The sequence below is a fragment of the Toxotes jaculatrix genome, chromosome 10 (genome assembly GCF_017976425.1).
Source record: "Toxotes jaculatrix isolate fToxJac2 chromosome 10, fToxJac2.pri, whole genome shotgun sequence".
NCBI classification, from domain to species: Eukaryota; Metazoa; Chordata; class Actinopteri; family Toxotidae; genus Toxotes; species Toxotes jaculatrix.
In genome coordinates this window covers 22,104,066-22,248,244 of record NC_054403.1, presented here as the reverse complement: position 1 = coordinate 22,248,244, position 144,179 = coordinate 22,104,066, and the positions used below count along the sequence as shown (strand labels likewise).

Here is a 144,179-nt window from a genome sequence, read left to right as displayed (position 1 = left end):
AGCTCAGAGCTATTTTTAATTTCACCCAAAAAAAAAACCCTCACAGATCACACTGATTAGCTGTTACTGTTCTATAATGAGCTATCACTTTTGACAGCATTTTTTCTCAGACTAAATCTTCATCATCTTTAGTTCCAAAAAGTCCTTATTCTGAAAAAGAAACTTTGCCACACACCAATATTTAACACTAATAAGAGGCTTTGAGAGGGACATAACTGGAGAGAGGAAAAAATCCGGTTTTTAGCCTGGGACTGAAATGAACATGTAGTGTGAATGACCCACCACTGTAGAATAATGATGATTTAAACAGCCCTCTTATTTTGTCTTCTTAGAGTAAATCTACAGTTTTTACCACCTTGACATATCCCAGGATACCTGTGTGTGTGTGTGTGTGTGTGTGTGTGTGTGTGTGTGTGTGTGTGTGTGTGTGTGTGTGTGTGTGTGTGCATCAAAGCACAGAGGACACGGAATCATGGAAAGGTGGAGTTTGTAATTTCAGGCTTTGATGAGTGTGAAGCTGGTCCCAGTGTGGGTGGCATCATGTGGTGTGTTCTCAGATGTGTCTGTGTGTGTGCGTGTGTGTGTGTGTGTGTGTGTGTGTGTGCGTGTGTGTGTGTGTGTGTGTGTGTGTGTGTGTGCGTGTGTGTGTGTGTGTGTGAAGTCGAAGTGATGAGTGCGAGTGTTTACTAGTACTCTCATACATGTACACACACATACACACACACAGCACATATGTGCAGAATACCCACTTTCAGTTTTACACATATTCACTCTCTCACACTTGCAAACAGAGACTTTCTCTGTCACACACACACACACACATCCACTCAGTGGGCTGCCATCTGTTCTCACCAGTCAAGCTGTCTTGGCAGCCCCTCAGGCCTGGGACACCATCAATGATTCTTTCTCCTTTTCTCTCTCTCTCTCTCTCTCTCTCTCTCTCTCTCTCTCTCTCTCTCTCACACACGCACACACACACACCCCAACCATGTACAGGCCAACACACTGAGAGGTCATAATCACTGGCACTGCACTAATAAACTCACCACTCAGTCGCTCTGCAGAAAAATGGAAAACATCCCTGAGCATCTTTCAACAGTTTCAGATGGTGAATTTCAAATGATGGGATCTGCTTTTACAAAGATAGATATTGTGTGTCAAATAATGTTTGCAGCACTTCGAAGGCATCCACCCTTCACTGTTAAATATTTTCAGCTGTATTGGAAATTGTTTTCAAATGCAAGATAATTCTGTTTGTGCACATTATACCATGACAGGTTAAATGCTATGATAATTAATGTAGAAGTGATATGTTTAACATGTTTTAAATTAATATATAAAGTAATTGTAGAATTAACTATGATGACCCTCGCAAAGAATAAGCCATGCTGAATTAAGAAATGTGTCAATCATGAGTTATGAGTATGAATATTGACACAAAGTGCAGCAGTTAGGTACTAAGGGTTTAAAGGTACTGTACCAAACCTGTACAACTATTTACCGACTGACTTCCCTTTCTAGGAATTTGTTTTCCCCTTTTGTTTTGTGGCTGATACCATGTTTGATCTGATTTTCCCACAGACTTTTCAGCCCTTCTGCCGTCTGCGTGATGTTTACAAGTAGAATTTTGTTTCTCACATTTATTTATTAAACTCTGGCGCAAGCTGTTTAGCTTTGGATCGTTTTCAGTGTTTTCAGGTCACACCTGCCTGGGGTCCTTTAGATATTGTTGTCAGAACAATACAAATGTAATGATCAAGTATTGTTTAGAGAACTAGGTTACTCCATTTAAAGTCTTCTGTTTGTCCTTCACAATGACCGTGATCCCTGGCAACACCCAACTCTGGTTACAGGAGGAATACATGACCTTTATTTACTTCTTTGGGTAAACATTGCAAGAACAGTGACAGAACCTTTCATGCACACAACCCTGCAACATGCACGCCGCCAACTCTGTCTCTCTTTAACTATGGCGTCCTGTAATTGGCGTGAACAACAACACCTAATTTTAATAATACATATGAGTCATATGAGTACATATAAGTCAGCTAGTTAGAGGCGCAGGAGGCAATATATCATTACGTAAAACAGGTTCTCAGTGCCCTATTTTGGGTTTTTTGAACATAATGCAGACAACAAAAAGGGGGTCGAGCGTCATTCACCATTTAACGAATAAGTCGCTGTGGCAGATTTCAGCACAGAGGACGGCTTTGACAGCCACACATGTAGTCAACTCCTCTAAAAAAGAGCGGAAAGAGTTTGTGTGTGTGTGTGTGTGTGTGTGTGTGTGTGCGTGTGCGTGCGTGTGCAAAATCAAAGAGCAAGCCTGAGTGTTTTTGATGTTATTGTCATATAGAAGAGAGTCCCACGCTCTGTATGATACTCAGAATGAACCCTGGACTTAACACACACACACACACTTATACCCTCTTACCAGCAAAGTAATACACACACAAGCTCAATCACACACTTACTGCCAGCAGCACATTGAGCTTCATTGGCTAACAGAGTGTTTTGAAGTGTGTTTTTTTGTATTCATGGCAACTCATGTTGCCAACGACAAAAGGCTGCAGAAGTGTCTGTGACACACGTGATTGATTAGTTGGGCGGACTCCCACACATCAAAAACCATTGAAGTAAAAAGGGATTTAATGCTGTGACTCCTTCACAATAAAGTTGTTTTCTGTGGTTTTCATCTTGATATTTGCTCCTTCATACATGGGTTTTAAATTGGACCATTAACAGTGTTGTTATGTGTCGAAGCAGGATTAAGAGACAGAGGAGAGAAAGGAATGAAAAGTCTGACCAGAATAATGTTTGTTCTTTGTAAAACCACAGAAATTCCTGTCGAAAAATCTGATGTAAAATGTCATGCAAGGTGCATGTGGACTTATGGCTCACAGTGGGAAACTGTTGCCACAGATTGGTTGCTATTTAGTGAATGACTACTGCAAAATGCAAGTTTTGTTTGGTAGCCTTGCGGTTCCACTGAGCACTTTGTTGTGTTAGTGGTTTGTTAACACCAGAAACAAACACAAATTCTTTTTTAATTATCTGAATCAACTGAATTAGATTTTTTAGCAGTGTTTTAGATGTAATTGCCTAACTGATGTCTCTGACTGATTTAGACCTACTGGCTAATGTGAACAGCTATCTGACCAGTACAAGTCCCTGGAATAATAACAAGCCAATTCCCACCTACAAACACTGCTAATTATTGAATATGTGTCCAAGCTGAGGGAAAGACTTTTAGGAGTTGTACGTAGGAGTAGACAGGAGCCTTTTTACACCAACCAGAATGAACAGTTTCATGAGTGTCAGGTTCAGTAGAAGTTTATTTGCTGCAGACACAACAAAGCCAGTCCCAGTTAGGGGTAAGCAGAGTAAAACACTGGGAGAACAGCGAAAACGAAGCTGTTTTCTCAAGGTTTGGTTCAGTTTCCAAGAAGAATGATGCAGAAACACAAAGAGAGCAGATGCTGGAGGAGAGAAGATTAACCTTGTACCAAAGGGAAAAATACACCTGACCTTGAAGCAGGATATTACGTAGGGCAAATTCCCAATAGAGAAAAATTAATGAGTCTCATTTAATTGCCGGTTTAATGTGTCTTATGATATGTACAGAGGTGAATTAAGTAGATATTATATCTTTAAAGCCTTAATCTCTGATTTCTATACAGTGTCCCATCAAACCAGCTGTCACAGGATGATGGATTTTACAAGGCGGATCATGTCTGTGAGTCTGGACTGCACTCTGTTACCAGGACCAGCATCCAGTGGGGCTGTGCACCAGTTGTTGAATGTTAAAAATAATAAGATACAAAATGTTCAAGCTGTTCAGTTATATTCTGTTGAATATAGCTTATTGAAGTTGAGTTATTAGTGATTAGAATTGTTCATATTTGCGAAGATAGACAGTCGTCAGATACAGTGAACAAGTGAGACAAGGAAAGAAAAAGTGAGAGCGAGGCTAAAAAGAAGACTGGACTGGGAACCACAGCCTCAGCTGGCTGTTGATAATCATGCTATCCAGTAGGCAAACACATTAGCAGCAAAATTTACCATTCAACACTCACCATAACTCCAAGGATTAAACCTCATGTCAACCATTTACTGTCCTCAACACATAGAAACTATGCTTTTCATAAGCTGAAAGTAGCATTTTATTATTTAGTCTCATGTTGCATGCATTCATAATGACTGAAACAGGTTACAAAAAGTACAAGTTTGCAGTTTGGTTTTGGTGTTTAGATGCAATTTCAGTTTCAGTCTATACCACAATAAAAGCTCACCATTACTTCCATAACATAAATTGTATATTTTTTATATATAGAAATCGACTTATGTTATATTTATTTTCTTTGGGGATTTTTTATTTTAGCAGACTATTTGGTGAAAACTGCAGTGAGGATAAATTTTGGCAGGTAAGAGATTGGCAGTGTTGGTACTTTGATTAAAATGTAGGTTTATTTCTCTCATTCACAGTGGGAGTCACTGGTCACAAGAGATGGAAGCTTTAAAAGAAAAATATCACACTAGAATTGCCTGATAAGACTTAGCAGTTAGAGGGCTGTTAACTTCTAAAATAACTCATCAGTCACTACTTTCAAATTTGTTCTTTAAAATTCATACAGAAGATTGAAGCAGAAAAATTACAGCGTGTAAGAGAAAGAAACCAATATGTTTCAGAGGTTATGTATCGCGTGTTGAAATGAAACCCTGCATGTGAGTCTGAGGGTTTGAATTATGACGGTGACAATATCCTTCATGCAGCGTTTAAAACTCTTTTTCTTTGATGGATCCCTTAATTCATTGTCTCCTTGTTTCCTTACACCCTCCCTCCATCACCATTGTAATGAACATAATAATGATTCCTATCATATAAATCCTCTCTGCCCTTCATGTTATTCTCCCTTCCCTCTGTCTCTCTGGTGCATGTGATGGCTTTTCCTCTCCACCCCTCTTTCATCTCTCCCAGTGTCCTTTCTTCCTCCATCCCATATCTTTTCCTCTTTCTCTATTTCTGTGCCACCATCTCCCCTTCTCTTTCATTTCAGTTTCTCTCCATCTTGTCTTTTCCACCTCTCACTATCTCTTTGAAGATTGCTCTTTGTGTTTTCCATAATCCTCTTTCTGTGGTTCTTTAATCTCCACTTTTAAGAAGCAAGTGGCTGTAGGCCTTTTGATGGCCCTCGGATAACTCCCTTTGTGTGTGAATGACACTGTAAGTTTGTGTTGGTGTGTCTGCGTCTGCAGTTTTGCACAGGAGATGCTCGGTTTATTATTACTCCTTCGGCTCCATGTTGCAGTGCTGCTTCCAATAATAAAACTAAAATACCGTTTGTCAGTTTTCAATGTCAGTGTCAAGGTCCGTCAGATTTTTTCTTCCTCTTTTTTCTTTTGTCCACGTACAGCATTCCTTATATTGTCTCATAAGTAAACAGGATTTCTCAACTTTGGCCTACAAGGTCCAAAAGATCCACTAGTAACAACCAAAGTTGTAAACTTGCTGACCTGTCTGGTGCTGTCCTGTATGCATGTTTGTGGCCATTTAAAACATTTGATCCATCAGGTGAGCTGCGTGATCTGTGCCTCCTGTCTCCCAGTAAATGAGAAACAGTCTTAGTCAGCAAGTATAAAAATAAATTCCTCTCCTGGACAGTCGAAATTGACATTTCTCAGTAGTGTCACAGTTGTTTATGGAGCTGTCCAGCAGATAAGCCTTTAAATCACGCGCACATACAGACACGCACACTGGTTGGCAGGGACAAGAAGTATGACAGCATTGAATTGGTTATTTAATCAGCCAGGTGCATCAGTCTACCGTACCGCATGTCTCCGGTTCTCCTTGTTCAGATTTGACTGTGATGGTGATGAGAGATGATATGAATCGTCTCGAAGAATCTTTGGTCATCTATGACCAACCTATGGGGTCCTTTTTAATGGTAGGACTTTATCGCTAGGTTATAACAGCCTTCTAAGAATTGATGAACTGTATCATGATGAGCCAGGTCAAGTAGAAGTTTTTCTATGACAGGGTGTTTGTTTTATCAGCATCTGCTCTTGACAAGGCTGACTTCTTGCTCTGTCCTTCTTTCTGGACCTCATTACTCTCTGTCTACACACAAAAACAAACACACACACACAGCAGAGTCCAAGCTGGGTTTCTGGACCTCATTAGTTTTCCAATTAGCTGCTGTCATCTGTCAACTGTCCCCTCGGTTACTTGGGGCAACCATGACACCACAGCCAATTGTCTGCCCTGATTCATCTCACTGAGACCAGGTGGACTTCCTGTTTGCTTTCCAGGGGAAAGTCAAGATGATGCCTCACTCTGAGATTTCAAATATTTGTTTCTCCTAAAGTTGGAAAACATGGCTGATTATTGGAGCAACACATCACCAGTCCCCAGTATATTTGTTCAGAGGTCACGAGTGCTGTCTCTCAACAAAAAACTGAGTCTTAAACTGAAGTGAGCTGTCCAGTATCTGCATGTAGTCTGAATAAGTGACTGAGGGTCTACTGACTGCACTTTGAGCTGGAGATTCTGGGGCCTGAATACGAGGAAAACACAAATCACGAGGTGGCCAACACCACAACAAACCATAGCTGTTGTTAAGGGTGCGTGTGTATGTACTGATGCTGATGTTGACACGCCTGTGTGATTATGATCACTTGGAAAACTGGTAACCTGGATTTTGAGGCATGGCAAACGGTCACAGACACACACACACACATACAAATACACACATGTACACAGACATACTCACACATCAGTCAGATGTATGTGGTTCTTAGCAGCTCACATTGGTCACTTGGCTGTTGAGCTCCCATTGCAGTGAGAGGAGATGCTTGTCAGACCACCATAAACCTTAGAGTAAAAAAATATAACCTTCAAGTGCCAAACAACTCTGAGTTTATATTCAGGCATCATTGTTGTCTGGTTATTGCTTTGTGAGGAGAGGTGCATTCATTTGTGTGTATCATCATAGTTGCACAACATGTTCCAGAAGGGGCAGCACTGCCACGCTTTTAGTCTGAACTTTTGTTTTCAATCTTTGTTTTCCACTAAACCAAATTGTCCAAAACACTTTAACCCCACCCAACTGCCTCTGCAAGCTGGTTAAACCAGACACTGATTATTGTTTAGAATTATTAAAGCCTGTGAACAGGGTGGCTCACATTTAGAGTTTTTTTTTTACATTGGCCAGTTTGGACCACACCACAGTTTTTAACATCGGAGGTTCACACTGTGCAGTTCCAACCCAGCCAGGGCTTTGATGAGTCAGAGTCAGATTTATTCAGACTTTTTTTTATTGAAGTGTAAGCAATGTAAGCAGTATAAGCAATATAATATCAGACTAGTCTGTGCTTCTTGACGGTATTTTTTTAGTGTCTAGATTAAGGACATAAAGAAATACAACAGCAGAAACTGATATTCAGTCTTTCATTCATTTTCTGTAAGTGTTAGTGTTTGAAGACTTGTCTCAGTTGAAAGAAAATGTGACTAAGAGAGGTCACACAACAGTGGTGGGTAATGCACTTGCATTAGACCTAAGTGTGCTTCTTTTCTCGTTATTTTAAGACTTTTAAAATATCAAATTCTTTGTGCCTATTTGTCTGGTATCAGTTACACAATAACTTGAGGCAATATGAAGAGAAGCAGATCTGAGGAGTGATAATAGAGGTTAAAAGCGTGAAATGAAATGACAGCTCTCTCTCTCTCTCTCTCTCTCTCTCTCTCTCTTTCTCTCTCTCTCTCTCTCTCTCTCTCTCTCTCTCTCTCTCTCTCTCACACACACACACACACACACTCCCTAACCCCAGGGCACTGCCATCTGGCCCTGCCAATGAATGTATGCTGATTCTTGCATTTATGTGCCCATATAATATTTTATGAACTAAAACCATCTTCTCTAACTTGTCAGAGGTGCCAGTATATTTTTGCTGCCTGAGGTTAGATTCATTACCAAAACAGGAGTGTAGGTTTTACTCTTTTATGTAACCAGACAGTATCAAATATTCTTCAGCTTAGTTTTTTCTTTTTTTCCTCCCAAACGCCGTACATCAGATACAGCATCGAGTGCAGTTTTTTTTTTTTTTTTTTGCTTCCCTCTTCCCTTCTTCTCCTCTTCTAGTCTGTCCTCTCTTTATGCCTTCGGCTTTGTCTTTAATCACAGAAGCGTGTGTGTATCACATTACTGATTCTCTATCAGCACAAAACAGACCTAATTACGGAGTTGTGTGGCTACGGCCCAGGCAAGAGCTATTGTAGCACGTGTGTGTGTGTGTATTTGAGCGTGGATCTGGATTGTGAAACAAGAGCACATTATTTTGCTTGGTTCCCGGCAGTGATGGAGGGCCATGTTGTGTGTGTGTGTGTGTGTGTGTGTGTGTGTGTGTGTGTGTGTGTGTGTGTGTGTGTGTGTGTGTGTGTGTGTGTGTGTGTGTGTGTGTGTGTGTGTTACTGCCCAGTTGGCTATATTCCGAGCGGAGAGGTTGGATAAACTTTAAGACCTTTGATTTAGACCAGGATTAAATGGCTCTCCAGTATAATTCAGGTGTAAGAACAAAACACAGTGTTGGTTTTGTTGAGGAAAGCTGTTTCATCGAGGATGCCTCAAAACAACATGTTTACATTCGGCTGACAGAGCCTTCTAGTGGCTGTAGTAATCGTGATGGGAGCAAAGTCCACACAGGGAGGAGGTCAGGGCGGATGGATGAGTTGCTGCAACCAACAGTCAACGTTGTTTTGTTTAACCTCGATCATCCTGTAACTTTAACCACCACAACTTTTACTGCATGTTTATTATTGTTACTATGACAACAAAGATCTGGTACACCTGCCACTGGCAAGATCCTATGGGTTGTATCCAAGGGTAGGGACAAATGACCTGTTGTTTAGGTTGGAGTATAACGTATAACCCATTTATTGAATGTTTACTCTTGACAGACTTGAAGAGCAACAACAGTTCCAGCAAGTTTAGTTTTCTATAAAATCTAAAGAAGTTTAGTCTTGTAACATTTACTCAGCAGGGGAAGCGGTTAGTGTCACATCAAACCACCACCTTTGAAGTTAGATGATAAATTACATAACTACTGCTCTGGCTCTTATAAGTATTTTTTATCCCATTAACAGTTGAGCTGGTGTCACTATCTGGAGGAGGATTTATAGCAAAAAGATGACACTGCACTGCATCTAACAGAGTATTACTACATGTTTATTGCTATGTCTGTTTGCTTTTATCTTTTGTCTCGCGTATGTTTTTGCATCTTGTCGTCAGTGACACCAAATCTACAAAAATTTGGAGAAGCAAATGAGGAGCCGGGAAAACCAAGAAATGCAAAAGTGTTACTGAGCTCCTGTTTTGGCCTCTGTCTGCCTACTCCAGGCTGTTTTCATTTACTTTGGGAAAAGGTCAGGCTTGCAGCTCATGTCCTGTAGAGGAAAAGGTAAAAGGAGCGAGTTTTTGTAACTAGAGGACTAGCTTTGAAGTTGGCTGATGGATTGCAGAGCTGCTGTCAAGGCTCTGCTGAGAGGTTTCCATTCATTACAGTCTTAAAAGCTGACAAATCCACCTCCACCTTCATTTGCAATATTTTTTCTAGATTATTTTGCATGTGCAGTCTATTTACATGTGTTCCCTCCGGACGTTCTGTCAGTCGAACAGTTTGGCCACACAGTGTGTTTCCAAGAGCCTGGGAAAAGAAAAAAAGGCTGATATTTCAAAATGCCAGAGTTTCACTGTAATTTTCAACAAACCACCCACTGGGAAAAAGGTAAACACTGGCAGTTTATGTGAACATGCCAACGCCCTCAATAAAGAATGATGAATTTCAGATCTTCTCTCTGCCCCCATCACACAACCTTCTCCTCCTTCTTCCTCATCCTTATCAGAGCTGCTCTCATTCATTTCACCACAGTTTGGGGTTATTTTGTAGAAGCTGTGACAGAACAGGAGAAATATGCTCAGAAGCTGTTTTTGAGCAGTTATTTACAAGGAGAAATATCTCGTTCCTGATTACTGACACGGTGATTGAGTAGGCCCCAGCTAAAACATCCTCTTAGAGAGAAAAACATGTATTTTAATCTCACAGGAATTTCATCCTCTTATCTGCACAACCTCTGATAATTACAGCCTGTTTGGCAAGTTTGAAGTTTCTTTTTTTCTTTTTTCACATACTGATCCCAAGCTCAGTACACAGCGAACGTCTGCTCTCAAGATCATACTTTCCCGTTTATACACACACACATAATTAAAATGATACATGCACAATGTTAAAATATCTAGTTTACCAGGTACAAAATATTTTCTTCAGAGGAAGAAAAAGATCCAGTGACACTGCAGCTTTGTGGTTTTAACTTTATTTTAATCTTCAGGTAATTACTGTTTCAGCTCAGGCCAGTAATGGTAGAGTTTGGCAACAAGGATACATTCAGACTGACCTCTGGCTTCACTGGAGTTTGTATTCTCTCTTGTTTCTGTGTGTTTATGTGTGTTACTTATGTTTATGACACACCTGTTTTCTAAACTTGTTTCCCAAATAAATCCATTTTGACATGACTGTCTAGTGATGGTTTGCTCACACGCTATGTTGCACAACTACCATGCATCCATCTCTTCCCCGTCTTTATTTTCACTCTCACTCCTTTTCCCGCCATCTGTCTCTGTGTCTGTTTATCCTGACAGGTTTTTTTTTTTTCTGGAGCTGATGGTTTATTTCCCTGTGTCAGTTCAGGTCAGTTCAGTTTATTTACTGAGTTTCTAGTTCAACCGTTTATGCCCTTTTGCAGCCCCGTCTACGAGAAATGATCTAATTAAATTGTTTTCTCGTTAACATTGCGATGACAGTGTATTCGTGGCTGGACGGTGTGTTTTGTTTTTGTTTTTTTAATGATTGAAGGGCTACATGTACAGCAGCAGGGTGGGCAGGAGGTGGTGAGAGGAGGTGTTTAATTTAAGCTTACAGCTGTGAATCAAAGGTGAATTTAGGAGACTGAAAATAATTTTGTCCTTGTTAACAGTACAGGAGCTTCTGCATACTAAGATGGAGAAAAATCTTCTACGAAACATCACAGGTTCTTTACTGGCTGAGCGACAGGGTAGACTGAGACAATCTAGAGAGGCAGATGCTCCACACGAGCCCGCGGGAATATAAGCTGAAGCTGTTTCCAATAAGATCTTAACAGACCTGAGATGGTGAGCTGTGCCAGGCTCGTAAGTCACTGAGGTCCAGATGCTTTGAAGGAGGACAGATTCGGTCAGATTCTTGGATAACTTGTTCAAAGACTTTCCGTGGCTTCTTAGAAAACCCGAACTACCGCTGAAGAGTTTCTTCGATTCAGATATCACCTCCATCTGCTCTAAAAGGCATGAAAGCCACTGGCTTCAGTGCTTCCATTACTCACCCAAACTAAACATGACAGGCCCAAATGATTTTCTTTGTTCTCTTAGAATTAGTTCAGTCTCTTAACACACTGATGTATACAAATGATCACAGCAATAAAGGAAAACCTTGCATCATTTTTAAGGTGGATTTGTCCACATGACAGACATCAAACATGGCTCTTGACATGTCATTACCTTTGAAAGCTATTAAACATCCTATTTCTGTTAATGTGAGTGGAAAGTGAGTCTGGCATGTGGCATTCATTACCCTGAAGGACACGAGTAGAAACTCACTGGTCTCACTGAGAAGAAAATGACAGCAGTATGAAGTGTTAGAGGAATACTGTGATGATGCCAAGATTCTCTGAGGGAGATGGAGGGGGATATGGGGTTCTGGAGAGGACAGGCTCAGCAGAGTGCACGTGAGGCCGCGTGGGGTGCGCTTAGAGATGATGAACACGTTTGCAAGTAATAATCTATAAGCTGTGTGTGCAGGCAGGCAGGCAAGAGGACCCTCGTGAGCATGTGATGTTCGTACGCGCAAAGCTGAGTCCTCCTGGGACAGACGAGGAGCTGATGAATGCGGATGCACGTGAGGTGGACTTCGTGTGTGAGTGTGTATAAGAAAACAGAAAAAGAAAAGAAAAGCTGGAGAGAGGACAAGAGAGGAAATGAAAGTCCTGCTCGTCTTCATGCTGAAAGGTAGTGGGAAACTCACCATGCTGCAAAGATTTATGTATAATATACTGAAGGCACATGGATTCATGTGCGTGTGTTCCTTCACTTTTTGCATTTTCTTGTTAGGGAACAAGTTTACTTTGGTGGCCTTCAGTTTATAAACAATGATTCATAATGGCAAGGCAAAAACCTCTTTCACATCAGACCCTTTGATATGGGACTCCACATTCAGCTCAGGTGCATCCTGTTTGCTTTTATTGTCCTTTAGATGTCTGTAAAACCTGATTGGAGTCCATCATGTGGCAAATTCAAGTTGACTCAGCATTTCAACAGTTATACAGACTGAATTTCAGAATGAATTACATTCATAAGTGCTTGTCAGAAACAAGGTGGAATTATTATTTAGTCATTGCATTTTTACATTCTTTATATTTCTCAACAAACAACAAAACACAACATAAACAACAACTACTCACAAAAGATATTTAGTGTTTTGTTTCATGCCAAGTGATATTACAGTCAATGAGGAGGTGGAGACAGTTTACTCTTCAATCAGTGGTATGAGTGTGTGCGTCAGAGACGTGTGTAAGACTCCTTAGTCTTTTCAGGAAAACTGCCCTAGGAAATAGCACAGCAGATAATTATCTCCTCAAACGTGTGTTTTTCGTTTGGAATCTTGCAAATATCCCCTGGCACACAAACATGAGCACGCAGGGCAAGTTTCTTGAGCAGCTGTCAGTTCAAAGTCATCCTTTGCCATTTGAAAACCCAGCGCAGCTGATTTAGTCAGATTTAGCTTCTGAACTGTTTCAGATGAGCCACGATTGAAATAAGCTTTTAGCTTGTATTTGTTTTTTTTTCCTGACAATTTAATTGTTTGTTGGGACTGGTGATTGTAGTCTTGTCTTGTTGTGCATACACTAACACTGTGAATGTGCTCTCAAGATCTTACACAGGCTAATGTATAACATTGGCTTGAAATTTATAAATAACATATATACAGTATATTTTGTGACTTTCATTCTCATCTAGATATATATATATATTTCCTGTGTAGACAAACAGAAATGGAGTATAGCACATAACACACAGATGCATGTTTGCACAAAGTCTTTAATGGCATGTTACACTCCACAGCACATTTAGTCATATATAGGTTCCATCCTGTTTTTTTATTTTTAGTTTTCACTGTCCCTCTCAAATGTTCTCCGCCTACGAAAAGACAAACAGTGCATTTTTGCAAAGTGAAAATCACGTTAATCACTATCATTAACGTCATAAAGTCACATTTCCTCACAGACACCCTGACTGCTAGGTGAATATTTTCCATTGCGAAACAAGCATCAAAACAAGTGTCTCGGTTTCTGTTTTTTGCTTTTTGCAAAATGTGCGACAGCTTCTCTCTCTGAGGCTCTGCACTTAGTCTGACCCTCCCAACATCAAGTCTCAGAGGAAACAGTTTTTGAGTAAATAAAGTGCTACAATTCTCTATCACACTAGACTCACAGGGTGGTGGTCAGGGTGGATGGTGGGCAGTGCAGGACTGACATCAGAGACCAGTGTTTAGATCCTGAGACTTTGGTTAAGGTTAGAGAAAGATTGTGGTTCAGTCTAAAAAGACTGAATGCTGTAGTCTCTATGGACAGGGTATTATACTCCAGGCCTTTGACAGTTCCTCAGTGAAATGTTCATAAAAATGTGCCTTTATTTCCACTAATTTCAAAAGTGAAATACTTTATCAAATAAGAAGAGTCCTATGTACTTCAGACACAGAGCGCAGACTGACAGGTATACAGTATATGTGATGGTGAACCCTTTTTTTTTCCCTGAGACTCTTAGGAAATGAAGGCTCAGATCTCATCACTAAGAGGATTACTTGGGAGAAGACTCTGATATCTGGGAATCACTGCTGGGGAATACACCGTATGCTCGTAAATCCCTCTGTCATTCATCCTCTCAGGGCACAGGATGACTTTGGGATGTGAATTTCCTTCAATCTTTTTCTTATAAACACTGAAACGAAAAACACATGTGGAGTGAATGAGACGGCTTAAAGCATTTAAATGCTGCATATAAACCATATTGTTCTGCAGATCATAAATTGTGACTCGACTAAACTGAGCACAAGCACCTTCATTTGCTTAAAACTACAGTAAAGTAAGATATTTTGGGAAATTACCCAGGCCTTGTCCATTTAAACCTTCTGTTAGAATTTTATTACATTACATTACACAAAATGTATAATTGGGTGTGTATCAATTAATATGACTATTATCACTGTAAGTAGTGTTTTGTTTTTCTATTAAAAATGTATTTCATCATTTGCAGTAGCTTTAACAAGAATTTCTTTTAAAGAACAATTAGAATTACATTCATTAACTACCTAATTGGTTCTGTAAGATAATAAGGTAAACACAAGGTAGAATCACACTATTCATATATAAACTTTGAATTAATACATTAAATACATTTTTTTATGAAGTACCACAAACAACTAAACAGTCACATAGAAAAATGTCTGTGACATTGTGAAATAAACAGCGTAGTAGTCCTCTCCTCATCACTGAGTCCGTCCATGCTGCAGCTCCCTGAGGCCACTCGCAAAAGCACATCAGGTCCCGTCTGGCTCCAGCAGCCGCCCGTGGTGCCCTTTCATGGGACAGCAGCCCGGGATGGATCGAGTTGTCTCCTCGCTACCTCCCGTCTCCGTTCACCTTGTTTTACCCCAGAGGCAGTTGAGGTGTCGTTGAAATTAGGTAGTGATGCATCTAGTGCACCTTCTGTTAGGATTCATGGTGCTGTGGTCAAACCCATCACGTAAGGCAGGCGAAACGCTACACACTGCGATTGCACAGAGCAATAGCGGCACCGCTGACCTCTGTGATGTGCTAATAAAGAGGAGGAATGTGTGATGTATGGCTGGATGTCAGGCATCAGATCCTAAAACTTACTCTGAGTCTTTCTCAGCTGCTTAATGTGAATTTCCTTCCTTTACTATGAGATAGAAAAGTCCACCTTCTCTGACCTTCACAGGCATCAAACCTTTGGCACTGGTTGCAACTGAGCCCAAGATGTGTTGAGAAGTGTGGAAGCAGTCAGCTGTTTACATCAACATCTCATTACGACACTTAGATTTTGAGGGGGCCAAAGCTGGCCCATATGTGGTATTTCACAGCCCACCCTGCCGCAGATTTCTCAAATACAAGAATTCTCTGCAGAGTTTTTCAAAACCACATGCTCATGTGGGTTGACTTCCCTCGACTTCCTTCTTTCAGTCAATTCATTGACTGTCTGCATGTAAAGTATGTTGCAAAGATGATAATAAAGATTAGATGGTGAATGGCTCCACTGCCACGAATCCCACTCAGAGTCAGTGAGCAGCTAAAAGTGTGTCATGAAAAACTATGCGTGCCGAGTGGGCGTGGTCTGATTCTGAAGTACGTCAATCGCTTTACACAGTTGTCGCGGGGCAAAGAAAAGGACGCTTTGTTCAACTTCAGATTGTCTCCCATCCAGCCAGAAGCCACATAAAAGCATCAGAGTGACTCAGATTTAATAGATTCACATTCAGTCATCATAGCTGAATAAAAAACAACAGAGCACTGACTCAATGCAGAAGCTGAATCTTTTGTGCTTCCTTCCCATTCTTCAGACCCTTTGTGCTCTTCTTTGTCCTCTCATGACTCATGAAAAAGCACGATTGAGAATGTAAGCGGTGGACGAAAGTGTAGCATTGTTGTGCATCTAATGCGCAAAGCTGTGTCGCAGTCTCGGTCTTGCTACCTACAGTGCTGCCCACATTCCTCTATATTCTGTGTGACTCATATGGTCCATACGGAGAGTGAACCTACAGAGTTCAGCAAAGGAGTGATCACATCACACAACACATCACGTCATTTTATTAGCACGTCAGACTTGTATTTAATTCATGGGACGTGTTGGAGGAAAAAAATGAAACAAGGACAGATAAGACACTTTGAAGGTGAAAAAAAAATTCTTATCACGTTGAAAGAAAATCTAATTTCTCAGTTTTAAGCTTCAGTCAGATGTGACATGAAGTACGTTCGAACAGCTGTCTGAAGGTAAAACAACAGTAAAAACATTTGGTGCATAGATACTTGCAAGCTATAGCTATGTTTGTTTTGTCAACATAGACTGAAAAATGAAATAAAATGAAATCCTTTGCACAGAGCAGCGTTATATGTGGGGTAAATGATTTCTTTATCCCCTGACTTTCCATCTAGCATCATTAAACTCTGGGCCAAAATTAAACTTTGCCCGACACTGGTTTGTCTGTCTAATGAAACAGTGCAGACAGTAATTCCACATATTGGATTTTGTGGTGGATATTATTGCCGCTGCCCAGTTCTTCCTTTTTCTGTTTCAGACAAAAAAAAAAAAGTCTCACTTCTTGCTGGAAGTGTACAATCAATGCTTCACTTCCTGTGAACCAGAGGATATATGTATTTCCTGGGAAAAGCCTACCTGACACCAGATTACAACAACAAAGTCAAATGCTCAGTTTACAGAGTGTGTAGGAGAGAGAGTAGTGTGTGTCTGTACACACATCCCTCTGCGTGCATGTGTGTGTGGCTGCCATCAGCACCATTAGGCCAGTGGACATCTGCCTGGCCCGTGTTTGCAATCCCAAGTAGCCTGAGCCTAACAGCTACATAATGAGGGTGCAAAGCAGCTGGTCTCTGTGTGGATGTGTGAGTGTGTCCTTGCCTTTAAATGTGGACACAAAGCAGTCATTAGGTGTGTTTGTGTGTGTGTGTGTGTTTAGCAGATTGTCAGGCCACAAAGCAGCCTTTATGGACAGAACAAAATTGTCCCATTCCACACTGAGAGGGCTGAGTGAGGACAAGGGTCTGTGTGTGTGTGTGTGTGCCACTTAAAACATAATGTTGTCACAAACCCGTCATTTGGATGCTGTGTGTGAAGTACACCCCATGCAAACATGTTTCAGTTTAGGTGTTTATATAAGCGTGTGTGTGTCTGTGTGTGTGTGTGTGTCTGTGTGTGTGTGTCTGTGTGTGTGTGTGTCTGTGTGTGTGGGTGTCTAACTTCATATTAGTCCATCTGTGTGCTTGTGCATATATTCCTCCTGGGTGCACATATGTGTGTGTCATACGACCCCGTGTCTCATTCACAAATTGTTTCCACCGCAGGTCAATAGCAGTTGCTTGGATTCTGGTGGAGTTTGTGCTCTCACACACACTCTCTCTCTCTCTCTCTCTCTCTCTCTCTCTCTCTCTCTCTCTCTCTCTCTCTCTCTCTCTCACACACACACACACACACACACACACACACACATAGTCTAGGCTGAAGGTTGTGGCTGTTTTTATGCCAAAGTTTAAGCACTGCAAGTGGTACTGGGCTTGTTGCGAAAGTACAGCTGCGACCAAGCATCTGTCTGTATATTTGTTGTGTCTGTGTTGTGCGTGCGTGCGCGTGTGCGTGCGTGTGTGTGTGTGTGTGTGTGTGTGAGAGCGAGAGAGAGAGAGAGAGAGAGAGAGTAAGATATTCAGCTCCTTGCTCTGGGTCAGTGGGAGGTGAGTTTGTGAGTTTTGTCTCTTGTGTGATAACATTCTTCAGCTCCTGCAGCTCTGCACCGATCGACCAAACCTTAAGTTTAAATTTACTTAAAACTACGCACAACTTAAGTTTCATGTTAAAAAAATATTAATGTACAAATTTTAGCAATATCTTATGGATCATCAATTTATATCAGTTTTTGTCCAATGGACCCAGATTTTTCAAATGTAGTGAATCATCTAAGAATTATCTATACCCTGATATACTACAGTGTAAAGGGTGGAAATAAAATTACAACTACATGTGTGTGTCTAGGACTGAAACTAATGATTAGTTTCTTTTAACTATCAATTTGTCTGCAGATTATTTTCTCTGTTACTTGAACATTCAGTTTGTCTATTAAATGTAAGAACAGTGAAAGGTTCCCACTATAATTTACCAAAGCCCAAGGTGATTTATACAGATCAACTAATGATTAATTGAGCACTCATTGCATCTCTACATCTGTCAGTGAGTCTGCATCTTCACCTCTAATGAACAGTGAAACGGTATTATTTGACTGGGTACAGTTACTCTCTTAGCCCGTGTTTAAACATTAAGAAATAAATGATAAAAACACTAAAAATACTAATTAATCAAAATTATTTAAATAAAATAATAACCCTCATTGACAGGGTGACGTTACTGGAAGAGACTCCTTATAGAGAGAAATTAGTCCAGTCAGCATTACCTCCTCCTTCATGTGTCCTGGTTTCCTGGGCCTGTGTGAACCAGTTCATTCATGCTGGTGTGTGTTTGTATGTGCTGAAGCAGGTGAAGGACTGTTCGCTCATGTGTTGGTGTAAACAGATACTGTAGCTGCGTCTCTTACCTGTCAGCGCAAGGCTGTAGCTGCAGCTCAGCAGCATCATTTTCATTTGTAGGCTTTGACGCTCCGTCGCATGGATTTCAGAGCTGAAGTTTTGAGGAGCTGGATGACGGGGTTAATCACTTGTTTCCATGAGAGCGGAGAAGCTGTCTTTGGCCTCTCACAATAACAGGAAGTCTCAGGTGTCAGTGCGTGTTCTTACATCTTTCCATGAGCGAGTCTGCCTACCTGTGTGCTTGTACACGTTTGTATACTCTTCTGTGTATGATCCTTATGTGTGTGTTACTCGTGACATCATTCTGAAGTGTGACTCATATACCTTAAGGTCACTGTGGTCAGAGTTAATGAGCACGAGCCGGTAAATAATTAACCAGCCTCATCAATGCCTAATGAGCACAATGCAAAGCTGCCGGATGTCCCCCTTGGACACAGAACTCCAACATTTAGAACAGGCGCTCGGGTCCTGTATAATAAGACAGACATCATGTTAATTATCATCATTTTATGTTTGTTTTACTTTCTCTTTGCTGTACTCAGGTCTTTCTTGCAAATGAGATCTTGATCTCAGTGAGATTACCTGATTAAACAAAGGTTTTTTATCGACCTATTTGCTGTGATGGCCCTTAAAATTAATTTACCCAAAACCCAAATGACTAAAATCTGGGCCAAAAAAAATCTTATGACAAGGTTGACTTGGCAATCAGCTTTTAAACCACACACGATGACAAGTAGAGTTTGCCTGCCTATTGTCAATCATGAGATTAGAGATGGTTGTACATGGGTAAGTCCATGAAATGCTAATGAGATCAGATCCAGACTAAATTTTTCTATCAAACTTCAAAACATTTCCAGGGTAAAGACTGAACTCTCATGCTCCACTAAAATCTTATAGTTGTTGTTTTAATTTATCCGAATCAAACCTGTAATTCAAGTTGATCAACTTAGCGGCCATTTTACCTGATGAAAACACAATGTGTATGTTTTCTTTCATCATTTCATCAACGTATGCCAGGACATCAGATATCTGCTTCTGCAGTAAATGACTCACTTATAGAACGGGAAAACTCACTCTATCTGTTCTGATTCTTTGTACTTATCTGCGCCAACGCCACGTATATCCTCGAGCTCCAGAGCGAGTGGCCTTTCCGTGCACATGATCTCAGCGCTATCCCTTTACATGACACGTGAATTATTCAGGAATCTGGTCACGTTTCCATGGGCGTGCTCCTCGTCTCGTGCCAGCATTAGCGTGGTGGCCTATAGCCTATCATGTTCTCAGCCTTTATGTTTACATGTACAGCCTAGACTGAAAATAAACATGTCACTGCTGTTCACCTAAAACAAACGAGAATATGTTGGATCAGATGATATATTTGTCTCTCATTATCACGTTGTAACGTGCATAACTGCTGCGTGTTTTTCCACTGTATCTGAGGCCTCTTGGTTGCCTTTCATGATGAAAATGGTTTTCACTGAAGGAAACTGTGAACAAAAAAACTGAATGACAGGCATCTCAGAGCACCTTTGTTCGCTTCATTAGAGTCAGGAAAGCATCAAAAGGAAATAAAATTTCCCGTCTTTTCAGCTTAACTTTGAGCTTCACGCTCTCGTGAGTTGTGTGCAGGTAAAATCAGTCAGGAATGCTGAAGGTTTCAGGATAAGTCGATGAATGACAGCGGCTGATGCACCAACAAGCTCCATAATTACTGTGCACATGCAGCCTGTCAAAGGACAACCGTCTGATTGGCCTGTTTTCTTTGAGAAGTCAAACTTGTTTGAAACATAATCTGCCTTTCTGTTGAACGAGGTTGTTTACAAGACATGTCACACATACTCATTAAGCAGTTTTCTTATGTTTTTTTTTTTTTTGCAAAAGCACTTATTTGCTTTCTTGCTGTGTGTTGGATAAGAATTGTAAAGAGGTGCATTTTGTTACCTTCAGACAGAGACAGGCTAGCTGCCTCGACATTCTCGACATTCAAGCCCTGTTAACAAAGGCAACAAGACACTCTGATCCCTTTAGGTAAAAACATGAAAAAGGTCACTTTCCCTGTCGTACTACCAGATCATTTTAATCCCAAACAACCCTCATAAAATCCCGACAAAATGATTTGGTGTGACAATGAAGGCTAACTGAGAGATATTTAAATTTATTCATTAGAGTTCAAAAATACAATCAGGGTCATTTAAAAATGTATTTTAAAAGGTGTTCATACAAAGTATTTCATCACATCATCATTTCATCAAGACGAAATACATCACAAAGTGTTGACAGTGACTGATCAGTGGTTTTACTCAGAACTACTGACACAAGCATCCAAGTGCTCAGGGATGATACTTGAACTTTTTATTAACTATCATGAGGGAAGCTGACACAGCTGCTCTTCTGACATTTCACTCTGTGACAAGAACCTCCTGGTCATTACTCCGTGACTCACAGAGAGAAGACAAAATAATTTTGTTTGATTTTATAAAGTTGGAATTGCCTCGTGAAAATTGCTTTTCTAATCAGCAATAATTGCTGTGTTTTGGTGAATCAGAGCGCACGGTTTGGCCAAAGCTGGATACTAACAGGTGCATGTGGTTGTTATTGGAAAGGAAGAAAATATGAGAATGAAAAGATCGAAGTATGTTTGAACTGGCCACAAGACTATTAACTGAAGTAATTTAGATGATTGGAAAATGAGAAGGTAATGATGAGCTGTGGTGATGAGGGCAGTTAAATGTTATGAGTTATAGCTGACAGCGTTCAGCCTGAGTCAAACAGACACCTGAAACATCTGCCCTGTTGAGACTGAAGGAGAATTTAGAAGTTGAGAGTATTCTGTAGAAAGAGAGAAAGGAAGCTGTGATACTGTTTTATTATCAGTTATAAAACTTTTTTTATTCACTAAGAGGAGAAGACAGACGTTAACAGAAGAGAGGCTAGTGCAATATAATAAAACACAAATCAGGCTTCAGTTTTCCATCTATATGTATATCCTTACGTGACACAGTCGTTATCCACTGGCTTGTGCGTACACGTTGGTTTGTTAAAACATAAAAGTAACATAAAAAAGGTTTTTGATAATGATGTACAAGTTTCAGAGTTATCATATTTTTAGCCAGTTGAATTGAGGTCATAGTTTTTGCTGCAGTTATCTGATTAAGATCAGTGTTAAATCAAAGAATTTCAAAACAAGCAAAAGGACAGTGACTCTCTTTGTTAAATGCACATCTGTTCTGTGAAGGACACATGCAGACACACATGGACACAAACTCTTTGGCTGATTAACAGCTCATCAATGGAAAAAGACAATAACGTTTTTTGAATGTTATGATTGTACCTCTTCTAAAAATCTTTCCATTGACTTTTGTTTTTTCACCTTTATTGTGAAAATTGGATAGCATTGGTTTTGTTTTTACAGGCCAGTGGCGCTGGATAAGAAGGAGGTATGTCCACTTTATGCTGCTGTAATACCTACTGGACACCAGTAGAGGTTAATAAAATCCATCAATCACTTGCTTCCCCTTTAGAACGTTCTTATATGAGGAACCAAACCAGGTAGATTAAAAAAAAAAAGGAGCTGGAAAGTTGTGGGGTTCTGTTCTCCACATTCAGGGGAACATCACCGGTATGGCAGCTCTGTAGCTTCATCACCATCAGCTGCTGTTTATTTAGAGAGGAGCTGGACAGCATAGTGTTCTGGACAGAAGCAGACACCCTCAGATCTGAGTGTGTTTCATCTCCTTGAATGAGCAGTATTAATCTCCTGACACATGCAGTCTGGATTACTGCTGTTTCAGCCTTTTAAATCTTTAGCCATCTTCTGTCTGCCTCTGATTCTTATCTGAATCTTTGATCGTTTACCTCCGTGTAGATCTCTCCTCTTCCCTCTTTCACTGTGTTTATCCATTCCTCAGCTTAGTGAAGAACAAAAACCCATTTTTATAGTCCAGCAAAAAGATGCTTTTTTCCCTTGTTAGCCAAAGCCAGATGAGAAGATTGATATCATTTTCAACCCTGTAAAGTAGTTTCCATAGAGAAAACACCCTGTAAGGCATTGAGTATTGCAGTGCCTTACAATACTCAACAGATCTCAGAACCACAATTCACATCTAGAATTTCCGCAAAACAAAGTTATTTCTAAATATCTGATTGGTGTATTGTTTTATTCTGGAAATCCAGCTCATTTTATGTGTATAAATACAGGAGTATTCAGTACATTTGTGGCTGGAAAAAAGATGTCTAGTTCAGTTAGGTTTTGATTCAGGACCAAAAAACTCCACAGTTTCCTGAAGTTAATAGGATTTTAGAGATATCACAGACTACAATCTCTCAAAACCTACAATCAAAACACATTTCAACATATGTTAACAAGTAATACTTTATACACAAAACACATTTTTAACATGATATGTCTTGTCCATATGTTTTGTTGCACAACAAGGTTCATGTTTAGACAGCGCAGGGTTCTGAATCTAACTCTGAGCTTTTGTATTGTGCAGGGAACAAATGGATAACATCTCTCCTACGTCTGCATCTGCTCACTGAAATCTTCCATCTGACTTGGCAACAGCAGAAAGGATCCAGAGGAGTGAGAGACAAGGAGGGAGAACACAAAGGTAGACAGAAGAAATAAGAGGTAAAGAAAAAAGTGTGTGCAGATACTATAAAAAGACATAAATAGATATATACTAAGTTTTCAGGTGCATTTTTATGCAAAGATGTTTATAGACTGGGAACTTTATCTCTTTCATTTGTGTAGTATTCATGCCTTCAACTGTGTGGTTACCTTCAGGCTGACAATCAAACATCAATTCCCCTAGCTTACTAATCATTCAAAACATAATTTCTCTATTCCCCCTTCTGATGGAATCTGATTAATCACCTAAATGATCAACGATCAGGCCCCCGGATGATCAGGTGGTTTCTGACACGTCAGAAATTTTGGTGGGCTGTTTTGTGGTTTGAGCAGTTCCACAGTCCAGTTTCCCACATGGCTGCTGTCAAAAGATCTGTTGTACTGTACAGAGCTTGTTTTAATGTTACAGGAGTGGTATTTTACATGTTGTGGCTAAAACTCTTGAGGCTGCTGTGATATAAGACTGAACTTCTGTGAAGAACAGACATACAATGCTCGCTCCATGTTATTCTTTTTTTCTTCCTACTTTCCATTTACTACACAATTGCACAAAGCGATGCTGCCTGTCTCTCCTTTGGTCAGCACTGAGGACACATCCGTCTTCTTTGAATAAACTACATTGGAATTGTCACTGGTCAAATCCAAACAGGGGCTTTATATTTTCATTCAGCCTGAGCAGAGAAATCGTAGGTTCTGTCCGTGCAGAAAAAACACATTCACACAATGTACAAGATCAGTATGATCACACAGTGTCTTTGCAGCTTTTGTTTTGCTTTTGATCTTGTCAGCTGAGCCACGAGGACAGCAGAGTTGCTGTAGCTGTTTTCAACACTCTTACTTTTATCTCTTCAAACACCAAAAATTGTTGTTTCTCAAAGCAGGAAACTAGACGGTGAGGCGGCATTGTCGACAGAAACAATGACGGCAGGTGCTAGGTCAGGAAACCTGATGCTGTAAACTTTGTATTCTCTTTTCATTAGAGGCAGAAAGGGTCATCTTTTACAACTCTTACGTAAAAGGCAGCATAAATAAAAACAGGCAGCAGTCATGTTCAAGGCTGAGCATTATATCAAGCTTCTGGGCGAGTCATGACAGTTCTCGTGGGCTGTACTTTCTCACAAACACAGACCATGTTCCCACTCTTGGCTGCTATCCGATCACATTCATACTGTATTTCATATCATATCATATCAGTAAAGCCGTGTGTGTTTACACTTTGCATGAACTTGTTTTTCTCTCTCAGATAAGACTTTGAAGTTTATATCACATTATAATACCAGTGCCGGTTGCACTGAGATAAACTTTGACTAAGGCTTAGAGTTAAAGGGGAAGTGCACTGATTTTACACATTGGAGTCGGTGTGTAAAACTGACAGGAGCAGTAATCACTGGGAGTTTTACTGAGCTTGTGAAAACAGCTGTATAATCTGTGGCTCTGAACGAGGTTTCTCAAGTCTGAGGAAACAACCCAAGTGAATTTATCGGGGTTATTTCACCTGTCATCAGCTCCCATCATCCATCCCCACCAGCCTCATGTTTTGAAAAAGCAACAAAACAATGAACCAACTTTGAAAAAGCTCTCGACTTTGAGAGTTACATAGAATTACAGTTTGCTTTGAAACATTTAGGCAGATTATGGATCAGATCGAAAAATAATTACATATTTATTGTCCTCTCTTGTCATTAGTGACAGTGCCTCAGGATTTTGTTGGTCTGTTGGTCAAAATGTTAAGTCCTGGCTGCACTGCCATGACATGGAGATCCCCTGACTTTTAATGTAGTCTTACTATGAAGTGAAAACAGAAGACCAGCAATTTGGTCCTTGCAAAAGCAATGTTAAAGTCTAATTGCTGGATTCCCATGAAATTTGCTGTAGATATTCATGGTCCCCAGAGGATTGATCCCAATGAGAGTCCCTGACCTCTTCTCTTGTGCCACTACAAAGGAGATGCTTGCCAAACATCCAGATTAGGCAGACTTTTGAGTCATGGCCCACATCTGAGATTTGTTCAACAGATCAAATGGCTTTGGTATTGTGCACAATGACAAATGTTGCAAGTGGATGGTGAAACCAAACCCTTTCAATCAGAACTGTGTAGGTAGGATTTTCAGGATGTCCGCTTCCTGTGCCAGAGCAGGTAAAATAGCCACATAAGTGAAAAATAGTGACAGAAATGGCAGCATATGTGGATTGGAGATTGACTCAACTGTGCTTTTATAAGTTGATTTACAGAAATAACTATTAAATCAGAAAATGTCTCCAATTCCTGTCGTAACTGTTTCAAGTAACCTCCACCGGTGCTTCTGTGTTAATTGAAAATTACTTGAGCAGGGACGAGGGCAAACCAAATAAAATAACCCCCCGGTCCCAAACAGAATCAAATAACATGAACTCAGTGTCGGGCTGAATTGATAAAGTAAAAGTCTGGCAAAGATCTACACATGGTAAAAATCAATATTTTTTTCTCACATGGGTTGGAAAAACATTGCAGCCTCTTCATTACTCCAGCAAGCACATTATACTGTTGTTTTGCAATTTGGTATACAAATCGAAGTTAATAAAAAACAAAATCTTTACAAATCATTTTACTAATAATACCATGCAAATGCTTTTTTTAAAATAATCTTCTTATTTAGTCCTGTTGCCACTGTACTGTTTTTTCTCCCTCCTTCCAATTTAATTTTGTTCTGTTCTTGTTTTATCATACAAATTTCAGTGTCCAGTCAGCTGTGTCCCACGTAACCTAGATGTAAGTGGAATGAGCTGTCAGTTTTTAGAATCGGCCTTAATATGGTGTAAAAAAAAAAATTTACATAACATCAACACAAGCCAGGATCAGTGTCATGAAATACCTCAAAATAGGACGTGTTCTGGGACTGAACATATGCTGCTTTCATGGTGAATTTGATTGCAGTTAGAGCCAGAGCATGATGGTTTGTTTGGTTTTTCCTGCCGACCTGACATCCCCGTCAGCAGGGACCTCTACACACATTTCCACACCTGCACATTTGCACAGAAATGAGCATGTAAATGTGTCTTTGAGATCTGAATCGTTGCATAACAAGATTTACCATCATCTACAGGAATAATTTAACATTTTGCAAAATACACCTTTTTGCTCCCTTTCTGAAAGGATGACAGTTTCTGTAAGCACTGAATAAACAAGGTGTGCTGTAATCAGCCGTGTTTTAGGAGGATTTTGTTATAGACAGAGCCAGGCTTGCTGTTTCCCCCTTTTCTCAGTCTTTACACCAAGCTAAACTAACTGGCTGCAGGCTGTAGTTAGTAATTGAGTACTCACTCAATTAATTTAAAATTTCTGCACTTTATTCTTATTACTATTCATTCTTTCATTTTCTTTCATCCAGTTTTACTCCTCACAGAATATAATTAACCAGTTTTACACATTTTTGGTGTTTAAGCTCTGCTGAGTATCACTGGGCTTTAAATCCCGTTGGCATAAGCACTTTTCCTTTCTGCTGACCTGGCCCCGATGTTTTAATGTCTTTCTACACATGTATTTTCAAAATGCTCTGTGGTCTGTGGTCTCACCATGGCGAGCTCTCACGTACACTCTGTTCTGTGGACATTATGTGCAGTCACATACTTTTCTACAGAGATGCATGTCAAAACAGATCGACACTGCATCTCTCTGCTGAGCACTAATGGCATGTCTGTTTATGTGCTAACTGACATGGATATAAGGGATTTCAAGTAGGAATCTCTACACACACACACATGCACACACACATCCACACACACAAACTCTCTCTCTTTCTGAAGCCATGCACATCCAAACAAGCTACAACTGATGGTGTGTTTGTCTTGTCTGTTCTTAGGTCATTTTTATGTCACTGCACAAGAGTAATCTGTGTATATTATTCACTCAGACTCAGGCCTGTATAAGGAAGGATAGTCTCTTTCAGTTTGGAGTGTACATGAGCATTAATTTAGCAGAAGAATTTTATTTTGAAAATATCTATGGTATGAGATATCTGTTTGTAAAATAAATAATCCAGGCCTCACAGAGGATTGATGTGGATTTAGTATGATTTCCACATTATTTTGAAGAGCAATCTTTTTTTATTTGAAAGTATAGTCTTTTAAATCTCTGCAGACCCACAATATTTTGGTTACGTAGTAGTGTGCTCAAACTGTATGCAAAGTGAATAATAGAGCCAGTGACAGATGTGACTTCAACCTAGTAGGGGCAAATTTAGCTGAAAGTGCAAATGCACAAGTTGAAAATGGTTCAACCTTTGAGGAACAGCATGAAAATAACAAAAAGAACTGGACTCTCTAAGTTCTGAGATCAGTCCAAGTGTGAACTGTCAAATAAACGCTGGGGCTAAAACAAAAACATCCCCTCTCAAATGGAACAAGTTTTCAGAGTAATCGTGAGTCAAATGGTTTATGTGAAATGACAACAAGAGGAAGGGATGTTACACCCTGGAGAAAAAAAATCCAACCTCCAGTCATCGTCTCACTACAAACCTATCCTGCTACTATTTAGCCTCCTGGCTGTGAATTAATGAAAACAGTGTGATGTGAACATGACAGGTTTAACAGCAATTACATCTTTGCCCATGGCAGTTAGTCTCACCCTGCACCCCACCCCGGACACCTGAGAGGAATTACCCTCACACACCTGCCTGCTTCTTTACCTGTATCCACCTTTTTTGCATACCTTTCTGTCTGGCTGTCCATTTTGCTGTCTGTCTGCTGGCTGCTAAGAGGCTCAGAATCAAACTCTCATAGAACTTTAGCCACGTTTTTATGTCAGCAGAATTAATGGTGGTAAGTTGTACATGCACTTGTCTGTTCATTGGTTTATTTATGGCTTCAGGAATAATCTGTTGCAGGAAAACAACAAAACATAGTCAATGCATAGCCTCCCATTACCAGTTGTTACCTCCCAGAATCTGCAAACCTGTCTGGCATTCTGTATGCAGTGTCCCAGCATGCCTGCATAATCCTACACATAGACACTATGATTATTTACTGCAGTAACCTTCAGCACTGGCCTACCTGTCTGTCTACATGTCTGTCTGTCTGTCTTCCGGCTGACCTGTATGCATGCAAATCTCCATGTTGTGTTTCTCTCACAACAAGAAACAGGAAACAAGACAAACACAGGGAGAGTATGCAAATAAGACGGATGCAAAGTAGAATCTCCATAAGATATAAGGGACCCAGCTGAAGATAATTGGTCTAAAAATATATATTTTGAAATATTGAAAATGTTATGAATATATACTACCTTTGATTAACGACTTACATAGTGTAACCGTGGACTCTGGCTTTTCTGTGTGGAGTACATTTTAGAACACTGTTTGCCACCGAGTCAGATTTTTAAAAGTCAAAATAAAAATGTTGGACTGCTTTTTGGCACAGAACAGAGAGCAGCTGCTGTTCTGTTCTTCCTGTGGTGGAAGAGGTCGTGGCTTTCAAGTATCTGTCAGTAACAGAGAAATCCCCTCCAACATGCTTATCATCTGCAGTAAACCTTTGACAACGTCCATAACAGTACACTGACATCATTTGCAAGCTGCCTGTTACTTCAGCTATAATCTTATATATTCACCGTAACTATAAAAATATGTTGTATCACACATAATTTCAAATACATTTCTGGTGTTTTGAGCAGTTGTAATTGCAGGCAGTGAGGGTTTATCCACTGATGGATATAATCAACCTGAAATGTTTTTATGTGTTTTAGTTACAGACTGCAGCCTGTATTTAAATATTGAGACACTCAGTCTGGCTCCCAACACGCATCATTCACAAACTTGTCCTCTGTCCCTTTGCTGCTCTCGCCTTTCCTCTTAGTCTTTTCTCACACTTTTACCACACATCATCCCAAACACACCCTCTGCCGTGTTTGACTCTGGTGTAAACTGTACAATTTCCCTGTGAATTAAGTCTGCACTTGTACTGTTGCCAAGTCCACTAAAAGCAATTAGACACAGTGTGGGTTAGCTCATCGGGACAAATGGAGTTTACAGTCCAGCAAGCAGTCCAGGTTTGTGTAACTAGACGTGGTCCTTCTCTTTATGATGAAGTCAGGTTAAAAGAATTGGAGAGGTGTCCAGAAGGCCTGGCAGTGTAGCCAAAGTGTTCTGACAGCTGCTTTCACAAAACAACTCAGTGAATTATATTGTCTACTACTTTTATCTGTGTTTTATTAGAGCTGCAAATGTATATACTTTTATGTATATAGGAATAAACAAATGAATAAATAAAACCACTGTGATATTCTCAGTATCCTCAGTTTGGTTCTGGTTAGTGATCATAAAATAAATAACTGACTGATAAAGACTGACATATTATGTTATTTTCATCATTTCATGTCAGATCCCTTTTGGCTTAAATCATAGATTTTTAAACTCCTATTACTGCCTTCAATTTCTTTCTTTCCTTTGGTATTCACTGAAGCTAAAGTGATCTAATGGATGAAGACAACAGATGTCCGACTGATTATCAGTCACCTCAGCGGAAGACTGGAACAGGCAGCTCACCCACGTCTTTTATCCTGAGATCAGAAAGACTTGAGATGGATTCACACAGCATCAGTGTCCTGCAGGGGTCACGTACATCTTAATCTGTCACAGTTCGCTGTAAATGATACCTGGCATCACGTTTTACTCTTGTTCATGACTACAGGGACCAAAGGAGGGATTGGTACACGATTTAGATTTCTTTCTGTATGTGGCCCAGACTCCAGGGTTTTCCATGTTCAGGCAGAAACCAACATTTGTGGCATCATGGGGCTAAATCTCAGATCTCTCAATGCTGTTTAAAGCCAACCACTCACTTCAACACTGTCTGTTACATAGTCTGCCCTGAAGTGACCTTAAGATGGATCTATAGCTGGTTTGCTCACTGTTCAGGCAGCACATACATAAAAACTGTGAAGTTACACATTAGACAGCATCTTACAGGCGTACATGCTTTTACTCATGTAGATACAAGCACACAAATATGAACATGCATGTGTGAGCAAACTGCACGCACACACACACACAGATAGACAGACGTTTCATGGCCGCTGGTTTGACTGATGACAGGAGTTGATTGCATCAGTGTTCAGGGCAGAAAGGTGAACACAAACACACAGTGAGAGAGTGGAGTGAACACACACACACAAACAAATCCCTCATGATGCTGGATGGTGATGAATGCTATTTAATCCTGTGGTCAGAATGTCCCAGGTGGGAGGGGTCAGACCTTCTTCTCAGGGCTATCTCTTACAGGCCAAAGGTTCAGCCTGATGGCATCCCCAGACACAATGGCTGCATTTATTCATATGCAGAGGATAGGAGAGAGAAGTTTAAATCAGTGCACTCACAGAAATAACGTCATGTCGTAATTTAAATGATTTGAAATGAATTGATGTACAAAAGAATGATTGTCACAGAAACAGTTCACCAAAACCATGGCTTAAGTAAATGAACTGAACTGAATTAACAGAAAATGCAAAACAAAAATGTTGGATTATGTGGCAATTTTATTTTTTCTAAAAGGAGTTTATATCCTTCAGTTAAGTACCAGCTTTAATCAAAAGGGGTCACCCACAGTGATGAACCTATAGAGAATAATGACCCAAATCTGCTGCTCAACTCTCGTTCCAGCCCATTGTTTTTGCTGTCCGGTCCCAAACTTTAGGGTTTTGGTTCCTTCTCAGCGCTCTCATAGTGTCATATTTGGCCATAGCAGGCAGCAGATTTCAGCTTAAAAGCTAGTCAGATGATAACATGAACCAGTGTTCACGTTATCATCATCTTAGGTTTGCTGCAGTCAGTTTAACCCATGGCAACAAGGCTGTTTCACCAGTGAGAATGGCTTAACTGTAAGTAGATACCTGTGCACAGAGCAGGTCACACTGTTGACCTGAACTATATTTGAGGTGTGAGCACGTGAGTCCATTCTAGCGTGCACTGGGAACTAAATAAATCTAAGCTTGTCTAAGCTTGTTGTGCACTTGATGACTACTTCCAGCCAATGAGACAAATTTATTCATAGCTTTGGAAACCAAACTTTTTTAGGTGTTTAAAAACTTCATTGAACAAGTGTGCATCAAGTGAACATCATCATCGCATTGTCTAAATACACCAGGGGATGGATGGATGGATGGATGGATAGATAAATAAATAAATAAATAACATATTTAAAAACCACTCAAACACTTGGTCAAGCTTAACCGTTTTAACAGTTTTTTTTTTGTAAAGCATTCAGAATATTTGGTCAAAATAAACAATACTTATTAATCATGTAAAACTGAGAGCTGAGATTTCTGCCGGGATCACTGAATCCAAACAGCACATTTTTCCAAAGTAAAATTAGGGCAGATATATTCAGCAACAAAGTTTATAAAACTACGAAAACTACGTTGTCAGTTATCATCAGCAATCATTTTAACTGCCCTGTGAGCCAGTGATAACCCCGGAAACTGCGCGCATACAAAAACCACTACACACAATCTCATAGAGATACAGGTTAAATCCAGATGATGTAACGTTCAAGCGCTGAGCGCAGACGTTGCCTTTCCTCTCATGTTTCTCTCACATCCCTCTAAGTTCACCGTCAGTTATGATCAGGTCAGGATCCTAATATCAAGTGGTCAACACAGTCCACCAAAGCAGACGTCTTTCCACCCTCATTTTAATGGACAATATGTGTATTTGGTCTTTTCCCTTCCTTCCCTCCCTTTCCACGTTCTCCACTTTTCCCTCGCAGGCCACAAGTGTTTGATTCGCTGTCTGGCCGTGCATATTAATGAGAGGGGGGCAGCGGGCTGCTTTTTAAAAGAGCTGCTGCCTGCTTCTCCACAGCTAGCGAGAGAGAGAAAGGGAGAGGGAGAGAGACCTAAACGAGTGATTGGCGATTCATGTAAGCGCTCAGGACGCACAGACGGAGTTGCACAACCAGCGCTCCAAAGGGACTCCAAAAAAGCAGAAAACCCGCAGCGCTCCTTCAGTTCTGCCATCCAACTCTCACTGCAAGTGGATATCATTTGCACTTCGAAAGACTTTTTCTTTCTTGATATATTTGTGCGTTTACTCGTAGAGACTGTTTGGAGAGCACGGATTTTGAGGAGCCTGATTGAAAAAGAAAATCCATCTTTTTTTTATTTGTGAAGACATGCATCGGTGCACAGCTGTGCTACTGTTGTTAGTGGTGGCTTTGTACTTCCTGAGTGCAGAAGGTAAATTACTTTTCGTTTGTTCGTCTTTAGTTTAAGTTAGTCATTTGTGAAAATGCGCTGTTTTACACCGAAGCTATGGACGCTCTCAGGAGAAGATGTGACTGAATAACAAACAATAGGTGGAGACGCAGGCTGTACGTTTTGGTTTGTTATGTGTGCAAGAAAGGAAGGATAAGAGAAATAAATGCAAATCTCTCTTCCAGTCCAAAGTTTGTTTGAATCGCGCGTCAAGCTGCTGTCAGAGGTCCCCGAATGTCCTGCGCTGGTTACGAAAACAGCAACTTAACCTTAAAGTTTCACTGATGCCTTTGCATGATGATGCTCACAAAGTGACTTTATGTTGATATTATCGATATGCCCCCTGTTGCGTGTGTTTTAATCTGATCAGAAAACCAATCCAGCACTTTGTTCATAACCTAGTTTTATTTGTAAACACAGAGAGCTTCTTCAAACTAGATTGCAACGATGAATGCAACTGTGGCGAAAGTGTGAAAATCTGATCTCGTCATGAGACTGGAGTTGGCGTTCTCAAGCCTTTTTGCACTCTGAACACCACTCTGGGACTTCACTGTGTCTGGCAAGACAAGTGAAGCTCACCATATGCAGCTGAAATAATTTAAGCCAATATTCATGGAGCCTTGTGGAAGGGGGTGGGGGACTGGACGAAAACTGATGGAAGCAAATGTCATTTTTCTATTGAAAACAACAGATTTAATGTATAAATAATTTGGTGGAAGAATTGTTTCTGTATGTCTAAATTAATAAGGAGCATTATTATTATTTGGTAGGGCTTTGCTATGTGCATATATTTTGTGCAGAATGAGGAGAAGCCAGTACTCATCAACTTATATTGCATTTTGCACTGGATTCACTGATACTTGCATTCATTAAATGTTGTTGACAGATTGGCTGGAGAGTTGTCTTTTTCACCATGTATTCATTCACGTATTGGTTTATAAAATGACCAATACCATCACATAGATGGCTGAAAATAGGAGTGAAGAAGTACTTTGATTTGGAAAGTAGATTCTATCTTCTTCTATCTAACTGTGCAAAGTGTTGGAGCTGTTTTTCCCCATTACGCAGTGCTGATAGCACACGTAGATATACTACCCTCAATGTCTCCCTGGTTTTATTGGCCTTTGTTGTACAGTGTGTCTGTGCTAAGTGTGGCCACCACTGTGGGGCTTGTGACAGATTTAAAGGCAGGCGGTCCGGACAGATAGCAGGTGATGGATGGAGGAAACCTTGGACTACCCAGGTCATCACCTCCCATCGCAGATATACAACCCAGCAAAACTCATTTCCTCTGCCTCTATTCACCAGCATAAAATAAAAACAGCCAGAAAATTGAACCTGGAGAAGATGTTTGACTGAAATGAGTAAATGTGGAGATAGTTAAGAAGGGAGATTGCAGGTAACCACAGTGGAACACCTGTTTGTTTCCTTCGCTGTGCTTATGATGCAGGAATTTATTAAACAACAAAATCTTACTTGAAAGCAAGGCAGCTGAAGCCACAGGTTCTCCTTGCGTAACTCGAATCTCTTGAACCAAATCAGTTCATTTTGTGGCTGTGCAGTGAACAGTGGCAGTGACAGAAATAGCCGGTTACTTTTGCAGGGTACCGACTGAATGCCAGTTTTCAGTTTTATTACTTTTTTTAAACATGTTTAGATGTGACTTTATTTAAAACCTTTACTGTGTTGTACATGTGAATGAATCAAGCGGTTAAACTGAAGGGACACTGTTTGTTAAACGTGAAGCTTTAGCAGTAAGATACCAGACTTAAGTACTGGCACTAGTAATCCTCCTCATCAGTGTGCAATTTAAAAATAAACTGGGGATTTAATAATGGTTGAGAGCCAATTTGCTGTCAAATCACAAAGAATGAGCTTGTCTATCAGTTTGCCTGAAGTCATTTTGAAACTTACTGTAATAATCTGTCGCACAGTTCAGTTTCCGTTATATCACTGTACGTCTCCAGAATTACAACTACATTGTGTCACTGTTATGTGAAAATACAGCGACTAAAGATGATTTGATTGTACCCATGTGTTTGATTTCTCAACAGCCTACAAGTGCAGGTGCACCAGAAAAGGACCAAAGATCCGATACAAGGATGTACAGAAGCTGGAGATCAAACCTAAACACCCGTACTGCCAAGAGAAGATGATATTGTGAGTGAGACTTGTCTTCTTCTTCTTTTCTCCTTATCCCTCTCATTCTTTGTACCTTCTTCTTCCTCAGTCAGTCATTTTCATAACCATTTTGTCTCTCTGTTTTTTTTATCTTCTCACATTCCTGCCTTTCTTTTTCTTCCTCTTCATTGTCTTCCATCTCCATGTGTGCACTACAAACAAGTACCTGATTTATACTCAGATATACAACTGTAACTGTGCCATGACTGTACTCCAACGTACCATAAAAACATTTGGCAGCTTGACAGGCATTTTCAAAACATCCTGGCGTCTGTGCTTAAAGCACTTAGGTGGATTTACAGTGTAACGATAAAGTGATGATTTCTTTACACTCCACAGCCTGGAGTTAAAGATGATTCATTAGTTCAAAAGGTGGGGAGAAAAGAAACACAGCTTTACAGAACTTTTGAGGACTCTCTACATGACAATCAGATGGACGGTAAAGCATTAAAGCATTATTTCTGTATTATCATACATCTAAGATCCATATATATATAGTTTTAGTTTGGTTTATGACTTATATATGTCTGTTTGATCCTCCCACTCTGTCTCTTTGCCATCTGACCTTTGACCCATTAAATCACAGCCCGAGCAACTAGACAGCTTCAGTTTGATAATAGCCAGGCCTCTTCTACTTAAGAGATCCAAACAGACTTGATGTAACCTGTGGCAGTCAGACAGACATTCCAATCCTAAATATATAAAGTCACCCATTATGTGTACGTTATGTACTATATATTCTGTGTATGAGTTCAGTGTTGGGGGATGAAGTAAAAATGTGAGGTGTAAGTTCTCAGTGGAATTTATTTGATGTTTCATATCAAAGCTACATGAATGGACAACAGATGGGGATGTTATGGCAGCCTCCCTGGAGTCGGTTTCATGTTTAAGGCACAAACTCTGCTGCCGCCTGCTGGCAAATAACAGTATGACAGAACAGCAGCAGCTGACTAAGAAAACAGATTGTGTGGATGTGACAGGAATAAACACTGTTCACACAGTCACAGTCCCTTTCAGGGACAAAAGTGTCCCCGCCATAGAAGAGTAGAGTTTAGATTATCTCTTAGTTAAAAGATGTGTGTGTGTGTGTATACTTGTATAATACTCGTGAGTAATTAGTAATGAGTAATTAAGCACATTGAGATGAGAATTATAATGTTTAATTATTACACAGGAACATATGATGATAAAAATGATGATGGATGATTGGATTTGGATTTTTCCTGTTACATGTATGTCTGGATGTAAGGGTGAAATGTAACAGTGACACCATTCAAATTGTTTTTATTTTTTTGCTGCAACTGACAAAGTGTGGCGTGTACAGATTATCACAGAAATATGATCCACCTGCAACTGATTAATCAGATAACATAGATCCCATATATTTCTTTGTTGTTCAATGCTGAAACCAAGTAAATACATGATTTTGTCTGTCACCAAAAAAAACCAAAATAGGTTTGAGACTAGATTTGATTTGGTCTTTGTCGACCCACAGGTCTGTGGTGTGTGTAAACTGCCTCATAACTATTATTTAAGGCTGCTCTATTAGCATGAGATGGGGGCCACCAGCCGCTGGTGCCCAGTGAAAAATGAGCCTCAGCAGGCTCCGGAAAGGCACAGAAAGAAAGCGAGCAGGAGAGAAATGAGTGAGAGAGTCCCCCCTCTGGCCTTTGTTGTGGCCGTTTGGCTGACGGCGCTCAGTTTGGCATTCTGGGCGACCACTCCTAACCTCAAACACACACAAGCTGAGAGCCCGAAATGTCCCTGTTTTCTCCTTATGTCCTTTCTCCTTTCCTCTTAGTTTTGCTTTTAAATTCAGTCTTTTTTCCACTTTGTCTTATTCTTCTTCTTTTATATTTTCACCCTCTTTTTTGTCTTATCACTCATTATGTTTCTTGTTGATGCTCGTTGTCTTTATCACTTGTTTCTCTTGTCTTTTTCTCACTAACTCTCTGCTTCTACCCTGTGTTATGCCTTTGTCAGCTCAGGATACATTCAGACCCTTTACTTACTTAATTAAAAATAGTAATACAATACTATAAAAACACTCCCTTAGAGGTAAATGTCCTTACAGAACACAAGTCTAACCTGTACTTTGAAATATGCTGATTATGGAGAATACCTCATTGTAGAGTGTTATATTATTGTCATGCTTACATTACTTATTCGTTAACATGTAAGAAGCATTTTAATGTTTCTACTCTTTTTGGCTGTTTGATAAGATGAGCATATTTTGGATGTTAAATCTAAATCTGCAAAGCAATTAGTAGCTGCCAAAATATATGTTGTTAAGTTTAAGGTACAGTATTTCCCCTTTAAATGTAGTGGAGCAACAACAGTAGCAAAAAGTGGAAATACTGATATAAGTTAAAGTACGCTTGACTACCATCATTTCTTGTCTTTTTCTTTTGTCCTTTTGCTTTTTTGTTCTGCTTTTAGCTCTCTCACAGTGTGCATTCTCCCCCAGTGCCTATGAAACATTTTGCTAACCATATGAGCTTTTAGAGCCAGTGGCTGCACCTCAGCTGCCCAGGTGAATGTTAATGAGGAGAAACTAAAGCTCAGATTAACACAGTAATTAGATAAAATTTCACCCCTGCTAAGCAGCCGTGAATGAACATTAAGGGTATGTTTATTACAGCCGCGCAGATATGAGATCATTGGCATGCATACAAAGGCACTTTCATGTTCTATCTATCAAGCGCACTGTCAAAGCTCAGTTCTTCCATAACAAAGCATGCAGAGCTGCCCAACTAAACCTCAATGGCCAAGCAAAGTGACAACTGAATGGGCAGTAAAATAGATGCAAAACACTTTAATCCTTATAACTACTGAATGCAACATTTTTATCGAGAGTCAAGTCTTTTCTCTACTAGTCAACTCATTGGACATTCATGGTTTGGTGTGCCTTTGAGTGTGTCACTGGATGGAGAGGCCCCATGGCATGGTGAGAGTTTTTTCCCACATTTCTCTTATGTGGCCTGAATATGCCACATGCAGGCAGACTGTCTCTACTGTTGCCTTAAGCAGAGGGTTACAGACAGACCAACTGATTCAATGAGCTTAGATGTCACATTTTTAAGTGGCACCTCCGTAGTATTGCTTCATTGCCAAGAAACTGGCCGCCCAGTGCAAGCTGATTTTTTTGAATTGTGAAGGCATTTAACTGTGGAAATGTTATTGAGAGCAGCAAAGAATAGCAGCTAAAATTTGGGGCAAAAACATGTCAACCGTGACACAACTTGTCCCCTCTCTGCTCAAATGACTCACACTGGCTTTCAGATGGTTTGAAATATTTTAAATCTGTGTTTTTACTCTATTCAGCTCTCGACTCTTAGTTGATCCCAGCCATCTCTCAAACTATGGAAGTCAACGTGGCTAATTCTACACTTGTCGCTATGTTGCCATGTGTTTGCAGCACAAATTCAAAAGTCAAATGTTTATTGCACAATTTCTACATTTTCTTTAGGAACCACTGCACCAAGAGTCATGATACAGTAATAAACAGATTCTGTTGATTGTGGAGTATTTGATTTAGTCTGTTGTTTGGGAGGAATTACCGTAGATGCACATTTTTGGGGCTGTGAAACTAATTTGAGCACAGGCTGACATGAAGCTACAGAGGCTAGTGTTATGAATTGTTGGTGGCCCTACAATCTTAAATTAAACTCACATGGAGGTGCAAATTGACTAACACTTTAACATTTGGTTGAATTATTCACACGCACAACTCTTCTCCAGTACACTATGCTTTATTCACTGATTTTTTTTGTCTTCTTCAGGGTGATGAAGGCAAATTATTTTGGTAATAACGTGAGGCTTTTTGGGTTTAATAAAATCTCTCTTTTTTGTTGTCTCTTCTCTGCTCCTCCCCTCAGTGTGACAATGGAGAACGTGTCTCGGTTCAAAGGGCAGGAGTACTGTCTTCATCCCAAACTTCAGAGCACCAAGAATCTGGTCAAATGGTTCCGCATCTGGAAGGACAAGCACAGGTAACAATCTTGTTACTATTAATCAGTATATTATCAATATAAATCTGTTGGGAAAAAAAAAAACAAAAACAAAAAGTAAAAATGATATTTTGCCATTGTAGTAATACACAAACTTATTGCTCACTTGACACAAACACACACCCACATGTACCAACCTCTGTTACCAGTGACTCTGACTTGTATATCATGTCCAGTGGCTTTTCTATGATGCTTTATCGATTTGTTTGGTCAAAACTCATCCTCTCACCTTCTCTCTATGATGGGGAGGTCAGGGGTCAAGTTCAGCCACAGACAAAAGCCCTGTGGAGAAGGTAGTGATGCAGAATGTGCTCAGTACACAGCCATATTTCTCTCTGTGGGTTACCGACTGATTAGATCTATGCCCTTCCGCTTTCATCTGCAAAGCCAACAAATTCAGCTAAAGAAACATTTGATCCTTTATTTGTCCATAGACTAAAAACCCTGGGTGGAAGCCGTAGATGATCCTGGCAGAAAAGTCTAATGTGAAGTTAGCCACAACCAAAACAAATGTTAGGAATCACTGCAAAATTAACTCTTATTTTTGTTTCTCCCTCAGGGTGTACGAAGCTTAAAACTTCGGCTGCCCAGCATATGTGGATCAAGTGAGACAAGAATAGATGACACCATCACCAGGACTGTTTTTATGAAGTACAAGGTGTAACCTACAGTCAAACTGTACTTCTCCCTCTTCTGCCTGAGATCTGTCAAACGCATTAAGAGATATCTTTAGCTCGTGTATAAGCTGGTGGGCTCATTTTAGTCAGCCATCATGTATTTACAGTCACTCACCAGTCCAGTCTTTACAGCCGTAGTTATACTTGTCAAATAGTGGACAAGACACCACCTGTCTGTGTTCAAACAGTTGTAGGTTTGATTTAAAGGGACTTCTCTTTTGCTTTGGGTTTTGGGTTTCTTTCAAAGTGAAGAATGTGTCATTCTTAAGAAACAAGCAAACCATCCTTTGACAGATACAGTGTAGGTGTTTCTATTGTTAAGATTTTCACTTCTCTGTATTCAACGTGACAGGTATAATATTTGTACATTGCCAACCTTTAGGATCTGGTTACCTGTGTTTAAGAGGTTGTAGTAGAAATGCAGCGCAAAAGGTTCTCAATGAATCTGATTCTCTGTAAATGTAGAGGAGAGGCAGTGATTACATATAATACAGAAGTTTCTATTGTTCAGTCAGATAGAGGAGATCTACCACTGTGTGTGTGTGTGTGTTTATCAGGTCCATGCTAGTCATATGTGTCAAACAAACACACCACTCTGCAGCACACACTAAACCTGCAGAGTGTATTTACAATAGATATTAAAGAATACAAATAGTTCATATGTGCCATTGCTACATAAATTACAGTCTGTGGATTGGAGTTGATTATTAAAAAACACTAAGAGAGTAAGACTGTCTGCAGTTTACATCAACAAAAGAAGATCTGTTTTTCACTGGTCGAAAGATTTTTTTAGTTCCACTCGCTGAAACAAATGTGCAATGAAGAAATATCTCATACAATCTCCCTGCATAACCACTGTATTGAGTTATGATCGCATACTTAAGGGTAACGCTGGTGATATTTAATTTTTTTGTTAATGTGAATCAATATCCCATGAAAATAGCCAACTCAGCAATGCTTTACTCTGTCTCCCAGTACTTCTCAAATTCCCTTTGGTACTCAGGCCCAGTTCCATTCATTCCTACTGAAGACGTAAATATTTAAAACACAATAGAAATAAACATTTTTATATTAAAAAAAAAAAGGCTAACAAGCGTTAAGTGAGAATTTGTTGATAACTATTTTCAGCCATGGATTTATACACGTTTGATTCTTTACTGATTGTTTACAGCAGTACAGTGATTACTCCAAATCAACTACAGTGCCCATTTTATGGTAAATAAAGAACCTTATCAGCCACTGCAGCAGTGTATCTCACTGATGTGTTTTTAGAATAGTACATTTTGTACAACAGTGGAGGCACAGAGGAGGTACAGAGGAATAAACTAGATCAGGCTTTGGGTAGACAGACAATATTTACTAGGATCTATTCAGTGTTGTTTTTGTTTTTTTCACAGGATTTGTTGACAATAAAAAAATACAGAGTATTATCAAACATACTCTTTAAAACAGACTATATATTGTGTTCTTAAAATTGGACCAGTGCACAGAGTTCCAAAATGTACCTCTTCTATCTCTTAAACAGGTCAATTTGGCTTACAACTCAAATCATACTGTTCACATATAAAACAGACCACGTTAATTACACCACAGCATTCATCTGAATATATTACAGACTGTTCATTTGTACTGCTAATGATCATTTCTCTGTCTCTTACAACCCTACATGAATTACAATACTCTGCTCGTTTAATGATCTCTCCTCCTGTAAATCTCTTGAACAATACTATAAGTTGTGTTATTATTTTGTATGCTGTGGATACACTTTGTAATAATGACTGTTGGGTGTTGTTTTGTTGCCACCAAACAGAATTCACACACAAATTTATCTGCACATATACAAAAACACCACACTTTCTTTACCTTTTGAAGAATGTGCATTACTCATGTTTTATATCTTATATATAAATATATATATATATAAACGCATTTTGTAAATGGACCAGTATAGCCTATGTGTTAGTGAGAATGAATTCACCTTAAGACTTTATAGTGTCATGTATATTGAATTACTGCATTATAGTTGTTTTGCTTTTGTTTATTTAAATCTTGGTTTGGTAACAGATATTTGGATGGCTAGTGTTTGGACTGGCCCACCAAACACACAGTTAGACATTCCACTGAATATAAAACAATAAACAGAGCAATAAACTGTCAATAGAGCAGCTTATGTTTGCATTGGATTCACTGAATTAATGACTGTTATCACAACTGAAACAAAGGAAAACAGTATTGTAGCAGATGTGTAAATGGGAGAGAGGACAAAGAGAGCTCCATCAAACTAAAGTGCTTTGAGGCAGGCAGTCCACAAGGTGGCAGTACATACCAACTGACTTTTAATCAGGCTAACTGCAGGTGACAGTAATGTAATGAGCATACAAACATTTTAATTCACACATATATTGAGGTAATGTAGATACAATTAAAACCACAGGCATGAATAAGAGGATATAAGTACATTTTTTGAAAGCATGGAATATCTGGATAAAACCATAAAAACACAACAGTATTTTACAGAGACAACAAAAAACAAGTTTCTTATAATCATTAATTAAGAAAAAATCATCAGAAATTAAGGGTGTCTTTACGAAATGGCTTAGCCCTTAAACCATCACATAATGAGAAGTCTCACATAAACTATATTGCAATCAAAGTCTTTTCTCTCAGTGGAGACAGACCGGTAAACCTACCTAATTGTAAAAGTGTGCACACACAGATATTTGACTTTTGGCCAAATTCTGCTTCACATAAGACAATCAGACAGTATGTCTTTAATTTAGACAAAACTAAATGTGAGGTGGTAAGCTGCACTGTAAGCAAATGCACTCGACACTTAGCAGGTTAAAGCGGTATCGGCAGACATCAAATAAATCAACACTCATCTGTCTTCCTATGTCTTAAGTTTCCTGTCTCTGCGCGTCGGCTGTCTGCAAGGCGGGGTCAGTATTTGGCAGCTGTCTCCCGCTGTGCTGTGAGTGAGAGAGGCGGGGTCAGTATCTGGCAGGTCCGTCCCTGGAGGGTGTGTGTGTGTGTGCGCGCGTGCGGGGTGCGTTAGACTCGCTAAGCAACGACCTGCAAACGGGCATCCGAGCCAGTCCGAGCAAAAGAGAAAAAAAAAACAGGAACCACATTATTTTCGAGTGTCTTTGCAATGTTCACGACGATATTTCTACACTGCCTGCTCTGATCTCATCGAAGTTGCCGTCTCTCCCGACGTCGGCTACAAAACCCAAACAAGAAATTAATGCATCTTGCTCCGCGCTCCTGTTTGTTTTGACCTGGTAAGGTAACTGCTACCCCGAGCGACTGATTAGCTTCCCCTGCTAACAGCGCTTCCTCTGGTTCACTCAGCATCTTAGTAGCTAATGCTAGCCAGCTAAGCTAACTGTGCCAGACGCTTTGTGTTGTCTGTTTAATCAATGTTATGCTTACAAGTGGTTCGTGAGTTTATGCGGTGCGTTTGTATCTTTACTTAGAAGATAATATTTAAGTGCACAGTGGATGTTAAAGCCCGTTCGTGGCTTTATTTGTGTTCATTGGTAGCTAACGGCTAACGGTTAGTTCCATCACATCTGTAGCTCCTCCGCAGGCACAGTAAGCTAACTCGGAGACCGAAATAGAAAAACTGCCATAAATTATTCAATATATGGGATGTATTTGTTTTTGGTTTTTTAACGCGAAAAGTAAAATTGAAAAATGCGTCTTGTTTTCAGTTTTGCAAACATTTGATACCATAGTTGCTTTTAGTTCGTATGGTTGTGTCTTCTTGCTTCTGCATGAAGAATGTGAGATGCAGCGGACAATTCAGAATTACCTGGATTTTACGGTAATTGTCCACAGCAGTGTTCAGAAACATACACCCTGTGTTTTGGGTTTCTGGAGTTTCTTTTGTTTTGAGCTGTAGCCTTAGTTTCGTTTTCTGAAATGACTGTTGCTAGAAAGCTTCACCGTTTACAGTGATGCTCTCTGCTCGGTTATAGAGAAGTGTCTGTGCTGGAATGTTCTGGTGTTTTGTGGCACAGCGATTACAGCCATTAAACTGTTTTGCCAGCCCTTTGGCTGATAAATAGATTTTAATGTGTATTAATTGATTTAGCAACGGCGTTTAGAGGATGTGAAGGCTCTCTTTCGTTTTGGCTCTCTAAAATCCTTTGCATATTGCATAATCGTATCCGGCTATTGCCCTGAATTAGAACGGATTGGTTTCTCCATATGGTGTGCTATAGGCATAAGTGAAGGAACCCCCATGCATTACAAATGTACACTGTAGGACATTGCTGTGCACATACACACATACACTTTGATTCACACATAAACACTGAGTTAGAGAGAATTTTTTTATAGCCAGTAATTTTTGACACTTAATAGACTTAACAATTAATCGATTAATTGAGAAATTAGGTGGTAGATAAAACTAATGAAAATAGTGAATTCGTTGCAGCTCTGTTCAAATCAGATTTACACACACATATGACAGAAATAGTATTAAAAACCTATATCAGGGGCTAGAAATAAAAAAAATTGAAAGGAAAACAAAACCAGTGTTGTGTCTGAGCTTATGTAGGTGCAACCCTGAGGTTGGTGTGTTGAAGGCTGCCCTAAAGGAAGTTATTTATTTAATGCATCTACACAAAACTGTCCTGCCTAGTTACTTGGTGCTACAGAAAGCTCTGTTGCTTCTGTACTACATGCTGATTTGATGAAGTGTGTCTGTGGTTTTGAGTTTGTGAAATACAGCAATGTGTTATATATACAGAGATGTAAATGCAAAATTCCAAAATTCTTTAGCTATATAACATAGTACATACATACATTAATACTGCTTGTAATAGTAAATATACTTAAGATTCAAACGTGAACCGCTCATTGTGAAGAAGGTATCTTTTGCTCTGTATGTGTTTTTAGCTTCCTGACCTCAGTGTCTCAGCAACAACAATAATAGCAACACAAACAAGTTAAATTTAATCTGCAGCTACTTTACAGAATGCACACGATCTATGGTCTTATCTGAGGGGCTTGTTCGAAATGTGTCTTACAGCTCAGTAAAGGTTAACCTGTTAGCAAAACAGCTGAGTTATTGTGTAACAGACAGCAGATATGTGCATAGACAGGGTGGTGTAAAGGTCAACTTTGCAGTGGTGCTGATGTTGGAAAAATGTTAGTAAAATTGTTGTTGAGTCAGCTGCAAAAATACACTTTTGATTGATACTGTCAATTTTGCACTCAGTTGTTAGTATTGGTGGACTTTGCTGTGAAACGATTGCAGTTTGATACAACAACTCTGTGATAAGTCATACCTTCATGAAGGTTATGATGTTCAGTTTTTGTTGAAACAGTTTTAGAGAGGTGTTGATTGAACTTCACGGTCATTCTGGAAACTGCACTTTGTGGTGGTGTGTGTTGATCTGTGTTTTATACTACTGACAGGCATCTCTAGTATTTTTGTCCACCTTCATTGATATAAAAGGGGGTAGACAATGCCACCACAAACTACATCGTACAAAGTTACCATAAAAAGATGAATAATCGCCTTTCTAAAACAATTTCAACAAAAACTGAACATCATTTACCTACCAAATGTCAGAAAATAGTGAAACATAACCTTTATAATAAATTATTATGTTTCCTAAAAAGATCAGATTGTGACTGTTGAGATAATGACAGCATTAATAAAATTAACATGTATAGTTAGTGCCGCGTTTGGCGTCAATCTTATTAAGTGCACCCAAGCTGAACCTGTAGCCCTTTATGTGAAGGGTCTCACGTATGCACATACCAAGAATATCAAAACTCTCCAGCCTCCTGCAGTGTGAGATAAGACTGTGTGCGTAAGACGACCCATAGTTTTTATATGGAAGGAAAACACTCGCACACAGCAGTCACAGCAGTGTCATAACCACACAGCTGCCTGCAGTGTGGGATTGTTGTTGTCAGGTCAGTGAATGGTTGTTTTTTTTTTTTTTTTTTTCAACACTGTGGACGGGCGCCAAGCTAAACCAAACGTGGTCCAAATCTCTCTAAAGCTGGACCCACACTGCCAGAATTCACCAGATTTAATGTGACTAATCCCAGTCTGCTCACACCTGTATGAAAAATATGTTCCATAACCTCCTCTTTTTTAATCAGTCAGTCTTGGGATAATCCCAAAAATCAGAAGAGGGGCATTTATAACCTGCAACGATTTCAAGACGTAATCACAGCTGTGTAATAGATATCTTTGTGTCGAATAAGAAGCATTGTCTCATGGTGTAAATTAAGCCAAAAAGGGCTGAAGGCAGTTTCTCACAGTGTGGCACTGACCTGGCCCAAAGATTGTGTAAACAGAGATGATCCATTAGGTGGCTGAAATAAGAAAGGCTTTTACAGGGGGAAAAAAATCATCCTGTATTCATGTGTTTTTAAGTTTTTTTTTTCCAAAGAATATCAGGGAAAAAGAATGAAAGAGCAGTTTTCCTTCACATTCTGGTGTTAAATTTATACGAAAAAACATTGCAATCCAATATTGGGATGCATATTCATTAAAAAATGTCTAAGTTGAATATGAGTTTGAACACTAATAGATGTCAGTTGTTTACTATGTAATACACATGTAAAAGAAAAAGTTCATAAATCATATCTTTTCCTTGGATTTCAATTGCTTTAAAAAAAAATGAGTAGGGCTGCAGTTTTTGACCATTTTCATTGTCTGACATAATCTGGAATTGATTTTCTCGATTGATTGTTTGGTCTAATATGTGTCAGAGAATAGTGATAAATGCCTTGTACAATTTTTGAAAACCCAAGGTGATGTAAATAAACTCCTTGTTTTGTCTAACAGTCTAAAACCAAAACAGTCAGTTTGTTATCACATAAGACAAAGACTTAAACCATTAATCATTTATTAAAATAGTTGCTGATTACATTTCTGTCAGTTGACCATTTGTTTCACAAATGGTTGCCTCATCTGAAAGACCTTTTATTTGAAACCAGAACTTGCAGAAGTGAAAGGAAATTTTCACCGATTTCAGTATTATTACCGAAAGTAATGCGTATACCAAAAAACTGGGTTTACTAAGTACAAAATACGGACTCATTTTTTAAAATCTGTTCAGCAGTTTGTCATGATGAGAGCTCTGTGTCTTGGCTGCATTTTGCTCAGTTGTATTTTTGTGGTTAACCCAGATCAAGTCAATGTGATTATATATAAAAAGATGTCATTATTCCATTCCAGACAAGAAATCAGTCTTCTTCATGAATTTAATCCACTGTATTACCCCAGAACAGACATTGCCTTGAGGCAGTTTTATCTATAAACAGTTTCCAAATCGAATTTCTACAATATCACATTATATATATCTAATACAATCTAAATTTACAGTGATTTACAGCAATTGAGAAGCGGAGTGATGGAAAATTTAATCAGTACCTCCCTCCAAACTGACATATTCACATTACTTGTTTGAATGTTTGATTATTTCCATTTCTTATCTGTGGTGTGTGTAGTAGATAAACAACATTCTGGGCACATTTCTGTAATGTGTCACTAGTTATTGGCCAGGTATTTGGTGAGGTATGCTCTTAGTTTTATTGTAGATGAGTATACACACAGGAAGATGGAGAAATCCTGTGTTGAGCAGTTGCTTGAAAGCAAGTGCTCTGACTATACAGTATCTGCTGAAGTATCAAACCACTAGAGAGATTGTTATAGTGATCATAGTCACATGACTGCAAATACAGAATGGCAAAGTGTCATGGGCTGCATCTATAACACATTGCACAGCTTTTACACTTGTCAGATGACCTTTGCCTTACATTAAGTCTGTGGTTTTCTTTTTGAAGATATTTTAAAACTGAGTGTGATCTTTAAACCCGAAGAGCAGGAGTATGATATGTGGAAATAAAAAAAAAGAAATTCTTACGTTTGAGCACCTCTAAGCAAATACATGTTTTCTGCATATCCTCAATACTTAATAATAAAAAAAATAATTTATTATCAAAATTGTCGGCTGAAACCAAAAATCTCTTTTTGGATTCAGCAATGTTTACGCTCTGTTTTATAGTTCAGAGGCCACATTCAGGTCAGTCAGTCTATTGGTCTGGCAGGGATCACAGCCTCAATATCCACTGATTCTTTCTCACCTGGCGTTAGGTAGACTGATGATGTGCAAGTACATCAGCTAATAGATTTATTTGACCTTGACTCAGAGTTGAGCTTTCCTGGCTTGAGCTTGGCAGTAGTGCGGCTTGGCTTGGATTGGAAAGTAAAGTAATAAAGTCTGTTTTCTGGCAGCAGACCCAGTGATCAAAGCCAGCCAACACTGCTCTGGAGCCATTTAGGTCACGTTAGACAGAGTCATTGCTTACCTAGATGAATTACAATGAACTAGTGCCTTTCTGGAGCTACTCTCAATTGGTCATCTCTGGTTTTTGGATAAAACAGAGTTTTAATGTGATACTAGGGCATTTTAATTTCTCCTCATATTGACACATTTGGGGCAGATAATCTAGGGTGTATGTCACAGCTTACATCAATATAATTAAATCATGGTTTTCTTCAGCATACTTTACATCTTTTGTTTCAGAATTGTTTTTTTTTTTTTTTTTTAATGGAAAATGAGATAACAATGAGCTTTATAGCAGAGCAAGATGAGTACGGGCCAGTAAAATCAAAACAAAGGGTTGGGTGTAGTTGGGTTTCTAATAGCATGACTCCTCTGAAGTGTAACTTCAACATGTGTGGGTTCAGTTGTATAAAAAAATATTGGATTTATATGTCCTCACAAAGATCTCTCAGTTACAAAGAAAACATGTTACATGACCGCTTCAGATAAGTTATGTATATTTTTCTCTCATAAGTGGCGGCAAGTTGTACATTTTCTGTGAGATTTGTGACATAGTTGGCTGCTTTTGTTGAGCCTTGGTTAAAGAGAGAAGGAAATTTAACAAGGGCATCTTAAACAGAAAATCTACTCCGGTGCATGATCCTCACATGGCACTGACTCATATATTTGCCAGGGCTTCTACAGTTTAAGGTGAATGTGGAAAAGAGGCATTTGACTCTTGGCCAGGGCAGCAATTTAGCAGCAAATCCGCATTGATCTCAGCTCATTTGTCTGCCTCTGTTTTGAGTGAACGCTTAAGTGCTTAGATTCATTGGCTTAAAACACGTTCATGAACTGTATGGCCGAAAGACTTACCATTAATAATAATCACATACATTTCTACATTTAAAAATGCTTTAGAGAAATATTAAAAGGGGCAATGTAAATAAAGGAAGGCAACAGAAAGCTTTAAGAACCTGCCACTTCCTGTATGCTCAGTGAGATGATCCTTCAAACTGCACTGTCAGTTTGCTTGGTCACTGTTTGCATGCTCTCCTGTCTGATCGTTTGTCTGCGTACTCTCACAGCTGGTGTTTTGATCTATTGTTTACACACAGGCTCACACACACAGATGGAAATGACAAGACTTGTTCTATCCTGTGTAAGCTATTTGTTCTGTGTTAATTGAGTCTCATTCAGTCCTCATATAATAGAGCAAAGACTGTTTATTTGATGATATTTAACAACAGGCTTGGGGTTTCCTCATTCATTCACTGTAGTCTCACTTCCTCATTGCACCACCACTGCTTTCATAGAGCTGTCAGGCATACATTGTACGGAATATGAAGACAACAGATGGAGCGGATTTTTTTTAATGCAGCAAAGGCAGAAGCATTCTGGCTGGTATTTTAGTGTGCAGTGGTCTGGAAATTTCCATCAGTATGAGACAGAGCAGGAGGGAGAGGTGATACAGATCAATACTAAATCAATAAAGCTCAATGTCATTGTCTCAGACGAGGCTCTGCTAAGGTTGGGATCACACTTCATCCATGATGCACTGATGCTGCTGTGAATTGTAGTTCTGTGTCATGTGAATCACAGTATGACAGTGGAAATACTTGCTGCACATTTTTGCCCAAAAAGAGCTTTATGGTCACGATCAAACCTTGCTGAAAGTACTGTTAGCCCTGTTTTATAAATCAACCAACCAAACCAAGTGCTCAGCTGTTTGTAATGTTACATCACTACATATTAATAAACAGATTGAAATTTCCATAACTGAATATCATTAAACAATTTGGTAGCCATTTCTCATTGTCATTTCCAGTGGCATGTCAGGGTGCATTAGACTAATGCTGAGGGCATTCATAATACATGCTTAAAATTCCCTTCATCTTGCACATCAGCCTTGCTATTGAAGTGGTATTTAAGATTTGATTAGTTAAAGGCCAAACATTATTAAAAAGTGTGAAGCCCACATGCAAATAAAGTATAGAGCCAGAATTTTCATGTGTGATTTTATGTGAGTTTTTGTGATCAAGAGATTTTCTTTACTTTTCAGAAAAACTTGGGTTTGGTTGTTTGAAGAGTCAATAGGCTGATAAAAAAAAACTCCACAGAAAGAAGAACCTGTATGACTGTTCACCCAGATGGCAACCAAGCAAACTTTATGCAAATGTACCAAACAAAATGCTGCTTTGCCTCCACTCCCACAGTTGCCAACACAGAGCGGCACTTGTGTTTCCACTGTAGGCGTTCAGGCTTTTTGCAGTGTCACAACCCCTCAGGCTGGCAAAGAATGGATCTTTTTGTTCTGTTTTCCCTCAACATCACTTGAATGTCATGTCAGAATTTATATTAAATGTAGTCGAGAGTGACGTGGAAGGATGGAATCAAACTATGATGACCTAGAGTATAGTGAAGCAGGCTCAATGCTGCATGATCACCAGTTCAGGAAGATGCTGTTTAGTTGGGCACCTGGTGGTGGAAGTGTGTAGTGGTGGTTAACCATTAGCTGCAGAAGGCTTTCGTTGTACTGTGGTGGAACTGTATACATGTCAGAAAATTGTGAAAAATGTCCATCAGAATTTCTGAAACCCTTAAACCCATGTCTTCCAATGTCTTGTTTTTTTCTGACCAACAGTCGAAAACCCAAATATGTTCAGTTTACTATCATAGAAGACTCAAGAAACTAGAAAGTATTAACATTTGAGAAGCTGTAACCAGAAAATTTTGAATTTTTACTCTTAAAAATGACCAAAAATGATTAATTGGTTATCAGAATAGTTGCTTATTTTCTTTCAGTCAGATTATCGATCGGTTGACTGTTGCAGCTCTACATTGATAATCACAGTTTCAATTTACTATTATAAAAAAAAAAGTAAAAGCAACAAATCCCGTCCTCTGAATGAAGAAATTGAACTTTCCATGAAAAATACACAGTTGATTAATTTTAGAAAAATGATTGCCATCAGTTTTTTGCAGACCGACTAATTGTTCTTCAGCTCTGCAACAAATGTGGTAGTCTGGACTGGTCTGAGTTTCAAGACCCTACACCTTCAACATAAATAAAGAGAAGATTCTGCTAGTTTGGTCAGACTAGGAGATAACGAGGCCTGAAAAAGTCCATGTCCCCCGAAGACATGTGCTTATTAATTTATCACCGACAGGGCTTGACTGGGAGGAGCAGCTAAACTAGGCTAGGACAGTGAGCTGCTGTTACTGATTCAAGGGCAAGCACTGGCTTCACTTCACTGCCTCTTTTTTTTTTTTGCCTGATCTGCCTCTCTTTACCTCACTTGCTCTTTCTTTCCTGTCCTTTCCTTTCTCCTCGCTGCTTTTTCTCTTATAATCCTCCTCTGCCATTCTCTTTCTGATGCTCTTTTATTCTCTGTAATGCTGCATCTCCTCCTTTATTCCTCTGTCTATCTGCATCCTTGCCTCCCAGCCTAACTTGACCTGTCGATGTCTGCCTCTATGAAGCAGAACCTTTGTTTCAAAACAAATGCTGACTCACAAAGCCCGGCAGGTATCAAAAGCTTTGGATAATTTGTGCTCTCAAATCAGTACTTTGTAACCTTATATTAATAATTTATTGAACTCCAGTTCTTAGTTTGATTCATAAGTAACTGTAGTATCTGAGTGTTGTGTAAGGACAGCATCTATATTTCACAGTATTTTTCTCAAATCGCTGTGTTTTTTCTCAGTTGGACTGTTGTGTCATTGCATTACAGTCTGCTTCTCATAGTTGTGCTGCTGTATTGGATATAATGTGGATATATTTCAAATTTAGTCTGTTGAACACAACATTGTGTTATCTTTGGCAATGGCTTGGTCTCATAATTTTCCCTTGAATTATGTATTTTAAGGAAAAAGGTTAAGGTTAAAGTTACAAAGTGAATAAAGTGATGAATCAAATGATTAATTCATGCAGACAAAACATACATGTTAGCATATGATTTGTTACAGTTTTTATTCCAGATTCCTGCCCAGCTCACTAATCCTTTTCTATCTGTTTGCCTAACGTTAGGTGTGCGTTAAGTGAGTTTGTTAGATAGTAATTGCAGCTTGCTACAAGCAAATGAGACAGCACTGATGAGATTACATCATTTGGGAATCATACAGATAGACAGGCAAATGGACAGATTACATGGAAAGCAGATGCCAGAATGCCAAGCTAAGTAAACAAAGAAGGTGGATAATGTGCACATTCAACCACTGTTTTGTACAGCTGAAAAAAGGTTGTATGTTCATGGACTACCATCCTGTCTTCAGGACATTTTGTGTCTTTGCTGTACATAGCATATTAATATAAGTGATATTTTGTATCATGTGATGTCCTGTTACTAAGGGGAGCTTTAATTTTTTTTTTATATATATATACATTCAGCCAGTTTCCTGTTCACATAGATTTTTGCATAACAAAGACTTATAGGTCAAAAAGTAAACTGACATATAAATGGATGAATAGGTAGACAGGCAGGTAAGGGTTGACAGCCAGATAGACATAGAGGCAGACTGGTTAAGATTTAGCTTTGGCACGCCATGTTATATGTCTCAGTTAGAATCTTTGTTTCCATTTAAACAACCCTTTTTAAATCGGTACGTGAGTTGCATAGACCATAATCCTGATCAAAAACACTGGTTGCTGGCCGCTTTACATCTACGTGTTATCTCCACAGCATGTCAGAATCCCAAAGATGCTGGGGAAAAGTGTCCAGCACATGCTTAAGTGGATGGATAGGGCTGCCGTCTGAATGCTGACCTGCACATTTTTGCAGATTAATTCCCGTAATGCATGCGTGTCTAAGCTGTGATTAAGAGCCACAGTGAAATATAGAAAGAGACAGTCAAATTCAGACTGTTAGACAGTAAAGTTAGACAAGTAAAAAAGGACAGTAAAAAAGGAGACAGTGGTAGATATAGAGATGTAAAAATAGGTTAATTCAAAAGCTAAGACATCAGCATTTTTAATTTACTGTTGGCCTCAGGATGATCAGTCCTCACCTCTGGCTTACTTCCATACGTCAGCCTTTAGGACTCATTGTTAATGGCAGACTGCTTAAAATGTGCACAAGCAGGTTTTAGGCCAGCATTTACAACACCTTACCTCAGGGTTTGTTAACTGTGTGTGTGTGTGGGTTTTAGTAGGAGGTACATTTGCTTCCTGTGTAATGGTACGCTGTCGACCACAGGCTTCCATTTGCAGACATTTCCTTCTTTGATCCCCTACCTGCATCTATCAGTGTTTTATGTACAACAGAATGAGTGATACAGCTGTGTATAATGTAGGTGTGTTGCTATAAACACTCAAGCCTCCCAGATTAACATAAAACACTAGCTTCATATCAAAAAGGTTATTCATAGACTTCCTGTTAGACAGGTTCTTGCTAAACAGTTAAACACCATGGATGGTTAACAGGCCCAATGTTAGTAGAAAATTAACAGTTTCCATCAGCTGACTCATTGTGAGTGGAACGTATCAGTGAATGAACAGGTTTCACATTAAAAGTCTAAATTGTGTCCCCCCCCATTATCAAAACTTTTTTAATTAGGAAAAGACTTTTTGAAGATGCAGCGCACTTTCACACTAGTCCTGTTGGCAGTGTTTCTCTGAGGTAGTATTAATCCAAGGATTTTTCTTATAAAAATGGAACATGAAATACTTAAACTAAAGCACTCACTCTCTCCTGTCAGACTCTTGGAAGCCATAAGAATTATTTTCTCCGGTAGTTAGTATTTTTAAGTATGTATTTTTGTCTTTCTGAGCTCCTCATCACCAGTGACACTGGTAATTCTTGGCTCTTTGACAGAGGAGATGATACAGTCCACGGTTCGTTTCTGCAGTAAAGGTGTTGGGAGAGGCTCGTCATGAATTTATTTCCTCCTGGCAGCAAAACTCGTTACATGAGTTTTCAGAACTCCTGCAGGTAGAAGTGGGCCAACAAATTTTTAGGGATGATTAATTTCAAAAGACACAATAAAATGGCACTCCCTAGCCTAACAGCAGTAACCCATAATGCAGCACTTGCTGCAAGAGCTTTTTTTTCCCAGTATTTATGAGCTAAACAATTAATCACTAATGAGAATAATTGTTAGTTGCAGTTATAATCAAATACTTGTTTCTCTTGGTGGGTTTATATTTGTTCATGTTCGTTGATTGTTTAACCAGTTGAGCCATGAAATGTGTGTAGCTGACAGTATGTCTCTAAAACCCATGACAGGAACTGCTGTGTTAAAAGGGACACATATGTGACATGTCATTTTCATTCCATTTGTGACACAGCTGATAAGGATTTAGGTCATGTGTTCAGTGATTGATAGAAGAGATTTATATCTGTTAGTCTCTGTGCTCGTGCAGATACAATCAACACCTATACGTAACTTGTTTGTCTTTATGTCTGTGTGTTTTTTTTTTTGGGTGTGTGCATATTTGAATGTGACAAGTCATGCTCAGACTGCAGAGTACAAGGAAGCTGCGCGTTGTGTCAGGATCACGGGATTTGTGTCTGAAAAACACAGGACCTGATAACTCATAAATATATCAGGCATTCATTCTCTCACTGATGCTTTTATAGAGATTTAGACAATAGGGCAGAGTTCATCGGGTTCCGCTGTCGCCCAGAGGTATTTTTCTGCTTGTTTTACCTTTTAAGATTTTAAGTAAACAGACTCACTAGCCCAGAGGCCAGGGTTTCTTTTGTGACCAGAGAATATTGTCCTTTCTGTTTTGTGTTTTAACTTGTGATTCTTTGATAGAATCAAACTGCATTCATTCTGTTTAATTATTTTTTTTTCACCCCCTGGGGTTTGTAGGCTTTGGCGCAGGAATCTGATCAATTTTAACTTCTGAAGAGGGTTCCTGCTGTCCGACCTTTCAGTCTCACTTTCTGCTTCACTGATTTTGGCTGACCATGACAGTTTGACCAGTGATGATAGTCTGTCCAGAGTTTTAACTGCTTTCATCTCTTTTTTGGGGGTTTTCACAACATGATGCAAGTTGGAGGAAATTTGCTGATTTATTTATAACCTCTTGTGAATATTTTATCTTCTCTCTGGTCATGCATGGAACTCATTGATGGAACTGAGGCTTTTGGCTGATCATGGATTAATCATAACAGGGTTTTTGTTCTTATATGCATTGCATGTATTATTGTCTTTATGAAATATGAACATACTCTTCCATTTGTTGATGCACCTGGTTTTTGCCTACATTTGCAATGGTCATTTCAATGATTAATATTTAATATATCAGAAAGGAGATCTTTCAGTTGAATTTGGATTGTTCAGGACATCAGGGTTCTTGTGGTTTTTGTTGATATTGTTGTACAAGTTTTCGTGGGAGAGTTGAGTCATCTTGTCTTCCCTAAATATTTCCTGCTTGGTTTCATCCGTTTATTCTGTTGCTGTTTTAGTATTTAGTTAATTTCACTCACTTACTCAAAATGACTGAACCAGTATTCAGGTTAAACGTCTCCTTGAAGCATACATCATAAGGTCAAACAGTATTGCAGGTATTAAACCTGTGGCCTTTCTGGTAAAGGACATTTCCTTTAACTGCTGGCACCCTGCAGCTCACTGTCCGGGCTTCATCTCTGGATGTGTGCAGGTTCCACTTTTAGAAACAAACTGAAATCTGATATGCAGCCTTATTTAAATTTACTGCTGCTACCACTGTGCTAGAGCCATTATTAAAAACTTACCGTGAATCAAGATAGGTACATATTTCCAAGTAGGTTGGTCTCTGTAACATTCATTGTGTTCTCTTTCTTTCTTTGTGTTTTTAGGCCATGTTTTTCTTAAAGCTCAAAGAAACGATTTTCTCATAGTAAAGTATTAATTTAATCTTTCCCTTTGTTGTAGTCAACTACAACAGGATTAAACAGCACTGGTGTCTTTAACACTTGTTAGGAGTAGAAAATCAGAAGTTCAACAGCATCAGTTGGAGTATAGGTAAAGTCTTACTGGACATTCAGACTGCACAGCACTTTGTTTAAAAAAAAAAAAGTGAAATGGACTGCGTTGGCCAACAAAGTGCCTTCTCATTGACATTAGTCTGAACATGGCTTAAGGCTGTCGTGTTCTTTATTTGTGCCTCCCCTTATACTTCTGTACTCTGTGTTGCTTTCACATTCTCTGCTGTCTCCTTTGCCTTCTGGTCCTCAAGTTCTCATTCACGTATCCTTTCTCGCTCTCTCTCCGAACAGCGTCTTAACTTTCTCTGTTTCCCTCCTAACAATGTCCCTCATTGTTGAGCAGGAGGTTTTCAAGCATGATATCTGGGATTAAGACGCACAGACAGACAGAAAGAAACACAGACACCGCCATTCGAGCCGTTCCATTACTGACTAAATCTCACTACAGAGGCCTTTTAGGGTCAGTTTTCATGGCAGATGAGGCACTGGTTACAGGAACACTGAGTTCACAAATCTCTGGGTGTCATTGTCCTCATCTGTCTGATGAAGCTCAGAGCTCAGGTTGAGCCTGCCAGGAGCAGGGCCACGTTTGCTTTAAAGGTGTATGCGCTATTTTACTGTGGTACTGGAATAATCATTATACAATTTTCTACAGAATGCTGTAATTTTTCTTATCGACTGAGTTTGCTAAGAACAAAACTATCTGGTTTGTTCTACTTTTTTGTTTTCAATACTGAGGGCCTTGACCAGTACAAGAATTTCAGCTCCAATGGCAGGATTTTCTCTAGCTTTCAAAGAGGCTTACACCATAGCAGCGCCAGCTCAGTTGGTTTTGGAAAGAATAAAGGCTGAAGAATGCCTTTTAGAGCACTCAGCAGTCTATGAGAGCAAACACAACACTCCTGAATCCTAGATTCACTAAGACTAAGTAAAGGAAAACCCTGAAAATAAAGTTGGATTCTTCAGCCAAAAACAAATACAAAGCACTGGAGTTTAATATTCTTTCTTTAATTTTGCCGTCAAGATTTCAGTATGAGCAAAAGAACAATATTTTGATTGTAAAAATTAATTGGACAAACAGATATCAGATAAAAAAGGTTTTGATATCTACAGCATGTAAAACTTCTGTGGAGGATCTGGACATGACAGCCATGGTCTTACAGAAAAGGATACTAATACTGTCCCAAAAAGGCATTCACTTAAAGGAGTTACCATGTTATTCCCTAAAAGGGCAGTATGGCCAATGAAAAAAATAATTTGGGAGGTGGAGAGGGTAAAAGAAAATCACCCCATCAGTGGGAGGTGCAGTTCAAAATTCTGCTCACGTTCAGATGAGTTCCTTTGTGCTTTAATCCCTAGAAGGACATGGTTGTAGATTAATGACCTTGACTCACCAGGCCAAGCAGTGTGCACCCAGGTAGTGCTAGTGAACTGAATAGTGGAGGTAGCAGTGCCTTTCATTATTTTCTTACCCTGTTGAATGTGATTCATTTGTAAAAAAAGCTCTGCTCGTTACAGTACCGATTTAATACTGTGATGCTGTGACTCGGCTTAAGTGAAAGCTTCCTCCATGTTGGCAGTGCAGGGTCTCTCCAGCCTACTCCTTTCATATTGTTTGTGTACCAGTGAGTCATTCAAATTTATTTTATAGGTTACATTTGAACAAATCTGTATTACAAGAAAACCTTACAAAGCATGCAGCTTTCAGGTGTAAGCAAAGGGAAGCTTACTCTGACTTGTACTTGATTTGACCGTAAAATCATGAGGGCAGCTCATCAGTCACCTCGACTATGTCTGTGAAAGATTAAAAGACTTCCTAAATGTTTTTTGTTTTTTTTTTTGTTTTTTGTTCTTGTTCTACATAGCTCTGGCTACAGCCTTGCTCTAACACCAGTGGGGTTTTGGTCTTTTTTTAGTTGTCCATTATAATATTTCCTTTCTTCCACAAAACTGGCAATGACATTTAGTGTACTTAAAAGGTCATGGCAAGGATTTAGGTTTTATGTTAACAAAAAAAAAAAAAAAACGAAACAAAAAAAAATGTTAAAAATCAAAAATTAATTTTAGTGTAAGAGCTTAGTGGGTCCATCTGTTGTGCTTGTGGATTTTATTTTCATTCTTTTCTGTACCAAATAAAAATGTTTGACAAAACCAGTGGTAAAACATTTAGCTCCTTTGCTTTTCCTTTGTACCTAAAATAGTTGTAATAGCTTTTTCCTTGTATCTGAAATGCTTGAAGCATTGCATAGACTGCAGTTTTCAGAGTTTATAGCTTTCATACCATGGCACAGGGTTTTATTTCCACGTGGTAGTTGCCAAAGCTCTTTAAAAAAGTGCTTGTTATTGGCTAGAATTGTATCTGATCTGCTACTTGGCCATATTAGCTAATCGAACATTGTTTAGGAGCTTTTGATACTGCTGTGATTTAGTAATCTAACTCTTTATGGAAAGACAGATGCCTCTGACAGGTTAGAGCAAAGCCGTTGTCCTTTGAAATGACCGAGCAGGGAAAGTTAAGGAGCAGACAGTTTCTTAGCTCAATATATTTCATAACTCCTCTCCTCCGCTTGACGTAGAGGTGATGCAGATCGCCTAAGTAGGTCGGACGGCTTGTGTAACATTCAGCATAAGGATGAATGAAAGAATGAAAGGGACATGAGAGGGTAAAAGAAAAAGTAAAAGGGGGAGAAACAGGACAGAGTCTGTTCTAGCAGAAAAGCAAGAATGAGAGAGTTGTTCTGGACAGAGAAGGAATACAAAACTCATTTAGACCCAACCAGGTGAATGTGTGCATATTAAAGACATTGGTTCCTTTCCAGCTCAGTGCTGCATAATATTGTGGCAGAAATGGGCAACAAGGCTAAAAACATGTCAATATTGCTAAATCTGGATGAAATGGACATTTTCTAATTGAAACAGTAAATTAGACCAATCAGTGTACTCCGATTTGCATAGATCTGTACAGATCTTTAGTTTTTAGATTAAAAAGAATCAAAGGAAATTGGATTTGGCAGTGATATGGCACAAAAATATGATGAATGCACAAAATAATCAAACTGCTTTGTTAAGGTACAACACTCAGTGAGTGTGTGTAATTATGAATGAATTTATTGATTGGCGCTATTTTAGTTTTCCACACTTTTAAATAATAATATCATAGTTCACTTGATATTTAGGAATTACACTAAACTGATGTTATATCTCTAGCAAATTTATTTTTCCTGTTTCCTCTGTCCCCCTCAGTTCCTCTTGCGTTTTCCATCTCTTGTATTTTTTATTGTCTTTCTGACTCCATGACACTCAAAGGTAGAGCTGTGTTGTACATATTTTAACACACGACCGTATTCCCATATAGAGCACCTAAGTCGACAGGGGCAGCCTCAAAAGACAGTTTCACTCTTCACGCACACTTGGACACACAAAGTAACACAAATTCACCCCTTTCATCTCACATGCACTCTTAACACACACATTCATATTCACAAGAAAACCTGAGCTCACGTGCTGGATAGTGGAGCTGTTTTCATCCCAGATGACTGGTCTGCTTGGAGCAAGAGCATCGTTTTCACCCTTGACAGCCTCATTAAGCACATGCATACACATTCACATGTATGGAAACCTTAAGACATGTATGCACACACACTCATGCACTAAAGTGGCAGCAATTAACAGGCACACGCCTAACTAACATAGTCAGATTCAAAGTGACAGTTTTGCCCAGACATGCAGGACACACACACACACACAGACTGGCACAGTTTTCTACCCTGTGCTATTTCAGTTTAATTGTTGTGTTCAGTCCTTCAGTTGACTCTTGGACAATATGGAAAATTGGTTTTTGCTTTGAGTCTTTTTCTTTTTTTCATCCTAAAACAATATGGAGAATCTGTAAGAGAATTTGACCATCAGAATCAGAATAATATCTATGTAATATATAACATGTACATAACATCTCTTCTTGTGCACCATAACATTTGTCTGAGTGAACTTTTTAAAACTGGTGTTTAGAATAGTTAATGTAAAAGCTATAAACACTGTGCAGCTTTTAGACCTTTTTGGATTATATTACAATAGAAAGTACCTAGTTGTTTATAAACATACCAGGGATTGTTACTTAACACATTCCACCTTTTCCTCTCTCCTCAACTCTGTCTCCACCCTCATCCCTTCTTATCTCTGACTTTTTCTTCTGCCATCATCTCCTTTTCATTGTTCCTCCCTCCTCTTCCTTTCCTCTGTCTCTCCTCAGTGTAGCTACAAGGGAATCCTGCTCGAGGGATTAGCGGTCTGTCAATGAGGAACTACCGGCTCATCTTCTGCCACAACCTGAAGCAGCCATAGATGGTTCAGTGGTTCACTGGCCAGGGGAGGAGAGGATAGGACACACTTTCACTGCTACACGGTGAGTACACACACACATGCACAGATTCACATGCTGCTGGTAATTTACTCTGGCTTAATTTATTTTCTGACACATTTCACAACGCCGATTATTTTGCTGCCTCATGGTGAGCCAACACATAAACATCACTCTTTTAGTGCATGTGGGATAATATTATACACACATACTGTATATACATGTCTGTCATAAATGGTGAGACAGACAGGTACACCTTTTTTGCTCCTCAGTATTCACTTTTTTGTGGCTTGACTAGTTATGTGTGGTGCTACAATTTAACTGCTTTAGCTAACATCAAATTCACAGATTGATAGTCTCACAGAAATTACACCAAGACAACAGCTGTACAGAGTTTTCATTTGTGACCTGTTTAACAGCCACAACCCCACGTAACTTCCTCTGTCTTCATGGTTAGAGTTCACACTTACTCTTTGTAATACTGAGCAACACGTACACTCTAATACAGGCAATTTTAAACAAATGTGTTATGCTACAACTTCAGCCCTCCAAATCAAGAGTCAGTGACTGAAAATGTAACTTCTTAAAAAATAACAGGGAGAATCATCTACCATTAATTAAAAATCACCACTCTTGAAACTGAAACTTTTTTTAATTAACATTGAAACTCTTGTTTTATTAACGTTTTTATTTTTATATAAAACATTATTAAGTTAATATGTTTTTATAAAAATCTAAAAATTATAAATAGTTTCACATTGCATTGAATATATTCAAGCCCTTTCAACTCTAATCTCCGTTTTTCGCACATTAGTTGCCCTATAAGTGCAAGTTGTAAAAAACACAAGCTGAACAACTAAACATAGAAATATCTCCACACTGAATGCGATGGAAGAATAAAACATTACTAAAACCTAATGAGAGACAACACTTAACAAAATTCCTTACTAGCTGACATGCTTTGGCACGACATGTTATAAAGCAGGCTGACCATAAATACAACCACAAACTGGTTTTAAACTGGTTATCAAGAGAGTGAGAGGGGTGAACATCTGACCATTTCAAACAAGTAAAGCATTGTTCTTAACAAAACAAAATCCAGTCCAACCGCCCCATATTACCCTGTCTGTGTCTGTCTGTGTGTTTGTGTCTGTCATTCTGATTTACTGCAACTTTTGAACAAAATCTAAATGTTTTGAATTTGACACAGTATAGAAAAAACGTTTAAAATGTCTACAGGTTAGTGTGCCTGTAATGCATGCCTGTTGTTGTTGTCGTTAATGGTAGTTATATCTTTAAGATCAGTATCTTATGAAATATACGGTAAGGTAAATTTAATTGGGATTGGAAATTTTCTGATAAACATTAGTTGATGTTCGTCCTCCCCCGATGAGTAGTCTGGATGTCATCTGCCACTGTTGCCTTCAGATTACTCACCAGTCGACCATCATCAAAGTCAAACTTAGAATTGAAATGATTGTTGCAGTTTCTTGCTGTTCTTTTCCTGTTTTGCATATTAGATTTTCATTCCATTCACAGCTTCTCCTTTGCATGGGAACTAAGGAGTGATGACGTAAGGCATGCTGAAGGGATGGGAATTAAATTTAATCATAATGACCTTTAAATGATGATTATGTAACAGACAACAGACAAGTGTAAAAAAAAAAAAATAGACTTCCACCCACACTGAATCATGTTTACGTAATTTAAAACATCCTCTGTGGGAATAAATAGTTTTAAGTTTTTGATACCAGAAAGCCTTTTCTCCCCCTCAGCAAAAATCTACATTTATCAGAATAGGCTACATTTTTCAAGTCTTCACCTGTCCAGTTTTGGTGAGCTTGTGCCCACTGCTGCCTCTGATTTCTGCTCTTGGTTGACAGGAGTGAAACCCATCGTGGTCTTCTGCTGTTGTGGCCCATACGCCTCAAGGTTTGACAGCTAGAACCAGTCTGGCCATTTTCCTCTGACCTAGCTCATCAACAAGGCGGTTCCATCCACGAAACTGCCACCCACTTGATGTTTCTTGTTTTTTGAGCAATCCTGAGTCAAACTCTGGAGACCGTTGTGCGTGAAAATCCAAGGAGATCAGCAGTTTCAGAAACACTTAAACCAGCTCATCTGTCACCAACAATCATGCCTCAGTTAAAGTCATTGAGATCACATATTTTCCTCAGTCTGATGTTTGATGTGAACATTAACTGAATTTCCTGAAGTGTATCTGCATGATTTTTGGCATTGCCTACTCTTCCTCTCTTACTCCTCCAACTTTTCTTCTTTCTCCTAAAGGAACCAGGAGCGAATACATTTGCAGGTCATTATCAAATTACTGCTGTGTGTTCTCCCCTTTACCCTCCCACTCCTCCAACTTCTCTTTGTCCTAGATGATGGGAAGGGAGGTTCACATACATCAATGACATCAATACACATGCAACAATGAGCAAAACTAACCACTCCTATATGTTTGAGGGTGGTGTGCTCATTTATTTGTGAACAGCAGAGGCAGAGAGATAGCTTGTGTCCTTTAATCTTTCCTTTTGTTATCTCCTTGGATCTCTGTGTCCATCTTCATGATTGTATTCACTCCACTCTTTAGATCGCAGCGTGAGTGTGAGTGAGGATGAAGAGTGATGTTTTATGCTAGACTGCATCCTTCACCAAGGCTCTTATTTTGTAAATCCTTCCATCTCACATCTTTGCCTGATCTCTGTCCCTCTGCTTTTCTTTTTCTTTTCCAAGACGTGAGGTCTTGGCGGGTTTGTGGTGAGGAGGAGGAGGAGGCCATGAGGAAGAGCGTGTCTCTGTTGCCAGGCAGTGAGGGCAGGAGCTCAGCCAGCACCACGCGGGTTTTTGGCGTTCCTTTGGAGGAGGTGTCACGCACACACACAATCAGTGGCCATGAGGTTCCTGCACTGGTGAAACACATTGTCGACTACATTGAGGAGCACGGTGAGTGGTGGACACACACACACACACATATATACTATATACACACAGTACAAAATATAAACATGCATTCATTGAAGTTGAGCTGTTTTTTTCCCAATTTCTGCAAAAGATCTGTGTTTTAAATGGTTAAATATCCAGTACATTAGTCATATTGGAGTCTCTGCCATAAAATCAGAATTCACAGATTTAAAATATCTCAGTGTCGGTAAACTTTGATGAGGCCAGTGCAACAATTTCAGTAAATTTAAATGTTTAATAAACCAATAAAACTAATGTCTTGATATTCATATGACTCATACACACCCACGTGTTTATGGTGATGTATTTGTTTTGCAGGAATTTAACTAAATGCATTTGAGTCAATGCAGTGTTATAACCTTTGTCCTCTTTCTGCCTTTTAAATATAACTCATGAACCAGTGATAAAGGCATTGTCATGTTTTAATGGAAAATTGTAACTGAATGTCTCATCTTACTGTAGCAGAGAATATACACTAATTCATGCTGAATGACACACCATTTTATTTTGACTCATTTGTTCACATTTATCCTTAAGATGATTGAAGTGGCTAACAGTGTATTGTATTTAACCTTAGTTTCACTTATTGGATAATATTTCCATGGGTTGTGTTTCACTGATGTTTGTCTCTGTACAGATCAGTAAGCATTATGTGTTGTTGCTTCTGTTCTTTTGAATGAAAGCAGAGTTGAATATAAAGGCAATAAAATGAATCGACATGCTATTCAAATTCTTTCAATCTATAGCCTCACAGAGCTGGATACAACTATTAAGTAACGTTATCTAAGTGTTAAGTGACTTTAACTACACATTGCTGTGTAATTGAAGACTTTTAGTTTTTATTTGACCAAGCACACAGCCATAGCAGCATTTAACAAGACTTGAAACTGAAATGAGAAAACAGGGATAGAAGTGCTGCTACAGATTTCAGCCACCTGCTGTTGCACCTTTTGTGCATTTATATTTTGAATTTTACAATTTGTGGCCCACTCATCACTTATAAGTGCGTTCTCAGTTACATCTGATCGCTTTCTATGATGTTTCAGTCTCACGAACACGCGCTGCTGCTGTTGACCTGCCGTGACTGCTCTTGCATCATGATAAACAGAAATATGTCATGAGTGGAGATCAGTTTATGTGATAAGATGAACTCTGAATGCACTGGCAGACATCTCCATGGCCCGCTTCCTCCTCCATTATATAACCGTTCTGTCAGCTGCAGATCCACTTGTGAAAACAGCAGAGCCTAACATTGGAGAGAGGAACCTACCAATGGGCTGGCTCTAGGACTTTCCCATGGCCCCCCTGGAATATTTCTCTTCAAGCCTCACAGAGCAGGAACATCAGTCTTATGTCATTTTCTTTATAAGTGCAGGTTAGCCGTTTCAGACACATGGCGTATATAGCTCTTAGCCAGACACCTAACCAGTCAATCCTCTTTGTGCTAAGGATGCATTGTTGGTATTAACCCTGGAGAAATGGAGAAATTGTGTCATTTAGATTAGTTGAAGTTGTTTAGCTAAATCTCTTTATCTCTGGTCTGTGCCAAATTACTTGTAGAATTGATTTACTCTGTGTCTCACGGTAGAGGCAATATCCATAAAAATGCTTCCCATAAAATGCAGGAAAAACATAAAAAAAATCAATAAATGATTTGCAGTAATTACTAAATAAAGGGAAGCATCCTGAAGATCAATATGTAATTAATGTTCAGATTTAAAGCACAGCCATGGACTTACTCAACATATCTACATATTATAGAAAGTAATTCAGGTGTGTTGTAATGGTGTTTCCATTGGCTCAGTACAACAAGAGCAGACCTGGAGCACATATCTAGAGTGACAAGTTAAACAATAGAAAAAGCTTCCTTTTCTGATTTCCTTTCTGAATGTTCCATTGTGCTGTGAGCACTGTCAGTCACACAACAAAGACATTTTCTTGTAAAACCTGTCGAGTCACTAGAGGTTTTACTATTGGAGGGAAGCTTCAGCTCGAGTCCCCTCAAGTGACCAGTGAAACAAACCAGCAGGCTGGTGGTTTGTTTGACCCTGCGGCTGCTCAACCATATGAGGTTATGTAATAAGTCTTTAATCCTCCTGGGCTCTGCTGGCACATTAACTAGAGCGGTGCTGCCAGTCCAGAAGTTATTCAGCCAGTGAAAAGGCCTTAATCTCTCATATTTAATTTGTGTGTGATGCTTGAGGTTTTAGTAGAAGGAGGGTGTTGAAAATATGAGGTAAAAAGATAATTTGATGTAAAACAGAGATGGGAAAATAAGAAGCACATGAATGTGTGTCGGACCAAAGCCGTGGCATCTATGACTGATTAAATTCCTTACACTATTTGAGCAGGGACTGTGTGGGCTTTCGCATATATTTTGTTGCATTCCATAGACCTAAGCAAAGTTTTAATCAAATCATTAATCAGCATTGATTATGGACATCACTGACCATGTGTTCCATGACATTGTGATTTCTAAAGGTATTTTATTTTTAACTGGTTGTGATTGCAATTTTTTTCGTTATTCTCACAAGTCCTGTTGTCACTATCTGCTGTTCTGCATGTAGGCTATTTTGTGTCTCACAGGTCCTCTGTGGAACATTTCAACAAAAACATTGCATTATCTGCTGTGTTAACAGATGAGTAATCAGGGAGCAACAAAAATCAGGAGGAATCTCAGCAAGCCACAACATTACCACCTACACAAGCATTGCCCTGTGTTTATACCCCCCAGGTTCATTAGGGGGTATAAACCCCCTAATGGGCAGTAGTCACTTGAAACATTTGCAGGAATAAAAATATATATTACATATAGACAATTGTGTTGTTATAATCTAAAAAGAACAGTAGAATAGTGGAATTATTTTTTACATACTTCATATATATGTAAATACATGATGCAAACTTCCCCACATCATCTTCATGAAAATTTTGATTTATTTGAATTTGTGCAAATCTGACCAGTAGTTCTTAAAGTAGCTACCAGCAGTCAGAGCCGCAGAAAACAAAAAAATGTGCAAGAGATTCATATGACTACACAGCACATAATACAAACGTAACATTATGCAAGATGAACAGATAACTTGTTATGCAAAGGAGGAAAGGCATGATAATTTAGAAAAAAATGTCATAAAACTCGTCCCAGACCTGACAAGACTGATGTTATTGGTTCATCTTTTTCATCACAAACACTCACTGATGTTGTCACACTGGGGCATGATAGGAGTCAGTGTGGTCATGCTTTTTTTTCTCACACAGGTAAGGGTGGAGTCCACCCTGTCTTTTGCACAAAGTCGGAGAACTCAGCTAGTCAATCCTCTGCAGCCTCCAGTTTCCCATAATCCCTTACACATCAGACAATAATTTGTTTTTTTTTGTCCAGATGATTTTCATTAAAATTCAAGTTGAGAAATATCAAATGACTCTGCTGTATTCACAAGGTATTTGTTCTTAACATCCTCAATAAACCCTGATAATAAACATTTCAAAGAGATGAGGAGCGTCTTTTGACTCTGTTAAGCTAGAGTTGGTTTTTTGGGAAGAGAGCTCATGTTAAGCCAGGCCAACGGGTTTTCTGAGGCAGCATCATCCAAAGGATCCAGTCTGTGTATTGGCAGGTAGTGATAAAGCTAAAGACTGCATTTACATACATACAAATGTGTCCAGTACAAGCACACAGAAATGTTGCAAAGCCCACAGCCTATAATTTTTTAGTTTCTTCGTCCTCACACCAGAAAAGATGGATTGTACACCAGTCAGATTCTTACGAAAGCTGTATAATAAGCTTGGATGCCAACCCAGTATATCACTTTTAAAAGACAGCTGAATTTTACAGACCATTGGCTGAGATAAAGGCCAAACCTCAACTTCAACCAAACCTTTTTCTAAGAGAATAAAACATAAATGCAGGTATTAATATGCAGTATATCTTTAAGGTCAGTAGCCCCAATATGAATAAATTACTAACAGTAATTATTCCTGTATGTGTCATCAGGTCATCTGGACCTGGAGGGGCTCTTTCTGGTTAATGGCAACGCAGAGCGTGTGGATTGGCTGCGTCAGCGCTACGACAGTGGTGAAGAGGTGGAGCTAGAGAAGGAGGCCGACCTGGCATCAGCAGTCAGTTTGCTGCGACTCTTCCTGCAGGAGCTTCCTGAGCCTGTTATTCCAACGGCGATACAGGGACACATACTACAGCTACACCAAGGTGTGTGACAGGGACCTCTTATCCACTTCTAATGCTGTTCTGTATATTTCTCACTCACCCCACCCTCTTTCTTTTTAAATCCACTCTAAAACAAACGACCGGTGTTGTTTATTTTTTTATTCACTTGTAGCAGAAATTGAAATTTTTTCTACGTTTTTGTACTTTTGTTAGCTTCCTCCTGAAACCCAGTGTGGAGGTTTGCAAATATCAAAGTACGAAAAGGCTGTGAAACACACACTATTGTCCACCATTTCTGGATTTCTTCCAAGTTGATTTTGCATTTTGTTAACCTGTTATGACTGTGGCCATAGAGGCAGATGTTGGTTATCTAAGCAGTGAATACACAGAACAGTGGTCACATCACTAAATGAAGCAGAAAACTGACTAAAACAAACTCTTTCCTAACAAGCAAATTATAGGGATGGGTCACGATTTTCAAATTAATGCAAAAAATCAAATCAACTACTGCGTTGTCGTTACCTGCCCTTGGTGGTAACACGTTAGTACTGTCAGAAGGTGGCAATGAAAGCTGTTTGCCAACCACCATTAAACAACAAAAGAAGAAGAATGTACTACCACGCTCCGGTGGCACTGTGACATTAGATGCTACTGTACAAACAGAAGAAGAAGGTCTGCGTGGAACTGCTTCAAAAATATAAATGAAAATGAGGTGCAGTGCAAACTCTACCACGTAAAGGTAGCATACCAGTCTACCCTAACTAAGCAGCCTTTCTAATTTTGAGTTGTGAAAAGCGTAAATGGCTCTCTTTCTCTCTCTCCCCCTCCCTCCCTCTTTTGCTCTCTCTCTCGCTGTCTTTGTGTGTGTGCATGTACTTCGAAGAATGATCGAATAGTTCCCAGTGAATATCGATGACTGTTTGTGCTTGAAATGCCAATCACAAAAACCTGAATAACCTGTTTGTTTGTATGCCTACTATTTTGAGGTTCAGTTATTGTCCTTCCTTTTCTTTATACCGTCTATCTACTCTGCCTTTGCTGTCTAAGGTTGTGTAAATTTTGTCTCCCTGTTGCTCGTTCTTCCAGTTGGTTTTGCAGATTTTGTAAAAACAAGGAAAGGATGATCATGTTAATTCCTGGTATTCTGGAAAATATTATTAATGGTTTTGACCAAAACCAGATGAAATAGCCACCAAATTAAGTGGTGGAATTAAATAAGTTTTAATGGATTGTGTCTAGTCAGTTCCACAAATCTCCCACTTCCACATTGGCTCTGTTTCCTTTTCTGTCTGTCCTCTTTTGCATCTGTTTTTATCAGAGATAATCTACTCTAATCCTTTTGTCAGGATGATGGTTATTCCTGTTGCTTTCATGCAGATTACAGCAGTAGTGGTGTTTTTACGGGCTCTCCATGTCATGTCCTTCATTTTTTGTTCTATTCTATAATGGTATTACTTTACCATAATGGATTACTAATTCTGTTTCCTGTTTCACTTCATTTCACCTTTCTCAGAGGATAGAACACAGTCTTAACTGTGTCTACATACTTTCTCTAAATAAGATTTTTTAAGGTCAACTGAGAAGGAGTGTGAAGGACTTTATAGCCTATAATTCACTCCAGAGTATCTCCAAATACAGTAATGAAAAAGAGCTGTGCAGCAACATTGAGTGCAGCATGTATAAAGTGTGCTAGTGCTTATGGTGATTAGAAACCATCATATTGCATTAAAAATAATTCCAGTAATAATAATTAAGAGGTGTTGACTGCAGTGAAGGTTATAAAATATTAATGGTCACATTTAGTCATAACCAGAAGTCTATTTTTTAAACATCCCCAGATTACAGCAATGAAGAGGAGCTGTGTAGAAACTTGAAGTACCTGCTGCAGCAGCTTCCCCAGCTGAACTACGGCTTGCTGCGTTTCCTGTGCCGCTTTCTGGCCAGTGTGGCATCACTTCAGCAGGAGAGCTGGAACGTGGGGGCGCTGGCCGCCGTCTTCGGACCAGACATCTTCCAGTAAGACACCAATAATTGTGATAAACACAGTCACCATACCCTCGCAAAATAATCTAAACTGTCAGGTATTATGATCTAAGGGCAAGTTTTTACTTACAGTTTTACTAAGATACACACAAGTTATATGTCGGGCACACACATAAACATGCACACAGAGGCATACATAGACACTTTCACATGAGTTTATTCAGCTACTGGAATTAGTAAACATCCCCTGGGTAGCATTGCACAGCCAACACAACTCTTCTCTCACCTTCCATCTGCAGTCTGTCAACAGAGGGAGAGGACCTTCGGGACCAGGAGTCTGTCAGCAGAGTGCTGGCAGAGCTGTTAGACAACCAAGAGGGCCTGTTTGACTCGGAGGATGATGACGTCTCCACTACCAATGACTACAGCTCCATTAACGAACAGGTACTGCCCATCTCCTTTGTTTCTAGCTTCTAAATTTTCTGAATCACTCTGTCTTTGTATCTTATACTATGAATCACTATCTGTTTGTATATCTGGTAAAATACAAATAGAACCCGACATGTAAATTTTATAAAGATGCCATGGCAAAACATTTCATCATCTCTCACAGAGAGGTTGTCCTTTTTTAAGCTTAGTCCTTCTTTTAGTTTTTGGTCTCTGACCTACACATCCACTTTTCCCTCCTGCTGTAATAGTTCAGTTTACCCTTTGGGATCAATGTGGTGTGTTTTATCTATTTTTGTTCACCCCTCCATCCACCCAATAGGAGTCTTTGTAGTTATTCTTCTCCCCCCCCCCCCCCCACATACTGTGAATCTACTGTTTGTGCGTTAAATGCCTTTGAGCCAATATATTAACTGACAAAATAAAAATGTGGAAGAAAAGTACAATGAAACAGTATGATGGAGAGTTAAAGGCTGGAGGTTGGAAGACTGCTCAGTGTTAGAAAAAACAGTTATGAATAAATGAATTAACTGTTAACATTCCTAACATAATAGTGAAGAAGTCCAAATTACAAAACTCATCAAGATCCTCTTTGTCTTCTCCTCTTGGTCTTTTTTTTTCCCTCTGTTAGAACGTGGTATTTAACTCTGCCAGGGTCAGGGGTGAAATTCCTTCTGGGTTGACTTGCAGAGAAAAACAGACCAATTCTACTATAAAAAGTGAAAGACTGAAGTGTGATATAAAAGTAAATTGTAAAAAGGAACATTATTAATTAGCTGCAGTTGGTCATGCAGAACTTGTGTAGGAATGCAAGTAGAGTTAATATTCAGCTGTACCCATGGCCTCTAGCTATTGTTGTACAGTACATAGTATTAATGAACAGAAACCTCCTCTGTCAACAGAATATTTTTAGCAAGAATCTAGAAGAACCCCACCCAGACACACACCCCACACACACGTACTGTACACAGAGCGTTGAATTGGTTTTGTCCTAATGTACATTCCAACCATTGCCTTACAAACAAACTCAAAGGCATTTCCCCTATTACCCAGCAACACGACCTTGCCATTGGACCAACAGTACAAAGAATGGTATAGTTAACATTTAACTTAACAGTGGCCTGATTAGACTGTATTATTATATGATAACATACACATAAACACAATAATTACTAGACAACTCTTGATCACTATCTCACGTGGCCTTTCTGCTGTAATTCTTGTCACGTCTAAGATTGCATTGTCCAACACAGCAGGGACGCTGTAAAGATAATGTTTAAATGTTGAAGTAAAAGGCCACAGACAGTCATTGTAAAAGTCTTGTTGAAAGAGAAAGAGAAACCTTAGTATCTACAACTGGTCAACTGTTCAGAAACTTTGTACTGCCTGCTTTACTCCTTTTCATCTTTTACACTTTTTTGCAGTTTTGTTGTCTTTTTGATATTTTAGTTTGGTCTTTACTGCACTACTGCAAGAAATTGTGCTGCAGTTGTGCTTTCCTTGTAATCTTAAGTCCTTGGAGTCATTATCTGTCATATCCCTCCTTCATTTATGAAAGAAATTGAAGCTCTTACAAAGGCTCTGGCTCGTAAAAGAAAGCTAATTAGATTGAAATTGATCTCAGTACAACAAACAAGTAGAAATTTCTTCCATCAGCTCAATTTAATTTTTATTTTCCAAATTGAATTTCCTTATCTTTCTTGTTTTATCCCTCTGCCTCCCACTGTAAATTTTACTGGTTGGCCTGTCAGATGAATGAGAATAGAACATTACCCAGAGACAAAATGAGAAAAGGAGCAGTAGAAAAAGAAGCATTCAGATCTGTAAAGAGAAATCATCTGTGCAGCGATTTCTGTGTCTTATGTAAGAGACAGGGCAAAAAAAGTAGGTGGTTTAGAACGGTAGAGGGAGCGAAAGCAGACAGGAAGATGGGGGAGAAATGGCAGGAGTGCAGAGAGAGGAGAGGAAGAGAGAGACGAAGGTAGAGATGTTGAGGGATAAGAAAAGACACTGGTGATGATGTAACCATGCAGCTCACACCTACAGCCCCTGCACTAAACTAGGGATGGCTCCGTGTGCGGACAAACACTCATGAAGGGGATTATCTCACACACACACACACACACACACACATGCTCCATGCTTTGAGTTAAGCCTTGAATCAGACTGAAGAGTAAGTTAAAAATGCCTCACAGAGGTCAGACCAAATCAAATAAACTACAGAAAAAATTAATAATTCATATTTTAAGAAATGGAGAGATGATGTATTGGACGGAAGGGAGTCTCCACAGAGAATCACATGAAAGTTGGAGGAAGAGAGAAAGAAGAGGAACACAGTTGTTGTTTTGTGGCATGTTTGGGCATAACTTTGAAACTCAATGAGGATGGCATGGATGAGTGAACAATGAAAGTGCCAAGCTGAATTTTGTTCTTGTTTGTTGGCAAAATGAGAGTCAGTGGAATTACTGTTTAGGTGAAAGTGAAGCTTTGCTGAGGCTTGTTGTTGTTGCTATGATGAAACCAGTGGGTGTGTTTGTTTTGATTCAGTGCCTGAAAAGGCTTTTCGCTGCTGGAGCATCAGAACAGAGCAGGGAAAAAAAATTAAATTGAAAATCATTTACTCATTTGTTTCAGATGAGAGTATAACATTTCACCATCTGTGCGTTCAGTACTGATAGTGCCTATGATCTCTTTGGCCTAGCTTACCTCAAGGGCTGGACTATCAAAGCCTTCAACTCAGACACCATGTCTGTAGCCTTCACTGCAGCCACCTTCAGCTCTTCCTTGTTATGTGGTCTCTCCAACTTTAATCTAGTCTTCACCAAGTGGAATGCAGTTTTTTAGCATCGTTGTCCTGCTAAATGGTGAAATGTCATGCAGTAATTTTTGATACGTTCGACTGACTCTGAACAACCTGAGGTAAAATATGCACACTGAATATGCATCAAAACATTTTACGTGCAGTGTGTGAGCAGTTAGGAAGTAGACGAGAGCCCCCACTTCTTATCATTCTGCTGTGCATCACAGTACAATATAAAACTGCATAATTCTTAAATTCTGTAAAAAAAAAAAAAAAAAAAACCTGAGAAAATGAGAACTGGAAATGGAACTGGAAATGTATTGGATCTATTGTGTGAATAGGGGCGGTGTCCTTCACTCTCACAGTGGTCATTAATTAAGGCTTCAGCTGCATAACATCAGTGATACAGCCTGTGAGCAAAGGAAGAACATTTTTCTTAATTCATATCATTACTTTTCATCCCACTGCTCTGTAGTAGTGATGTTGCTCCCTCTCACACACCAGGTGCCAAATATCACACTTGCTAAAACAGTGTTTAAAAAAAACAACACAAAATTGTGTATAGTCTGCTTAATTAATTAGTCTCTTAATGAAAGCCTTATTTTACTTTGCCTATACCAACTTAGTTAAGTATTTCTGGAGCTTAGCCTTTCACAGATGGAGCGGCAAATGTGTAACTCTATGCTGGACTATGGACAGTAATTAGTCCATTCACCTAGTTCTGATGTTACAAATAGAAGATGTCACAATGTTCATCAGCAGGAAACATTATATAGGTTCCAGTATATACACTTATGTGATCCAGTGTCACAGTGATAAGCTGTTGAGCAATAACCTATTTAAGTTAGAACATGGAGTTATTTAAGGAGGAGGTGATGGCCTAGTTGGACAACCGGGAGATATATAACATGTCTCTAAGGGTACATATAGTAGGAACACACACATCCAGACTCTTCATGTGTTTACTTTGGCTGCATGTTATGCAGAGAGAATATGAATGTCTGTAAATCAGCTGCTAACACATTTGGAGGTTAGGATGAAAGCTGCATCACACAGCCCACTCACTGTAGGAACGTTAGGCCAGAGGACTTATCTCCAGTGATACTGCTGCAAGTAAACAGTACAGTCACATAGGCAAGGATGAGCAAGAAAACACTGAAGTAACCTTTACACAACAAGTTTTTTTTCAGTGCTCAAATTCTGCCACTTGAATACTAAGGTGTTTATTTTGAAGACAAAATATTCTTCAGATTACACTCATTTGGATGCCTCTCTGTTTTGCAAGTAGGCTACCCTGTAGTTTAAACGATGATCTCTCCTCAAGCTCGGATATGGGACGTGAATAAGATCAGATCATTCTTTCTCATAGACTAGCAGCTCAGTATTTTTATCCAGTATTCATTTATATGATTTAAATGTTCTAAATGTACGTTTTCTCTGCCACATCTTGTTCTCTGAACATGGTTTCTTGCCGGGAGCGGGTGTTGGTGGTGATAACGGTCACTTGCTTTTGGCATTGTTGTATTTACAAGACAAGAGGTTAGAAAATGCCCTCTGCAAAACTGCCCATCATAACAAAAACCAAGGCTGAGGTCTTGTGTTTCTAATGTAACAAAAAGAATACTAAACCATATCCAGCTACACATACAAAGTTTTTCAATAGTCCTGTTTTCTTAAAAAGCTGGGGAGATAAACTAGTGGTCAGAAATAGTAGCACTCAAAAGGTGGAGGAAAAAAACCCATAGATTTAAATATTAGATTGTCAGTTAAGGGATGAAATCAAGATCAGCTCTCTCTCCACAATTAGATAAATCAACGTCCTCACAACTGAAAAGGTTTCACATTAGAACAAACTGCTCTAATGTCTTTTGTTTTTCTTGTGTACTCTTGTGTGGTCAAACCTGTGAAAAAACAGTAACTTGTGAGGTACACTGTGTATTGACTGTTGATGTTGCCTGAGCAAGTAGCAGAACAAAGGGGATAAACAAAAGAGTATTGAAAACCACAGATTTAGGTCACAGTTTGAGACTTGACTGACTGATGTCTGTCCCAGTCAGTTGTCATTGTTCTCTGTTCTTGGCCCTCTAAGCATTCAACAGGCAAACAAATGATGCCACTGAGGCTTGTTTTCCTGGTTTTCCATCCCTAGACTCTGGACCGGACCCCAAGACCAGGGCCAAGGTCACAACCTTTTGTTCCAGGACATTTTTTTGCCCTGTCTTTTCACCCACTCTGGTACACACATACACACACCCTGCAGAGATGTACTTGTGTATCAGACATGCACTAGCACTAGCTCACTGACACTTAATATCTAAAAAGCCTGAATAATACACAGGAACACACAGCAGCTTCTTTTCTTAAACTCAGAGCTTTGTGACTTAATGTGATTAAAAATTTCCACAGTCTTAAACAAGAGGAATTATATTTGCAGCCCTATGAACGACCATGCCTGGTCATCCTGACAGGGGATTTAACAGTTCTTATCCCCTAATATTGTTACGTCACCTCGAAGGCCCTCTGTTAACTTGCTCAGCGGAGCCTTGGTCATACTCACTGCTCTGTTCATGCAGTTTGAATGAATGCCTGTAGTTTGGGGGGCAGTTATGCATTCATGTTTCATTGTTCATTATGTCATCCTCCTCACACGGGGACTTGTGTATTTAAGGTGATATCCAGGCTCCTTTTTCCACATCACTGATCAGCAGCCTTGTCAGAATATGCTCTTTTTAGCTGGTGTATAGTTTATGGTTATATCCATGGTATCCTTCATTCATTTTACTGGAGGAATAGCTTTGAATGATGATAATGTAGATCCGACTGTCAGTTACCATTCTTATGTCCTGAAATCCTGCAGATTTTTATTGTGACCATTTAATTTATGGTGGGAAACCGTTTTGTTTTGTTTTGTTTTTTTCAGATGATTGTTCCAGTGCTCTGTTTGATTGAGAGGTGTTATCTCCAACTGTTTGTCCCTTATGCTCATCAGGATTATTGTCAGTCTGTTGGTTTCAGTTGTGAAAGCGTGAACTTTTTTTTTTAATTTAATTTTTTTTAAAGAATTGAAACTGGGGATTTTGTGGTTATATGGTGCTTGTCTAAAACCACCATGCCAGGTTTACTGACATTCTAATAATGGATAACAAATGAATTACAGGGAGTTTTTAAGTATTTAGAAGTACTATATAAACATTTAAGAAATTGTTCATAACACACTATCATGTAGTAATAAGCGAATATAAGTGTTTATTAATGTATTTATAAACACCTAACTCCTTCTGTGGGCAGCTATAAGTGGAGACGGAAAGTGGAAGTGGTCTCAGACATTTGGACCCCAGTATATGTAAATGTTAAATAGGGAGTTATTCAAATATAATGAAACCGCCAGTACAAAACACTAGGATGTGTTAATGTGCCAGAATTGGCGTGCACTTGTTTTTTGTTTATGAACACTTTGTGCAAAAGGGCTCTGTGAAGGGGAGTGTGAGGTTGTGGTGATTAATCATTATATGTCATCTTTCCATATCATTTATTCATTCAGTTAACACTTTACAGACACCTACACATAAAGATATACACAGAGAACATTTTCACACACACACACACACTGAGGAGTCTTGTGAGTCATCCTCCCTGATCTGTACATGTTACGATGCAAGAATTCCCTGACAGCCAATCATAGCTCTTGGAAAAGAGATGTTTCCATAGCGACGGCACAGTGACAGCAGCAGATGGGGTTTCTGTTGAGAAGTGAAGTGAAGGAGAGATGGTAGAAGAGAGGACCAGCTGGGTGAAATTGAGGAGGGAAGAAAAGAGTCTTGTGATGACAAATGTGGTTCCTGACCTTTTAACCCATGTTTCTAACAGGGTTTTTCCCAGTTAAGTTTGAACTAGCACTCGGTGAGTAAGGCAGCACATGAAAAGCTTTTATTACAAAGATATGACTGGTATGGCAAGATCGCTTCAGGTGGTGATAATACTAAATAAATAAAACCAACATATGTTTATAAAAGTCACATTTTACTTAACATAAAATTGTCAGAAAAGAAAGAAAGGAATTTTGTGTCATTGGTAAACTTCATCTCAAGGATTACTGTTTGTCTTGTTCACATGCTATCAGCTATTTGTATTATGAAGAGTTATTTCTGTCTACATATTAACTCCCCTCCCTTCATCTCTCCAGCATTCACCTCCCTTGCCCTTCTCTCCTTCCTCCCCTCCCCCCTCTCTCTTCTTCCCGCTCTTATTTACAGTCAGATTCATTACTTTTTATCACTCCCTCCTTCTCTTTCCTTTGCCTTTAAACTATGGCTAGACTTGGGTAGATTTCTTTTCTCAATATATGCTAAATATTTTTTAGGAAATGGAAGAAAATCTGGCTAAATTACGGTAATCATAGGACAAGGCTACCTTGAATATTAGTCATGGAATATTTGCCATTTCTGTAATATCAGTTTTTAATTTTATGTTGAGCAGTAGATTTCTGTTTTTTAAGTCGTATCATGCTGGGTCTGTTTTGCCTATTACATACTTTGTAATGTGACTGTCATGCGCGGGTACATTGCTAAGTCAACATGAAAATGATATATCACCTTAAACTCTCCACCCCTCCCTCTTCTCTTGCTCACCCCTTCTATCTTTCCTTCCAAGAAAATGTTATTTTTTTATTACTGAGTTTTTATCTTTCTCCTTTCCCTGTATCTGTGGCGTTAGTGCGTTACTCATTTACTTCATCTATATTTAGATATCTGATGGAACAAGTAGTAATGTCTTGTTCCTGTTTTGCACACACATAATGTATATGTGTGTCCAAATAGAGGGAAAGGGTTTTTTTTTTTTTGTTTTTTTTTGTTTTTTAATTATGATGATCTTTGGACATTAACATAGCATATTGAAGGCAAGTTATTAGTATTTAGCCAGCTGTTATGTAATCCCGTAATAATACGTAGTAATACGTAATTGTAGATGGGCTCTAATCTCAGAAATCTCTTAAATAAATGATTTTGATACCAAATTAATAAATATTTTTAAAAAAAGACCCTTTGGCTGGGTGAACATCATCTTATTCTTGATAATTCTGGGACTAAAGACCTGGAACAGAAACTACTATCCCCTCCCCTGAAGTCTCTCCTGAGGCTGTTAAATTTAAGTGTGAATCAGGGGCACATAAATTCCTAAAATTTGCTTCTAATCCTGTGCTTGTCAGATGTTCTCTTTGCCCTCAGTATTAAAAAGTCCAACATGTATTTTTTTTCCCTAGCCAGTGTTTTAAATTTTTGCAATTAGCATGCAACAGAGAATATACTGTGAGATATTTATTTTACAGAGGTGTTTTTTTTTTCTCTCCTAAAATTAGATAAAAAAGTTTGAAAGCCATTTTACATTATTTCTTCAAATTAAAAATTGCAGAATTTTGGCAGCAATCACAAAAAATAGCAACTCCATCAAAATCCATGTGTAGTAACTGGGGCCATAACAATGATCCTATAATGAATGATGTGGTCACATGGTTTTTCATCTCAATAAATGAATAGATTTTAGCGGTAACCTGTCCTTGTATTTCTGTCTTCAGATCACAGAGCTGTTGGATGATGACAAGTGTGAGGCAGAATGCGAAGACCTGCCTCAGGATGGGGAGGAGGGTCCTGCCTCCTCCGACTCACCACAACACACGCACACCGATGACAGCCCTGCAGCCAGGTGAGATTTAACTACTGGATTTTCTGTTTTTAGATATGATCTTTTTTTTTTAAAGGATTGAGTCATTCCACAATGGAATTGTGAGGGGGGTATGACAGTCACAAAAACAGTACATAGTCTCCCAACATATACTGTACTACATACTGTATACCAGAATGGGGTCTCCACACTTAAAATGAGTCTCTGACGTCTCAGTCTTTAACATCATGCTCAGTGACCAAAGACCAATAAGATAAAATCATCCAAAGTATTTCAAAATTACATCACATTTACGGTACTTTCCAGTTGGTCACTCTTAAAGGTGCAGAGCTTGTGTGGTGACCTGTTGGTAATCATTAGCTGGTAACAAACCAGTAGACAAACAACTGACACACACATGCAGACACTCACGTACACAGGATGAGTTTCCCTCCAGACTGAAGGACCACAGTTCAATCCCCCTGCAGGGTCATGGCGATCTTTTCTGGTTCTTCCGATCTGCTGATCTTCTTTAAGTTGATTACTGAGCACTACACCCAGACAATTGTATATAGACACCTACACATTTTACACCATGTATCTCTTTCATAGTGTAAAGTGAACAGAACGAGTGCTTAATGTAGTGGTGCACAAAGGAGATGGTAATGCTTATAAGAATATGGGAAGAATAAAGCATTTTTTAAGGTCTTTAATGTTAGTCCTGTTTGAATCAAACTGTTATTTCTATTATATCTTCATTTCAGAGAATCTTGCTGTGGAGACCTCAGTCTTAATGTGTTGAAACAGAAAACAAATTTTCTCTGCTCACCATTCACACAATTTTTTTCCTCAGGAACCATTAGTGCAGTCTGTGCTGTTAGCCCCTAACAGCCAATATGTACCAACTATGCAGACTGTAGCAGGAAGCTAGCTAGAAACTGAGTTTGTGTTTGTGTTTATGTTTCACTCATTGTCTGAATGATCTCAGAACTCACTGGAAACTCCAGATATCTCTGTGTTTTCCCTCCACACTCTCATTTTCAGTTTTGTCTCTGTATACTTATAAAGCAGATTCAAGGTGAAACATTTTGAATTCATCCAGACATGTTTTTGTGCTGCTTCTAAAATTTGACTCTCGTTCTGTCGCACGTTTAGATCCTGAGTTATGGACTTTAGCGCTCACTGTGTGCACTGCATTGCACCATTTGCTCAGTAGCCCGCTGCCCATTAGATAAACACAAAGTTGTAAAGTGGTGTATAGCAATAAATCAGTTATCAGTTGCGTGCGTGCGTGCGTGCATGCGTGCGTGCGTGCGTGCGTGTGCGTGTGTGTGTGTGAGAGAGAAAGAGAGAGAGAGAGAGAGAAAGAGAGAGAGAGAGAGAGAGAGAGAGTGTCATGCAGCTTGCTGCTCTTGTCCTGCTGGCCTTTAAGATGATTACAGAGAGTAATCCGTAATCCACATACACACACATACAGTTTCTTACACTACACACACACCCATGCTCACTTGACTTGAACCATACCATGCACACAGAATATATGTCTGTGTCACTCAGTGTAACACAGAGACAAAGGCATATGCAAAAGTTGGCCTCCTTGTTAACTTTGCTGCCAGGATGTACGTACATACAGTGAGAAGCATGCAAGTCTTGTTGCTAACACAAAATTAAAGAAAATGTAGGATTTCTGTGTTTTTGATGGAAGTCCACACACACACTTTTTTCCAATTCCACAGATAAGAAACATCAGCTGTAGGCCTAAATCTGTCTTAGTCCTGCATAAACTACTATGACAACCAATTACTTCTCATCTGTAGAAACTTTGTACTGTTAATGGATTACTGTTCAGATCAAATGACCGTACAAAACATGAATGGCTTTAAGTAAGTGATTTGTTACCACATTTTATTTTTTGCTGCTGCTGCAGCAGCAGTAAATATTTTCAGGAGGTATCTGTCATTTCCTGTTATTCCTTTTGGTAGATTCCCCCAAATAGAATGACACGCATGTCAATTGGATCTGCAGTTTTTTTTGCAGTTTTTTGCGGTTCAGTTAATGAAACATTTTCCAAACTGACTGTTTGAATTTGATGTTGTTTCTTGTATCTCAGTTTGTTGTCCCTGTCATTTATTCTCCAATTGATTCCCAGTGTAGTGTTACTTACCATCACTGTGTCAAAGTGGAACTTAAGAGGTTAAAATCTTAAGTACTGTCTGAAGGATTTTGTTGAGTCAGTATATTTGTATGTATTTCTGAGCTCACTATTCCGGGTGTTTATCATCTATTCTTTGACACATAACTCGCTGTGGCAGCTCAGAAACACAGAGAAAGTTCTCGTCTAGTGACTCAACATTAACTGTGGCTGAGTTGTTTGTCTAGCACTTGACAGACAGGGAAGTCTGTCCTCTGTGGCTGTTGCAGTTGTTCCCTTAATAGACTCTGCCAACAGCCAACACGCGCGCACGCACACACGCACACACAAACATACACGCACACACCTTACATGCTGCCAGCCTCTACTCATTTCAAATCTATATATAATCCCTGGTATTTCTCTTCTGATATCTCTTCTTCCCCGTCACTGCTTACCTCCCTCTCTACTCTGCTCATATTCTCTCTCTTTCTTTGGAAAGTATTTTTTGATGAGGCTGCTGAAATATGTGGACAGACTGGGGAAGAAGGCTCTTGGGATACACTTCTGGCCCCGGCTGAGGAGGATGAGAAGGGCGAGAGGGAGGGACTGATTAATGGAGGGAAGTGAGAATCAGAGGGCAGAGAAGGCCATGGGGGATAAAGGAGAGGGTGGGAGAATTGGAAAGTGGCCTTACTTGTGAACAATTTATTGATTTTTGGTCTGAGTGCAAACACAATATCAGATATCAGCATTTGAACATATCATAAAACACTTGTCTTCAATCTGCCTCCATTCCTGCTTGTCATTCCTCACTGCTACAGCCACCATATCATCTTAGCATGACTGTCATACTTATCGTCTCTTGTTGCAAATAACCAGTTTCGTATCTCTTAAAGGTCCTTACTGTTGGTCCCCTTACATGATATTCCTCCTGTTAAATTCTTATGTGTCTGTGAAAAGGATTTATACCCCATTATGACACCACACTGTACCGGAGAACTCTGTTCTTCTGTTTGTGCCAACAATGTGCACGTGCACAGACACAAATCCAAGTACAATGCACACTTGTGTCCTCTTAGTCAGGTACGTTTGATTTTTTTTTTTTCATCGTGAGCATCTGATGATTCACACACACATAAGCACATAAACCCAGTATATTGTAAAGGTGCCTTTAGGCTGTGTGACACAAACGATCATGTAAGGTTATGACCTTATGAGATGAGTGGTGTGATGAGTCTGACAGAAAACCCAGTCACAATCTGCATCAAACTGTACAGTATCAGTTTGAAGCATGTGAGGTTCAATGGTCAAAGTATGATGAATTGTAGCACTACAGTGTAAATAGAAAAAAGTATATCAGAGCTGAGGTACGTCATCAGCTCGCGTCATCCATTTAAGCAGTCTTATGTTTTGAAAATGCAGCAAAAAAAAGAACAAGCTTTGGCCGTGGTGCCATAAGGCGACAATTATGTGCTATGCTACACTTTGCCTCTGCACTGTACGCTCTACCCCACCTTGTGGTGACACGATTCGCATTGCTGATCATACTGTACATTATTTGTGTCAGTGTTGGTCCTGTTCTCTTTCTGGGTTTCCTGCGTTGTGACTCGGGTGCAGCAGAGCAGTGCCCTGTCCCCATAGTGTACACATGTGTATGTTGAATGTAATATGTCTGCATGACCTATTCATAGACATACATACAGTATATAGGTCAGTACAAGAGTATCAGCTGTGTGCTTTTGGGGTTCTGACCTAGTTCATAGATGGGTCACAAACAGCTATTTCCTCTCAGACTGACACCAAAGAAGCAAGATTTACACACAAACTAGTTAACTAAGTTTTTTTTTTTTTTTTTTTTCTATTCTGACTGAAATACTGCTCAAAATAAAATAAGTAAATTGGTGCCATTTATTAGATCACTGTAATTGGCCTTAATATCTTTCACTCAATTTCATCTACATAGGCAAGAGAGCACAGTTTTGTGAAACATCCCAAAGCCTGGAACAAAGGTTTAGAGTATGATGGGATTTTGTGTGATTCTTGAATGAAACATGATTTTCCTATGGCAGCTGTTCTTGAATGTAGCAACAGGAATAGGTCTTAACAGAGTCCTTGCTTACATTATAGCACACGTATGTGTCTTTACTGTACATTACAATGGAGTGCAGTGTATATAACAAAACCATTTTAACATAACCTTTCTTAAGAGAGCTTTGTGTATCATTGTATGGCCCAAAAACATTTATTCTTATGCATTCAAATTTGATATTAACATTTTTCTAACTGTTGGACTAATCAGCAGTTAAGTTATTTTTAAGTAGAACTCCTCCTCCTCTCTCCATCAGTTTGTCCTCCTTCATGCTCTGCTTTCCCTCCTTCCCTCACCCTTCACTTCCCGATTGTGTCGAGGTCAGGGCGTAAGCACCGGGCACAGTGTGTAATATGATATACAAACTGACCTAGATAGCACCACTCTTCTACATATCAGTTCTCACCCTCAGTTCTGGTACAGCTGTCCGATGTGACTTTCTAAGGAGCACTCTTGTTCCTAAATCATCATGGAAAAATATTTACTTTGATTGTCGGAACACACGCTGCTGCTGAAGGTGTCAACACCTTGCCACTGTAGTTGCTTTGTGTTGATCATAGGAGATAATGTTCAAGTTGCAGATTAGACTTTGACAGAACCTACAATAATACCTGGCAGGGTGAATTAACAGCAGACTGTTTTCAAAGCAGTATTAATGATTTATGACCAAAGTTGCAAAACATTTATTCTTATCCTCTTTCTTTAGTTTAGAGTTTAGACAGGTGTATCCCAAACAGGAAACATAATACAGTTTAAAACTCTTTTAGCAAGTCAGAAACTTTGTCACAACAGTGAACAGTGAATTTTACTTAGTTTTACTCATACGCTTTATTGTCTTTTTCAGAACAGAAAAATAACAGGAAGGTCCCAGTGTGGAATAACATTGTCTTAGTTACTGTATTTTGCCATGGAAAATCATAAAAATATCAATGCTTAGAACCACTTTTGGGAGCTGTGTCCCACTGTGGACATAATACACTGTCTGGATGTTATTATCTGACGTTCCTCACAGTTTGATCTTTTAAAGACAGAAGAACAGCACATTATCTTGCTCTCCTGATCAGGCAAGAGCTTCCGAGAATCTAAAATAATACCTTGGCAAGTGTAGTAATTTTTCTTGGTGTGTTCTGCTTAAACAAGAGCCACATTTCCTTGAAATGAAGAACCACTAGATCTTGCTGGGGGCCAGAGCTGTTGTGGGGTTTTCTTTCCTTTTGTATTATATCTGCTTACTGTTTCGTATAATATTGTAATGACCTTCTGTTATGATTTTCATATGAAACATGCTCGCCTTGTCCAGCTCTAAACTAAATGTTGCTGTAGAATCAATTTGGTTGGAGTGGATGCTTTGATTTAGCTCATAGCTGAAGTGCAAAGGTTAATTTGGTTTTGACTGGAGCTACTCTTCTGTCAGTCAGTCTGTAGTGTCTTTGTTGCTGTACTTTGTCTTTATTGCATCTCTTTGGGAGTCAATCCCAGATCTCATAATATAATTTATTTTTGATGTATTTTTATCTGATGCAGCATTCAGTTTCACTACAAGTACGACTAGGCAGCAGATAAAACCCATTTTTCATAGCATTCCCTTTACAGTGCTTGGTAAAAGCTTGTATACTGTCCAGTATGACATTTTTTTTCTAAATTTGATTTGAAAGAAGTTGATCTGAAGTCTGGTCCTATTGGAAATGCACTGGTTGACACACAAAAATAATGAGGACAAAAGGAGCAACCTAGTTTCCTTGGGAGTGATCGTGAGTGTTGTGAGCTAGTTGTGGTTATCAGTGTTGTTTATAGTCCATGCATGGCCAGTGTCATCATTCTTACCGTGTAGACTCAGATATAACAGAGAAATGCACATTTAAAATGCTTTCATCACATCTCAGTGGCCCTCTTACTCCTATTCTTTTTGTATTTTTCCTCTTTTGTTTCTTTGTATTTTTCCCCCTATGTCCCATCATACCCTGCTCCCTCACTTTCACTCTCTCTATGATCAGCTTGTTACGACCTGCTGTCACCTCTTCTCTCATCTCCTTTTGGTTGCTAATGTATTGAATTTCTTAATGCTTTTGATAGGCTGCCATTACAAAAGCATCATGGGGGTGGTATAAAAGACACAGGTGTGTGTGTTGCTGTGCTAATGTGCATCTTTTATGTACACTCATGTCTTTCTGTGTGTGTACACGCCATTACACAGCCCACTGGGTCGGCTGTAATAACTGCTGAGTTTATAGTCGCCACTGAGTGGACCAAAAAAAATCAAACCGCCCTCCCACTGTCTGCCTCATGATTGGCTCACAGAACTCATTCCCTCTTCATGATTGGCTCACAACTTCAGCCTCTCCCTTCCCATTGGTCCTCCAGGGGTTGTTGCCTGGTTACATCAGAAGCTCATATATTTGAGCAGGGCTCTGGATGTTTACTGCAGCACTTTTACAGAGTGCAGAGTGAGACAACCTCACTCACACCACACACACATACACACACACACTAACAGACTCAGACACTCATTCAAGAGCACACACACACATTCAGAGGACACATCAGAACGCACCCAGGCGACACCCTGGCTCTGCTGCTAAGACCTGCTGGTACTGACGCTGACGCCTGAAAGTGCTCAACTGGGATAACCTACACACGGGATACAAGGCTGACCTGCAGACCTAACAGATACTGAAAGGGGCGAAATCTGAACAGAGGAGAGACTGAGAGTTCAGACAGAACAAGCCTAACAGCTGGATACTGCTCCTACAGGAGATGTGTCAAGTTGTTAACAGGCAAACAGAAGAAAGAGGCAGAAATCGTGCCGAGTTCGGGTAAAAGTCAAGCTGACTGCTCTGCTGGATGTTCGAAACACAGAAACACACTGGACTTCAATAACCTGCGTGCTGGCTTGGTGACTGCACTGTACAAAAAGGAAGAAGAGACACAGTAGAGAAACTGACATAAACATCCTACCAGGCAAAAAGAAACATCCCCCACGCTGAAACAACTACAGGCTGGATCCACAGTCATACAAAACCCAAAACAAGACAAAAAGGACAGATCACAGTGAGAGAGAACACAGCTGGAAAAATGAGAATGGCCTGTGACATTCTGCTGCAGAGGTAAACATCAGGGTTACGTAACTCCTCTAGTCTGACTGGAATAAATTATTGGATGGATGAATGGTTAGAGGAGAAAGCAAATATGTGGTCGGGTGATAGATGAATGAATGAATTTGCAATTGTGTGAGAAAGAGGTGCATGAAAAAAAACCTAAAAGGGGCAGCAGATTGGATGAATGAAATGGAGCGATTAACAAAAACATAAATAGGGAAAGCTAGGAGAATGGGTTAACTTGTAATGCTGGAATGAATTAGGGAAAAAACCTTCATGGTGAGAGATTTAAAGCCTTCTGCTTTTTTTCTTATTATGAATGGAAGAATGGATGGAAGTGAGGCTTGTTTGCTTGTCTTGCACATTGCTTTGTTACCAGGGAGAGATAAAAGAGAGGAGAGACAAGAGGAAGGGCAGTTAAACAGGCAGTTAAATAATCATTCAGTCAGTTGACAGAAAATTAACTGGCAGCTATTTTAATAATCAGTCAATTGTTTCAGTCAAACTTTCTCTGGTTCCAGCTGCTCAAATTTGAGGATTTGCTGAAAGTAAAGTATCAAATATGATGTTTTGGTTTTGGGCTCCTGGTCAGACAAAAGAAGACATTTGGAAATACCACCTCAGTGATCTAGGAAAATTTATAGCGCTTTCTTTTACTATATTCTTACAACTTACAGACAAAACAGTTTATCCATTAATTGAGAAAATTATTGTCAGATTAACTAATAATGAAAGGAATCATTAGTTGCAGTCTTAAAACATTTTTGGGTCTGGGGCTTGGTTTTACTTGTGACTTTTACTAGTTGTGATTGACATTTTTCAGCAGTTCAGCAATCTGGACTTCGTTGTGAGAATGTTTGTAACTTTTATCACCATGGCACGAACTTTTGTGACATACACACACTGAACCCGTGCTGGAAAATATAACAGTTTTAGTGCAAGCTATCAGCAGTCTTGCATCATCGCCTTGTGACTCTGCAAGAGGAATGATGAATCAAAGGGGGGTTGAGGAGGTAAAGAAGGGGCTGTGGAAGATTTGTTGAGTCACATAAACAAAATAGATCATTAATCTCAGATGGCCAAATGTCTGTGGGATAATTAAGAGAAAACAAAGGAAGGAAGGCTGTATTGGTCATTTATTCCCTCAAGTGCAAAGCAGCTGATGGAAACAAACAAATGAACACTATCGAGACAGAAAACCAAACATCTTAAATCTTTGACCTGCTCTCGGTTCAAGTTGTGGATATTTTGAATGCAAACATCTGTTCTAAGAGTCTGTGAGAGTTTCTTGGCCCCATCATGAAGGACTGTAAATGTTTACTGTTACAGAGGCAGTAAGAAGAGCTGTTTATGACACATAAGATGATGCTTATAATTCTGCGTGAGCGTTTCTTGTCAGTCGGATTTGGTGTCTGTGTCTTGTAGTGTGTGCATGTGAGGGAAGGAAAAGCTCACAGTGTACGTCTGACATAGTTGTAATCCAAGGCAATGAAATATCTCTGCTTGTGCAGGCTGGTGTGTATGTGTGGTAAGAGTTTGTGTGTGTGCGCATGAGTAGATGCATAGACTGCAGTAGTCTGTACCTCCCGGCCAGAACGGAGTACAGTCAGGTTTGCTGACAACAGCACCTCTGTAGAATTGCAACTGACCTCGAACTCACCTTACACACACTCAAACACACACACTCTTTATCGCATATTCTCTGTATCTGTTTCCTTTATATCGAGCTATCAGAATAATTGTTTTAAGTAATGTAAGAACGCCCTTGAATAGTCTTTTTCCACTTGACCGTCAGGACCGAGAACACAAAACCACAGTCACTCCGAGATGTTTTTTGTGTTTAGTCATTCAGTCAGCTGAGACTAAGCTGATACACAGCTCTGCAGTATGTACTCTTAGCTGTATGAAACTGATACACTTGCCCTACATTTGTGATAAAGGCACAATACTACCATCTGTTTAGGCCAGTAGATACTAGAACGGCAAAAACTTTTCTCCAATGTTTATATACACTGTTTATTAGGTACATAGTAAAAATATAGATATAGCAAAAACTGAACATTGTAACCTTCATGAAGGTGGGATTTATTGAAGGACTGTTTTATTAGTTTTGGCTAGGTGTACCTAATAAACTGCTCACTGAGTGCAGTACCAAGCACAATCACAATTAGAAATCTATCAAAACAATGCATTTATGACACCTTCTTTTACAAGCATTTTATGGTGCTCTTATATAAAACCATTACATTGTCAATTCATAAAGTTTTAAAGCAGTTTTCAAAACAGGATCATAAAGATTATTGTTTTTAATGCAGCCATAAATGTAAAGTGAACATGAGGGTGATATCAAAATTTGTTAGTACTAAAATGAGAAAAATACAGATGAGTAAATGATTGTATGAGCAGATAAGTGACTTTTTTGATGTTATCAGTTATTTAATTAATTAATTTATTTATTTTATTTAAATGAAAATGCAGGTTCTTTATTCAGCCCTCAGGTGATGCACACATGCCTCCACTTACCTGCTGCAGCAGAGATTTCTGCTGGCATCAACATGAGGGATCTGGTTAGTAGATAGCAGATTAGCCTGAAGTGATCTGAATGAATCTGGCAAGCATTTTGTTTTACTCTGCCACTCACATCAGTTGCTTTTAAGATGCACTGTAGTTGATTAAGCAATTAGTGAAATCAAAATAGCAAACTAATACTGACTAATGTATTTTTACCTTATTTTATATAAAAATCAAATCAAGTCAGAGGGTAGTTGTAGAGGTTTGATAGGACGAGGCAGTTGACAGGTTTGTAAGCAGGTGAAATCTTTCAGCCAGCCATTACTGGCTAAATAAAACCATTGACCATTTGGTAGCAACTATGACATTATAAAAAAACAGTACTATTACGTCACTATCAAAGGTTTCACAGTATTACTGCCAACACACTGCTAACCAAAAGATGTGACTCCTTAATACATTCTGAAGGTCTTATCTCTGTCTTTGGCCACTACTTCCACCCTGCCTGTAGGACAGGACCTGATCTAATCCAACCTACTTGTAGAACTTTTGAAAGCCAAGCCTTTATTCAGTAACTAGTGCTCTCTTGGCATCCTTGTACATGTGGCAACTTTAGGCTAAAAACTACAGCAGAAATAAATTCTTAACTTTTATATGCCATAAAATGGTTTGGAGACACATCCATAAAAAAAGATGTACATACTGTTAGCTGGAGTGTTGGCAACATGGGCATCCAGCAGCAAGGAAAACTGCAAGAATCACTGACGTCATCAAGACCTCTTCCAAATCACTCTCTACTACATCAGGACACAGAATTCTCCATGATCCTGTTTGCTCTTTATAGTGTCCTAGCCATGGAAATGCCCTAAAGGACTCTATAAAGGGTGTCATGTATGGTCCTTCAGGGCTCAACTGACGCCGATAGAAATGTTATCTTTGCTGCTTAGGGAGCTTGAGGAGGGCAAGAACGCCCCGAGGGGCCCAACAACGGTTTTAGTTTAAGTCCTCAGGGGAAAAATGGTGTACGATCAGATATTATCTTTGCTACTTAAGGCCCATGGAGGTTATGTAACGTCCTTGAGGGTCCTATCAAGGATCTATTGTTAGTGATGCAGCCACCCAGTGTGGTTCCTTATTGTACAACTCAGCAGGAGAGTCTGCTATCAGATGTTATCTTTGCCTTCGAAGGGACAGTCTCTGCCGTAGGGAGCCTGCAGGGTGCATTACTGTTTAAAGGGCAGTCCCCCATGTTGATGAACATGAGAGAAACGGAGAGGATGTAAACTCAGTCCGGATAATCACTGATTCAAAATAGATGTGTGTCTATATATATATAAATATGTGAGACTTACCCATGCACTTGGGCATAATCTGAATGACCTTGTGTTGTGTGTGTGTAAGGGTGTTACATAAAGCTGGAGTTCTGGCATGCCTGTCACTGAGTGTGTCTGTAAGGCCAGCAGCAAGCTGCTGAATGAAGGGGCACATCTAAGCCACTTCCTTGTTTCATACACACACACACACACACACACACACTCTTTCTTGCTTATGGAGGAACATCGAAGAACAAATATGACATGACACACACCCTTCTATCTGATCAGCAGGATTTAGCAGACCTCTGTAGCCTAAATAACAATCTGCCCACCCAGAGTGGCGCCACTGACTGAGACGTGTGTGTGCGCGTGCGTGTGCATGGTGGCACAAGAGATTTTATATTCTCATCACTGTAACTAAGATGTTTATTTAATTCTTTTTCAGTGTTTGGTCTTCCCTTTATCTCTTTAGCACACAGTATACACAGATGCATTCATGGTTAACATCTTTATTGTCATTCTTCTTCCCTGTTTTGGCTCGTGCTGCCTGACACCCACACCCTCCAAGGTCATTTCATGTCAGTATGGGAGCAGGGGAGTACGCGATGTTCTAACCATGTTGTCCTTTTCCCTCCTCTCTCTCTCTCTCTCTCTCTCTCTCTCTCTCTCTCTCTCTCTCTCTCTCTCTCTCTCTCTCTCTTTCTCTACAGCTCCCACCTCTCTGCTATATCCATCCTGCCTGCTGACTCTGCTGAGTAAGTCCACACACACACACACACACACATACTACAGTAATTTTATCCACTTACAATAATATACATAGACACTTCTTTATGTGCACACACACATATACACACCTAAGATTCTTGCTACCTAAGGAACTAGTCTGACAAATCATTTCTGTGCAACTAATTGGATAAAAATATCAAAGCAAGCTGTTATATCCTGCTATTTTGATTATGAGAGTAATAGAAAAACTGCAAAAAAGGAGTAAAAGAGAGACTGAGGTTAGCTGAAGTGTGAAGAGGGAGTAAAAGACAGATAAAACAACAGGAATGAAGAGAGGAGAAGTGTGGGCAGCGCTGAGAAGAGTCGAGCTGAGAGAAAAGTAGGAGGTTAAGAGGAAGTAATAAGGAGGAAAGCTGACCTTGTGTTTTGATTAGGAAGCTAAACTAAAGCGTTTTGCATGGCTTGGTGATTTCACAGCCCCAAGGATATGAACTCAGCAATCACATGACTTTCAGGCCTCTGCTTCTTCACTGCGTGACATGCAAACAGAATAAAACCATTTTCTATGGTGCTGTACTTACAGTATATGTGAGTTAAATGACCTGAAGGCCCGAGGGCACTAACTCAAGCTGTTTCAATGCTCAGGAACAACAAGTCAGACTGTAATTCAGTAGTCTAAGGCATCAGTAACAAAAGAGAACAAAATGGATGAAAATGGTGCTGTTGAACCATTTACATCTGTTAACATCAACATATTGTAGGCCTGGCTCTTAATAAATAAATAAAAATAACTGTTAGTTGCAGCTCTATAAGAGTTTTACAAATGGATGAACAGAGTGAAAGGCAACACAGAAAGGAAAAAAACAGTTTTAACCAGTAATTCCTTGGACGAGGGTGTCAGTTGGTCTGCTTGGCTCTGAACAGTTTGAGACACATACCGTGTGCTGTACAGGAGGTTGAAAGTAAGCACTTAATTTCTTTCACATCATTTCATTTGCTGTAACACCCTTCAGTAATTTAATGAAGTACATGCCATGAAAATTTAAATATAAATAAATATAATGCTTAGAGTACACTATCATGAATACTAATCTTGCTAGCTAGTACTGGATAACATGTTGCTTGAGTTTCGTTCGCCAGATATTTGTCTCTAAGGTATCATGTGAGTACATTACCTGCTTGCACATTTCCAGAAGTGCATTAGATAACTGAAAGAGCCTCGGTTTCCCTTGTCTTGTGTCCCTGAGTGTTATTAATGTCTTCTCTTTCCTCTGGCTACCAGGACATGTTCAAAAGGCCTTTCCACTGTTGTTTGGGAGGCATGGAACGATTTAGACAAAATTTACACGGCAGTGTCAAAAACACATGGTGCTTCTCTGGGCACTGAGCGTGTGCTCTGTAAGCATGTGTGTGGCTGTTTGTGTGTGATGGATAGTTGTTGTTAGTGGAGCTTCTTGCAGCGAGTGGCAGAACTGCTGCTGCAGGCGAAAGTGGGCATGTGGTCAAGGGAAAGGTGTGTGTGTGTGTGTGTGTGTGTGTGTGTGTGTGTGTGTGTGTGTGTGTGTGTGTGTGGCTGATATATCAACAACTCACACATTTATTTGACCTGAGACCAGCACTTTAATGAGTTTTTGCCTTAAATGGACATAGTTATGAAACCCAGACGCAGTTATGTTGTAGCTCCAAGTCTTCATTCAAAATCATTTAACTTTGTTGGTGACTACATACCATATAGGGGCATAGAGCCAATTTAATTAAATAATAGAGATGCTATATAAAACTGTATAAATATACAGAAAAAAGTTGTGGGGACACAGATTTAACCTGATGACCAGATGAAGCACAAACCATCAGGGGAGCAGTTGGTGTGGAGGAGTTGGAGAGAGCTGGGAGTTTTCCCAGTTAATGTCTTTTTCTAACACTTCTTCAGCCTCTACTGCTCTCTGAGCTGGAGGAGAGACAAAGCTAACAGACTTCAAGAAGCCAGAGTGAATGATGAAGAAATACATGATGATCACACACACGTGCAGTCCAGTAAATAAAGCAAACTAAATAATGTCTTGCTAGAGCCTGTGGATCTAGTGAAGTCAGTGTGTGACTGCTGTTGTTACCTTTTATAGGCTGTAATGTCCTCTCTCCTCCCCAGCTCCAGTTTAAGCATTATTAGTCCTCTTAGAACATGACCAGGTTATTGACTTAATGAAGACCCGTTGAATAACCCAGAATGGAAAGGGAACAGTTTCAATGATTACTAGGCTCTCAAAATGTTTGGTGCATCATCAGCCTTTAGTAAATGTCTCTTCCTGTATAAACCTCATTGTCATATATTTACCTGTACTTGGCAAGGTGCTGAACTACAGCCATTTGTCTGTTAATTGATTAGTAGAGGTCTTTCTATTCATTAATAGAGGTTGATGACAGGTAGGATTATGTGAAGAGGATTACATGTGGTTCCAGAGATGTAGGCTTTAGCTTGCATATCATTACTGTGTACTGCCAAGCCTCACTCTGAAATCAAAGATCTTAATTAAATGGGTGAAAAATCCACTAAGCTTATTGGATTCACTATAACTGAACAGTAGAGCGTATAAATTAATCTAATGTAGAGACAATTCAGAAATTTAACACAATGGAGAGTTTTATTGTAGTATATTTTAGTTCTGGATATACTAATGTATGGGTTTTTTTATAAATATGATTACAATGCTGGTTAAAGTTCAAAAGTACTTGCACAAAATCCTAATTTTATAGCATTATGACCCATGGCAGGTGGTACTTCTATATTTTAATGGTTACACAGACTTTGACATTATTTAGTTTGTTTGTAGATACACTGTAGTTTCATGAGACAGAATCACTGGTACTGGAATCATGATTATGCTTGTTAGTATTTCAAGTTTTACCATTTGAAACTACAGCTGTCTGTATGAACCGCTCTCATAAAAGCAGGAACCCAGAATGAATCCAAAACTAAAGCCACCTCCCACGGGTGGTGCCGTCCAGAGTGGGACTCAAACCCACGACCCCGAGACATTGAGTCTCATGCTCTACCAACTGAGCTAACTGGGTGACACCATTTGTGTGGGTTTACTTGAATATTTCTACTGGTGGTCTTTTGAATACTACGTTAGAGTCCCACCACTACTGAACAAACAGAGAAAACATGGTCACATGATCTCATCCAAAGTAGTATAGTGAGTGTATTTTAAGGTGTCACAAAAACCTGTTAGTTTCCCTGTTTGTTTGCATAGAAGCTAGAATACAAAACAAAACCTAAAAACATGTTATTCTAAATGCAGTTTTTAGTCAAAACAAAGTCAAAATAATAGATTTTCAGACTCCACACACAGTTAAAGATGTAAACACCAGTGTGTTTTTGTGTTTTCCAGGATAATTCAGCGAACCATCAGGGCAGCAGTGGAGCAGCACTTCTTTGAGCTGAAAACATCCATCGACCAAGGCCTCAGCAACTATGACAGCCAGGGGTGAGAGCATACACACAGGAGCATTGACAAAATCACAATGCAATACAGATTTACACAACCAGAAAAAAACAAAAACATTATAATTAAGTAGAAGCACTTACCACCAAATTTCTAACACACCTTTGGCAAACTTGATATTTGCACCTGCTGGTTACACAGATTCCTGAGTGGCTGAAAGTGGCATCAGATGACTTTACAGAAACATATCTGACATAGCGAACATTGTGTACAAAGGCACAAAAACAACCAGATGGCTCAGGTTACCAGTAAACACGTTGACAGCAGCGATGTTAATAAGTAAAATGTACATGTTGAGAGGAGCAGCTGTTCAGTGGTCAGTCACCTTCAAGACAAAACAAGATGTCGAGGACTTAGTGGGTTTCCAACATTGAGGAGACACGACACCGTAAAGGTTGTAAACTTCATACTAAAATAGGAAGCTTTATCCCAGCCTGCATAGCAAGCAGTGTTAAATTATTAGTTTGCATTTAAAATCTAGGTACTTTCATTATTCATCAACTTTTTGAATGTTATTTTCCAGGGTGAGTCCCAGTGAGCCTGCAGACGAAGGTTGCCATGGAGACGACGAGCAACAAACAGACCCTGAGGACTGTCCCTGTGACACAGAAGGGGAGACCCCACTCACAGAGACTGAGCAACACATACAGCAAAGCCAGACGGACACACAGGTTCGTGGGTGACACAGAAACACACACACACATATGTTCATACCACACATGTACCTGTACATACTATCAATGCTTTAGCTTGCATGTTTCACACACATACTAAATGTTAACGTGAATGTAACAATGGCAAAAGCATAACTGTCTCCTTTATAAACAAAAATTGAAAGTGAAAACATTTGACAACACACACACACACACACACACACAGACCATGGAGATTTCCCTAAAACACACACACACAATGCACAGACTCAGACCAGTTGCTGTGTGGGCTGGCAGCATATTTCCCATAACTAACCTCCTTCCTGTCTCAGTTTGTTGGTTCATTCCAAGGCTGAATGTTTGATACTATCAGCACAGTCCATCTTTGTTCTGTTTCAGATGCTACAATAGCTTGAATTCTACCAGGGCAGCAAGCAGAGACAACAACAGTCCTGTTGCACAAATACACATGCTCAGACACACACACACATCATCAGTGAATACAGGGATACATACAGGCAGTGTTTTGTTTTAACTAAAATATAGTGATGAGGGAATGACATAAAGCTGATGAATATATATATATATATATATATATATATATATATATATATATATATATATATATATATATATATATATATATATATATATATATAAACAAAATGGTGAATCAGCTTTTCAAGGTCATGTCTGGACAACAGGCCACTGATTCTTAAATAATTGTTTTAAGTGATTAGAGGCTGATGTCACCATTGACTTTATTGTGAAATCCGAAAATTGAGGTCTAAATCTAATGTGACACCCAGATGTCTTGGAGATCCTACATTTTTAGTGAGTCTTGTCACAGGGAAAATCAGAACCACTTTACTCTACAACCCCCCTTGAGCCTCAGTGGGTCTTGTCCCCAGAACCATTTTAGTGTCCAGGCAACAGGAGAGAGGTGAGGAGCAGCAGCCAACATGGTGGTCAGAGCGAGATGTGTCCTGGGACTGATGAGGAACCTGACATTTATGTAAACAATAATCTGTGTCTAGTTATTTAAATGAATCTTTAAGAATGACATCAGTGCATGGGCACTAAACTACAGCTCACACAGCATTTATTCTCTTCACATCACTGTAGTAGTACCATTGTGATGTGCTATTTGTACAAATACAGTACATTCACACTAACATGCATACACACTGAGACATCATATGGCTCTTTATTACAACTCATTCATTCCACAGAGTCATGTGATAGCTTCCTCTTCATAAAGACCCACAACATTTCTGTTCTAAACTTGTACAGTTTACTTCAGTTCAGTGACCACATACAATGACTTTAACCTCCAGTGTGGATGTTTAGGACCTAAAATCATAAATAACTTTGCAGTTACAATGAAACTGACCAGCTTTGGGTAGAGTTAGATCCAGTTGTTGGCAGTGGTAATGGTAAAACCCCTTCATCTGAACTTTGGGATTTTTTTTTTTCTTATATTGGAGCTTTGAGCTCCAGTATAAGCTGTGTGCCATTTATTTGTATTTTCGAGGTGAAGAACAAAAACCCTGTTACTTAATACTCAGAGTGAAGTGAAACTGCACACACATGATGTATGCATTTTCTGAGAATAGGGATGCACCTGTTTATGTTGAGTCCCAATGTTACACAGTTTCTATTCTTGCCCATTCATGTCTCTTGCTCTGCTGGTTTTGTTTATCTCTCATTCTCATTCATGAATACAAGTAAGCTAATCAGACATTCTTGCTGTTGCTTTCTCCCAGGACTCACTGGACTCTGGCACCACCCTGGAGGAGAGCTTGGTAATGGACCTGGATGCTGAGGCTGTCAGAGATGCTGAGAACAACATCAACACTGCCAGGTGAGCTACCTGATTTATAGTTAGTTTGAACCAACAAATAAGCAGGTTTTTAATACTAGTAGTTCATATTCCAAGAGAAGAATTTTTTTTTAATAGATCAAGACACATTTGGACTCAGTTTAGACTTTTTCAGAATTTACACGTGATAGATGTGTGTTATACTATATGTAGCCTAGTGAATCTCAGTGATGTGGAGAGTTGCTTCTTCCTTCCTTCAGTCTTTCCCACAGAGTGAAATTCTTTGAGTCAGTAATGTTGTCATGCACTTATCACTTGACACCTCACGTTTATAAATCACTTCGACATGCTGTCTGAGCCGGAGCTAATTTTTACGCTGCATCTGGAACAGATCTGTATTATCTCCACCTCTCACATGTAGCACATATTAACTCACACTGCAAGTTTGTGTAGCGTAACACCTCATATGTCATACTGTATCATTCCTCCAGCTTGTGATTGTTAACAAGCATAGATAATGTACCATGTTCCAAACTGGTTCAGACAGGCAGTGTTTTAATACTGTTTCACACCTATTCAGGAAAAATGGGCAAAGGCTAATAAGCAGGACAAAGCCAGTGATAGATCAGTCGGCGCAGCACTGATTTCAGTTGCAACAAATGGAAGAGTGGAGAATTGTAGCAGCAGCTTTGGGAGTTTTTCCCATGAGAAATCACTCATAATGTGGAAAAGCTTAAAAGTACTTTGGGACCTCTTATGTTTTGAAATTGTTCTGGGGAGAGTTGGATCAAAAATGGTTTTCGTTTTTGCTCAAAGCCAAAGACTACTAGCAAGTGTTTGCAGTGAGAAGCTCAAAGAGAAAAAAAACGCTTTTCTAGATTCATTTACACAAGAATAACCAACAAACATGAGCAAAATTATTGAGACAGGTATTTCCTGTAAAAATCACAATTTGAAAAATGTGTGTGTAAGAGTTTTTGGTAGAATTTGAAGTATTTTGTTCTCTATGTTTAGTCCTAATTATTTTTTAAGTAAATCTTATGTTTCTTCTGTTTTATTTCAGGCAGGACAATCAACCCTGTGACACCATGGAGCAGATTGACACCATAAGCTGTGTAAGTATCAATATGTGGGAATGTATCACAGTGTGTGTCTGTGATGTGTAAACACATTTAGAAAAATACACAATACACAACATCTCTCTGCCTACTACATTTTTCCTTCCTCATTTTTCCTCCTTTTGTTCCCTTATAATTTATTTCTGTCATCGATCCACACTTTTCTCCTCACTTTTCTGCTGTTATCTTCAGTTATTTGCACCTATCATCTTCAGATTTGTTTCTGTAATCTCTCTCCTTCTCTCTCCCTCTAGGATTCGAGTTCACGTCGCTGCGATCAGAACGCCAACACCAGCGAGACCAACAAGAGCCACCTGTCGCCATGCCAACCAAACTCTGGCCACAACCCCCATCTCCAACTCTTCCCTGACAACCAATGGGAAGGTAGGAATCCCCTCGTCACGGCAGTACCAGAACACTCTCTGTACAACAGGAAAAAAAAAGAACATGAAATACAAATAGTTTTAAGATATTTTGAGATTTAGTGTCAAGTACTTGAATAGCATTAGAGAAAGGACAGGCCCTGATTAATCTGTTATTCAACTATTTTAAACATTGCCCAGTTTCAGCTTCTCATATCTGAGAATTTTATGCTTTTCCTTCGTCATACACAAGAGTAAACAAAATTAATCAAGAGAATTAACTAATAATCAAAATATTTTTTGGTTGCAGCTCTACTTCCAAAACTGGCTTTTAGGACATTAGAAAATTAAATATCTGAAATGAAAATTCATGTCTATGCTCATAAGCTCATATATTTTCTTTCTAACACGTATTTTCATAATTAATAGTTGAAGTGTTAAGTTTATAAAATGTCTGATCATAGTAGTAAATAAATCACCATTGCAATTTTCCAATGTGACTGAGGAAAAGCTTGACCTGATTTGTTTGTGTGTATACCAAACACATAGACACCCACACAGAATGAAGGTTGGCGAGTGAAGTTGTTAGGAATGATTGACCTTACCGCTCCTCTTCTCCTGCTGCCTCTCTCCCTCCTCCTCCACCTCTTTCTTATTCCCCTCTTCCTCCCTCTTGTCTTCCTTCCATCCAAACAGCGTCACCCCCCTCCCATCTCCACCTCCCTCCCATAGACTTCTCATGTATGCATCTGCAAAAAGAAGGCCAAGGTAAGTAGTTTCATATCTGCCCGACCATTCACCAGTCTACCCATCCCTCCTTTCATCCTATCTTTGTTGATTTTTATTTATTTTATTTATTTATTTATTTAATTAATTAATTTTTTTTTTTTTTTTTTTTTTTTATGATGGCTGCTTGCTGGTTTGGACACAGTACGGGAAACTTCATTAACATATTCTCACAGTTTGAAATTTGTTTCTGTGATACTGATGATGAATAAGTCCCTGCATGTAAAACGCTTTTCCATCAGATTTGATAAGACAGCTGGTTTTACCTCCTCTCTTTGCTCGCCTCTCCTGCTGCAGGGTCACTGTGCAGGTTGATCAGGACACATTTCCTCTCTGAATACACTCTTTCCCCTGACTCTGCTCTCTGTGCCTCACCCCTGTCTCGTTATCTCTCTAACCCCTCCTTCACCCTCTCCTTACCCCCCTTTTTTCCCCTCGACTCAGCTCGTTAGGGCAGCACTGACAATAAGTGAGTGACTCAGCAGGGTACTGAAGAAGAAAATTAATTTGTTGTTGAATGTGTCAGCTCCCGGGCAACTTTCATGTGTGTCTTATTGATATGTACACCACCTATTTCACATGCAGCACTCTTGATAGTCAGGGATTAAGTTCAGCTTTTCTCTCCCTCCTTCCCTAACCATCGTTGAATTTCTCTGACTTCCCTTTCTCTCTGTTTCTTTGCTCGTCTCTCCAGACCCCATCCCAGCTTACAAATCCTGGCAGGATGACAACGAGAGCGGAGAGGCACAGCTCTCCCCGCTGGCCGGCCGCATGGTTCCTCTTCCCCCGCTGCCCCTGGAGGAGGACGGCGAAGACGAGGAGGGGGAAGAAGGGCAGGACGCCTCCCCCTCATCTTCCCGCTCCCACCCTCACCTTCTGGCTCGACGCTTCCTCGACTTCGGCGCGCACAGTGCCCAGCGCTTCCTCCAGCAGGACCCAGATGCCACCTCACCCACCAAAGCACAGAGGTACAATGAAGCACAGACATCCAGCAGAATGTATATATATGTGTGTGTGTGTGTGTGTGTGTGTGTGTATATATATATATAGAGTGAAGTAAGATCATATATGTTTGGTTTGTCGTGTACTTTGGGCAGTTCATCCATATCCCATGCATCCTCTGTCACTCCCAGGCCGCGGCGAGCATCATTTGGCTCCAAAGAGGCGATGAGAGGAGGAGATTCAGTGACCCACCAACTCACCAAGAAGCTACAGCACCTGAAGAAAAAAATCAAACAGTTTGAGGAGCAGTTTGAGAAGGAGAGAAACTATAAGGTAAAAAACTAACCACTCAAGTTGCTGTTGTAAATCCTCCAGCATTGTCCTGACCTTTTCGCTAAGACACCAACTCTTCCTCTGCCTCCTCCTCCTCTCTCTACAGCCCTCTCATGGAGACAAGGCAGCTAACCCCAAAGTCCTCAAATGGATGACTGACCTCACCAAGATCCGCAGGCAGATAAAAGGTAGAGCCACTCGCTCTTTCTCCTGTGAATGTGTGTGTGTGTGTTTGTTTCGGGGTTAGAGTGTGTGCCATCCTGTTCTACGCTGGACAGCTTGACCCTCCTCACTCCTAACCTTTGACCTTTGTAACAACACCGCATGTATGCTGGTTTAACACACATGAGCAGACACGCACATGCTAGGGGTTGACGTGACTCTCATATGCGTGGCTCCCACCCTCCAATGTGCTGGTGCGTCCTTGTGAACCCACATTCATTACCTGTGGGGTGAGTTCAGTTAGGTGAAACACCTGATTGCAAAAATAATTGGAAAAATCTTCAAACATACTTCTTCTTGATCAGTAAGGAACTGGTATTCATTCTTATTAACTGAGCCCGAACATAGGTGTGAAAAGGGGTAAAGAGTAATGATAATTTCTACACTGTGGCTTCTTTCTTCTCACAGTCCATTGTTTCACCATACTGAACAAACCCGGTGACACTCGTCCACCTCCTCTCTGTGAGGTGACGGCTCTCCTCTTTGGAGAACGCAGTGGCCGAAACATTTCTCTCTCTGTTTCAAATCAAAATTGAAAAACAACAATAACGCGAGCACCCGCTCTCCACTTTCCTCCCTCCTCCTCCACCTCCTATCGCCCAACGACCGATTGATTGATTGATTGACTGACTGATCGGCCAACCAGGACGCCAGCACCACCTTTTACCCAGAAGCACGCTGAGGCACCAGGCTTTGCTCCATTCACACAGACGCCACCATGCTCCCCCTTCCCCTTCCTCCTCCTCCTCCACTTCCTCCTCCTCTATCTGCTCACCTCCCCATCACACACTCACCCCCCCGCTCCACCCCTACTCAGGCCTGAGCTCTAGACCGTTTCACCTCAGTAAGTACCAACCCCTCAGTAAGTAGACATTACATACACTACTGGCAGTCACAATGAGGCGGCATTGTGGGAGCATCTTGCTTCTTTCTTTTGGTGTACTTCCTGTTGAAGCAGCATGTTGGCACGGGATATTTGACTAGAGGTGTCTCTCCAGAGTGTGAAGTAACATGAGGAAGACAAGGGTTTTGATTTGAAAATAAAAACAATATATTTGAGGTGTGTGTTGATTAATAGACATGGACTCTTTTCTGACAAGGTGTAAAGAAATTCACTTTATATCAAGTGTGTTCAGAACTTTTTATTATATAAATTTCTTCTTTCTAAGCTGTTGGTACATAGCAACTGAACAGAACTTAAATTAAAATCTCACATTCTGTTTTTCTGAGGAAACAACTGCAGTTGTGTAAACCTTCAGCAAACCATCAGCAGCACTATATCTCATCTGTAACTTTAAGTTTGCCCTGAGGACTTTTGAATGTATTGGGCATTTTGCTTGGTGTGGTGGTGTGTGTTGTCTAAGCTTGCTTGTCTTTCTCATATTGTGATTAGTTCACCTTAACCACCACAGCTGTCTATTAAACACCTGCATGTTTGATCGTCCGATCAAAGATGTTTTATTTTATGTGCTGTCACTTAAGATTTTCTCCCCATTCTCTCATTTTCTGCAACCACTTTTCCTGTCCCCGTTCCTTCTTTTATACTTTACCCTCTCTATCTCTTCCTCCACCACTTTATCCCTCCGTCCTCAGATGCCAAACACCGTGTAGAGAGCGAGCTCGGCCCCCAGACTCGTCCTCGGAGCAACACTTTGCCCAAGAGCTTTGGCTCCACGCTGGATCAAGGCGCCTACGATGCGGCAGGGGAGGTGAAGGGTCCGCATCCCACCAGGGAGGAAACACTGGAGCTGATCCAGCGCAGGGTCAAAGGGAAGAGGCAGGAGGACGGCTGGCCTGATGACATCAAGGTGAGTAGCAGATGTTTTTACCACTGGACTGAATCAGGACTCATGTTTAAGGCCCGGCACACCCACAGGTGTTTTCAACTGCCACGTGAACAAAGCATTGTAATACTGAGCTACATATTATATCACTGTTGAATGATTAACTGTGTCCATCTTTCTGTCTCTGTAGAAGATGACAAAGGAGCAGTTGTCCTGTGAGAAGACAGTCCTGCAGAAGAACCTGCTGCACTATGAAGGCCTGCACGGTCGACCGGTAAGTTACCGGCATCACAAATCCTGATTAGATTTCATGGAAACACACTGTCACACTCTTTCTAACCAGTTCTTTCTCTCTCAGGTGACCAGAGAGGAGCGCCTGGTGGTGAAGCCTCTCTATGATCGCTACAGATTGGTCAAACAAATGCTCACCAGAGTCAGCATCACACCCATCACAGTAAGTACACAAACACAGTATTTATTATACAGTGAAAGCAACAGCAACATAGTCAATAATGATCTAAGTTAGTTGAACAATTTCAAAATGATGCAGACACAGCCATTAAAAATACCTGCCCCCCCCAGGTGTCCCCCTCCAGCAAGAGGCGGAGCCAGACCCTCCAGCCAATCATAGAGGGTGAAACTGCCCATTTCTGGGAGGAGATTAAAGAGGAGGAGGAGGAGGAGCGGAAAGGTGGCGGAGGAGAAGAAGATGAGAAGGAGGAGGAGAGGGAGGAGGAGGAAGAAGAGGAGGAAGAGGAGGGAGAGAGCAGCGGCGGGGAGATGCAGAGCTCCGAGGTCATCATGGCCGTCGATCTTGTGTCCCCGACCGACAGGCAAGTGAGGAGCCAGAACCAACCTGACAGACAGAGCGACTGTCCAATGAGAGCCAAGCTGGAGGAGGGGTCAGGGAGGTTGGCGCTGGACCTGCGACTCTCCAGCTCCAACGCCTCGTCCATGTAAGGGAAAAAAAAAACACAGAGTTAATGTACATCCTCTTACACAGATTTAAGGAGAACACATTTGCTGCATCTACTTTAAATGTTTCCTTCATAAAAGACACTGGGAGAGTGGTCAAAACACATGCTCCATAACTGGAATGTCTCTGTTTGATTAAACTGTCCATTAAAGACAAAAGTGCCAAAAAGTAATCATAAAAAACTGCCCAAATAAAAAGATGTGGATACAGTGACATTTCCATGGTGACTGCTATTTAAGAAATTATCTGTGACAGACACGTCTGTTTATTCCTGTGGGTGTCAGGTGGTTGACAGTAAGTTGACAGAATACACACAGTACACAACTTAAAAAAGGGACGAGGGGGATAAAAAATACTTTGCAGTTACTGTGATTAATTATCCAGTTTGGACAATTTTGTGAGCTTTTTTTGGTTTTAATTAATATCAGCCACTCTGATTATCCTTTACTTTGCAGACACCAACAGGAATAATGTGAGACAGAGGGACATCACAGGTTTTATCTGTCTGTCTGTAATCTCTTTAACATGTCACCAAGCTCATAGCTGAAGTTAATCTTAACCTTAATCTCCTACATCAGATCAGTTGTGTACATCCAGGTCTCTTACCTAGACATGATCCTGACAGCTGATCCCTCTCACCACCACAGTTCAATTCCTGCCTTCCTTTCTTCTCTGGACTCAGTTCTTCATTTATGGGTCAAGATCCAAATGGTTCCTGTTGGCGGAAAAAAAAAATCCATGTATTTAAAGTTGATGTGTTGATGTGCGTCTCAGGTCTGCCAGAACTAAACCTCCATTCTTACTAATGGAGTGCATCCTCATGTATCTCTTCATCCTCCAGGCCAGAGCTGCTGGAACAGCTGTGGAAGGCCAGAGCAGAGAAGAAGAAACTGAGGAAGACCATCAAAGAGTTTGAAGAAGATTTCTATCAGCATAATGGAAGGTATACAGTCTTAACACTTATTTATCCAAGCGAAGCAGCTGAAATCCTCTCCCAAATCCAGCAGCGTTAGCAACAGCAGTGTGACTGCAAACATTCAGCTACTTCAGTTCATCCAGTAAAACAACTTCAGTGAGAAACAGTGATAGTTTACAGTTAGTGAGCAGTTAGTTATAATTTTATATATATAGATACAGTTTCGACAAAACAAGCAAACTGGAGACATTACTGCTGCTTCTGAGAAATTCTGAATGCCATTTTTTTTAACACTTTGCAGGTTAAACAATCAGTAATTAAAAAGAACGACGTCTCATGTCTGTTGGATTGAATCGTTTGGCAAATTCAAATCCCCTCTGAGTATCTCCACAGGGACCATTCGAGTTTCAGTTCCTTGCTCAATGGCAAGCTTCAGCGGGACACAACAAAGAGATCTAATTCTCCTCACTCTCTCCTCTGCTTTAGGAATGTCCAGAAGGAGGACCGGGTGCCGATGCTGGAGGAGTACAGAGAGTATAAGAGGATCAAGGCCAAACTCCGCCTCCTGGAAGTCCTCATCAGCAAACAGGATTCCTCCAAATCCATCTAGACCCGCCTTCCTCACACACCCGCTATCAACGCACACATCAGCGGTCATCACTGCTGCGAGGACCCGCCCGGGATGTCCATCGGCCCATCAGACATCATCACACCTGGGAGGGTTTAACAAACACTCCAGCCAACGACAGAAACCACATAGAGACGAGTCAAGACCCTCAGGCAGAAATCACCATCACTGCTCGGTCTGCTGCAGTCGTGTCACGGTAAAAACAAAGACAACAAAATGCCAGTGACGTGCTGGTTCAGGAGGTAAAACACTGACCTATGAAGCTTTCAAAATACTATGAATTTACTTTTGTGGACACAGTTCATTTTCAGACCGAACCTGTACAATCACAGGAACCAAGCTGTTTGTAGTATCAGTATTAGAACGAGGGAAGGGAATTTCTTCCTGACGAGTCAATAAGAAGTTGTAAGTAATTAGTCAGAGAAACATTTGAAAACATTTCAGATCCTTTTTAACATTTGATCGGCCCAGTTTGCCAAATCGAATGTGCCACAAACTTTTAGCTGCTGAGTTAGTTTGTAGTGCTCATAGTTACTGGGACTATTTAGCTGAGCCCCGTGTGTGAGCAGTGTGTGTGATTGAATATTTTACAGCAAACCAAGCACTGAAAAGTCTGTTTTTAGCTTTTTTTCAAATCACAAAAATCACTCAAAACTGTTAACTTCTATAAATGTAAAACTACATTTTTTTTACCTCCATGTCAGAATTCAGTAATATGGACAAATCTGTCTTTTGCCAAAGTTCAGTTTAATTATAACAACATTAAAGCTGTAAACGTGTGTATTTACAGTTATTTTCTGTGACATGACTGCAGCACCGTCACCGGTCAAACTTAAAAATCACTCCCATTAGCTACAGCTAATCTCCGCTGCCTCATCTGACTTCATATCATCTCAAACACAGCCACAGAGAAAAACAAGTCATCACTGTGCCCGTCATCATCAACATCAACATCCCACCAACCTGACCGAAGACTTTGCACTTGTTTTCTCATGTCTCATTTCCTCGTCTTCTGAGGGAAAAAACAAACAAACAAAAAAAAAACATTGACTTTTTTTCATTTCAAGAACTTTTCTGTTGTCGGTCTTTGTTCTTCATGTTTTTTTTTTCCTTTCACTCTGAGGAATCTTATCGGACAGCTCGAGGACTGACATTTTAGACGTTCTTTACTCAAGACGCGTTTGTTTGGAACGTGGTTCAGTTTGAACAGTCCCTCTCTCGCCTTGCTTCAGGGAGTCACGATTTTAAACCTAATCTTAAACCTGCCTCCTTGGCGCGAGACGATTGATTATTTTTATTCTGTCGATAGAACTTCATCTAACATCCTCACATCCTGGATGCTTCTGACTGATTTTAAAATTAATTGACAAAGTTTAAAAACAAGTTTGTGCGTGTATTCTTGTTAAAAAAAATTGTACTCATACATGTTTGTTTGAGAGACACTGGTGTTCAAGTTCAATGGAAAACAATATCTGTTGGAACCCAAGGGAAAATTTAAAAAATGACAAAGTCCCAGTGAGACCTTGGAGATGTTGTGAAAGACGGATTCTCATTTTCTTTTCCATTTATTTCTGTTCTTCAGCATTTTCTATTACTTTTTCTTTCTGTTTTTCAGTAAGATGTACCAGCGGGTTGGTGTTCAGAGCGGTCACGGTTTTGCAAAAAAAACAAAACAGAATGTAGTTTCCAATGAGCCTCTTGCTCAGATCAGGAGATTTTACGATGCAGATGGATATGGTTGTTGCAGAAATCATCTGGAAAATTCTGCACTGCAGTTCTTTTGGTCGTTGACGTGTTTGTTGTTTTTCTGTTTACTGTTAACTTGTTCAGTTTGCTGCATGAAGATGTGGCAGGTTCAGAGGGATTATGGGTGATGAATGCGGAGAAGAGGAGCCAGTGTCTTTTCCATGTTGCTGCTGCTTCTCTGAAACCAAAAGCATGTTGCTAACGGGTGAAGGTATCCGCGTAGTTTGACATCCAGTTTCCTGAGGTGGGGGGGAGTGGGAGGCGTGGGGGGGGGGAGTGGGAGGCGTGGGGGGGCGTGGGGAGGCAACGGGGGGGATTAGTGAGCAGTTGCTGTGCAGCTGCTGCAGAAAAACTCCTTCTTTCCCTGGTTGAAGTTTGACTGTAGCTTTAAAGGCTCTTTTGCATCGATGAGGCACCAACACTGCCAGCACTGATTTTTAGTTTAACAGCGAAGAAGGTAAACACAACAGCAACCTCAGCTGCGTCTCTGTCCTTGGTCAAATCTGTCGTTCCAGTGAAGTTTCATTTCCTGCTGGCAGGTAAAATGAGGGCAGGTGAGGAGGAGAAGGTCTATTCTGAGGCCTGATGCATGCCGACGAGTTTGTCCTCTTCATTCTTCTCCTCCTCAAGGGCCATGTTGTCTTGTATAAGACTGGATTCAAGATGTCAAAATGTGGGGACGAAGAAATTTCCAACAGTCGATTGTGGCTTTAACTGGTAAGTTAGCGAAGCGGCTGTTTAGGGAATGAAGTTCTATTATCAGAACCTCAGTAGCTGGTTAATTGAGGGACGTTGTAGCTGTCGAAGGCAGATAAGACAAAAAACGTGCTTTTCTTACTGTATCGATATACATTTACCTGCCAGAATCAAAGCTGACTGCAGACGTGGTGGTTTGAAAGTTTGGAATGAGACTAAAAGTTGAACTTTGAGAACAAAACGGGGGAGGGGGCGCAGTGCGTGTTTGTCGGGACGGCAAAGGAAGTTATTGATGTAAAAAGATGTTATTTGCACAGCATTCACAGAATGCAGCCCTTTTGTGTTTTTTTCATTTGTTTTTCTAAAAATGAAGCACTACTTCTATACAAATATAAATATATACTGTACATAAAAAAAGACACCCGAAGGAATGAATGTCAGAAATGTTTAAATTATTTCAAACATTACGTTTGGCCCCCTTTGGTTCATTTTATTTGTGATGCCCTGAGAATGTGTTTGTTTTTTTTTAAAATTACCATTATAAATATTACTATTACTATCATAACAATTATTTTGTGTGATGATGACAATAATAATAATCCTTTTGTATCTACTCACAAACTGTAAAACCAGCTGTAGAAGTTAGCACTGTGTGTGGCTAATCAAACATGAACCTGCTTCGTTTTCTGATTTATTTTGTCGCTCTGTGTAATATAAGTTAAAATAGAAGCAGTTCTGTAGTGAGCTTGCATGGCAAACGAGAACATACATAGTACAAAACGAAAACATTATGTATTGTTTGTTATTTGTGCCATGAAGAAGCAGCAATAATAAAACTCTGCGTGGAGGTTTTACAGTATCGGGTCGTGGGTAATGATGGGTTGGATCGATGTGTGAATATTCTGAGGTAAATATTTTTTTTTTAAGTCTACTTCAACAGTTTTCAGTCTGACACACACACACACACACTCTGCTTAGATGTTGTGTTTTTACCACTGTTGTCAGCATAATGTTCGTGTTGGCGCTGCTGAAAAACCAAAATATGAATAAATCTGTTAAACACCAAGGTAAACAGGGATCGAAAAGCCAATGACAGATGTGTCGTATCTGAAAACATTCCAGTTTTTATCATCATTTAAAGAGTGGAAACTATCCATCATTAGTCTCTGAAAGGCTTTTGAGTTTTTACATTTGGCGCCGCCTCAGTTTGTCAAAAATCAGCGTTTTGTTTTACATTGTGCCTGCAACAGAGTGGTAAAACATCACATGTGGTTCACACGCTGTAAACTGTAAATGTATTCTGTCTCTGTTGGTGTACAGGATGTTTCATCTCACACTTACCCATCCAACAGTGCATGGTTATTTCACACACCTGGGATTCACGGCAGAAGTCACTGTCAAAGACGTTTCACAGGTCAGTGCTGCTCCTGCAAGGGATAATCATTTGTTTTTTTTTGGTCAAAACTGGCAAAATAGAAAGAGATCAAATATACATGTTACAATTTTGAATAAACAGAGGCCTTAACATTTAAAGAAAGCTGGGGAAAAAAAGATTTGTGCTGGCAGTGTTTAGATTTCTGTTCTATTCACAAACAGATGAATTTCTGAACTTCACAACATCTTTGACGCTGAATTTTGCTGTAAATTCCTTTGTACCTAAGAGGACTTCAACCTGAGGGACAGGTTGTAAACTGCTCCCTCTTGCCTCCTTCAGGTCATCTGTGTTTTATCACATCAATATATTGTATGTATCTGTAAATGTTTTCATACTTTGTGAATGCTTTTTTCTGTTATTTCTTCATTAACAAAAAGGATGAGAAAATACAATCAGTAACAAACATTTACACATGAAAATAAAAATTGACAAGCTTGCCACATCAGTTTTCCTCGTTCTTGAGTCAAATACAGCAAACTATAAACAGGTTGTAGTGTAACCCAGTATAAATAAAGCTGTAACCATTGATCAATCAACAGAAAATTTATCAGCAATTATTAATTTAAGTTTTTAAGCTTAGTCATCTTAGTCTGTGGGAAATTAGAACGGGCATTTTTCACAATTTTTCTGACATGGACAAAACAATTAGAAAATAACTGATAATGAAAATAATCAACTGAGAATCACATTAACTGTGACAACTCGGAAAAACTTATGACAGAATTCATTTTACGCAAGATTTCATGGCCCATTATGTTTTTAAAAAATGAAACAAAATATTTAAAAAATGTAAATAATACTTTAAAAAATATGTCAATTTAAGATACTGTTTATGTTTCATTAAAGTCTTTAAAACTTATTTAGGATGTAGCCACTATTTTATTTTATTCAGCTCTAGTAGTTGAAGGCAAAGAGACATAGTGAAAACACAGTTAATAGTAGTTATCGCCCTCTAGTGGACACCAACAGTAGCAAATAAACACCTGCCTCTTTGGAATTTTGTCCTAAATAACATTAATGATGGTGCATGCTGTCACAGTGATGGACAGTGATTAAGTACATTTACTCAAATGCAAATCTGAGATACATTCCATCCATTAAATGTATGAGCCAAACATTGTACTTTTAAATTAATTATTTGACAGTTTGGGTTACTAGTTTACTGCATTTTAACAGTAAAAACAGTAAAAATATAAACATGTATTATTAGTATTACTAGTTCTGCTTTGCTTTGCAACATTAAAGTACAATTTACGTATTAATACAGAAATAAAAATGATCTGACTCGCTTTTTTCTGGATGAAACCGAATTTTCTGCACTGTGATATAATGTTTTTAATTTTTAAGCCTTCACATTTTTCATAGATTTTTCTAATTTTGATAAAGTTACTTTAAAGTGTTAACATTATTTTATTTCACTGTAATTGTGAGTCAGGTCTAATACAGTGACTCACAGTCAGTGCCCTCCAGTGGACGCTGACAGCAGAACAGACCAACAGCAATTTTACTGTTTCTTGGTGAAAGTTTGTTTGCTTTTTATAAATAAAATAAAAAGGTTTCACAACTTTGAGACAGAGTTTAGGCTTTAACCGGACTGACACAAGTGGAGCAAAAAAAAAATAAAGTGGAGAATGAGCAACTCACTGACAAATATCCCCTTACATACAGAATCTGAAGCTGTTGCAGCGAAGTCAAACATAAAATATAACATATAACATGTAACATATAGTGCAAAAATCCAGTCTGACGTTTTTTTATGACATTTTGAGGTCTTACTAAAATATGACTTTTTTTGGCCTACTTTGACGCTTTATTATACTATGACTTTTTTTTATGACTTTTTGGGGCTAAAAAAAATGGACTTTTTAGCCGATTTTGACGCCTTCCTATACTATGACCATTTTTATGACATTTTGAGGCTAAAAAAAATGACTTTTTTTGGCCGGTTTTGACGCCTTATTATACTATGACGTTTTTTATGACTTTTGGAGGTCAAAATTTTTTTTGACTTTTTTTGGCCGATTTTGGCGCCTTACTATACTATGATTTTTTTTATGACTTTTGGAAGTCAAAAAAAATTTTGACTTTTTTTGTTGCATTTTGACGCCTTACTATACTATGACGTTTTTTATGACATTGGTAGGTCAAAATTTTTTTTGACTTTTTTGTCCGATTTTGGCGCCTTACTATACTATGATTTTTTTTATGACTTTTGGAAGTCAAAAAAACTTTTGACTTTTTTTGTCCGATTTTGACACCTTACTATACTATGACGTTTTTTATGACATTGGTAGGTCAAAATTTTTTTTGACTTTTTTTGTCCGATTTTGACGCCTTACTATACTATGACGTTTTTTATGACATTTTGAGGTCAAATTTTTTTTTGACTTTTTTTGTCAGATTTTGACGCCTTACTATACTATGACGTTTTTTATGACATATTGAGGTCAAAATTTTTTTTGACTTTTTTCGTCCGATTTTGACGCCTTACTATACTATGATGTTTTTTATGACTTTTGGAGGTCAAAATTTTTTTAGACTCTTTTTGTCGGATTTTGACGCCTTACTATACTATGACGTTTTTTATGACTTTTGGAGGTCGAAAAAATTTTTGACTTTTTTTGTCGGATTTTGACGCCTTACTATACTATGACGTTTTTTATGACATTTTGAGGTCAAAAAAAATGTTGACTTTTTTTGGCCGAAAAAAACGGCTTACTATACTATGACGTTTTTTATGACTTTTGGAGGTCGAAAAAAATGTTGACTTTTTTTGGCCGAAAAAAACGCCTTACTATACTATGACGTTTTTTATGACTTTTGGAGGTCGAAAAAATTTTTGACTTTTTTTGGCCGAAAAAAACGCCTTACTATACTATGACGTTTTTTATGACTTTTGGAGGTCGAAAAAAATGTTGACTTTTTTTGGCCGAAAAAAACGCCTTACTATACTATGACGTTTTTTATGACTTTTGGAGGTCGAAAAAATTTTTGACTTTTTTTGGCCGAAAAAAACGCCTTACTATACTATGACGTTTTTTATGACTTTTGGAGGTCGAAAAAAATGTTGACTTTTTTTGTCGGATTTTGACGCCTTACTATACTATGACGTTTTTTATGACTTTTGGAGGTCGAAAAAATTTTTGACTTTTTTTGCCCGAAAACAATGCCTTACTATACTATGACGTTTTTTATGAGTTTTGGAGGTCGAAAAAAATTTTGACTTTTTTTGGCCGAAAAAAAACGCCTTACTATACTATGACGTTTTTTATGACTTTTGGAGGTCGAAAAAAATTTTGACTTTTTTTGTCGGATTTTGACGCCTTACTATACTATGACATTTTTTATGACTTTTGGAGGTCGAAAAAAATTTTGACTTTTTTTGCCCGAAAAAAACGCCTTACTATACTATGACGTTTTTTATGACTTTTGGAGGTCGAAAAAATTTTTGACTTTTTTTGGCCGAAAAAAACGCCTTACTATACTATGACGTTTTTTATGACTTTTGGAGGTCGAAAAAAATGTTGACTTTTTTTGGCCGAAAAAAACGCCTTACTATACTATGACGTTTTTTATGACTTTTGGAGGTCGAAAAAAATGTTGACTTTTTTTGGCCGAAAAAAACGCCTTACTATACTATGACGTTTTTTATGACTTTTGGAGGTCGAAAAAAATGTTGACTTTTTTTGTCGGATTTTGACGCCTTACTATACTATGACGTTTTTTATGACTTTTGGAGGTCGAAAAAATTTTTGACTTTTTTTGGCCGAAAACAACGCCTTACTATACTATGACGTTTTTTATGAGTTTTGGAGGTCGAAAAAAATTTTGACTTTTTTTGGCCGAAAAAAAACGCCTTACTATACTATGACGTTTTTTATGACTTTTGGAGGTCGAAAAAAATTTTGACTTTTTTTGTCGGATTTTGACGCCTTACTATACTATGACATTTTTTATGACTTTTGGAGGTCGAAAAAAATTTTGACTTTTTTTGGCCGAAAAAAACGCCTTACTATACTATGACGTTTTTTATGACTTTTGGAGGTCGAAAAAAATGTTGACTTTTTTTGGCCGAAAAAAACGCCTTACTATACTATGACGTTTTTTATGACTTTTGGAGGTCGAAAAAAATGTTGACTTTTTTTGTCGGATTTTGACGCCTTACTATACTATGACGTTTTTTATGACTTTTGGAGGTCGAAAAAATTTTTGACTTTTTTTGGCCGAAAACAACGCCTTACTATACTATGACGTTTTTTATGAGTTTTGGAGGTCGAAAAAAATTTTGACTTTTTTTGGCCGAAAAAAAACGCCTTACTATACTATGACGTTTTTTATGACTTTTGGAGGTCGAAAAAAATTTTGACTTTTTTTGTCGGATTTTGACGCCTTACTATACTATGACATTTTTTATGACTTTTGGAGGTCGAAAAAAATTTTGACTTTTTTTGGCCGAAAAAAACGCCTTACTATACTATGACGTTTTTTATGACTTTTGGAGGTCGAAAAAAATGTTGACTTTTTTTGGCCGAAAAAAACGCCTTACTATACTATGACGTTTTTTATGACTTTTGGAGGTCGAAAAAAATGTTGACTTTTTTTGTCGGATTTTGACGCCTTACTATACTATGATGTTTTTTATGACTTTTGGAGGTCGAAAAAAATTTTGACTTTTTTTGGCCGAAAAAAAGGCCTTACTATACTATGACGTTTTTTATGACATTTTGAGGTCGAAAAAATTTTTGACTTTTTTTGCCCGAAAAAAACGCCTTACTATACTATGACGTTTTTTATGACTTTTGGAGGTCGAAAAAAATTTGTACTTTTTTTGTCCGAAAAAAACGCCTTACTATACTATGACGTTTTTTATGACATTTTGAGGTCGAAAAAATTTTTGACTTTTTTTGGCCGAAAAAAACGCCTTACTATACTATGACGTTTTTTATGACTTTTGGAGGTCGAAAAAATTTTTGACTTTTTTTGTCGGATTTTGACACCTTACTATACTATGACGTTTTTTATGACTTTTGGAGGTCGAAAAAAATGTTGACTTTTTTTGTCCGAAAAAAACGCCTTACTATACTATGACGTTTTTTATGACATTTTGAGGTCGAAAAAATTTTTGACTTTTTTTGGCCGAAAAAAACGCCTTACTATACTATGACGTTTTTTATGACTTTTGGAGGTCGAAAAAATTTTTGACTTTTTTTGTCGGATTTTGACACCTTACTATACTATGACGTTTTTTATGACTTTTGGAGGTCGAAAAAAATGTTGACTTTTTTTGTCGGATTTTGACGCCTTACTATACTATGACGTTTTTTATGACTTTTGGAGGTCGAAAAAATTTTTGACTTTTTTTGCCCGAAAACAATGCCTTACTATACTATGACGTTTTTTATGAGTTTTGGAGGTCGAAAAAAATTTTGACTTTTTTTGGCCGAAAAAAAACGCCTTACTATACTATGACGTTTTTTATGACTTTTGGAGGTCGAAAAAAATTTTGACTTTTTTTGTCGGATTTTGACGCCTTACTATACTATGACATTTTTTATGACTTTTGGAGGTCGAAAAAAATTTTGACTTTTTTTGCCCGAAAAAAACGCCTTACTATACTATGACGTTTTTTATGACTTTTGGAGGTCGAAAAAATTTTTGACTTTTTTTGGCCGAAAAAAACGCCTTACTATACTATGACGTTTTTTATGACTTTTGGAGGTCGAAAAAAATGTTGACTTTTTTTGGCCGAAAAAAACGCCTTACTATACTATGACGTTTTTTATGACTTTTGGAGGTCGAAAAAAATGTTGACTTTTTTTGGCCGAAAAAAACGCCTTACTATACTATGACGTTTTTTATGACTTTTGGAGGTCGAAAAAAATGTTGACTTTTTTTGTCGGATTTTGACGCCTTACTATACTATGACGTTTTTTATGACTTTTGGAGGTCGAAAAAATTTTTGACTTTTTTTGGCCGAAAACAACGCCTTACTATACTATGACGTTTTTTATGAGTTTTGGAGGTCGAAAAAAATTTTGACTTTTTTTGGCCGAAAAAAAACGCCTTACTATACTATGACGTTTTTTATGACTTTTGGAGGTCGAAAAAAATTTTGACTTTTTTTGTCGGATTTTGACGCCTTACTATACTATGACCTTTTTTATGACTTTTGGAGGTCGAAAAAAATTTTGACTTTTTTTGGCCGAAAAAAACGCCTTACTATACTATGACGTTTTTTATGACTTTTGGAGGTCGAAAAAAATGTTGACTTTTTTTGGCCGAAAAAAACGCCTTACTATACTATGACGTTTTTTATGACTTTTGGAGGTCGAAAAAAATGTTGACTTTTTTTGTCGGATTTTGACGCCTTACTATACTATGATGTTTTTTATGACTTTTGGAGGTCGAAAAAAATTTTGACTTTTTTTGGCCGAAAAAAAGGCCTTACTATACTATGACGTTTTTTATGACATTTTGAGGTCGAAAAAATTTTTGACTTTTTTTGCCCGAAAAAAACGCCTTACTATACTATGACGTTTTTTATGACTTTTGGAGGTCGAAAAAAATTTGTACTTTTTTTGTCCGAAAAAAACGCCTTACTATACTATGACGTTTTTTATGACATTTTGAGGTCGAAAAAATTTTTGACTTTTTTTGGCCGAAAAAAACGCCTTACTATACTATGACGTTTTTTATGAGTTTTGGAGGTCGAAAAAAATTTTGACTTTTTTTGGCCGAAAAAAAACGCCTTACTATACTATGACGTTTTTTATGACTTTTGGAGGTCGAAAAAAATTTTGACTTTTTTTGTCGGATTTTGACGCCTTACTATACTATGACATTTTTTATGACTTTTGGAGGTCGAAAAAAATTTTGACTTTTTTTGGCCGAAAAAAACGCCTTACTATACTATGACGTTTTTTATGACTTTTGGAGGTCGAAAAAAATGTTGACTTTTTTTGGCCGAAAAAAACGCCTTACTATACTATGACGTTTTTTATGACTTTTGGAGGTCGAAAAAAATGTTGACTTTTTTTGTCGGATTTTGACGCCTTACTATACTATGATGTTTTTTATGACTTTTGGAGGTCGAAAAAAATTTTGACTTTTTTTGGCCGAAAAAAAGGCCTTACTATACTATGACGTTTTTTATGACATTTTGAGGTCGAAAAAATTTTTGACTTTTTTTGCCCGAAAAAAACGCCTTACTATACTATGACGTTTTTTATGACTTTTGGAGGTCGAAAAAAATTTGTACTTTTTTTGTCCGAAAAAAACGCCTTACTATACTATGACGTTTTTTATGACATTTTGAGGTCGAAAAAATTTTTGACTTTTTTTGGCCGAAAAAAACGCCTTACTATACTATGACGTTTTTTATGACTTTTGGAGGTCGAAAAAATTTTTGACTTTTTTTGTCGGATTTTGACACCTTACTATACTATGACGTTTTTTATGACTTTTGGAGGTCGAAAAAAATGTTGACTTTTTTTGTCCGAAAAAAACGCCTTACTATACTATGACGTTTTTTATGACATTTTGAGGTCGAAAAAATTTTTGACTTTTTTTGGCCGAAAAAAACGCCTTACTATACTATGACGTTTTTTATGACTTTTGGAGGTCGAAAAAATTTTTGACTTTTTTTGTCGGATTTTGACACCTTACTATACTATGACGTTTTTTATGACTTTTGGAGGTCGAAAAAAATGTTGACTTTTTTTGTCGGATTTTGACGCCTTACTATACTATGACGTTTTTTATGACTTTTGGAGGTCGAAAAAATTTTTGACTTTTTTTGCCCGAAAACAATGCCTTACTATACTATGACGTTTTTTATGAGTTTTGGAGGTCGAAAAAAATTTTGACTTTTTTTGGCCGAAAAAAAACGCCTTACTATACTATGACGTTTTTTATGACTTTTGGAGGTCGAAAAAAATTTTGACTTTTTTTGTCGGATTTTGACGCCTTACTATACTATGACATTTTTTATGACTTTTGGAGGTCGAAAAAAATTTTGACTTTTTTTGCCCGAAAAAAACGCCTTACTATACTATGACGTTTTTTATGACTTTTGGAGGTCGAAAAAATTTTTGACTTTTTTTGGCCGAAAAAAACGCCTTACTATACTATGACGTTTTTTATGACTTTTGGAGGTCGAAAAAAATGTTGACTTTTTTTGGCCGAAAAAAACGCCTTACTATACTATGACGTTTTTTATGACTTTTGGAGGTCGAAAAAAATGTTGACTTTTTTTGGCCGAAAAAAACGCCTTACTATACTATGACGTTTTTTATGACTTTTGGAGGTCGAAAAAAATGTTGACTTTTTTTGTCGGATTTTGACGCCTTACTATACTATGACGTTTTTTATGACTTTTGGAGGTCGAAAAAATTTTTGACTTTTTTTGGCCGAAAACAACGCCTTACTATACTATGACGTTTTTTATGAGTTTTGGAGGTCGAAAAAAATTTTGACTTTTTTTGGCCGAAAAAAAACGCCTTACTATACTATGACGTTTTTTATGACTTTTGGAGGTCGAAAAAAATTTTGACTTTTTTTGTCGGATTTTGACGCCTTACTATACTATGACCTTTTTTATGACTTTTGGAGGTCGAAAAAAATTTTGACTTTTTTTGGCCGAAAAAAACGCCTTACTATACTATGACGTTTTTTATGACTTTTGGAGGTCGAAAAAAATGTTGACTTTTTTTGGCCGAAAAAAACGCCTTACTATACTATGACGTTTTTTATGACTTTTGGAGGTCGAAAAAAATGTTGACTTTTTTTGTCGGATTTTGACGCCTTACTATACTATGATGTTTTTTATGACTTTTGGAGGTCGAAAAAAATTTTGACTTTTTTTGGCCGAAAAAAAGGCCTTACTATACTATGACGTTTTTTATGACATTTTGAGGTCGAAAAAATTTTTGACTTTTTTTGCCCGAAAAAAACGCCTTACTATACTATGACGTTTTTTATGACTTTTGGAGGTCGAAAAAAATTTGTACTTTTTTTGTCCGAAAAAAACGCCTTACTATACTATGACGTTTTTTATGACATTTTGAGGTCGAAAAAATTTTTGACTTTTTTTGGCCGAAAAAAACGCCTTACTATACTATGACGTTTTTTATGAGTTTTGGAGGTCGAAAAAAATTTTGACTTTTTTTGGCCGAAAAAAAACGCCTTACTATACTATGACGTTTTTTATGACTTTTGGAGGTCGAAAAAAATTTTGACTTTTTTTGTCGGATTTTGACGCCTTACTATACTATGACATTTTTTATGACTTTTGGAGGTCGAAAAAAATTTTGACTTTTTTTGGCCGAAAAAAACGCCTTACTATACTATGACGTTTTTTATGACTTTTGGAGGTCGAAAAAAATGTTGACTTTTTTTGGCCGAAAAAAACGCCTTACTATACTATGACGTTTTTTATGACTTTTGGAGGTCGAAAAAAATGTTGACTTTTTTTGTCGGATTTTGACGCCTTACTATACTATGATGTTTTTTATGACTTTTGGAGGTCGAAAAAAATTTTGACTTTTTTTGGCCGAAAAAAAGGCCTTACTATACTATGACGTTTTTTATGACATTTTGAGGTCGAAAAAATTTTTGACTTTTTTTGCCCGAAAAAAACGCCTTACTATACTATGACGTTTTTTATGACTTTTGGAGGTCGAAAAAAATTTGTACTTTTTTTGTCCGAAAAAAACGCCTTACTATACTATGACGTTTTTTATGACATTTTGAGGTCGAAAAAATTTTTGACTTTTTTTGGCCGAAAAAAACGCCTTACTATACTATGACGTTTTTTATGACTTTTGGAGGTCGAAAAAATTTTTGACTTTTTTTGTCGGATTTTGACACCTTACTATACTATGACGTTTTTTATGACTTTTGGAGGTCGAAAAAAATGTTGACTTTTTTTGTCCGAAAAAAACGCCTTACTATACTATGACGTTTTTTATGACATTTTGAGGTCGAAAAAATTTTTGACTTTTTTTGGCCGAAAAAAACGCCTTACTATACTATGACGTTTTTTATGACTTTTGGAGGTCGAAAAAATTTTTGACTTTTTTTGTCGGATTTTGACACCTTACTATACTATGACGTTTTTTATGACTTTTGGAGGTCGAAAAAAATGTTGACTTTTTTTGTCGGATTTTGACGCCTTACTATACTATGACGTTTTTTATGACTTTTGGAGGTCGAAAAAATTTTTGACTTTTTTTGCCCGAAAACAATGCCTTACTATACTATGACGTTTTTTATGAGTTTTGGAGGTCGAAAAAAATTTTGACTTTTTTTGGCCGAAAAAAAACGCCTTACTATACTATGACGTTTTTTATGACTTTTGGAGGTCGAAAAAAATTTTGACTTTTTTTGTCGGATTTTGACGCCTTACTATACTATGACATTTTTTATGACTTTTGGAGGTCGAAAAAAATTTTGACTTTTTTTGCCCGAAAAAAACGCCTTACTATACTATGACGTTTTTTATGACTTTTGGAGGTCGAAAAAATTTTTGACTTTTTTTGGCCGAAAAAAACGCCTTACTATACTATGACGTTTTTTATGACTTTTGGAGGTCGAAAAAAATGTTGACTTTTTTTGGCCGAAAAAAACGCCTTACTATACTATGACGTTTTTTATGACTTTTGGAGGTCGAAAAAAATGTTGACTTTTTTTGGCCGAAAAAAACGCCTTACTATACTATGACGTTTTTTATGACTTTTGGAGGTCGAAAAAAATGTTGACTTTTTTTGTCGGATTTTGACGCCTTACTATACTATGACGTTTTTTATGACTTTTGGAGGTCGAAAAAATTTTTGACTTTTTTTGGCCGAAAACAACGCCTTACTATACTATGACGTTTTTTATGAGTTTTGGAGGTCGAAAAAAATTTTGACTTTTTTTGGCCGAAAAAAAACGCCTTACTATACTATGACGTTTTTTATGACTTTTGGAGGTCGAAAAAAATTTTGACTTTTTTTGTCGGATTTTGACGCCTTACTATACTATGACCTTTTTTATGACTTTTGGAGGTCGAAAAAAATTTTGACTTTTTTTGGCCGAAAAAAACGCCTTACTATACTATGACGTTTTTTATGACTTTTGGAGGTCGAAAAAAATGTTGACTTTTTTTGGCCGAAAAAAACGCCTTACTATACTATGACGTTTTTTATGACTTTTGGAGGTCGAAAAAAATGTTGACTTTTTTTGTCGGATTTTGACGCCTTACTATACTATGATGTTTTTTATGACTTTTGGAGGTCGAAAAAAATTTTGACTTTTTTTGGCCGAAAAAAAGGCCTTACTATACTATGACGTTTTTTATGACATTTTGAGGTCGAAAAAATTTTTGACTTTTTTTGCCCGAAAAAAACGCCTTACTATACTATGACGTTTTTTATGACTTTTGGAGGTCGAAAAAAATTTGTACTTTTTTTGTCCGAAAAAAACGCCTTACTATACTATGACGTTTTTTATGACATTTTGAGGTCGAAAAAATTTTTGACTTTTTTTGGCCGAAAAAAACGCCTTACTATACTATGACGTTTTTTATGACTTTTGGAGGTCGAAAAAATTTTTGACTTTTTTTGTCGGATTTTGACACCTTACTATACTATGACGTTTTTTATGACTTTTGGAGGTCGAAAAAAATGTTGACTTTTTTTGTCCGAAAAAAACGCCTTACTATACTATGACGTTTTTTATGACATTTTGAGGTCGAAAAAATTTTTGACTTTTTTTGGCCGAAAAAAACGCCTTACTATACTATGACGTTTTTTATGACTTTTGGAGGTCGAAAAAATTTTTGACTTTTTTTGTCGGATTTTGACACCTTACTATACTATGACGTTTTTTATGACTTTTGGAGGTCGAAAAAAATGTTGACTTTTTTTGTCGGATTTTGACGCCTTACTATACTATGACTTTTTTATGACTTTTGGAGGTCGAAAAATTTTTTGACTTTTTTTGGCTGAAAAAAACGCCTTACTATACTATGACGTTTTTTATGACTTTTGGAGGTCGAAAAAAATGTTGACTTTTTTTGGCCGAAAAAAACGCCTTACTATACTATGACGTTTTTTATGACTTTTGGAGGTCGAAAAAAATTTTGACTTTTTTTGGCCGAAAAAAACGCCTTACTATACTATGACGTTTTTTATGACTTTTGGAGGTCGAAAAAATTTTTGACTTTTTTTGTCGGATTTTGACGCCTTACTATACTATGACATTTTTTATGACTTTTGGAGGTCGAAAAAAATTTTGACTTTTTTTGGCTGAAAAAAACGCCTTACTATACTATGACGTTTTTTATGACATTTTGAGGTCGAAAAAATTTTTGACTTTTTTTGGCCGAAAAAAACGCCTTACTATACTATGACGTTTTTTATGACTTTTGGAGGTCGAAAAAATTTTTGACTTTTTTTGTCGGATTTTGACGCCTTACTATACTATGACATTTTTTATGACTTTTGGAGGTCGAAAAAAATTTTGACTTTTTTTGGCTGAAAAAAACGCCTTACTATACTATGACGTTTTTTATGACATTTTGAGGTCGAAAAAATTTTTGACTTTTTTTGTCTGAAAAAAACGCCTTACTATACTATGACGTTTTTTATGACTTTTTGAGGTCGAAAAAAATTTTGACTTTTTTTGGCCGAAAAAAACGCCTTACTATACTATGACGTTTTTTATGACTTTTGGAGGTCGAAAAAATTTTTTACTTTTTTTGGCCGAAAAAAACGCCTTACTATACTATGACGTTTTTTATGACTTTTGGAGGTCGAAAAAAATTTTAACTTTTTTTGCCCGAAAACAACGCCTTACTATACTATGACGTTTTTTATGAGTTTTGGAGGTCGAAAAAAATTTTGACTTTTTTTGTCCAAAAAAAACGCCTTACTATACTATGACGTTTTTAATGACATTTTGAGGTCGAAAAATTTTTTGACTTTTTTTGGCCGAAAAAAACGCCTTACTATACTATGACGTTTTTTATGAGATTTTGAGGTCGAAAAAAATGTTGACTTTTTTTGGCCGAAAAAAACGCCTTACTATACTATGACGTTTTTTATGACTTTTGGAGGTCGAAAAAAATGTTGACTTTTTTTGTCGGATTTTGACGCCTTACTATACTATGACGTTTTTTATGACATTTTGAGGTCGAAAAAATTTTTGAAATTTTTTGGCCGAAAAAACGCCTTACTATACTATGACGTTTTTTATGACTTTTGGAGGTCGAAAAAAATTTGTACTTTTTTTGGCCGAAGAAAACGCCTTACTATACTATGACGTTTTTTATGACATTTTGAGGTCGAAAAAATTTTTGACTTTTTTTGGCCGAAAAAAACGCCTTACTATACTATGACGTTTTTTATGACTTTTGGAGGTCGAAAAAAATTTTGACTTTTTTTGTCGGATTTTGACGCCTTACTATACTATGACGTTTTTTATGACTTTTGGAGGTCGAAAAAATTTTTGACTTTTTTTGTCGGATTTTGACGCCTTACTATACTATGATGTTTTTTATGACTTTTGGAGGTCGAAAAAATTTTTGACTTTTTTTGGCTGAAAAAAACGCCTTACTATACTATGACGTTTTTTATGACTTTTGGAGGTCGAAAAAAATGTTGACTTTTTTTGGCCGAAAAAAACGCCTTACTATACTATGACGTTTTTTATGACTTTTGGAGGTCGAAAAAAATGTTGACTTTTTTTGTCGGATTTTGACGCCTTACTATACTATGATGTTTTTTATGACTTTTGGAGGTCGAAAAAAATTTTGACTTTTTTTGGCCGAAAAAAACGCCTTACTATACTATGACGTTTTTTATGACATTTTGAGGTTGAAAAAATTTTTGACTTTTTTTGCCCGAAAAAAACGCCTTACTATACTATGACGTTTTTTATGACTTTTGGAGGTCGAAAAAAATTTGTACTTTTTTTGTCCGAAAAAAACGCCTTACTATACTATGACGTTTTTTATGACATTTTGAGGTCGAAAAAATTTTTGACTTTTTTTGGCCGAAAAAAACGCCTTACTATACTATGACGTTTTTTATGAGTTTTGGAGGTCGAAAAAAATGTTGACTTTTTTTGTCGGATTTTGACGCCTTACTATACTATGACGTTTTTTATGACTTTTGGAGGTCGAAAAAAATTTTGACTTTTTTTGGCCGAAAAAAACGCCTTACTATGCTATGACGTTTTTTATGACATTTTGAGGTTGAAAAAATTTTTGACTTTTTTTGCCCGAAAAAAACGCCTTACTATACTATGACGTTTTTTATGACATTTTGAGGTCGAAAAAATTTTTGACTTTTTTTGGCCGAAAAAAACGCCTTACTATACTATGACGTTTTTTATGACTTTTGGAGGTCGAAAAAAATGTTGACTTTTTTTGTCGGATTTTGACGCCTTACTATACTATGACGTTTTTTATGACTTTTGGAGGTCGAAAAAAATGTTGACTTTTTTTGGCCGAAAAAAACGCCTTACTATGCTATGACGTTTTTTATGACATTTTGAGGTCGAAAAAATTTTTGACTTTTTTTGGCCGAAAAAAACGCCTTACTATGCTATGACGTTTTTTATGACATTTTGAGGTCGAAAAAATTTTTGACTTTTTTTGGCCGAAAAAAACGCCTTACTATACTATGACGTTTTTTATGACTTTTGGAGGTCGAAAAAAATTTTGACTTTTTTTGGCCGAAGAAAACGCCTTACTATACTATGACGTTTTTTATGACTTTTGGAGGTCGAAAAAAATTTTGACTTTTTTTGTCCGAAAAAAACGCCTTACTATACTATGACGTTTTTAATGACATTTTGAGGTCGAAAAATTTTTTGACTTTTTTTGGCCGAAAAAAACGCCTTACTATACTATGACGTTTTTTATGAGATTTTGAGGTCGAAAAAAAATTTTGACTTTTTTTGGCCGAAAAAAACGCCTTACTATACTATGACGTTTTTTATGACTTTTGGAGGTCGAAAAAAATGTTGACTTTTTTTGTCGGATTTTGACGCCTTACTATACTATGACGTTTTTTATGACATTTTGAGGTCGAAAAAATTTTTGAAATTTTTTGGCCGAAAAAAACGCCTTACTATACTATGACGTTTTTTATGACTTTTGGAGGTCGAAAAAAATTTTGACTTTTTTTGTCGGATTTTGACGCCTTACTATACTATGACGTTTTTTATGACTTTTGGAGGTCGAAAAAAATTTGTACTTTTTTTGGCCGAAGAAAACGCCTTACTATACTATGACGTTTTTTATGACATTTTGAGGTCGAAAAAATTTTTGACTTTTTTTGGCCGAAAAAAACGCCTTACTATACTATGACGTTTTTTATGACTTTTGGAGGTCGAAAAAAATTTTGACTTTTTTTGTCGGATTTTGACGCCTTACTATACTATGACGTTTTTTATGACTTTTGGAGGTCGAAAAAATTTTTGACTTTTTTTGTCGGATTTTGACGCCTTACTATACTATGACGTTTTTTATGACTTTTGGAGGTCGAAAAAATTTTTGACTTTTTTTGGCTGAAAAAAACGCCTTACTATACTATGACGTTTTTTATGACTTTTGGAGGTCGAAAAAAATGTTGACTTTTTTTGGCCGAAAAAAACGCCTTACTATACTATGACGTTTTTTATGAGATTTTGAGGTCGAAAAAAATGTTGACTTTTTTTGCCCGAAAAAAAACGCCTTACTATACTATGACGTTTTTTATGACTTTTGGAGGTCGAAAAAAATTTTGACTTTTTTTGTCGGATTTTGACGCCTTACTATACTATGACGTTTTTTATGAGTTTTGGAGGTCGAAAAAAATTTGTACTTTTTTTGTCCGAAAAAAACGCCTTACTATACTATGACGTTTTTTATGACATTTTGAGGTCGAAAAAATTTTTGACTTTTTTTGCCCGAAAAAAACGCCTTACTATACTATGACGTTTTTTATGACTTTTGGAGGTCGAAAAAATTTTTGACTTTTTTTGTCGGATTTTGACACCTTACTATACTATAACGTTTTTTATGACTTTTGGAGGTCGAAAAAAATGTTGACTTTTTTTGTCGGATTTTGACGCCTTACTATACTATGACTTTTTTATGACTTTTGGAGGTCGAAAAATTTTTTGACTTTTTTTGGCTGAAAAAAACGCCTTACTATACTATGACGTTTTTTATGACTTTTGGAGGTCGAAAAAAATGTTGACTTTTTTTGGCCGAAAAAAACGCCTTACTATACTATGACGTTTTTTATGACTTTTTGAGGTCGAAAAAAATGTTGACTTTTTTTGGCCAAAAAAAACGCCTTACTATACTATGACGTTTTTTATGACTTTTGGAGGTCGAAAAAATTTTTGAAATTTTTTGGCCGAAAAAAACGCCTTACTATACTATGACGTTTTTTATGACTTTTGGAGGTCGAAAAAAATTTTGACTTTTTTTGTCGGATTTTGACGCCTTACTATACTATGACGTTTTTTATGACTTTTGGAGGTCGAAAAAAATTTGTGCTTTTTTTGGCCGAAGAAAACGCCTTACTATACTATGACGTTTTTTATGACATTTTGAGGTCGAAAAAAATTTTGACTTTTTTTGTCGAATTTTGACGCCTTACTATACTATGACGTTTTTTATGACTTTTGGAGGTCGAAAAAAATTTTGACTTTTTTTGGCCGAAAAAAACGCCTTACTATACTATGACGTTTTTTATGACATTTTGAGGTCGAAAAATTTTTTGACTTTTTTTGGCCGAAAAAAACGCCTTACTATACTATGACGTTTTTTATGACTTTTGGAGGTCGAAAAAAATGTTGACTTTTTTTGTCCGAAAAAAACGCCTTACTATACTATGACGTTTTTTATGACTTATGGAGGTCGAAAAAAATTTTGACTTTTTTTGTCGGATTTTGACGCCTTACTATACTATGACGTTTTTTATGACTTTTGGAGGTCGAAAAAAATTTTGACTTTTTTTGGCCGAAAAAAACGCCTTACTATACTATGACGTTTTTTATGACTTTTGGAGGTCGAAAAAAATGTTGACTTTTTTTGGCCGAAAAAAACGCCTTACTATACTATGACGTTTTTTATGACTTTTGGAGGTCGAAAAAAATTTTGACTTTTTTTGTCGGATTTTGACGCCTTACTATACTATGACATTTTTTATGACTTTTGGAGGTCGAAAAAAATTTTGACTTTTTTTGCCCGAAAAAAACGCCTTACTATACTATGACGTTTTTTATGACTTTTGGAGGTCGAAAAAATTTTTGACTTTTTTTGGCCGAAAAAAACGCCTTACTATACTATGACGTTTTTTATGACTTTTGGAGGTCGAAAAAAATGTTGACTTTTTTTGGCCGAAAAAAACGCCTTACTATACTATGACGTTTTTTATGACTTTTGGAGGTCGAAAAAAATGTTGACTTTTTTTGGCCGAAAAAAACGCCTTACTATACTATGACGTTTTTTATGACTTTTGGAGGTCGAAAAAAATGTTGACTTTTTTTGTCGGATTTTGACGCCTTACTATACTATGACGTTTTTTATGACTTTTGGAGGTCGAAAAAATTTTTGACTTTTTTTGGCCGAAAACAACGCCTTACTATACTATGACGTTTTTTATGAGTTTTGGAGGTCGAAAAAAATTTTGACTTTTTTTGGCCGAAAAAAAACGCCTTACTATACTATGACGTTTTTTATGACTTTTGGAGGTCGAAAAAAATTTTGACTTTTTTTGTCGGATTTTGACGCCTTACTATACTATGACATTTTTTATGACTTTTGGAGGTCGAAAAAAATTTTGACTTTTTTTGGCCGAAAAAAACGCCTTACTATACTATGACGTTTTTTATGACTTTTGGAGGTCGAAAAAAATGTTGACTTTTTTTGGCCGAAAAAAACGCCTTACTATACTATGACGTTTTTTATGACTTTTGGAGGTCGAAAAAAATGTTGACTTTTTTTGTCGGATTTTGACGCCTTACTATACTATGATGTTTTTTATGACTTTTGGAGGTCGAAAAAAATTTTGACTTTTTTTGGCCGAAAAAAAGGCCTTACTATACTATGACGTTTTTTATGACATTTTGAGGTCGAAAAAATTTTTGACTTTTTTTGCCCGAAAAAAACGCCTTACTATACTATGACGTTTTTTATGACTTTTGGAGGTCGAAAAAAATTTGTACTTTTTTTGTCCGAAAAAAACGCCTTACTATACTATGACGTTTTTTATGACATTTTGAGGTCGAAAAAATTTTTGACTTTTTTTGGCCGAAAAAAACGCCTTACTATACTATGACGTTTTTTATGACTTTTGGAGGTCGAAAAAATTTTTGACTTTTTTTGTCGGATTTTGACACCTTACTATACTATGACGTTTTTTATGACTTTTGGAGGTCGAAAAAAATGTTGACTTTTTTTGTCCGAAAAAAACGCCTTACTATACTATGACGTTTTTTATGACATTTTGAGGTCGAAAAAATTTTTGACTTTTTTTGGCCGAAAAAAACGCCTTACTATACTATGACGTTTTTTATGACTTTTGGAGGTCGAAAAAATTTTTGACTTTTTTTGTCGGATTTTGACACCTTACTATACTATGACGTTTTTTATGACTTTTGGAGGTCGAAAAAAATGTTGACTTTTTTTGTCGGATTTTGACGCCTTACTATACTATGACTTTTTTATGACTTTTGGAGGTCGAAAAATTTTTTGACTTTTTTTGGCTGAAAAAAACGCCTTACTATACTATGACGTTTTTTATGACTTTTGGAGGTCGAAAAAAATGTTGACTTTTTTTGGCCGAAAAAAACGCCTTACTATACTATGACGTTTTTTATGACTTTTGGAGGTCGAAAAAAATTTTGACTTTTTTTGGCCGAAAAAAACGCCTTACTATACTATGACGTTTTTTATGACTTTTGGAGGTCGAAAAAATTTTTGACTTTTTTTGTCGGATTTTGACGCCTTACTATACTATGACATTTTTTATGACTTTTGGAGGTCGAAAAAAATTTTGACTTTTTTTGGCTGAAAAAAACGCCTTACTATACTATGACGTTTTTTATGACATTTTGAGGTCGAAAAAATTTTTGACTTTTTTTGTCTGAAAAAAACGCCTTACTATACTATGACGTTTTTTATGACTTTTTGAGGTCGAAAAAAATTTTGACTTTTTTTGGCCGAAAAAAACGCCTTACTATACTATGACGTTTTTTATGACTTTTGGAGGTCGAAAAAATTTTTTACTTTTTTTGGCCGAAAAAAACGCCTTACTATACTATGACGTTTTTTATGACTTTTGGAGGTCGAAAAAAATTTTAACTTTTTTTGCCCGAAAACAACGCCTTACTATACTATGACGTTTTTTATGAGTTTTGGAGGTCGAAAAAAATTTTGACTTTTTTTGTCCGAAAAAAACGCCTTACTATACTATGACGTTTTTAATGACATTTTGAGGTCGAAAAATTTTTTGACTTTTTTTGGCCGAAAAAAACGCCTTACTATACTATGACGTTTTTTATGAGATTTTGAGGTCGAAAAAAATGTTGACTTTTTTTGGCCGAAAAAAACGCCTTACTATACTATGACGTTTTTTATGACTTTTGGAGGTCGAAAAAAATGTTGACTTTTTTTGTCGGATTTTGACGCCTTACTATACTATGACGTTTTTTATGACATTTTGAGGTCGAAAAAATTTTTGAAATTTTTTGGCCGAAAAAACGCCTTACTATACTATGACGTTTTTTATGACTTTTGGAGGTCGAAAAAAATTTGTACTTTTTTTGGCCGAAGAAAACGCCTTACTATACTATGACGTTTTTTATGACATTTTGAGGTCGAAAAAATTTTTGACTTTTTTTGGCCGAAAAAAACGCCTTACTATACTATGACGTTTTTTATGACTTTTGGAGGTCGAAAAAAATTTTGACTTTTTTTGTCGGATTTTGACGCCTTACTATACTATGACGTTTTTTATGACTTTTGGAGGTCGAAAAAATTTTTGACTTTTTTTGTCGGATTTTGACGCCTTACTATACTATGATGTTTTTTATGACTTTTGGAGGTCGAAAAAATTTTTGACTTTTTTTGGCTGAAAAAAACGCCTTACTATACTATGACGTTTTTTATGACTTTTGGAGGTCGAAAAAAATGTTGACTTTTTTTGGCCGAAAAAAACGCCTTACTATACTATGACGTTTTTTATGACTTTTGGAGGTCGAAAAAAATGTTGACTTTTTTTGTCGGATTTTGACGCCTTACTATACTATGATGTTTTTTATGACTTTTGGAGGTCGAAAAAAATTTTGACTTTTTTTGGCCGAAAAAAACGCCTTACTATACTATGACGTTTTTTATGACATTTTGAGGTTGAAAAAATTTTTGACTTTTTTTGCCCGAAAAAAACGCCTTACTATACTATGACGTTTTTTATGACTTTTGGAGGTCGAAAAAAATTTGTACTTTTTTTGTCCGAAAAAAACGCCTTACTATACTATGACGTTTTTTATGACATTTTGAGGTCGAAAAAATTTTTGACTTTTTTTGGCCGAAAAAAACGCCTTACTATACTATGACGTTTTTTATGAGTTTTGGAGGTCGAAAAAAATGTTGACTTTTTTTGTCGGATTTTGACGCCTTACTATACTATGACGTTTTTTATGACTTTTGGAGGTCGAAAAAAATTTTGACTTTTTTTGGCCGAAAAAAACGCCTTACTATGCTATGACGTTTTTTATGACATTTTGAGGTTGAAAAAATTTTTGACTTTTTTTGCCCGAAAAAAACGCCTTACTATACTATGACGTTTTTTATGACATTTTGAGGTCGAAAAAATTTTTGACTTTTTTTGGCCGAAAAAAACGCCTTACTATACTATGACGTTTTTTATGACTTTTGGAGGTCGAAAAAAATGTTGACTTTTTTTGTCGGATTTTGACGCCTTACTATACTATGACGTTTTTTATGACTTTTGGAGGTCGAAAAAAATGTTGACTTTTTTTGGCCGAAAAAAACGCCTTACTATGCTATGACGTTTTTTATGACATTTTGAGGTCGAAAAAATTTTTGACTTTTTTTGGCCGAAAAAAACGCCTTACTATGCTATGACGTTTTTTATGACATTTTGAGGTCGAAAAAATTTTTGACTTTTTTTGGCCGAAAAAAACGCCTTACTATACTATGACGTTTTTTATGACTTTTGGAGGTCGAAAAAAATTTTGACTTTTTTTGGCCGAAGAAAACGCCTTACTATACTATGACGTTTTTTATGACTTTTGGAGGTCGAAAAAAATTTTGACTTTTTTTGTCCGAAAAAAACGCCTTACTATACTATGACGTTTTTAATGACATTTTGAGGTCGAAAAATTTTTTGACTTTTTTTGGCCGAAAAAAACGCCTTACTATACTATGACGTTTTTTATGAGATTTTGAGGTCGAAAAAAAATTTTGACTTTTTTTGGCCGAAAAAAACGCCTTACTATACTATGACGTTTTTTATGACTTTTGGAGGTCGAAAAAAATGTTGACTTTTTTTGTCGGATTTTGACGCCTTACTATACTATGACGTTTTTTATGACATTTTGAGGTCGAAAAAATTTTTGAAATTTTTTGGCCGAAAAAAACGCCTTACTATACTATGACGTTTTTTATGACTTTTGGAGGTCGAAAAAAATTTTGACTTTTTTTGTCGGATTTTGACGCCTTACTATACTATGACGTTTTTTATGACTTTTGGAGGTCGAAAAAAATTTGTACTTTTTTTGGCCGAAGAAAACGCCTTACTATACTATGACGTTTTTTATGACATTTTGAGGTCGAAAAAATTTTTGACTTTTTTTGGCCGAAAAAAACGCCTTACTATACTATGACGTTTTTTATGACTTTTGGAGGTCGAAAAAAATTTTGACTTTTTTTGTCGGATTTTGACGCCTTACTATACTATGACGTTTTTTATGACTTTTGGAGGTCGAAAAAATTTTTGACTTTTTTTGTCGGATTTTGACGCCTTACTATACTATGACGTTTTTTATGACTTTTGGAGGTCGAAAAAATTTTTGACTTTTTTTGGCTGAAAAAAACGCCTTACTATACTATGACGTTTTTTATGACTTTTGGAGGTCGAAAAAAATGTTGACTTTTTTTGGCCGAAAAAAACGCCTTACTATACTATGACGTTTTTTATGAGATTTTGAGGTCGAAAAAAATGTTGACTTTTTTTGCCCGAAAAAAAACGCCTTACTATACTATGACGTTTTTTATGACTTTTGGAGGTCGAAAAAAATTTTGACTTTTTTTGTCGGATTTTGACGCCTTACTATACTATGACGTTTTTTATGAGTTTTGGAGGTCGAAAAAAATTTGTACTTTTTTTGTCCGAAAAAAACGCCTTACTATACTATGACGTTTTTTATGACATTTTGAGGTCGAAAAAATTTTTGACTTTTTTTGCCCGAAAAAAACGCCTTACTATACTATGACGTTTTTTATGACTTTTGGAGGTCGAAAAAATTTTTGACTTTTTTTGTCGGATTTTGACACCTTACTATACTATAACGTTTTTTATGACTTTTGGAGGTCGAAAAAAATGTTGACTTTTTTTGTCGGATTTTGACGCCTTACTATACTATGACTTTTTTATGACTTTTGGAGGTCGAAAAATTTTTTGACTTTTTTTGGCTGAAAAAAACGCCTTACTATACTATGACGTTTTTTATGACTTTTGGAGGTCGAAAAAAATGTTGACTTTTTTTGGCCGAAAAAAACGCCTTACTATACTATGACGTTTTTTATGACTTTTTGAGGTCGAAAAAAATGTTGACTTTTTTTGGCCAAAAAAAACGCCTTACTATACTATGACGTTTTTTATGACTTTTGGAGGTCGAAAAAATTTTTGAAATTTTTTGGCCGAAAAAAACGCCTTACTATACTATGACGTTTTTTATGACTTTTGGAGGTCGAAAAAAATTTTGACTTTTTTTGTCGGATTTTGACGCCTTACTATACTATGACGTTTTTTATGACTTTTGGAGGTCGAAAAAAATTTGTGCTTTTTTTGGCCGAAGAAAACGCCTTACTATACTATGACGTTTTTTATGACATTTTGAGGTCGAAAAAAATTTTGACTTTTTTTGTCGGATTTTGACGCCTTACTATACTATGACGTTTTTTATGACTTTTGGAGGTCGAAAAAAATTTTGACTTTTTTTGGCCGAAAAAAACGCCTTACTATACTATGACGTTTTTTATGACATTTTGAGGTCGAAAAATTTTTTGACTTTTTTTGGCCGAAAAAAACGCCTTACTATACTATGACGTTTTTTATGACTTTTGGAGGTCGAAAAAAATGTTGACTTTTTTTGTCCGAAAAAAACGCCTTACTATACTATGACGTTTTTTATGACTTATGGAGGTCGAAAAAAATTTTGACTTTTTTTGTCGGATTTTGACGCCTTACTATACTATGACGTTTTTTATGACTTTTGGAGGTCGAAAAAAATTTTGACTTTTTTTGGCCGAAAAAAACGCCTTACTATACTATGACGTTTTTTATGACTTTTGGAGGTCGAAAAAAATGTTGACTTTTTTTGGCCGAAAAAAACGCCTTACTATACTATGACGTTTTTTATGACATTTTGAGGTCGAAAAAAATGTTGACTTTTTTTGGCCGAAAAAAACGCCTTACTATACTATGACGTTTTTTATGACTTTTGGAGGTCGAAAAAAATTTTGACTTTTTTTGGCCGAAGAAAACGCCTTACTATACTATGACGTTTTTTATGACATTTTGAGGTCGAAAAAAATGTTGACTTTTTTTGGCCGAAAAAAACGCCTTACTATACTATGACGTTTTTTATGACTTTTGGAGGTCGAAAAAAATTTTGACTTTTTTTGGCCGAAGAAAACGCCTTACTATACTATGACGTTTTTTATGACTTTTGGAGGTCGAAAAAAATTTTGACTTTTTTTGTCCGAAAAAAACGCCTTACTATACTATGACGTTTTTAATGACATTTTGAGGTCGAAAAATTTTTTGACTTTTTTTGGCCGAAAAAAACGCCTTACTATACTATGACGTTTTTTATGAGATTTTGAGGTCGAAAAAAATTTTGACTTTTTTTGGCCGAAAAAAACGCCTTACTATACTATGACGTTTTTTATGACTTTTGGAGGTCGAAAAAAATGTTGACTTTTTTTGTCGGATTTTGACGCCTTACTATACTATGACGTTTTTTATGACATTTTGAGGTCGAAAAAATTTTTGAAATTTTTTGGCCGAAAAAAACGCCTTACTATACTATGACGTTTTTTATGACTTTTGGAGGTCGAAAAAAATTTTGACTTTTTTTGTCGGATTTTGACGCCTTACTATACTATGACGTTTTTTATGACTTTTGGAGGTCGAAAAAAATTTGTACTTTTTTTGGCCGAAGAAAACGCCTTACTATACTATGACGTTTTTTATGACATTTTGAGGTCGAAAAAATTTTTGACTTTTTTTGGCCGAAAAAAACGCCTTACTATACTATGACGTTTTTTATGACTTTTGGAGGTCGAAAAAAATTTTGACTTTTTTTGTCGGATTTTGACGCCTTACTATACTATGACGTTTTTTATGACTTTTGGAGGTCGAAAAAATTTTTGACTTTTTTTGTCGGATTTTGACGCCTTACTATACTATGACGTTTTTTATGACTTTTGGAGGTCGAAAAAATTTTTGACTTTTTTTGGCTGAAAAAAACGCCTTACTATACTATGACGTTTTTTATGACTTTTGGAGGTCGAAAAAAATGTTGACTTTTTTTGGCCGAAAAAAACGCCTTACTATACTATGACGTTTTTTATGAGATTTTGAGGTCGAAAAAAATGTTGACTTTTTTTGCCCGAAAAAAAACGCCTTACTATACTATGACGTTTTTTATGACTTTTGGAGGTCGAAAAAAATTTTGACTTTTTTTGTCGGATTTTGACGCCTTACTATACTATGACGTTTTTTATGAGTTTTGGAGGTCGAAAAAAATTTTGACTTTTTTTGGCCGAAAAAAACGCCTTACTATACTATGACGTTTTTTATGACTTTTGGAGGTCGAAAAAAATTTGTACTTTTTTTGTCCGAAAAAAACGCCTTACTATACTATGACGTTTTTTATGACATTTTGAGGTCGAAAAAATTTTTGACTTTTTTTGCCCGAAAAAAACGCCTTACTATACTATGACGTTTTTTATGACTTTTGGAGGTCGAAAAAATTTTTGACTTTTTTTGTCGGATTTTGACACCTTACTATACTATGACGTTTTTTATGACTTTTGGAGGTCGAAAAAAATGTTGACTTTTTTTGTCGGATTTTGACGCCTTACTATACTATGACTTTTTTATGACTTTTGGAGGTCGAAAAATTTTTTGACTTTTTTTGGCTGAAAAAAACGCCTTACTATACTATGACGTTTTTTATGACTTTTGGAGGTCGAAAAAAATGTTGACTTTTTTTGGCCGAAAAAAACGCCTTACTATACTATGACGTTTTTTATGACTTTTTGAGGTCGAAAAAAATGTTGACTTTTTTTGGCCAAAAAAAACGCCTTACTATACTATGACGTTTTTTATGACTTTTGGAGGTCGAAAAAATTTTTGAAATTTTTTGGCCGAAAAAAACGCCTTACTATACTATGACGTTTTTTATGACTTTTGGAGGTCGAAAAAAATTTTGACTTTTTTTGTCGGATTTTGACGCCTTACTATACTATGACGTTTTTTATGACTTTTGGAGGTCGAAAAAAATTTGTACTTTTTTTGGCCGAAGAAAACGCCTTACTATACTATGACGTTTTTTATGACATTTTGAGGTCGAAAAAAATTTTGACTTTTTTTGTCGGATTTTGACGCCTTACTATACTATGACGTTTTTTATGACTTTTGGAGGTCGAAAAAAATGTTGACTTTTTTTGCCCGAAAAAAACGCCTTACTATACTATGACGTTTTTTATGACATTTTGAGGTCGAAAAATTTTTTGACTTTTTTTGGCCGAAAAAAACGCCTTACTATACTATGACGTTTTTTATGACTTTTGGAGGTCGAAAAAAATGTTGACTTTTTTTGTCCGAAAAAAACGCCTTACTATACTATGACGTTTTTTATGACTTATGGAGGTCGAAAAAAATTTTGACTTTTTTTGTCGGATTTTGACGCCTTACTATACTATGACGTTTTTTATGACTTTTGGAGGTCGAAAAAAATTTTGACTTTTTTTGGCCGAAAAAAACGCCTTACTATACTATGACGTTTTTTATGACTTTTGGAGGTCGAAAAAAATGTTGACTTTTTTTGGCCGAAAAAAACGCCTTACTATACTATGACGTTTTTTATGACATTTTGAGGTCGAAAAAAATGTTGACTTTTTTTGGCCGAAAAAAACGCCTTACTATACTATGACGTTTTTTATGACATTTTGAGGTCGAAAAAAATGTTGACTTTTTTTGGCCGAAAAAAACGCCTTACTATACTATGACGTTTTTTATGACATTTTGAGGTCGAAAAAAATGTTGACTTTTTTTGGCCGAAAAAAACGCCTTACTATACTATGACGTTTTTTATGACTTTTTGAGGTCGAAAAAAATGTTGACTTTTTTTGGCCGAAAAAAACGCCTTACTATACTATGACGTTTTTTATGACTTTTTGAGGTCGAAAAAAATTTGTACTTTTTTTGTCCGAAAAAAACGCCTTACTATACTATGACGTTTTTTATGACTTTTTGAGGTCGAAAAAAATTTTGACTTTTTTTGGCCAAAAAAATCGCCTTACTATACTATGACGTTTTTTATGACTTTTGGAGGTCGAAAAAATTTTTGACATTTTTTGGCCGAAAAAAACGCCTTACTATACTATGACGTTTTTTATGACTTTTGGAGGTCGAAAAAAATTTTGACTTTTTTTGTCGGATTTTGACGCCTTACTATACTATGACGTTTTTTATGACATTTTGAGGTCGAAAAAAATGTTGACTTTTTTTGGCTGAAAAAAACGCCTTACTATACTATGACGTTTTTTATGACATTTTGAGGTCGAAAAAAATGTTGACTTTTTTTGGCCGAAAAAAACGCCTTACTATACTATGACGTTTTTTATGACTTTTTGAGGTCGAAAAAAATTTTGACTTTTTTTGGCCGAAAAAAACGCCTTACTATACTATGACGTTTTTTATGACTTTTTGAGGTCGAAAAAAATTTTGACTTTTTTTGGCCAAAAAAATCGCCTTACTATACTATGACGTTTTTTATGACTTTTGGAGGTCGAAAAAATTTTTGAAATTTTTTGGCCGAAAAAAACGCCTTACTATACTATGACGTTTTTTTATGACTTTTGGAGGTCGAAAAAAATTTTGACTTTTTTTGTCGGATTTTGACGCCTTACTATACTATGACGTTTTTTATGACTTTTGGAGGTCGAAAAAAATTTGTACTTTTTTTGTCCGAAGAAAACGCCTTACTATACTATGACGTTTTTTATGACATTTTGAGGTCGAAAAAATTTTTGACTTTTTTTGGCCGAAAAAAACGCCTTACTATACTATGACGTTTTTTATGAGATTTTGAGGTCGAAAAAAATTTTGACTTTTTTTGCCCGAAAAAAACGCCTTACTATACTATGACGTTTTTTATGACTTTTGGAGGTCGAAAAAAATTTTGACTTTTTTTGTCGGATTTTGACGCCTTACTATACTATGACGTTTTTTATGACTTTTGGAGGTCGAAAAAAATTTGTAATTTTTTTGGCCGAAAAAAACGCCTTACTATACTATGACGTTTTTTATGACATTTTGAGGTCGAAAAAATTTTTGACTTTTTTTGGCCGAAAAAAACGCCTTACTATACTATGACGTTTTTTATGACTTTTGGAGGTCGAAAAAAATGTTGACTTTTTTTGTCGGATTTTGACACCTTACTATACTATGACGTTTTTTATGACTTTTGGAGGTCGAAAAAATTTTTGACTTTTTTTGTCGGATTTTGACGCCTTACTATACTATGACGTTTTTTATGACTTTTGGAGGTCGAAAAATTTTTTGACTTTTTTTGGCTGAAAAAAACGCCTTACTATACTATGACGTTTTTTATGACTTTTGGAGGTCGAAAAAAATGTTGACTTTTTTTGGCCGAAAAAAACGCCTTACTATACTATGACGTTTTTTATGACTTTTGGAGGTCGAAAAAAATTTTGACTTTTTTTGGCCGAAAAAAACGCCTTACTATACTATGACGTTTTTTATGACTTTTGGAGGTCGAAAAAATTTTTGACTTTTTTTGTCGGATTTTGACGCCTTACTATACTATGACGTTTTTTATGACTTTTGGAGGTCGAAAAAAATTTTTACTTTTTTTGGCCGAAAAAAACGCCTTACTATACTATGACGTTTTTTATGACATTTTGAGGTCGAAAAATTTTTTGACTTTTTTTGGCCGAAAAAAACGCCTTACTATACTATGACGTTTTTTATGACATTTTGAGGTCGAAAAATTTTTTGACTTTTTTTGGCCGAAAAAAACGCCTTACTATACTATGACGTTTTTTATGACTTTTGGAGGTCGAAAAAAATTTTGACTTTTTTTGGCCGAAAAAAACGCCTTACTATACTATGACGTTTTTTATGACTTTTGGAGGTCGAAAAAATTTTTGAAATTTTTTGGCCGAAAAAAACGCCTTACTATACTATGACGTTTTTTATGACTTTTGGAGGTCGAAAAAAATTTTGACTTTTTTTGTCGGATTTTGACGCCTTACTATACTATGACGTTTTTTATGACTTTTGGAGGTCGAAAAAAATTTGTACTTTTTTTGGCCGAAAAAAACGCCTTACTATACTATGACCTTTTTTATGACTTTTGGAGGTCGAAAAAAATTTGTACTTTTTTTGGCCGAAGAAAACGCCTTACTATACTATGACGTTTTTTATGACATTTTGAGGTCGAAAAAATTTTTGACTTTTTTTGGCCGAAAAAAACGCCTTACTATACTATGACGTTTTTTATGACTTTTGGAGGTCGAAAAAATTTTTTGACTTTTTTTGTCGGATTTTGACACCTTACTATACTATGACGTTTTTTATGACTTTTGGAGGTCGAAAAAAATGTTGACTTTTTTTGTCGGATTTTGACGCCTTACTATACTATGACGTTTTTTATGACTTTTGGAGGTCGAAAAATTTTTTGACTTTTTTTGGCCGAAAAAAACGCCTTACTATACTATGACGTTTTTTTATGACTTTTGGAGGTCGAAAAAAATGTTGACTTTTTTTGGCCGAAAAAAACGCCTTACTATACTATGACGTTTTTTATGACTTTTGGAGGTCGAAAAAAATTTTGACTTTTTTTGGCCGAAAAAAACGCCTTACTATACTATGACGTTTTTTATGACTTTTGGAGGTCGAAAAAAATTTTGACTTTTTTTGGCCGAAAAAAACGCCTTACTATACTATGACGTTTTTTATGACTTTTGGAGGTCGAAAAAAATTTTGACTTTTTTTGCCCGAAAAAAACGCCTTACTATACTATGACGTTTTTTATGACATTTTGAGGTCGAAAAAATTTTTGACTTTTTTTGCCCGAAAAAAACGCCTTACTATACTATGACGTTTTTTATGACATTTTGAGGTCGAAAAAATTTTTGACTTTTTTTGGCCGAAAAAAACGCCTTACTATACTATGACGTTTTTTATGACTTTTGGAGGTCGAAAAAAATGTTGACTTTTTTTGTCGGATTTTGACACCTTACTATACTATGACGTTTTTTATGACTTTTGGAGGTCGAAAAAATTTTTGACTTTTTTTGTCGGATTTTGACGCCTTACTATACTATGACGTTTTTTATGACTTTTGGAGGTCGAAAAAATTTTTGACTTTTTTTGGCCGAAAAAAACGCCTTACTATACTATGACGTTTTTTATGACTTTTGGAGGTCGAAAAAAATGTTGACTTTTTTTGGCCGAAAAAAACGCCTTACTATACTATGACGTTTTTTATGACTTTTGGAGGTCGAAAAAAATTTTGACTTTTTTTGGCCGAAAAAAACGCCTTACTATACTATGACGTTTTTTATGACTTTTGGAGGTCGAAAAAATTTTTGACTTTTTTTGTCGGATTTTGACGCCTTACTATACTATGACGTTTTTTATGACTTTTGGAGGTCGAAAAAAATTTTGACTTTTTTTGGCCGAAAAAAACGCCTTACTATACTATGACGTTTTTTATGACATTTTGAGGTCGAAAAATTTTTTGACTTTTTTTGGCCGAAAAAAACGCCTTACTATACTATGACGTTTTTTATGACATTTTGAGGTCGAAAAAATTTTTGACTTTTTTTGGCCGAAAAAAACGCCTTACTATACTATGACGTTTTTTATGAGTTTTGGAGGTCGAAAAAAATTTTGACTTTTTTTGTCGGATTTTGACGCCTTACTATACTATGACGTTTTTTATGACTTTTGGAGGTCGAAAAAAATTTTGAAATTTTTTGGCCGAAAAAAACGCCTTACTATACTATGACGTTTTTTATGACATTTTGAGGTCGAAAAAAGTTTTGACTTTTTTTGCCCGAAAAAAACGCCTTACTATGACGTTTTTTATGACATTTTGAGGTCGAAAAATTTTTTGACTTTTTTTGTCCGATTTTGACGCCTTACTATACTATGACGTTTTTTATGACTTTTGGAGGTCGAAAAAAATGTTGACTTTTTTTGGCCGAAAAAAACGCCTTACTATACTATGACGTTTTTTATGACATTTTGAGGTCGAAAAAAATGTTGACTTTTTTTGGCCGAAAAAAACGCCTTACTATACTATGACGTTTTTTATGACTTTTTGAGGTCGAAAAAAATGTTGACTTTTTTTGGCCAAAAAAAACGCCTTACTATACTATGACGTTTTTTATGACTTTTGGAGGTCGAAAAAATTTTTGAAATTTTTTGGCCGAAAAAAACGCCTTACTATACTATGACGTTTTTTATGACTTTTGGAGGTCGAAAAAAATTTTGACTTTTTTTGTCGGATTTTGACGCCTTACTATACTATGACGTTTTTTATGACTTTTGGAGGTCGAAAAAAATTTGTACTTTTTTTGGCCGAAGAAAACGCCTTACTATACTATGACGTTTTTTATGACATTTTGAGGTCGAAAAAATTTTTGACTTTTTTTGGCCGAAAAAAACGCCTTACTATACTATGACGTTTTTTATGACTTTTGGAGGTCGAAAAAATTTTTGACTTTTTTTGGCCGAAAAAAACGCCTTACTATACTATGACGTTTTTTATGACTTTTGGAGGTCGAAAAAAATTTTGACTTTTTTTGTCGGATTTTGACACCTTACTATACTATGACGTTTTTTATGACTTTTGGAGGTCGAAAAAAATTTTGACTTTTTTTGTCCGAAAAAAACGCCTTACTATACTATGACGTTTTTTATGACATTTTGAGGTCGAAAAAATTTTTGACTTTTTTTGCCCGAAAAAAACGCCTTACTATACTATGACGTTTTTTATGAGATTTTGAGGTCGAAAAAAATTTTGACTTTTTTTGGCCGAAAAAAACGCCTTACTATACTATGACGTTTTTTATGACTTTTGGAGGTCGAAAAAATTTTTGACTTTTTTTGTCGGATTTTGACGCCTTACTATACTATGACGTTTTTTATGACTTTTGGAGGTCGAAAAAAATTTTGACTTTTTTTGGCCGAAAAAAACGCCTTACTATACTATGACGTTTTTTATGACTTTTGGAGGTCGAAAAAATTTTTGAAATTTTTTGGCCGAAAAAAACGCCTTACTATACTATGACGTTTTTTATGACTTTTGGAGGTCGAAAAAAATTTTGACTTTTTTTGTCGGATTTTGACGCCTTACTATACTATGACGTTTTTTATGACTTTTGGAGGTCGAAAAAAATTTGTACTTTTTTTGGCCGAAAAAAACGCCTTACTATACTATGACCTTTTTTATGACTTTTGGAGGTCGAAAAAAATTTGTACTTTTTTTGGCCGAAGAAAACGCCTTACTATACTATGACGTTTTTTATGACATTTTGAGGTCGAAAAAATTTTTGACTTTTTTTGGCCGAAAAAAACGCCTTACTATACTATGACGTTTTTTATGACTTTTGGAGGTCGAAAAAAATTTTTGACTTTTTTTGTCGGATTTTGACACCTTACTATACTATGACGTTTTTTATGACTTTTGGAGGTCGAAAAAAATGTTGACTTTTTTTGTCGGATTTTGACGCCTTACTATACTATGACGTTTTTTATGACTTTTGGAGGTCGAAAAATTTTTTGACTTTTTTTGGCCGAAAAAAACGCCTTACTATACTATGACGTTTTTTTATGACTTTTGGAGGTCGAAAAAAATGTTGACTTTTTTTGGCCGAAAAAAACGCCTTACTATACTATGACGTTTTTTATGACTTTTGGAGGTCGAAAAAAATTTTGACTTTTTTTGGCCGAAAAAAACGCCTTACTATACTATGACGTTTTTTATGACTTTTGGAGGTCGAAAAAAATTTTGACTTTTTTTGGCCGAAAAAAACGCCTTACTATACTATGACGTTTTTTATGACTTTTGGAGGTCGAAAAAAATTTTGACTTTTTTTGCCCGAAAAAAACGCCTTACTATACTATGACGTTTTTTATGACATTTTGAGGTCGAAAAAATTTTTGACTTTTTTTGCCCGAAAAAAACGCCTTACTATACTATGACGTTTTTTATGACATTTTGAGGTCGAAAAAATTTTTGACTTTTTTTGGCCGAAAAAAACGCCTTACTATACTATGACGTTTTTTATGACTTTTGGAGGTCGAAAAAAATGTTGACTTTTTTTGTCGGATTTTGACACCTTACTATACTATGACGTTTTTTATGACTTTTGGAGGTCGAAAAAATTTTTGACTTTTTTTGTCGGATTTTGACGCCTTACTATACTATGACGTTTTTTATGACTTTTGGAGGTCGAAAAAATTTTTGACTTTTTTTGGCCGAAAAAAACGCCTTACTATACTATGACGTTTTTTATGACTTTTGGAGGTCGAAAAAAATGTTGACTTTTTTTGGCCGAAAAAAACGCCTTACTATACTATGACGTTTTTTATGACTTTTGGAGGTCGAAAAAAATTTTGACTTTTTTTGGCCGAAAAAAACGCCTTACTATACTATGACGTTTTTTATGACTTTTGGAGGTCGAAAAAATTTTTGACTTTTTTTGTCGGATTTTGACGCCTTACTATACTATGACGTTTTTTATGACTTTTGGAGGTCGAAAAAAATTTTGACTTTTTTTGGCCGAAAAAAACGCCTTACTATACTATGACGTTTTTTATGACATTTTGAGGTCGAAAAATTTTTTGACTTTTTTTGGCCGAAAAAAACGCCTTACTATACTATGACGTTTTTTATGACATTTTGAGGTCGAAAAAATTTTTGACTTTTTTTGGCCGAAAAAAACGCCTTACTATACTATGACGTTTTTTATGAGTTTTGGAGGTCGAAAAAAATTTTGACTTTTTTTGTCGGATTTTGACGCCTTACTATACTATGACGTTTTTTATGACTTTTGGAGGTCGAAAAAAATTTTGAAATTTTTTGGCCGAAAAAAACGCCTTACTATACTATGACGTTTTTTATGACATTTTGAGGTCGAAAAAAGTTTTGACTTTTTTTGGCCGAAAAAAACGCCTTACTATACTATGACGTTTTTTATGACATTTTGAGGTCGAAAAAATTTTTGACTTTTTTTGTCCGATTTTGACGCCTTACTATACTATGACGTTTTTTATGACTTTTGGAGGTCGAAAAAAATGTTGACTTTTTTTGGCCGAAAAAAACGCCTTACTATACTATGACGTTTTTTATGACATTTTGAGGTCGAAAAAAATGTTGACTTTTTTTGGCCGAAAAAAACGCCTTACTATACTATGACGTTTTTTATGACTTTTTGAGGTCGAAAAAAATGTTGACTTTTTATGGCCAAAAAAAACGCCTTACTATACTATGACGTTTTTTATGACTTTTGGAGGTCGAAAAAATTTTTGAAATTTTTTGGCCGAAAAAAACGCCTTACTATACTATGACGTTTTTTATGACTTTTGGAGGTCGAAAAAAATTTTGACTTTTTTTGTCGGATTTTGACGCCTTACTATACTATGACGTTTTTTATGACTTTTGGAGGTCGAAAAAAATTTGTACTTTTTTTGGCCGAAGAAAACGCCTTACTATACTATGACGTTTTTTATGACATTTTGAGGTCGAAAAAATTTTTGACTTTTTTTGGCCGAAAAAAACGCCTTACTATACTATGACGTTTTTTATGACTTTTGGAGGTCGAAAAAAATTTTGACTTTTTTTGTCGGATTTTGACACCTTACTATACTATGACGTTTTTTATGACTTTTGGAGGTCGAAAAATTTTTTGACTTTTTTTGGCCGAAAAAAACGCCTTACTATACTATGACGTTTTTTATGACTTTTGGAGGTCGAAAAAATTTTTGACTTTTTTTGTCGGATTTTGACGCCTTACTATACTATGACGTTTTTTATGACTTTTGGAGGTCGAAAAAAATGTTGACTTTTTTTGTCCGAAAAAAACGCCTTACTATACTATGACGTTTTTTATGACTTTTGGAGGTCGAAAAAAATTTTAACTTTTTTTGTCGGATTTTGACGCCTTACTATACTATGACGTTTTTTATGACTTTTGGAGGTCGAAAAAAATGTTGACTTTTTTTGGCCGAAAAAAACGCCTTACTATACTATGACGTTTTTTATGACATTTTGAGGTCGAAAAAAATGTTGACTTTTTTTGGCCGAAAAAAACGCCTTACTATACTATGACGTTTTTTATGACTTTTTGAGGTCGAAAAAAATGTTGACTTTTTTTGGCCAAAAAAAACGCCTTACTATAGTATGACGTTTTTTATGAGTTTTGGAGGTCGAAAAAAATTTTGACTTTATTTGGCCGAAAAAAAACGCCTTACTATACTATGACGTTTTTTATGACTTTTGGAGGTCGAAAAAATTTTTGACTTTTTTTGTCGGATTTTGACGCCTTACTATACTATGACGTTTTTTTATGACTTTTGGAGGTCGAAAAAAATTTTGACTTTTTTTGGCCGAAAAAAAAAACGCCTTACTATACTATGACGTTTTTTATGACATTTTGAGGTCGAAAAAAATTTTGACTTTTTTTGGCCGAAAAAAACGCCTTACTATACTATGACGTTTTTTTTATCATTTTGAGGTCGAAAAAATTTTTGACTTTTTTTGGCCGAAAAAAACGCCTTACTATACTATGACGTTTTTTATGACTTTTGGAGGTCGAAAAAAATGTTGACTTTTTTTGGCTGAAAAAAACGCCTTACTATACTATGACGTTTTTTATGACATTTTGAGGTCGAAAAAAATTTTGACTTTTTTTGTCGGATTTTGACACCTTACTATACTATGACGTTTTTTATGACTTTTGGAGGTCGAAAAATTTTTTGACTTTTTTTGGCCGAAAAAAACGCCTTACTATACTATGACGTTTTTTATGACTTTTGGAGGTCGAAAAAATTTTTGACTTTTTTTGTCGGATTTTGACGCCTTACTATACTATGACGTTTTTTATGACTTTTGGAGGTCGAAAAAAATGTTGACTTTTTTTGGCCGAAAAAAAACGCCTTACTATACTATGACGTTTTTTATGACTTTTGGAGGTCGAAAAAAATTTTGACTTTTTTTGGCCGAAAAAAACGCCTTACTATACTATGACGTTTTTTTTATCATTTTGAGGTCGAAAAAAATTTTAACTTTTTTTGTCGGATTTTGACGCCTTACTATACTATGACGTTTTTTATGACTTTTGGAGGTCGAAAAAAATGTTGACTTTTTTTGGCCGAAAAAAACGCCTTACTATACTATGACGTTTTTTATGACATTTTGAGGTCGAAAAAAATGTTGACTTTTTTTGGCCGAAAAAAACGCCTTACTATACTATGACGTTTTTTATGACTTTTTGAGGTCGAAAAAAATGTTGACTTTTTTTGGCCAAAAAAAACGCCTTACTATACTATGACGTTTTTTATGAGTTTTGGAGGTCGAAAAAAATTTTGACTTTATTTGGCCGAAAAAAAACGCCTTACTATACTATGACGTTTTTTATGACTTTTGGAGGTCGAAAAAATTTTTGACTTTTTTTGTCGGATTTTGACGCCTTACTATACTATGACGTTTTTTTATGACTTTTGGAGGTCGAAAAAAATTTTGACTTTTTTTGGCCGAAAAAAAAACGCCTTACTATACTATGACGTTTTTTATGACATTTTGAGGTCGAAAAAATTTTTGACTTTTTTTGGCCGAAAAAAACGCCTTACTATACTATGACGTTTTTTTTATCATTTTGAGGTCGAAAAAATTTTTGACTTTTTTTGGCCGAAAAAAACGCCTTACTATACTATGACGTTTTTTATGACTTTTGGAGGTCGAAAAAAATGTTGACTTTTTTTGGCTGAAAAAAACGCCTTACTATACTATGACGTTTTTTATGACATTTTGAGGTCGAAAAAA

The 144,179-nt window shown here is 37.5% G+C and overlaps 2 protein-coding genes across 5 annotated transcripts; both read left to right on the top strand.

The window, feature by feature from the left end:
* Positions 1-31,936: 31,936 nt before the first annotated feature.
* cxcl14 (chemokine (C-X-C motif) ligand 14) lies at positions 31,937-41,355 on the top strand. Its single transcript, XM_041048398.1, has 4 exons — positions 31,937-32,304; positions 34,377-34,482; positions 38,382-38,495; positions 39,073-41,355. The coding sequence occupies exons 1-4, from the start codon at positions 32,241-32,243 to the stop codon at positions 39,086-39,088; spliced, it is 300 nt and encodes a 99-aa protein (XP_040904332.1). The 5' UTR covers positions 31,937-32,240; the 3' UTR covers positions 39,089-41,355.
* An 860-nt stretch (positions 41,356-42,215) lies between these two features.
* fam13b (family with sequence similarity 13 member B) lies at positions 42,216-107,978 on the top strand. 4 transcript variants are annotated; one of them, XM_041048395.1, is made up of 24 exons: positions 42,216-42,471; positions 59,661-59,808; positions 62,503-62,712; positions 66,725-66,937; positions 68,734-68,911; positions 69,178-69,322; positions 77,698-77,825; positions 89,639-89,683; positions 93,047-93,142; positions 93,684-93,831; positions 95,580-95,677; positions 96,699-96,750; positions 97,008-97,137; positions 97,812-97,883; positions 98,596-98,869; positions 99,035-99,176; positions 99,283-99,364; positions 100,045-100,242; positions 100,992-101,206; positions 101,373-101,456; positions 101,541-101,636; positions 101,765-102,138; positions 103,000-103,101; positions 103,561-107,978. In XM_041048395.1, exons 3-24 carry the CDS (start codon positions 62,547-62,549, stop codon positions 103,682-103,684), a joined length of 3,162 nt encoding a protein of 1,053 aa, XP_040904329.1. In that variant the 5' UTR covers positions 42,216-42,471; positions 59,661-59,808; positions 62,503-62,546; the 3' UTR covers positions 103,685-107,978. The 4 variants fall into 4 exon arrangements, with proteins under 4 accessions (XP_040904329.1, XP_040904328.1, XP_040904330.1 ...); XM_041048394.1 differs by having other exon boundaries at positions 59,656-59,808; XM_041048396.1 differs by lacking the exon at positions 97,812-97,883 and having other exon boundaries at positions 59,656-59,808.
* The last annotated feature ends 36,201 nt before the right edge of the window (positions 107,979-144,179 follow it).

What these genes read in the sequence shown, in the direction of transcription:
- fam13b (XM_041048395.1), top strand. Translation starts at nt 62,547, where the DNA reads ATGAGGAAGAGCGTGTCTCTGTTGCCAGGCAGTGAGGGCAGGAGCTCA. An exon ending in AGCAACTATGACAGCCAGGG is followed by an intron (nt 93,143 to 93,683) that starts GTGAGAGCATAC and finishes GTTATTTTCCAG; the next exon opens with GGTGAGTCCCAGTGAGCCTG. An exon ending in AGCTCCAACGCCTCGTCCAT is followed by an intron (nt 102,139 to 102,999) that starts GTAAGGGAAAAA and finishes TTCATCCTCCAG; the next exon opens with GCCAGAGCTGCTGGAACAGC.
- cxcl14 (XM_041048398.1), top strand. Translation starts at nt 32,241, where the DNA reads ATGCATCGGTGCACAGCTGTGCTACTGTTGTTAGTGGTGGCTTTGTAC. An exon ending in GTACTTCCTGAGTGCAGAAG is followed by an intron (nt 32,305 to 34,376) that starts GTAAATTACTTT and finishes ATTTCTCAACAG; the next exon opens with CCTACAAGTGCAGGTGCACC. An exon ending in TGCCAAGAGAAGATGATATT is followed by an intron (nt 34,483 to 38,381) that starts GTGAGTGAGACT and finishes TCCTCCCCTCAG; the next exon opens with TGTGACAATGGAGAACGTGT.